This window comes from Rhinolophus ferrumequinum, chromosome 11, assembly GCF_004115265.2.
Source record: "Rhinolophus ferrumequinum isolate MPI-CBG mRhiFer1 chromosome 11, mRhiFer1_v1.p, whole genome shotgun sequence".
Classification (NCBI taxonomy): domain Eukaryota; kingdom Metazoa; phylum Chordata; class Mammalia; order Chiroptera; family Rhinolophidae; genus Rhinolophus; species Rhinolophus ferrumequinum.
In genome coordinates, this window is record NC_046294.1 from 24,669,355 (window position 1) to 24,806,368 (window position 137,014).

Here is a 137,014-nt window from a genome sequence, read left to right on the forward strand (position 1 = left end):
AAGTGATTATTGATAGGTACATAGTTATTGCCATTTTTAAATTTGTAGTTAGGTTGTTTTGATCTTTCTTCTATTTACAGAAGTCCTTTTAGTATTTCTTGCAATGCTGGCTTGGTGGTAATAAATTCCTTTAGCTTATTTTTTTCTGGAAAGCTCTTTATCTCTCCATCAACTTTAAATGATAGCCTTGCTGGATAAAGCAATCTAGGTTGTAGGCCTTTGTTTTCCATCACTTTGAGTATCTCCTGCCACTCCCTCCTGGCCTTCAATGTTTCTGTAGAAAAATCATTTGATAGTCTTATGGGAGTTCCCTTGTATGTAACCCTCCGTCTTTCTCTTGCTGCTTTTAGGATTCTCTCTTTGTCTTTAAGCTTTGCCATTTTAACTATAATGTGTCTTGGTGTGGACCTGTTTGGGTTAATCCTGGTTGGAACTCTCTGCACTTCCTGGACTTGTATGTTGGTTTCCTTCATCAGGTTTGGGAAGTTTTCAGACATTATTACTTCAAATATGTTCTCAATCCCTTGCTTACTCTCTTCACCTTCTGGTATTCCTATGATGCGCATGTTGTTGTGCTTGATGTTATCCCAGAGGTCTCTTAGGCCATCCTCATTGTTTTTTATTCTTTTTTCTTTCTGTTGTTCCGTTTGGGTGATCTCTGCTACCTTGTCTTCTAAGTCGCTGATTCGATCCTCTGCTTCATCTAGCCTGCTGGTAATTCCTTCAAGTGAGTTCTTAATTTCGATAATTGTGTTCTTTAGTTCTAACTGGTTCTTCGTTATGATTTCTACATCCTTCTTTATGTTTTCTCTAAGCTCGTTCATTATGATTTCTACATCCTTCTTTATGTCTTCTCTAAGCTCCTTAAACATTCTTATCACCAGTGTTCTGAACTCTGTCTCTGAGAGATTGGTTACGTCTGCTTCATTTGGTTCCAGTTGTGGAGGCTTCTTCTGTTCTTTTATTTGGGACGTGTATCTTTGTTTCCCCATTCTGGCTGACTGTGTTTATTTTGATATATTAGGTAGATCCCCTAGAGTTCTTAGTTCTTGCTAGGTTATCTTATGTAGTATGTGTCCTTTATATTTGACTCGCACCACGTCGTCCTCCTCTGCGTGTGCTCCAAAGGTGACTCTTGTGTTGTGTACACTGTCCCGTTCAAGAATATCTTTAATTGCTTTTTGCTTGTGAGTAGGTGGGGTTAACTCCTGGGCTGACCCGTTGTGAGACTTGGCTCTGCCCCCTGCAGGGCGCTCTGCTGCGTGAGGGTTGACCACCCTAATGTGGTTTGGCCTCTATGGGCTCCAGTGCCTGCAGAGAACCCCCTCTGGGTTGACCTGCAGGTCAAACCCGGCTGCACTCCGATTTGGTCTGGAGTTGGCCCCTGGATATGCTGAGTCCCGTGCCTCTCAAGTTGGGCCCCGGCAGGGCAGTTTCAGAACAAAGCAAATCACCAAGCACAACAGCAACGACAACAGCAAAGAAAAAAATCAAGTACATTCACATGCAAAAAAACAGCCGATAACCCCTGCTCGACACAGGCAAAAATATCAAAGATATAAAGACAAAGCAAAACAAAACAAAGCAAAGCAAAACAAAAAGCAGCGACCGTCTCGGCCTGAGCCCACCAAGTAATGTCCAGGTTGTCCTCTGCTGTACCAAAGAGCCCCCTGCTTATTGCGCAGGCAGAGCCAGTCACCTGGTGCCCAGAGAGACTTTGGGACTGCAGACTTAAATGCATGGGCCTGAGGGGTCTGGATGATAGTTTTTACAAAGTCAGTGCAGTTTCTGCCCTTGTCTGCACGTATGCACACTGAGAGTAGCACCACCAGCCCCTTGTCCAGAACTCCTGAGTCCTAGGGCACTTCTTCAGAGTGTGTGTGTATGGGTGCGGGCGGGAGATTTCTGATCTGCTGACCGTGCCTCACAAGCTGGGCCCCGGCAGGGCAGTTTCAGAACAAAGCAAATCACCAAGCACAACAGCAACAACAACAACAAAGAAAAATATCAAATACATTCACATGCAAAACCACCTGATAACCCCCACTCGACAGAGGCAAAGATATCAAAGATATAAAGACAAAGCAAAACAAGACAAAACAAAGCAATACAAAAAGCAGCGACAGTCTCGGCCTAAGCCCACCAAGCAATGTCCAGGTTGTCCTCTGCTGTACCAAAGAGCCCCCTGTTTATTGCGCAGGCAGAGCCGGTCACCTGGTGCCCAGAGAGACTTTGGGACTGCAGACTTAAAAGCGTGGGCCTGAGGGGTCTGGATGATAGCTTTTACAATGTCAGTGCAGTTTCTGCCCTTGCCTGCACATATGCACACTGAGAGTGGCACCACCAGATCCGTGTCCAGTACTCTTGAGACTTAAGGCACTTCTTCAGTGTGTGTGTGTGTGTGAGTGCGGGCGGGAGATTTCTGATCTGCTGAAAGCCCAGAGCTGCGCCTGCCTCACTGCTGATCTCCGGGTGTGTCTCTGCAGCTGCACCCGCCCCACCCTAGGCAGGCCAGGAAGGGTGGGGGCTGGGGATGGAGGGGTCTTCACTCTCCCAGCCCAGCCGCGCGTCGCCCTCTTCCCGCAGGCCAGAAAAGGTGGTGGCTGGGGGTGGAGGAGTCTCTTCTCTCCTAACGCAGCCAAAATCACACACACTTCCCAGTCTCCCTGGGTCAGGGCTGCCCGTCAGGCTTCCCAGAGCCTGAGCACTACGGCTCCTCTGTAATCTGACACCACTTCTCAGTTCAGGGGCCGGTTTAAGTCTCTGGAAGGGCGGGGTAGGATTGGAAGAACGGGGCGGGGGAGGGGCCCAGGTATGGAGACTATGTTTTTTGTCTGCGCTAGGGCCCTCTGGCCGCCCTCCCGGCGGGAGAAATCAGCCGTGGGACGCAGGGAAAGAGCCCACCCCCCGGTCTCTGCGCTCTCCGCTCCGCCCTGGGATCCCGTGCGGGCCCAGCACAGCGGGTTCCACCGCGGTTTTCGGTTTTCGCCCCCGCCAGCTGAGGCTCCGTTGGGGGCTGGGCTCTCCCGCCGCTGCCGGCCGGGCGTTTTCACTCCGCTCCTCTTTTTCCTTCCCCTGCTCGCCCGATTAGCGCACCTTCAAGTACTTCTTAGCTTCAAGTAATCCACGAATCTCCCCGCTATTCTGTGTGATGAGCGAAAAGTTCTTTGATGGGTTATAGGTCTCATTTGCAATAAGATGCGGAGGAGAACTCAGAAAGTGCGCCCTGCTGCCGCCATTCCTATGACGTCACTCTCATGTTTCTTATGTGGGGGTTCTTTGAGCTTGTTGGAATTGTGGGTTTATAGTTTTCAGTAAACTTAGAAGAATTTTAGCCATTATTTCTTTCTTTCTTTTTTTTTTTTTTTTTTTAAAGATTTTATTGGGGAAGGGGAACAGGACTTTATTGGGGAACAGTGTGTACTTCCAGAACTTTTTTCCAAGTCAAGTTGTTGCCCTTTCAGTCTTAGTTGTGGAGGGCGCAGCTCAGCTCCAGGTCCTGTTGCCATTGCTAGTTGCAGGGGGTGCAGCCCACCATCTCCTGCGGGACAGCCTTGTGGTTGAGAGCCCACTGGCCCATGTGGGAATCGAACCAGCGGCCTTCGGAGTTAGGAGCATGGAGCTCTAACCGCCTGAGCCACCGGGCCAGCCCTCTTTCTTTTTTTTTTTTTAATTAAATTTTTATTGGGGAAGATTGGGGAACAGTGTGTTTTTTTTCAGGACCCATCAGCTCCAAGTCAAGTCATTGTTTTCAGTCTAGTTGTGGAGGGTGCAGCTCACTGGCCCATATGGGAATCGACCCAGCGACCTTGGTGTTATGAGTACTGCGCTCTAACCAACTGGGCCAACCGTCCACCCTTTTTGTTTTTGCTTCGTTTTTTAGGGTGAGGGGAATATTGGGGAACAGTGTGCTTCTCCAGAGCCCATCAGTTCCAAGTCATTGTCCTTCAGTCTAGTTGTGGAGGGTGCAGCTCACTGGCCCATGTGGGAATCAAACCGGCAACCCTGTGGTTCAGAGCTTGTGCTCTAACCAACTGAGCCATCTGGCTGTCCCTCTTTTATTTATTTTAAGTGTGTTTTTCCAGGCCCCATCAGCTCCAAGTCATGTAGTTGTGGAGGGTGCAGCTCACAGTGGCCTATGTAGGGATCAAACTGGCAACCTTGTTGTTAAGAGCATGGCACTCTAACCAACTGAGCTAACCAGCTGCCCCATTATTTCTTTAAATGTTTTTTTCTGTCTCCCTCTCCCTATCAAGGCCTCCAATTACTTCTATATTAGGCTGCTTTAAATTATTATAGGGTTCATTAATACACTTAATTTTTTTAGTCCCTTTTTCTGTTTCTATTTTGGATAATTTCTATTGCAATGTCTTAAGGTTCACTAATCATTTCTTCTAAAATATCTAATCTGCTATTAATCCTATCCAATGTATTTTTCATCTCAAAATTTATAGTTTTTATCTCTGAAAGTTCAACTTACGTCCTTTTTATCTTCCATGTCTCTCCTTGTTATGCTTATGCTTTCCTCTACCTTCTTGAACTTAGAATATATTTATAATAGTTGTTGTATAATCCTTGTCTACTAATTTTATCATTGTTGTCTTTTCTGTGTCTGTTTCTATGGATTGATTTTTCTTATATGAGTTGTATTTTCTTGCCTTTCTGCATTCCTAGTAATTTTTTTTTTTATGATGATGTGAATTTTACCTTATTGGGGGTGGAAATTTTTTTGTATTCCTTTATATATTTTGGGGCTTTGTTTTGGGATGCAGTTAAGTGATGCAAAAACAATTTAATCTTTTTCAGGCTTGCTTTTAAGCTTTGTTAGATGGATCCCGAACAGCTATTAGTTGAAGTCCAATTTTGTTGCATTGTTGAGACAATTGTTGAGACAACAATCTTCTGAGGACTCTACTAGTGTTAGGAAGTCTTTCCAGTCTAACCGATGGGAATGTGAACCCTGCTAGTTCCTGTGTGAGCTCAGAGGGTTGTCTACTTGACTCTTTCTTTGTGGTGGTCCTTTCCTTAGCCTTGGTAGTTTCCTCCCACATGTACGCTGGTCAGTACGTAGTTGGAATCTCAAGGAGGAACCCACTGCAAATCTCCAGAACTTAATCTTTGTGCACCAGTCTTCTCTCTGATATTTCCCTCTGCAAATTCTAGCGGCCTAGGCCTCCCCAACGTGTGAAGTTTGTCTCCTTAATTTAGCAAAACCTACAGGCTCTGATTGGTTTCACTCTTCCTGTGTTGTAGTCTAGAAATTTTCTCCAGGAAGAAAGCTAGGACCATTGTAGGGCTCAACTAATTTGTTTCCTTTCTCTCAGTATTATTGTCCTTTGCTGCCTATTAATTTTTAAAAACCATTCTCATAATTTTGTCCTTTGAAGGCAGAAATTTATATCTGATCCCTGTTACTCCATCACAGCTGAAAGTGGAAGTTACCATTAGTTTTGGACTGTATCCTAAGAGCAGCGAACAGCATTGAAGGGTTTCCAGTGGGGAGTCACATGATCAGTTGTTTAAAAACAGTGACTGCTGTGTGGAGAATGGACAGAAGGAAAGCAAGATGGGAAAGGGGAAGATAGCAAATCATTGGTTACTACATAGTAGTCCTGCCAACTGATGCTGGTTTGGACCAAGAAAATGACAGAACACAGAAATGGGGAAAGGTAAGATTTATTTAGGAACTGACAGAATATTATTGCCTTTATGAAGTTCAAAGAATATGATTCAATGACAAAATTCTTTGACCCCTATGTGAAGGGAGTTTCACTGTGAAACTCTAAAAATCTTATAGCAGAAGACAGGTGTGTATTTAAACTGTGTTCTTGCTTCTGGATAGATCAGAGATAATTTTAAGCCAATCAGTGACTATTTGCAGGGCTGGCTTTCAGCACTTCTATGCTATACTTGACACATCAGTGGTTATTATGGCCTGAATGTTTTTCCCCCCTCAAATTCATATGTTGAAGCCCTAACCCTCAATGTGGTGGTATTTGGATATGGAGCCTTCAAGAGGTAAGTAGAGTTAAATGAGATCATGAAAGTGGGGCCCTCATCTTGGGGTTAGTGCCCTGGTAAGATACATTAGAGCTTGCTCTGTCTGCCATTTGAGGGCACAGCAAGAAGGCAGCCCATCTGCAAACCAGGAAGAGAGCCCTCACCAACTGATTCTCCTAGACCTTGATCTGGGAATTCTAGCCTCCAGACCTGTGAAAAAATAATTTTCTGTTGTTTAAGCCACCTAGTCTATTGTATTTTGTTGTAGCAGTTAATATAGTGGTGCTCAACTAACAGTTATGACTTTTCATTGCTCTCATTTGGATGGCAGTTTGTTCATGAGAATGGGCATACTAAGGCAAGGTTTTGCTTTGCAATGCTTTGTGAGTGGTGCTTTTAATACATAATCTTTATGATAGTGAATTGTTTGCAAACTCCTGTGATAATGTTAATGCATTTGCATTAACATTGGCTGTGAAAAACCCTAACTTCCTGACTTCTACTTCAGCCAAATAACATTATCTTATAATAAACTCAATGAAGGACTGGCATTTAAAGGACTTTATACTGATTGGACCATTAACAGTTCTTAAGTCATTGATAAAGAGTGTATGTAAACGAAGCTAATTTAAAAAATTCATTCTAATGCCAAGTTCTTTCTGTTAAGCTGTTGCTAGTGTTTTGAATTCTCTTGCTTCACTGCTTAAAGACAGCTGCTCTCTGATGATAGCCCATTCACTTCCATAGATTAAATGGAAATTAAATATAAGAATTAAGAGAATGGACTCTGGTCTGTTGAAAAGGAAGCTCAGTGAGAACTGAGAGTGACATGCAAAAAAACATGGGTGCTATTAGGTTGGTGCAAAAATAACTGCGGTTTTTGCAATTGTTTTTAAACTTTTAAACCACAATTACTTAATATATATGTTTTCTTTTAAAGATAGAAAGCAGGGGATGGATCACTGACAATTAGGAACTACGCAGAGGCCACTATGACAATACTCAACTGATTTAAAAAACCTCTCATTTATGTATTCACCCATCCATCCAACTTCTTAAGTGCCTATTGTGTAAAAGACATGCTTTTGGAAATAGAAGACTAATTGGCTACAGACCTTAAGTATTTCGTAATTGACTGTTGATATCAGACATGTTTCTAATTAATCTTACACTAGTGTCACAAGACAAACTAAGCGCTGATGGGTGTGTGTGTGTATAAAATAGCTGCTTAATGATTTTGAAAAAGTCTTACAAGTTAGTAAAAGATAGTAAATAATGTAGCAAGGACTTGTCATTCTTATTTTTGTGCTATACCTCTTTTAGTGCTACCAAACCTCTTTGCATTTCTTCTAACTTTCCAGTCTACCTAGAATCTAGAACATTAACAGCTTAAGACTTTGTTTCTTGCCTCTTTTCAGAATGAGAAAACAGGTAGATTAAGTTTCACATGACACGTCTGAGAATAGAGCGAGTTTAGTGGAATAACTGGAACAGAAACCATTTCCCTGAATACAAACTAAGGATTATGCCATCTTCCTCATCCAGCTGTTTACAAGTCCTCCCAACCTGAGGCTTGGCTTAATCATATTTTAAAATATAAAGGTTAAGGCAGAGTCTAATTCTGAAAATTAAAGGATCAGTAGGACAAAATCCTTTTTATATAAATAAAAATATGGTGGTATCAGCAATTACTTCTACTTTGCACTATTTTCAAGTAAAAAATTAGAAAGGTGACTTAATTAACTTATACTTCTTTATAGGTGGAAAAGGGCTAAAAGTTGTATCTCCACACAGAAACTCAATTTCCTGATATTGTCAGCTGAGACAGTGTAATTCATCAAACATTGACTTAATTATTTGAGAAAATCATGGCTGGGCCCTATACCATCTGTACCTAATAACTTTGTTTAGGACTCTACAACATGTTATATGAGGAATCTGTAACACGATGATGTTTTATATAATACAGTATCTCAGTTTCCAATTCTTAAAAAAAAAAAAAAAAAAGACCAAACCCCAAAACATTCTGATTTTGTTGTTTAAAAAATTGTTTTCATTTTAATGATCTGAGTTAGTAACAAACAAATATACAAAATTGTCTTTCACATTTCCATACATTGTATTATGGACCACTTAAAACTCTGGACTACAAATGCAGGTTTCATTGTATCCTTAACTTTAAATGTCACTTATAAATAAAGGTGATTTGCAAAAACATGCATTTGTGAACACAGATGCGAAAAGTTGCACATGTAAATTAATGCACAACCAATAGTGTACATTGTTCATTTGTGCAGTTTGTGTGTCAAGTGCAACTGACACAGAAGCAGTCATCCTGGGATATTTCACTCTATTTAAAAAACATTTTTGAGAAACAGATGGAACTAGTTTAAAACAAAATTATATTCTACAAATACAATTCACAACTTGTACATCTGAAGAAACTTTGGGGATCCAAAGCTGATTCAATAACCCTGCTGCAATGTTTTATGAGTATAGCTCCAAAGTCAGACGTTGGAAAATAGCTGCTCTAATGAAAATGTGGAGTAAAAGGAAAGTGAGAGTTTAAAAACATGTGAGGAAGGCTTTGAAAATAGTAATGTATGAGTCATCTATAATTTTCATTTTTAAGTTCAAAGGTAATCCGAACATTTTCTAAACCATTTTAAATTAAGATTTTTTTCCATCTACCAATGTTTTCTATTTGATAGTATAATTGAAAATGGGCAGTTTCTACTGTTGACTTACTATAATTTATAAATTTATGACTTTTTTTAGAGAATCAAGTAAGTGGATAACTGGGTTATCATGCAAAGGAAAACAAGGAGGCTATTTTTCCAACCATTAATCTGAACTAGAAATAAACGCCAACACAATGATTTTTCGTATTAAATTATTTCCAGATATTTGTAGGCAGAAAAATCTAATCTTTCTTAAAAACATTTTCCTGGGTTGTGGCAACATGTGCTTTACTTCTTTAACTCAATCTACAACCTAAAGTTATTTTTATATTATACATTTCAAACTCCCTGGCAAGGAATGCGACTGCTAACCAGCTAGGAATTTATTCAACTTCATAAAGAATGGACTTATGTATGGTTGTCATATTTGTAGCACTTTCCTCTGAGGCCCAAGTTTTTGATGTCCTAGTCTATGCTATATGGATCAAATGAGAAGATGGCGCAAAACAGTTGAATCTCTTCCAGGCATATTATAGGGTTGGCCTCTGGTATTATAAAAACACTTGCTTTATTAAAATGAATACAACTGCAAATAGCTTGAGGACAACTGCAGCTGAAAAGGAAATGGGTGGTTTTCTGCAGGAAACATCTCTATTTTCCATGGGCCTTGTCATGAAGAAAATGTGGCTTGTGATTTCAAACGTGTACTTCAAGAGTCACCTAAATGCAAGATGGCTTTTTAAAATATTTAAACGATCAACAACTCAGGCAAGTAAGCTGGGGGAGTAATGTAAAGACGTATCCTTATAATACATTAGGACATGTAGCTATCTACTCTGCACTTTGGAAATGAAAACACAAAACAAAAAAAACTCCAAACCAATTCTGTCCAGAGTGAATATCAGAATGAGATATGGCTGCTTCATACTCTTCTACACTTAGCAAAATTAATTTTATGATGCTCTCACTGCTGATATTCTCTTATTTGAGTTAGGCAAAATGAATCTAATAGGTTACTTTTGTGTTCAAAGTAAGCTGCCTAAACAGTTTTTTAAAAAAAACTTTCAGAAATGGGGCATTTAACCCTTGAGATAAATTTTGATTATTGACTATCTTGTCTAATGGCAGGTACAAAGATTGTTGAATTAAGAATTATTGCTTTTAAAAAGATAACCATTAGAAATAAATATGTAAGCGTAACTCAAATACTCATTTTTCACTCAATGCTACAATGTTTTATTTTCAAATCAAGTCACATGTTATCTTCAGTTCTTTGCCAGTTTATTGAGGTTTTTAATTATAAGAAGTTGGCCTGTTAACTCAAAATCAAGACAATAGCAATAGCCACACAAGCATGTCTTATTTGGGCGTTGAGCAGTAACACTGCTTTCTTGATAGGACTTAAGGCACTAAATGGTGGCAAAATAAACAAAAGTATGATGATTAACAACTTTTTTAGAATCCTAAAAAAGGAGATCATTTAGAAGGACACTAGTAAATCTTTTTCTCAAACAAATAAGGCATCCTGTTGGCAAACACAAATAAAACATAAGGTCATGTGAAACCTAATACATTCACTGTCTCAACTAAACTACTTGACACACTAGCTAGAAAACTAAAGAAAGCTACAATAGCATGTACACAGGTTGGAAAGGCACCAAAAGGAGAGCTCTACCACTTCCAGTTCTGAGAGTCAGGTAAGCTGTGTTTAGCACTGCATGGAGTCTAATTATAAATTTTATTCTTTAAAATTGTATAATGTGGTTAGATTTTTGTTTCAATAAATCAGTTAATCAAGTGCTAGTTTAGTAAGAAATTTATTTTCATGAATCAGAAAATTACTGCAGTGTATAACACAACCCCATTTATAAAGCTAAACTAATTCTAGTACTGAATGTATATTCTGGATAACACTGAAGCAAATCTGTATAAACAAAAATGGTTACCTCAAGATAGAATTCACAATAGAAATTCAATATATAACTAAATAAGATTTACTGAAAATAATGAAAAGTGTAGTACAGATACATCAAACATAATTATAACCACATTTTCCTTGTGAAAAATACAACTATTAGTGAAAATGTACAATTGAAAATTTTTCCAAAGGAAAAACAGTATAAAGGAAAATACTTTTCTTTGAGATAGGGAAAATAGTATGTCATTGTTTTTTTTCATCACAATATAATTTGACACAAAAAGCAGTCATAGAATTGCACCAATTCCACATCCAGTTTCCTGAACATGTTAAGAGTAAAAGGAATTCATAAAGCAGAATGCAGTTTCAGAATTTTATATTTTAAATTGATGATATTCTTATACAGAATGTCACAGCACACCAGATCTGTTTACATAATGTACAGTACTTTCCGGTTTGTGGCCAGACCTGAATACACTCATGATTTCTGCCACCTTTCTTTCATTCTGGTGTTTAGTCAAAGGAAAAAATAACCAAGCTACTTAAGTGTTCTCTCTCTAGCAATAAAGAAAAAATATTTAGTGCATGCTTCATCATTTGTCAAAAAACATTTCTGAAAATAAAACTCAGTTACCCAAATGGTTTACAAAATAGAAAAATCATTCATTAGGATAAAAATGTGGTGAGATTTAGGTCCATTTCTGGACTGACTTCCTTGGCAGCACCACTGTCCTTTGGCAGAGGTCAGCATGCAAATGCCATGATCAAGGCAGGTGGCCTGCAGGGACCACTGCTGGACATTTGATTATCTGAGGCCCTCGAGCCTCTGTGATCACCCTCCCTCCACCACTTCATTAGTGCTATAGAACACATGGACTTTTTGTGGAAATGTTAGGAACATTTCTGCTGTACATGATTTAGAAGTTCTCCAAATTTTTCAAATAGGTCTTCCACCCATTTCACATTTTTCATACAAAGTTGAACAATTTCTTCCTGTCCTAAATCTTCGTTTTTTTTCTGCACAGAAGAAATCTAAAATAAAGAGAATTGTCACATTAGCTTACACTTATCACTTTATAAGCTTTTCATTAAGGGCTTACTGTTTTCTATATCCTGAATGAAAACAGGATTTAGTAATCCACCTACAAATACTGATATTTTCTGAAGCAAGTAAGGGAAAGTGGTTCAAACTTTCTCAATGCCTTTCAATTGTGTTAAAAGCAGAATGACAAATTTTGGGGTAAATTCTTCATTTCAAAGCATTGTAAAAAGAATCAACATATTTTGCATGATCATCTTTACTTTCTTCTTTCCTAAATAGAGGTTGGATTTATGAACATCTTTCCATACCAGTCCACTAACAAATACATCAGCTATAGCTTTGAGCCAATTTAACCCTTTTTAATTAAAAAAAATCTGATAGTGCTATCAAAAAAAGGTAGTACTGTCTACAGCTATTTAAACTCTGAGGAAATTAAACCTTTTATCGCATCCACAACGTGGTATTATTGTCATACATAATTTCTGAGCAACTTAAATTATGATACTTAAAAGCAACGATTAAATTTTAGCATCATTTCTTCATGCCAACGCACAAAAACCCCATTACTCTGAAATTAGGTGGGATAGGGCCAGTCTAGTGATAAGGAAGATAGGGAGCTATCAAAGCAGTGACTAAAGTGAATTATGAGAGAAGAAAATACAATAAAGTACCATTTATTATGGAAATATAAAGCAAGCACCAACAGCGTAAAACATTACCACTTATAGCTGTGAAAGCTGGTGAGCCTCAAATTAATCTGAGCACAACACATGACAGGCTCAGAACAATAAAATTTTTAGTCATTATTTATAGGTCAATATAGACATATTTTTAAACAATTCTCTTTAAAAATTAAATATACTGTAGCTACAGTCTCCTTAAAGTTTGGAAAAAACATGCATTTCTCTTTTAAATAAATTAAAAAATAATTACCTCATCTTTACATATCAGATAAACATGATATTTATAATGATGGAGTGAATGATACAAAGAATATAACTGTACTTTCTCTGGATCAACAGCAAACTCCTATAAAAAGAAAAGAGTTTAAAAGATACAGATATTTCATGGAGCATCTGAGTTAAGAACACTTTTATGAAAATACTAGACCAATATAGTCTCAATAGAAATCTTAAAAGTGACTTGTATGGCTGATTATTGGGCTGTATTAATAAACTATTATTAATAAGAGGTCTATTCAAAACAAGAATGTGTATTTTAAAGTCTTCATTTCTGACTATAAATATACCCTATTTCAAAATATTTAAATATAGAAAAATTTGAACAGTAAACATATGATGTATAAAGTAAAACAATCCTATAATCGCTTGCTTCAGAGATAAAGGTTAACATAATGTTATATACTCTTCCATGTTTTCCCCCATAACCTACATTAATACTAATTTTGTAATGGAACGGAATCATACTATACGTATTGTTCTGCAATTATTTATTTTATAACTTGTTTTTTTACCTAGCTAAAACTTGGATATCTTTCTATTTATTACATACACCACTACCCACTATAAATTATATAAAGGCAGGGATTTTTGACTATTTTTCAGTTGTATTCCTAGTATTTAGAACTCTATTTGGCAAACTGTAGTCACTAAAAAATTTTTTTATTGAATCAATGAATGAATCTATCTTTTCTTCTTAAAAAGTGCATAGTATTACATTATCTGGGTGGCTCTTTATCCAATCTCACACTGGTGATACATAACTGGATTGTTCTTTCAAACAATTCTGCAATGAGCAAAGGCATATGCTTTTATGCATTTTTGAATGTGCTCCTACAAAAATACAATGTTCTGTATTGATACCAAATTGATATGTTGCTAAACCGTTTTCTGAAAAGGCAGTAATTTAGACCATGTTAGAAAATGAATGAATTACAGTTCTAATTTTGCAGATACATAGTCAGTATTGAATCTTACGGAATATGTGCACACTCATTTATATCTGTATGAATTTGTATCCAATGATAAAAAAAGCTATATAAAAAATATAAATACAAGCATTAGATGGTTCCTTGCTTATTAGCCTATTAAAAAATTTGTGAGTACTCACTATATGCCAGATACTGTGCTAGGCAATGAAGAAAAACAAAGAATATGATAGAATCCCTGCTCCTTAGACCAGAGCTGCTCATTCCTACCTGAAAAAAACTTCACATTTAACAATATAGTAAAATATTTGCTTGTTTCAATGTTTTAAGTAGGAATTATATTAATAACTGGAAGAGGTATAATTACAAATCAGTCACTATATACTTACTTGTGCAGATTTAGTGGTTGTTTTAGAAGTCCTTAGAGTTTTCTTATTATAAGCTTTGCCATTCATTTTGATTTTAGAAATAGATCCCCCACTTTTTGCTTTCGAGTCTCGAGTAATTATTGTTAGTTCAGGAAAACTTTCCAAAGCATTCTTTAAAATAAAGCAAAAATAATTGACATAAGAAAACTAAACTACTTCCAGCTATTCAAATTTTATTTTAAAAATAGAGAAATGTATACACGCATGTACATATACACACAAATATATGTGGGGGGAGGGCATTGATGGGGTGTGGTAAATATACACAAGATATACACATGTAGGGTGTTAAACATGGCCAAATTCTTTGTAGCTCCTCCCATCAAGATGTGGAATCTAACCAGACTTATTGTGATCATTTTGCAATACATACAAATATTGAATTATGTTGTACACCTGAAACTAATGTTATATGACAGTTATACCTCAATGAAAAAAAAAAGTGGAATCTATTTCCCCATCCTTTGAATCTGGACCAACCTTACGACCTGCTTTAAAAAACAGCACATGACACTGGGGACTCCTGAGTGAGGTAGAGTTCTTTGTTGTGATGCCTTTCTGGTTTCAAGATAGGGAAAAGCAACATGATACAGATGTTCTTTGATTTACAATGGGATTACGTCCCGATAAACCCATGGTAAACTGAAAATATCCTAAGTCGAAAATGTATTTAACACTACAATATAAAGTATCGCTGCCACCCTCAGGATTACATCGCTGACTGGGAGCAGTGGCTGGCTGCCACCGCCTACCATCAAGAGAGCATCAGACTGTACAGCGTTAGTCAGGAAAAGATCAAAATTCAAAACTTGAAGTACAGTTTCTACTGAATTCGTATCGTTTTTGCGCCACCTTAAAGTCAAGAAACTGTTAAGTCAAACCACTGTTATGCTGGGGACCATCTGTATAAGTTTCCTCAAAGCTCTACCAATTAAATCACTGTCAACACCCTGAAACCTTGCCCAGCCCTGCTATAAAGAATTCATCTGATCCTGAATCAGCATGAGAGCAGGGGAAAACAGGAAGTGTTGTAACCTTCCTCTGGCTTCACCACTTCTCTTGCTCCTTTTGACTATAGGAAAAGCAGTTGTGAATTAAGAATGTAAAACAGAGCTTGTTGAGTTTTCTGACCACAATGACATAGTAGTTACCACTGATAATTTAGTGGCCATGTGGCAGAACCAATTCCAGTCCATTCTTTAAAAGCCACTGGGTATTTTAATCCCTTACCTACTTGGAAAATCATTCTGATATGAAAAGCTGCAAACAATAACTGAGTGATAGTTGTAGCTAAATTCAACTAGTTTTAATGTTGTTTTAAAAAACTGAGCTACTACTAACATTTAATATTTTCATACTAAAAGGGTTCAAGTGCTCCCATTATATTCATTTTTCTCCATTATATTACTCAGAATATAGTTCTCAGTTGATAAGCTTAACTGTTTTTATAAACAGTTACAACCTTCAAGGCTACTCTTTTCCAAACCCTGTATGTGTTCCCAAGCACGTGATATTGGGAACCCCAAAACAGTGCATTTTTTAACAAATAAGTTAATTTTTTAGATATAAGTGTAGGAGGGAATTATGTTTCATTTAATAGAAACAATAGAATATTTGGCATTTCCTACCAGAATGAGCTTTTTTAAATTTCTAGCTTCATTCTCTTATTAGATTGTTTGTGCTTTTATTATGTACTTTGGTACTTTTCATATAAAACATGCCCAGGCTTGACAAATTTTGGACCCAGAATTACTTTTTACACAAAAATTGGATTCTACATTTGGGAACAACAAACACTAGGTTAATGGAGATGAAAGGAGAAAATTTAAATGATCTTTCTAATAAGCATAAGATGTTAAAGATGACTGGAAGTACACAGATTTCAGAGAAAATAGAACATCATTTACTTCAAAAGACTTTAGGATTCCTAAAATTACCAAGATCACCATGGGAAGTGGTGCTAATTATTTCTAAATAGAAAATATTTTATAATCTGTTTGTAATATTTTACATCAAATCATTCTAAGTTTTAATACTGTGTATTTTGGTTTTGCAATACAAATTGCTGTAGATGAAAATTATCAAAATAACTATAACTTCAAAATTAGAAATTTTGTTTTTTTCTGTGAAAATGAGACTATGAAAACTAATTTTTTAGTTCACCATAACCTGAAAAAAATTTCTATTGAATCTATTAAATATCTATTTTAATATCTATTCAGTCTATTAAATTCCAAGTGGTGTATTTATTTTAATACAAATTATTAGGGAACTGGTTTGACATTTTAAAAATGGTTAGCAAAACTGGTCATTATTAAGATTTAATACATCTAGAAAACACACATCTAATGACATTCTCTTGTCTTTAGAAAACATGGTATTTCCTTTCCAAAGGAATATTTTATTAGAAGACAGCAGTTAAATGGAAAGTATTTGACTAGGAGTCAGTAGACCAAATTCTTAGTAATGGGCTTCTTACTACGTAGAGTCTGACTTTTTTCTCTGCAATGCATGTCAGTGAAGAGTGTAGGACTACTGGTAGAATTTGTGTTATTTAACTTCAAACTCCATCTCAGAGACTTAATTTTTCACCTAGCTAAAATGAAGTCAGTTTTCACTTTTATGGGGAGTTCAGATAAAGTAGGAATGTGAAAAAGCTATACAAATTACCCAAAGAAAATGAAAATTTAGGTCCATATAAAAACCTGCACATGGAATGTTTATAGCAGCTTTATTGGTAATTGCCAGGGTTAGGAAGCAACCAAGCTGTTTTTCAGTAGGTGAATGGATAAACATTCAGACCATGGAATATTATTCAGTGCTAAAAAGAAATGAGCTACCAAGCTATGAAAAGACATAGCAGAACCTTAAATGCATACTATAAGTGAAAGAAGCCAATCTTAAAAAGGTTACATACTGTATGGTTTCAACTATATGACATTCTGGGAAAGGTAGAACAATGGATACAGTAAAAATATCAGTGGTTGGCAGAGGCTGAGGGGAGGGATGGATGAATCGAGTTTAGAGGATTTTCAGTTCCGTGAAACTACTCTAATGATACTATAATAATGGATACATGCGATTATACATTTGTCCAAATCCATAGCATGTACAACACCAAGAGTGAGCCATAAGGTAAACAAACTATGGACTGTGGGTGCTAATGATGTGTCAATATAGGTTCACTGATAGTGAGAACGTACCACTCTAGTGAGAGATGTTGATGATAGGGGAGGTTGTTCATGTGTGGGGACCAGGCATACAGAACTCTCTGTACTTTCTGCTCAATTTTGCTGTGAACCTAAAACGTCTCCAAAAAATAAGCTCTTATTTATATATATAAAAAACTATACTAACGTATAAAAAAACTTCTCCCAAGATAGACAGACTCAAATGATTCTAGATGTTGTATGTTATACTCTGAATAAGAAAAGCTGGAGATTTTTTGATTACGAAGCATCTTTTGTGATAAATTTTCTGAGTTTAGATTAGCTTACTGTTCTTTATTTCAGGTAACACCAAAAACAATGCATAGTACTAAAATATATTAACATATATAATTAAATATATTTCCTACCATTATGTGAGGGTTAATTTTTCTTCAGACATTGGGTAAATTAGGCAAGTAACGGGAATTTTGATAACTGTGCTAATAGGAGGCCGATTCTAATTACAGATGAAATGTGAAAATTTTGAAAAGGTTTAAAAATAAACAAGATTGGAATATTGTGGTAATTGAAAGGAAGTACTTCTGAAAATATTTGAGAATTATTATATAGAATAAATAATACGTGAATGTAAAAGCCTAAAAAATGAAAAAGCAAATGATTAACACTAAGAATGTGCTCAATAAAATAAAAGGAGGCTAAACAGACTCATAATGAATAAAAATCAAATTTTTATTGGGTAGAAAAATTTTATAAAACAGAGACTGACGTTATAACTTTTCCTTCCCATTATATATTTAAGACTATGATTGCCATTGAGTTTGCTAATAAATCTACTGAGGGAAATACCTTGAATGACTGATCCAAATGAAGATTCAAAAGAAGTCTCTTTCGGTTATCATTCAGCATGCTATCTATTTTTTTCATATGAGGCAAAAGTAGCTCATCTAAAACAAGATAAAAATGTATTGTAAGAGCATAAACTATCAGCACAAAGACTTCTTCAAAATCCAACTTTTTCTCAAGACATTAATATATTAAGACATTAAATTCATTGGCTTATGTAAAGTATTGCTTTTAAAATATTGGACATAAAGCTTTCTGAATAAAAGCTAACTTGAAAAATAGTTTCACAATAGCCAAGTGAGCAAGAAGCAGTGTAGTATGACAGAATCCAAAGTTTAACTCTGTCTCTGCCACCAGAACTGACTGATGGGAGCGATGTGACAGTGGGCAAGCTGCCTCCTTTCTCCAGCCCTCACTTACCATCTGAACAGTAATAGTATTGTAACATAAATTTATCCAACACTATACAATTTTATGAAATAGGGAATATGATTTTTTTAATTCACTGTAGTTTGGGGCAAAGAAAAAGAGGAAGAAAAATGATCAAAATCCAGTTTCAAAAACACAAGGGAAGAGTCAATAGTTATTTTAGAAATTTCGGAGAGTAAAAGTATAATAAAGATTCCTACCCAAAACTTTTTTCTTTCTTTTACGGCCCTCTGAAACTTTAAACTCTTTTAAGAAAAGCACTTTCAGAGTATAAGTTAATTATTTTTGGTGCTGTATTAAATATTTTAGGTTATTAGCTGATTTCTTAATTTATCAGCATTAACATATTTTATAACACTATTACCTTTTAATGACCTTTCTGAAAATATATACATAATCCTCAGAATCTAGTTACTAATTTCAGAGCTGAATAAAATGACCCTTTATATATTCGGAATACAAACACAAGTACGGTGACCAGTGAAATAATACTTCCTCTAATTGAAGAAAAAGTCTTCAGTTGGAAAGTTTTCTAAGGTCACTATCACACACCTGATAGTTTTCTTTCTAGTAGTGACTAATTCTATTCAAATACTATACAAATTTACATTTCACAAAAACAAGCTTTAAACATTTGTGGGTTATTTTTAAATATAACCATTTAAAATAAGGTCTTTTCCCTTTATATTAAATGGAGAAAAGTCAGAAAACCATGATAAGCAATAGAGAAAAAATCATTTAAAATACAACTATCCAGAAATGACCACTACTAAGAGATGTGTATTTTATAATGCAAGGTGTTGTGATTGAGAGAGAAAACATTTAATGGCAAAAATTGCTGACCTGGGGAATGAACTATTGGATTTTTAATTATGGTTCTTTTACCACTAACTTGTTCTATAACTTTAGGAAATACATTTACTCTCTTTCAACTTCAGTCTACCAAATAAATGTCTTAGACTAGATAATCTCTAATGTCTCTTCCAGCTCTACATGACACTAAAATGACATGGATTATTTTCTCATTATAGTCAAAAAAAACAATGGACCAGAAATTAGAAGACCTTGGATTTTAAAAATCTTTTTTTTTTTTGTTACTTGCAAGCTGTGGGTTCTTAGGCAAGTCACTTAAACTTTGAGCCTCACTGTCTTTTTTTTTTTTTTAAATTAAAGTTTATTGGGTAAGCCTCACCGTCTTCATCCACAAAATGGATGACTGAATTGTTCTGGGATTGAAATAGAATAACATATGTGGAAATAATAAAACAATGTATTATTAGGCATTGCCACTGAAATATACTGTTACCATCATTTGATTTTACACCTATACAACTCTTAAGAAGGGTAATGAAAACAGACTCATTACCCTTTTCTTTTAGTTAATTCTTTCTTTTAGTTGTCCCTGGTGAATGCTAAAGTAGCTAAAAGCTAACTATTAGTGAGCAGCTATTAGATACGTGAATTACCAGTTTATTTCATATATCAATTCTGTTCCTATTTTACTACAAGAAAAAATTACCAAAGGAAGAGTATAAACGAATGTTAATGAATATAACCAAATGCATATAGTTTTACTATTAATTATTTACTGAGTAGAAAATAATTACTCTGTGATATATCTTTTACTGGACACAAATATACAGTTTTAATCTTTACACTATTATCTGATTCATCTTTCCAACTATTAGAAAACAATATATTGATATCTGGACCTTTCATGTAATACAGACACTTAGTGAAATAGTATGAGGATGATAATGATTCTAGAATTGAAAGAAACTATTGGGTAGTTACGTAATTTTCCCACGAGTAGACATCAATAAAAATACATTCAGTTATACAGTCCAAATATTCAGACAATTCATGAAAAGATATGACCATATTAGAGAATATACAGGTAACCCCCCATATAACACGGCAACTCTATAACACGGTTCGAGAATTGGGGGAAACCCTCATACAACACGGCATCCTAAAACACGGTTTCACTCTAACACGGTTTGAGAATTAGAAAAATCCCTGAACAACACAGAGCATAATTAAGAGCTTTTAAGAGCAAAAAATATCTCATTTGAAATTAGAGAAATCCCCGAATAACACGGAACATAACCAAAACTTTTAAGAGCAAAAGATATCTCATTTGAAATTTTTCATTTGAGCATGGATGTCGTATCAGATTTGACTGCAGAATTTTAAAATTTATTAGAATTTTAAATCCATTTGTTCGTGGAATATTAAGTTCAGAGGATGAAGGTATCTTGTCAAAAAGAAAACGCCCTCCGTTAATGGTGCTTAGTAGTGATGACGAAGAAAACATTATTTAATACATATTAATAGGTTATACTTTTGGTGAAGGTTGCTTTAATAAAGATATTTCTCTTAATTATAAAAATATAATAGTATGTTTTTTTAATTTTTGGAACCTAACCTCCTTCTTTGTACTAGTTCTTTGTTTCGTATAACCCGGATTCGCATGAACACGGCATTTTAAAGGAACCTAACAACCGTGTTACACGGGGGTTACCTGTATATGTATATCATGACTTTGTTAACTGATAATGTATAGGTATATATTACAGAAATTATATACTAAACATGTAACTAAAAGACAAGAATAAAAAAGATCCAGACAGTACTACCGACAAAGGACTACTTAGTGGACTGTACCATTGCTCTTCTCTAAGGCTTGCATTGTGTCAGGGTCCAAAGCAATGCTAACAAGCAATTCCATGTAACTCTTAAAGGTTTCCTTCATTGCTCTTGTGTTCAAAAAACGAGTGACAAAGGGAGCTGGAGGATCAAATTCTGAGAGGGAGAAAAGATGAAATATTAAATATTCTTTCCTAACAACTTTAAAAACACATTTCTCTATAACAAGAGCCTATGAGTAGATGGAAGGTTAGATATAATGTCTCAAGGTTTTCCTACTCTGCCTTTAGAAACACCTCGGGTAAGAGATTCTCAAAGCTGGTTTGTACATCACAAAAATCACTCGAGCTTTTAAGACAAAACAAAAAAACAGATTGCTGTACTTATTAAAACAGAATCTTGGGTGGGCGGGGGTCGGGTAGTGGCAATGAAGTTTACATATTAATATCACTCTGAAGGTGTCTCTGGAGACCAACACTAGACCAGCATTTGCAAACATCAGCCTCCCCTGGCCCCACCACAGACATCTGTTGCTAGGTTTGCTACTCCAGAACAATGGTTTTTCTATATTTAGGTAGCAAAGAAACTATAACATCCAATGTGTGAATTAGTAGACATCTCATTTTTTACTTCTATATTTAAATTACTGTAAAATTCTGGTCTAGAGCCAAGGCATATTAAAAAAGTTTTGACTTTTTTTCAATTCAAACATGTAACTATTATCACAGCTGTCAACAATAGTTCTTACAGTATGGTCCAAGGACCTCAAGACCCTTTCAAGGGTCTCTGATGTCAAAAATGTTTTCGTACTAGTAAGATGTTATATACCTTTTTTACTCTGTTGACATGTGTAAAAGAAATGTTGGGTAAAACTGCTGGTGCTTTGCATAGCATGAATCAAGGCAGTGACTAGTTTGCCATGCCTTTGTCATCTCACTGCCATGAATTTGAAGGGAAAAGAAAAAGCTAATTTCATATAATAGTCTTTGATAAAGCAATAAAAATTATTAATTGTAATAAGTACTTTCTCTTGAGTAAATGTCTTAATATTCAGTGTGAAGAAATGAGAGGTACACACAAAGCACGCCTGCTATGAAGTATGATGGTTATCTCCAGGAAGACCATCCATGTAATTGTTTGAGTTACAAGATAAACAACATAATTTTCCCCCTATGGAACACCATTTTTATTTGAAAGAATGACTGACGGACATACTATGCCTTTTCAGACTTGAGTATTTGGCAGACATTTTCTTAGAACTTAATGAAGTGACTGTTACAGAATGGAAAACAAGTGACTATAAAATTTGAGGTTTCAAGTGAAATTCAGAATTCTGGAAAACTTGTATCCACCACTCTGAGCCTGACAGTATCCCAATACTTAAAGACTTGATCGATGACAACAGTGGTGGTATTAATAAATGTTATTTTTGATACTGTAAAAATGTATGACCTAAATGTAAGAGCGACAACCATAAAACTTTTATAAGAAAATATATGACACTAAAAGCATGAGCAATAAAAGAAAAAAATAGATAAATTTGGCTTATCAGAATTTCAAACCTTTGTGCATCAAAAGACATTATCAAGAAAGTAAAATGTCAACCTGCAGAGCAAAGAAAATATTTTCAAATCATATAGCTGATAAGTGTTTAATACCTAGATTACATAAAGAATTACAACTCAAGAACAAAAGGAGAAATGATCCTATTTAAAAAATGGGTAAAGGGGGGTGGCCGGTTAGGTCAGTTGGTTAGAGCGTGGTGCTGATAATACCAAGGTTGCTGGTTCGATCCCTACGCGGGCCACTGTGAACTGCGCCCTCCTTAAAAAATAAAATAAAATAAAAAATGTGCAAAGGATTTAAATAGACATTTCTCCGAAGAAGATAAGCAAATGGCTAGTAAGCACAAAAAGATGTTCAACATTAGTAGTTGTTAGGGAAATACAAAATCAAAAACACAATGAGACACCACTTCACACCGACTAGGATGGCTATAATAAACAAACAAACAAACAAACAAAAAACAAGGGTTGCTGAGGATGTGAAGAAATTGGAACCCCCCATGTATTGCTGGTAGGAATGTAAAAAGGTGCAAGCATGGTCGAAAATAGTTTGGTGGTTCCTCAAAAAGCTAAAGTACAATTATCATATGACTCAGCAATTCTACTCCTAAGTATATACCCCAAAGTTAGGTATATACCCCAAAGCTAGATATATATCCCAAAGAATTGAAAACAAAGACATAAACAGGTATTTGTATGCCAATGTTCACTGAAGCATTATTTACAATAGCCAAAAGGTAGAAACAACTCAGGTGTCCATCAATGTATGAAAAGATAAAATGAACACACAATGGAGAAACTTATAATGGAATACTATTCAGCTATAAAAAGGAATGAAGTTCTAATATATGCTACAACATGGATGAAACTTGAAACCATTATGCTAAATGAAATAATCCATATACAGTTATATGAGATATTTAGAGTAGGCAAATTCATGAAGACAGAAAGTAGATTAGAGATTACCAGCAGATGGAGGAAGGGGATAATGGGGAGTTATTGCTTAATAGTTACAAAGTTTCTGTTTGTGGTGATGAAAAAGTTTTGGAAATATAGTTGTGGTAGTTGCACAAAAATGTGAATATAATTAGTGCTACTGAATCATACACTTAAAAATGGTTAAAATGGCAAATTGTACTATATGTATTTTACAACTTTTTAAAACATAAAAAGAAATAGAATATGTACATCAATGAGCAAGCAAATATTTTCACATGACCAATGAGTAATGTTATGAAATCATTCATAGATGAAGAATATATTCAAAGGGCAAAACAAACCCATAGATTTTAATGTAACAAGCATGAAAAGTTAAAGAAACTACCACTTGTCAAGCTGATCAAATAAAAAACTTTGAGTATAAAATAAAAATAGCCATAATTATCTGAAAAGGAAATTAAAATACTCCTCCCTTTCCCATCTACATAGGTATATAAGCCTGGGTTTTCTTCATCTATTTTAACCAAAAAAATATATAACAGCAAAATGAATGAAGAAAATATGAAAATGCCACTTTTCTACTAAATAGTGTTAGTTTAGGAAAAAACAGTTGTTAAAAACTTATGTTAATAGCTATTTTTTTTTTAGTTTATTTTAATTGATATTTGGTAAATATCAATAGATACAGCCTACAAAAACAAAAGTATCTCGCAATCCTCAATAAATTTGAAGATTATAAAGAAGTCTTGAAACAAATGGTTTGGAAACCACCAGCCTATAAATCTTATTTATTATTATTTGCCTTCTTTTTAAGAAGCTCTAAAAATGCTTGCCTACCAGTGACATCTAGTGGTAACTCAAGTTACCACTAGAAAAGAAAAATTTTATCTTGTCTTTTGAGGAAGCTATATAATTGAGTTTAAACTCAGAACCCAGACCTCTCTGTTCTAAATAGTAGGTAGGAATGCTGACTGCAATAATTATGAATAATTTCCATACATACTCAAAGTACTGAATTTCTTTATAGAATTCTGATGAGCACACTTCTAAACTATTCTTAGTAGCTCTTAAAAACAATACATTTGAAGTCGACTTCTGAAGAATTATTATGATTCTATTTCTATTCAACTAATCTCTAAGATCAGCTCCCACACAAAGATACTTATAATGTCAGAAACCATTCTGGACATCAACTTCTACACCACCCCCAACAACCAATGCATGTTCTGCCAAGATTACATCTTGAATTTCTCAAATGTGTCCTTTCTCCTCCATCCCTGCTGCTACAATTTAGGTTCAGACTTTCAATTTATACCTGAACTGTGATGTCTTGTAATTCAAATTCGGATTTTACCATGTTGTGCCCTACTTAAATCCCTCCTAGGACTCTCCTTCGCTTACAGGATCCCAACCTTTTTTTTTTTTTTTCAGCTTTAGCTTTTGTATGGCATACACAGCCTTTCATCAACCTTCCATTTTTTCCTGCCTACCTTCAACTTTATGCTCTAGAAGAGTCAGCAAACTTCTACTATAAAGGGCCAGATGGTAAATACTTGAGGCCTTAATAGTCATGTTCTCTGTAACAACTGCTCAAATCTGCCACTGTAGAGGGAAAGCAACTGTATGAAAAATATGTAAATGAACCACTGTTCCAATAAAACTTTATTTATAAGAATAGGCTGCAGATCAGATTTGGCCTATTGGCCATAGTTTGCCACCTCTGCTCTACACTACTGAACTGCTTGATGGCTAGTAAGTTTGATGGCTAATGGAATATGTAGTGGTGTATTCTTATGTTTTACAACTATCTTAGGTTTTATTTCTGATAAATATTAATATATATAGCCTACATAAATGCTCTTTGGTGTCTTAAACAACAGTTTAAGAGTGTACAAGGGTTCTAAGCTCAAAAAATTTGGTAACTGCTGATAATACTATTTCAACCTTTTCATTTTATAAAAGAGAACTAAGGCAACTGGTTAGCTAGGGGCAGTATGCATTATATAATTGGTAAACATATTCCACAAATATGGAAGTATGCATGATTATGTATATTATTATATAGAGTTTCAGAGTTGCTGCTTCCTAGGCTTGTTTTACTCTTTTCTTCCAACAGAAACACAAACTCAGAAGTTTAGAACTAGAGGACTGCACTGTACATTATCTGACCTAATCGTCATCCAACGGAAGAGCTGACATAACTGGCCTTACTAAGGCTGGAATTCATAAAGGTCTTCTTTCAGTTCACTGCTTTTTCTATTTTACAAGGCTGTGTATGTGTGGGCAAAATGTGTTCAGGAAAGGGAATTTATTTTTATGAAAGTCCAAGCAGTATTTAATTAGGTAGCTAAATCCCCTAATAAATAAATAAAATTTGAATTGTCAGCATCACTGCTGCTCTCCATTCATGTAGATAATCTAATGTATTCAAGGTATTCATTTCATGAGAACTCACCCTCATTGTCACTACTACTAGAATGGATCTCAGGAGATGAGTCGGATTGGGATGATGAAAATTCTTCTTTCCATTTCTTCCGTTTCTTTGGTGGTGGCTCAGCCTTTACTTTTAGCTGTTTACCTTTGGGTTTCATGGAAGGGGCTTTTGTAGTTGTAGTTTTTGGTGTTGGAGGATCAGAAGTTTTACTGCTACTACTTGGCTTAGCCTGAACAGTTCTGCAATGTTAGAAAGACTTCATTAACATGCTGAAATCTTGTCAAATTAAAATAAATTAGACAAAAAGAAAAAAACACTGGAGAAGAAAAGTTTAACTCACCAACACCTCCAAAATGAAGTTCAACTCCTATACATTTCCAATGGTGATTCCCCCAAATTCTCTTGAAATGTATTCTTTAACCACTGACATTCAATATTCAGTTATTAAGGGACTATCAGTTCGATCCCTCTTTCTCTCTCTTCACCCCTCTCCTTTCATGAACTCATTTTCCCAAGTACGAGGATGTACAACAGATGATCAATGGGCTTTGGGAAGTAATGCATGATTAAACCCTTGATAGCTACATCTAGCTCTGACCCTCAGAAAACTCTCCTAGGTTCTGGTGGTATAGGTTTTGATGTGGAGATCCAACTGCATCTATCCTAGAGCCCCTCAAGATTTGCTATTTGCTAGTTCTGGAGATTTGAATGGATCAAATTCCATTATAAAAATAAGGTGGACAGGGCCGGCCCGGTGGCTCAGGCGGTTAGAGCTCCATGCTCCTAACTCCGAAGGCTGCTGGTTTGATTCCCACATGGGCCAGTGGGCTCTCAACCACAAGATTGCCAGTTCAATTCCTCAAGTCCCGCAAGGGATGGTGAGCAGTGCCCCCTGCAACTAAGATTGAACACGGCACCTTGAGCCGAGCTGCCGCTGAGCTCCCGGATGGCTCAGTAGGTTGGAGCGCATCCTCTCAACCACAAGGTTGCCAGTTCGATTCCTCGACTCCCGCAAGGTATGGTGGGCTGCGCCCCCTGCAACTAGCAACGGCAACTGGACCTGGAGCTGAGCTGCACCCTCCACAACTAAGACTGAAAGGACAACTTGAAGCTGAACGGCACCCTCCACAATTAAGATTGAAAGGACAACAACTTGACTTGGAAAAAAGTCCTGGAAGTACACACTGTTCCCCAATAAAGTCCTATTCCCCTTCCCCAATAAAATCTTAAAACAAAACAAAACAAAAAAACCTTGCTCTTAAAAAAAAAAAAGAATGGAAAATAACATAAGTAAATAAATACATTAAAAAAAACCAATAAGGTGGACTGCTTCCAATAAGTTGGTATTTTAATTAAACTAGACCTTCCTAGCAGTAGATTGAGAATAACTAGAGTCACACCCTCTTTCCCATACAGATCACAGGGAATATGGCTAGGTCAGTTATCTTCCAGATAACTGTGATCCAGACAACCCAGAGTTATATCCATATATGATGATAATTCTACAGTACACTTGCCTAGTCATATACAGGTATTACAGTTTTATCCTTAAAATTTATTTCATTTTAAATTTGACACATTATTTTCATTTTATGGATAAAAGGGGGGCTTCAGAAAGGTTGTCTTACTCTAGGTCACAAAAAGCTGGACTTAAACATCTCTCAGTCCTTTTTTATAGTTCTTGTCTCACTACTTCAAAAGGAATAAATTATTAGTATATCAGGCACTGAATTTTTAGACTTGTAGACAATGAAAGAATCAGTCTATAATTGATGTAATTCTTGTATAAGACATCACCAATAATAAGCCGTCCAATTATTACTACATAAATATATTACATAAACAAATAAATACCTGATAGTTTGTGAAGGCTTACTTCTTGGCTTTTTGGAACACACTCTGACATATTCCTTTTTGTTTGTGTTTTCAATAAACTTCACATATATCCTTTTGTATTTACTCTTTGCATCTCCAAAATATCCAAGATACTAAGGAAGAAAAGACTTTGAATTACATAATTATACATTCTGTACATACAATATTACTTTGTTAGCTTGACTATCACATAGCCATCCTTCATGTTTTTCAAAATGCAGCTCTAGCCAGGCTAATTTCACCCTTAGTAAAAATGGTCCTAGGCTCATTCTTAACTGCAAGCCCCTGCATAGAAGCAATCTCATTTGGCTAATCATCAGCTGCTTACTTAATGCTATTAAACAACTACATAACTATAAAAGAATAACTTCTGCATGTCTTCTGGTAAATCAGGATATCTGACTGGCAGAACAATCAACAAAGAGACTCTGAGTCCATCTGAACTCACAGATTAGCATTAATTCCTTTCCTTTATGGAAAAAGAAGGTTAAGCAACAGTAATAAGCGATTTAATTTTAAGTAGGTGGTATTTATATATTAATTTTATTTATTTACTTTTTAGCTAGATAAAAATTGATTAATAATTCTACAAGTACCTGCCAAAGAAGGCCACTAGGCCTCCCTAAATACCACCAGATCTGTGGGGCTGGTACAGAAGCCAAATACATTAATTTTATTTTAAAAGCGCACTATTAGAGTGTCATATACAGGCACATCTAGTTTTATTGCGCTTCGCTTTATTGTGCTTCACAGATTTTGCAGTTTTCACAAATTGAAGGCAAGACCCTCCAGCTGCAAAATATTACAATTCGCTTTATTTTGGTGGTCTTGAACTGAACCTGCAATATCTCCTGTACTCTGTCATTCAAATTTTATGCTATTTTATATTAGAAATGCTCAATATAAAATAATTAAATCATTCTACATTGCCTCCAGGATCACTGTTAAAACAATAGGAAGGCTAATATAAAAAAGCATTTTTTACTTACACTATTTGTAGCAGCAAATTCTCTTTGCCCATCTCGAATTTCAGGAACAAATTTCTGTAATAAAGCTTTTTGTACTTTCCAAATAGCTGGGGGTTCTTTTCCTGTTTTTAAAGCCTCCTGTAATACGCAGAATTAATTACATTTATAAAAACTAGCAACATATTCTAAATTTAAAGAATCTTAGAGCTGAAAGGAATCTTAAAGACCTATTTATAGCTCAACCTTTTTCTTTCACCTAGCTGAACTTTTGCAGTAATTCTTATACGCTGGCTATTCAGTCTCTGCTTAAATTTTTCAGAAATAGGGAACACACCAACATGCAAAGTAAAGTAGCCTATTATATGTTTGTATAGCTACTGAAAATTTTTCCTCTAATGACACTATCATATATTATTCATGCAATTTTATAACAGTATGTACATATTCAAAAAGACCAGAACAACATGCTAAAATATTAACAGCAGTTAATTGTGAATGGAAGTAATATAATTTGAACGTTATACTCATTGTACTTTTAAATACCGTACCTTTCCACCCCAATTAAAAAATAAAATCAAAAGCAAGCAAACAGAAACTTGAAAATGGGTTTTCTTAAACACAGCTAAAATTTTCTTGTATAAAATTAACATTCTACTCATGGTTCTACAATTTAAAATTATCAAAATAAGTCTAATTATACTTTTACATTATATTTCTGTTATTTTCTTTAAACTTTTAAAATAGATAAACGGCCATTTTCTCCAAACTCCTAATAATACAATGAGTTGGGAGCCTTCCAAAAAATTAACATTTCAAAACTGCTCTATTTATTAGTACCTAAATGCAATATACTGACTACTCAGAAATACATAAAACTCAGATATGTTAAAATTATTTTAAGGCATTTTCTATTATAAAATATCTGATATCTACTAGTGATTTTATTATTTAACAATTATAACTTAGAATTGTGAAAATGTAACTTTCTGCAGTTCAAGATAGATGCATGCTATTCAAGTCATCATGAAGGCTATCATAGTGCACTCCCACTAACTAGGAACATTCGCATCACCTTAAAAGTCTCTATGTCTTCTATCTTTACCACAAATTCATCACGCTCTCTGTATTGGCCTTCTCCTCCGCTTTCTATGTTCTCCTCATCTGTAAAACCTTCTATGGCAACAGTGTCCTGTCCTTTTGCAGGCTGGTCTGAAGGAAAGCTATCAAGTTCAATGGGCTTTGGGGCTTCTGTAGAGCTTATATTTTCCAGGATATTTACTGCAGATGAAGTAGAGCAGAGAGGTTCTTGCTTAACTGCGCCCACAGTGGTGGAGGAAGTAGTGGCAGTACCAGTAGTATTGGCAGTTGGGCTAGGAGTTGCCACCTGTAGGGCTTCTGAAACTAGATCAAGCAAAGGCACATCAATAATACAAATAAACATTTACTTGTTTTGAGTAAAATCCAAACAGTTTAAAATGAAAGACAATTATTTTGCCATCAAATTGTTTGAAATAATGAAAACTAGAGTTGTTAATGATGGTTATTTTCCAAGAATCAATGTGGTGAGAATTAGACTGAGAACCTCCATCAACCTGTACTGCCCCTAAGTCCACTTAAGTAGCACAAAGATATTTTAAATAGAGACAAAAAAGTGATGCAAGATAAGGAAGGGTCAGCTGACCAAAGCTGCAAAGAATTACTAAAAGAAGAAAAGCCAAAAGGAAAACAACACCCCCAATATATTTTGAAACAGCATCAGAAGTTACAGAAATAAAAAGGACTATAAAATAATAATATGAAAAACTGTATGCTAAAAAATAACTTAGATGAAATGGAAAATTTTCCTAGGAAGACACAAACTACTAAAAAGGATTCAAGAAGAAACAGAAGAATATCTGAATAGGCCAGTAGCAAGTGAAGACAATAAAAGAAATTTAAAGACATCTCACAAAGATAAGCACAGGTATAAATGGGTTCACATGTGGGTTCTATTAATAGTATAGTAAGAATTAATACCAATCCATCATAACTCCAATAAATAGGAGGAAACACTTCCCACCTCATTTTATGTGGCCAAAATTATTTCAATACCTAAAGCAGAAAGAAAACATCATGAAAAAAACTATAGACCAGTATCCTTTATGAATATAAGCACAAAAATCTTCAACAAAATACAAAAATACACCAATATATAAAAAGATTTACACATCATGATTCAAGTGGGTTTTATCCTAGGAATCCATGCCTTTTAACATTTGAAAATCAACCACTCACTCATCATGTTACTATAACAAAGGACAAAAACACAGGATCATTTTAATGGGTGCAGAAAACGCATTTGGCAAAATTCAGTATCATGAATTTGAAGACTTTCGTGATAAAAACACTCAACAACCTAAAAATAGAAGGGAACTTCTTCAACCTGAAAAAGGGCATCTATCTACAAAAAAACCCCACAGCTAACATTTAATTAATAGTAAAAAATAGATGCTTCTCCCTAAGGATGTCTAAAGAAATAAAACTACAGGAATACCTCATATTATTGTTTTTTGCTTTATTGAGCTTCCCAGATAATGTGTTTTTACAAATTGAAGGTTCGTGGCAACCCTGAGTTGAGAAATCTATTGGTACCATTTTTCCAATAGTTGCTCTCTTCATGTCTGTGTTGCATTTTGGTAATTCTCTCAATATTTCAAACTTTTTCATTATTATATTTGTTATGGGATCTGTGATTAGTTATCTTTGATGTTACTATTGTAATTGTTTTGGGGCACCATGACCTGTGCCCATGAGCAGCAAACTTAATAAATGTCGTGTCTGTTCTGACTTCTCTGCTGATGGGCCATTCTCCTCTCCCTCTCTGTCTCTCTCTCCTTGAACTCTTCTATTCTCGAGACACAATATTGAAATTAGGCCAACTAACAACCCTACAATGGCCTCAACTGTGAAAGTAAGAGTAGCACATCTCTCACTTTAAGTCAAGAGCTGGAAATGATTAAGCTTAGTGAGGAAGGCATGTCAAAAGCTGAAATAGGCCAGAACCTAGGCCTCTTATGCCAAGCAGTTAGCCAAATTATGAATGCAAAAAGAAAAGTTCTTATAGGAAATTAAAGGTGCTACTACAGTAAACATATGTATAAGAAAGTAAAGCAGCCTTACTGCTGGCAGGAAGAAAGTTTTAGAGTTTTGGATAGAAGATCATACCATCCATGACATTCACTGAAGCCAAAACCTAATCCAAAGCAAGGCCATACCTCTCTTCAGTTCTATAAAGGCTGAGAGAGGTGAGGAAGCAGAGGTTGGCTTGTGAGGTTTAAGGAAAGAAGCTGTCTCCATAAAAGTGCAAGGTGAAGCAGCAAGTACTGATGTACAAGTTGCTGCAAGTTCTCCAGAAGATCTAGCTAAGATAATTAATGAAGGTGGCTACACTAAACAACCGATTTTCAAGAGATAAAACAGCCTTCTATGAGAAGAAGATGCCATCTAGGACTTCCACGGCTAGAAAGAAGTCAATGCCTGACTTCAAATCTTCAAAGGACAGGCTGACTCTCTTGTTAGGAGCTAATGCAGCTGGTGAGCTTAAATTGAAGCCAATACTCATATACCATTCTGAAAAATCCTAGGGCCCTTAGGAATGATGCTAAATCTACTCTGCCTGTGTTCTATAAACAGAACAATAAAATCTGTTTACAACATGGTTTACTGAATATTTTAAGCCTACTACTGAGACCTACAGCTCAGAAAAAAAGATTCCTTTCAAAATATTACTGCCCAATGACAATACACCTAGTCACCGAAGAGCTCTGATGGAGAAGTACAAGATTAATGTTGTTTTCATGCCTACGAACATGATATTCATTCTGCAGCCCATGGGTCAAGGAGTAATTTTGACTTTCAGTCTTACTATTTAAGAAATACATTTCAGGGCTGGCCTGATGGCTCAAGCGGTTGGAGCTCCATGCTCCTAACGCCAAAGGCTGCCGGTTCGATTCCCAATGGAACAGTGGGCTCTCAACCACAGGTTGCCAGTTTGACTCCTCGAGTCCCACAAGGGATCATGGGCTCCACCCCCTGCAACTAAGATTGAACACGGCACCTTGAGCTGAGCTGCTGCTGAGCTCCCGTATGGCTCAGATGGTTGGAGCGCGTCCTCTCAACCACAAGGTTGCCTGCTCTACTCTCACAAGGGATGGTGGGCTGCGTCCCCTGCAACTAACAACGGCAACTGGACCTGGAGCTGAGCTGCACCCTCCACAACTAAGATTGAAAGGACAACAACTTGACTTGGAAAAAGTCCTGGAAGTATACACTGTTCCCCAATAAAGTCCTGTTCCCCTTCCCCAATAAAATCTTTTAAAAAAAATACATTTCATAAGGCTTTAGCTGCCAAAGATGGTGATTCCTCTGATGGGTCCAGGCAAAGTAAATTGAAAAACCTTCTCGAAAAAAATCACTATTCTAGATGCCATTTAAAACATCCATGATTTGTTGGAAGAGGTCAAGCTACCAACATTAATAGGAGTTCGGAAAAAGTTGATTACAGCACTCATGACTTTGAGGGGTTAGTCTTCAGTGGAGGAAGTAACTGCAGATGTGATAGAAACAGCAAAAGGACTAGAATTAGAGGTGGAACCTGAAGATGTGACTGAATTGCTGCAATCTCATGATAAAACTTGAACAACGAAGAGTTGCTTCTTACAGATGAACAACAACAAAAAAAAGTGGTTTCTTGAGATGGAATATACTCCTGGTGAAGATGCTGTGAAGATTACTGAAATGACAATGAAGAATTTAGAGTATTAGATAAAATTAGTTGATAAAGCAATAGCAAGGTTTGAGAAGACTGACTCCAATTTTGGAAGAAGTTCTGAGAATAAATTGCTATCAAACAGCATCGCATGCTATAGAGAAATCATTTGTGAAAGGAAGAGTCAATCAATGGGGCATTTTTTAGCAATTAAGTACATTTTAATTAAGGTATGTACACTGCTTTTTAGACAGAATGCTATTGCACACTTAATAGACTACAGTATAGTATAACCATAACTTTTATATGTAGTGAGAAACCAAAAAATGCACGTGACTCACTTTATAGTGAAATTCACTTTACTGTGGTGGTCTGTAACTGAACCTGCAATATCTCTGAGGGATGCCTGGATCTCTTTTTGCAGGTGACATGATCTTGTATATAGAAAATCCACCAAAAACCATGAGAACTAAAAAATAAGTTCAGCAAGTTTGCAGGGCACAACAAGATCAGTATATAAAAATCAACTGTATTTCTATATACTTGTAATGAACCATGCAAAAATGAATTTAGGAACATAATTCCATTTATAATAGCATCAAAGAGAAGAAAATACTTAGGAATAAATTTAACAAACGAAGTCCAAAGTTTACACTCTGAAAACTAAACATTGTTGAAAGAATAAAGGTCTAAATAAATGGAAAAACATCCCATGTTCATGGATCAGAGGACTCAACACTGTAAAGATGGCAATACTCCCAAATTGATCTATAGAATCACCACAATCCTTATATAAAAATCCCAGCTGCATTTTTTTGCAGAAATTGATAAACTGATCCTAAAATTCCAAGAAAATGCTAGAGACCCAGAATAGCCAAAATAATTAAAGAACAAGGTTAAAAGATTCATATTTCTGAAATTTCAAGACTTACTACAAAGCTACAGTAGTTAAGACAGTGTGATAGTGGCATAAGGACAAGCATTTAGATCAACAGAGTAAAATGAAAAATTCAGAAATAAACATATTTATGCTCAAATAATTTTCACTAAAGGTGCCAAAAACCACTCAATAGGGGAAAGAATGAATAGTCTTTTAACAATTGGTGCTGAAACAACTGGATAGCTGCATACAAAAGAATGAAGATGAATCCCTACTTTATATATAATATAAAAATTAACTGAAAATGGATCATAGACCTAAATATGAAAGCTACAACTATAAAACTCTCAGAGGAAACACAGGTGTAAATCTTCATGACCTTATAAACAACAAAAGAAAAACTTCAACTGGACTTCATCAGAATTTAAAACTTGTGCTGCAATTGATGCCATCAAGAAAGTAGATAACCCGCAGAATAGGAAACAATGTTTAAAAATCATATACTTACCAGAGATTTGGATCCAGGATATGTAAAGAACTCTTATACCTCAATAATAAAAAGACATAACCCAATTTAAAAAGTTAGCAAGGGATTTGAATAGACATTTGTCCAAAGAAGATATAAAAATTGTCAACACGCACATGAAAGGCTGTTCAACATTATTAGTCATTAGATCAACACAACTTCATTAGATAAATGCAATCTCACACTCACTAGGATGGCTCTAATTAAAAATACAGACAATAATGTGTTAGCTAGCATGTAGAGAAACTGGAATCCTTATACACTGCTGGAGGGAATGTAAAGTGATACAGCCAGTTTGGAAAATAGTTTGGCCATTCCTCAAAACGTTAAGCATGGAGTTATCACATGACCAAGGAATTCCACTCTCACTTCCACTTTCCAGAGAAATAAATTACCTCTACACAAATACTTGTACATGAATGTTCATAGCAGTATTATTTGTAATAGCCAAAAAAGTGGGAAAAGCCCCAAATGTCCATCAACTGATGAAAGGATATACAAAATGTCATATATTCACCTTATTAGGAAATAAGAAGGAATGAAGTACTGATACATGCTATAGTATGCATAAACCTTGGAAACATGCCAAATGAAAGAATCCAGCTATAAAGGTCAAATATTATATGATTTCTTTCACATGAAATGTCCAAAAAGGGGCAAATCTATAGAGAAATTGGGTTAGTGGTTGCCTGTGACTGGTGTGGGTGTGGGTATTGATTGATAATGGGTTTCTTGTTGGCTGATGAAAATGTTCTAAAATCAGACTATGCCATGATTGGACAACTCTATGAAACCAATCAATTGTATACTTTAAATAGGTGGGTATCATGGTATATGAATTTTAATTTAGTAAAGATGTTAAATAAGTACTTTGACGGCTAGAACTGATACAGGAACTCTGGGTTGAGAAACAAACATAAAGAGCACGTAGGTAATTTTGAATGATGATGAACTAAAATAATAATAAATATAATAAGTAAATAAAAACAGGAAGGTCAGTGGAATTCCCTTGCTTATACTGAGCTGTAGGCAGCAGGCGTATTTGATCATAGGCCAAAACGCAAAAGCCGATCACTGGAGAAAGTGAACTCTACCTGCCTAGAGTGGTGGAGGGGTTGAGAGGGAAAGCAAAGCCTGAGGTAAATCCAGACTTAGGAAACACACAAAAAAATGGAAAAGCAGATTGGCAAAGGAAGTAAGTGAACTAAAGTGCTTGGCAACTAGAGAGAGGAGGGGTTGGGGAGATCCAGCAGCTGTTACCAGCCAACCTACCTGTTCTGTACCCCATATTAAAACTATCCTCATACATTTATGATTCCTCCCAGTCAAGGAGAGAGGCCTGCTGAAGAAATACAGATGAGTAATCTAATCATCAAGTCATGCTGTACATGATAATTCTCTCTAAACACAAGGAAGAATAATCTAATCACATTAGGAGGCCATACTACAGAATTTTATCCTAATGCAATATATTTTTATGCTACTTTAACTACACTGTTGTCATACTTTTCTGCCTCAAAAAGGTACATAAATGGAAATTGATTTTTTATGCTCTAAATATTAAGCATTTTTAACATAATTATAGATCAGAATTGGTATTTTTTTCTAATTTAATGTAAATAGAATGTAAATGTAAAAAGAAATGCTTCTTTTGGTTAGATGTGGCATTTAAAATTATTTATGGATCCATGGGTGAATATTACTTATTGAGATTGGTTTTGCAATTTTATTTCTGTCCTTCATTTTTATTGATACAAGAATTGAGAAACCTTGCTTGTAAAAATAATGGAAGAATGAAGGAATAAAAAGGACTTTATTATAGCAATGTTACTGAATTTTCAAAATACTAAGTTATATGGCAAAACAAATCACATAGCTATCTATGATACTGCCACCAGCAAGCAGACCCTTAGAGAACGATATTGTAAGACGTGCTTTAGTTATAAGCATTGTAATCCCAAAGAGATGAGGTGCAATTAAGATCGAAAGGCAATACGTTAAATATATAAAACAAGATAGTACATGATAATATTAAATGGAGTTCTTAATGTTCAGAAGTCTTTATATTATCCAAGAGGAGAGTAAGATATTAACAGATCTGAGAAGCTGAAAATACGTACTGTAATTCCTATTATAACCAGGAAAAGAACAGAAATATTTCATCGAAATAATCAGGGGGTGGGAGAGTAGGTAAAGATAGGAATGAAACAAGACTGACCATGTATTGATGATTACTGAAACTGAGTGGTGCACAAATTGGTTTAATTATACCAATCTTTGTACCTTTGTACAATGTTGGAAATTTTCCATAATTAAACGTTAAGCAAACATTTTTTAAAAAGAATGTATAAATTCCAAATTATTAGAGAGAAAAATTTCTCAATACTATATGATGCCCTTTATGTGAAGTTTTAAAACAAGCCAAACAAAAGTAGTGTTTAAGGATGCATATACAGGTGGTAAAATTATAAAAGAAAAGCAAGGAAGTAAAAGAAATCCAACTCAGATAGTGGTTAGTTCTAGAGGTTATGAGTTGGGTTTAATTTAATACTCAATTTATTTTTGTACCTTCTTGCTTTCTAACGAATAGCATTTAACACCATAAATTTTCTTCTTTGCTCCACATTCTTGGCACATCCCATTGGTTTTAAAATATAATGCTCCATTGTCCTAAGTGGTTTGTTACTTCAGTTTTGGTTTCCTTTTTAAGCCATGAGTTGTTTAGAAGAAGTTGATTACAAATTATTCAGAAGTTTTTAAATAACAACTTATTTTTATTTCTGCTATTCTTTTATGAATTACTGCGTTGTGGTCAGGGAATATGGCTTAAATAATGTCAGCATTTTCAAATTTATGGAAATTTTTGTGTGTTTGTTTTCCTTATGCGTGTTATATTTCCACATGTGAGTTTTATTTCACGAGAAAAATGTTCTGAAAGAAAGAAAACAGAAATATGGGAAAATATACTAAAAATGCTAACAGTAACAATAAAATTAGTATGTCTATATTAAAAACAGAAATGGGGAAAAGATTTTATTATGATAAAAGAAAATTTAACTGTAGTAAAATTTTATGCACCTGATTACATGGGTTCAAAGCATAGCAAATAAACAGTAATAGAAAAATAATAAAACATAGTTGGAAACTTTAACACACCTTTTTCGGGAATCAACAGATCAAGCAATCTAAAAACAAATGAGGATAGGGAGGATTTAAAAAAACTTCTTATTATTAAAAATTTCACACACACACAAGTAGAGAATACAAACCCTCATGTACCATAACCCAGGAGTAACAAACACAAACATTTTGGTATACTTCTTTTATCTATCCATCACCCCTTTTATATTTGCTGGGATAGTAAAGGCAATTCTAGACTTGTCATTTACCCCCAACATTAACATATACATTTTCTTATATAATCTAATGTCATTTATCACACTAAACAAACAAACAAAAAAAAGATTTAAAGGATTTGAACAATATTACCCCCAAAAATCTATTATCACTTGGTATTAATGCAGTATTTATAAAAATTGACTATTTACCAAGCTACTAATAAAATTTCCATACATTTAAAAATGCAGACATTATTAAGCCATATTCCCTTGACCACAATGCAATAGGACCATAAATTAGTAATAAAGGAGTAATAAATTAGTAATAAAAGCAACAACAACAACAAAAACCTACTAGGAAATACCCCAAAACCACCATTCTTAAGAACTCTTGGGTTAAAAAGGAAATCAAAACTGAAGTGACAAACCGTTTAGAAAGGACAGTCAGAGCACTCGCTGCAAATTGAAACCAGAGGAATAGAGTCAGAGTGTGGTGCAAAGAAAACTAACACTTTAATGCTATTTGTTAGAAAGCAAGCAAATACAAAAATTAACTAAGTATTAAACTCAAGAAGCCAGAGAGAGAATATTAAAGTGAACCCAGGGAAGATAGGAAAAAACAACTGATAAAAGCAGAAGTTAAGAAAAAGTGATTAAAAAATGATAACAGGAGCCAAAAAAGAAAGTACATTGGTTCCTTGAAAAGAACCTTTCACAGACCGATAAGGAAAAAGATTCAAATAATCATTTGGAGCAAGAAAGAGAACGTAACTACAGAAATAGAGGAGACCAAAAACTTATGAGGGAATACTATGTACAACTTTATAATATGTACTGTTTCCCCGAAAATAAGACCTCGCCGGACAATCAGCTCTAATGTGTCTTTTGGAGCAAAAATTAACATAAGACCCGGTCTTACGTTAGATAAGAGCCAGTCTTATCTCTTACAGTAATATACGACTGGGTCTTATATTAATCTTTGCTCCAAAAGACAAAGACGCATTAGAGGTGATTATCTGGCTAGGTCTTATTTTTGGGGAAACATGGTAACAATTTAAAATCTAAGTGAAAATGATTTTACTAGAAAATATACCTTTCTTATATTGACCCAGATAGATCAAACTACCTCAGGAAAAAACTGGAAAATCCCAGATATATTCTTAGAAAGGTCTACCAAATCTCTAATTTGGTAGAGATTTGGTGCTACATCTTTTCAAAGCTTAGACAAATAGCAAAACTTTCCCATTTCAATTTACAAGATCAGCATATTTCTGAATACAAAAATGAACAAGAATAAGACAAACCACTATAAGCTAATCTCATTTATGAATCTACGTGTAAAAATCCCAAATAAAACACTAGCAACTTAAGTCTTGCAGTGGGTTAAAACATTTCATTATGTCCAGAGTTCGTGGTGTAATTTTTTAAAAAAAAGATTCAGTATTGAGGAATCAAGTAATAGATTAATGTGGGAAAAAGATGCAGATTTATCAGAAGCTCAAAAGAGCACCTGACAAAATTTAATATCCATTGTTAATTTAAAAAATATTTTTAAGAACCTCAAAATAGGTTCAGCATTAGAAATCAAGTAACAGATTAATGTGGGGGGAAAAAAGCAGATTTATCAGAATAAGTTCCAAAAAGCATCTGACAAAATTCAATACTCAGTTAATTTTTAAAGTCTCAGAAGCCTCAAAAGAGAAGGAATTTCTTAATTTAAAGAGTACAGTATACAGTATACTGTACAGAAATCAACAACAAATGTATTTCATAGTCAAATGCTATATATATTACTTAATATTAAGGAGGAGGCTAGGGTGATTCCTATCAATGCTACACTAAGCAACAACAAAAAAAGAGAAAGATAAAACTACCTTTATCTTCTTAAAAAACATCAACCTAAAAATGCAGTAGAATCAGTGGAAAACTGTTAAAATGAAAACTCAACAAAAATGCCAAACATAAGACGGATATAGGAAAACCAATCATTGCCATAAATCGTCAGTAACCAATTAGAAAACAGTGTGGGTAAAATTATATTTTAAAACAGTTAAACTATAATATATAATGTTTATGTGGAAAAATGATATAGTACTAAAAGTCATAAAATAATATCTGAATAAGTAGAAAAACATGATATTCCACAAGTGGATGAGAATATTGTAAAGATATAATCCCTTAAAATGATTACAGATTCAATGTAATCACAATCAAAACCCCAGAACATTGAAGGGGTCTTACTGGCCTATTACAGGGCAATTTGAGCATCAGAAATAATGACTACAATTGATGAGACAATGAATAAGCCCACTAGAGCCTGGAAACCCTGGGAGCTGGGTAGTGGGGGGAAATTCCCAAAGAGGAGAAAGCTGGAGAATGGTAGCCTCTAATTTTGTGAATGAACGCACACAAATCCCAGTTTCATGCCTAAACTGCACTTACACAGAATAGACCCAAATTAGCATAGCAAGACTTTGAGATCTAAACTATAATGAAGTCTACCATCCATACAAGTTCCAGACTAAGCACTAAAACAGATTCACAACAGCAGAGCTATGAACTGAACTAAAAACTGGAACCACCACTCAACAGTGACACAGAACTCTTGGTGTGACTGCCCGCTAAAACAAAACAAATCAACATTCCCCAGAGTAGAACCCAGAGTGGTACAGTATAGTACTTAAAATGTCCAGGATACAATCCAAAATTATTCAGTATACAAAGAACCAAAAAGGTGACCAATTCTCAAAGGTAAAAGATAACATGCCACACCAAGATGACTCAGATGTTGGAATTACCAGACTTGAAAGCAGCTATTATAACCATGCTCCATGAGGTAAGGTGAACACACTTTGGAAAATGATGGAAATATGTAGTTCACAGCAGAGGAATAGAAACTAGAAAAAAAACCAAATACAAATTTTAAAATTGAAAAAAATATCTGAAATAAAAAGTTCACTGGATGGGTTCAATAGAATTGAGAAGGCCAAAAAGTCAATGAACTTGATGACAAACCAATAGAAATTGTACAATCTGAATGAAGAACAGAGGGGATAACAAGATTGCAAAAAATGAACAGAACCTCAGGAACCTGATGAACAGTATCAAAAGGTTTTATACCCATATCACTGGAGTCCCATAAGGATAGAAGGAGATTGGTACAGAAAAAATAATGCCCCCAAACTTCTCAAATTTGGCGAAATACATACAAGTACATTTCAGATTCAGGTAGGTCAGTAAATTCCAAACAAAATAATCCTTACCCAGACAAATAATTACATTGCTGAAACCAAAGAAAATGAAAAAGTCTTGAAAAAGGAAAAGTTCTTTGGGCTGAAGGAAAATGATACCAGAGGAAAACTTGAAATATCAGAAATAAAAGAAATGCAAAAGAAATTATAAATATCTGGGTAAATATAAGACTATTTTTCTCCTCATAAGTTATTTAAAATATATACCGTGTTTCCCAGAAAATAAGACCTAGCCGGACAATCAGCTCTAATGCGTCTATTCATTTTGGAGCAAAAATGAATATAAGACCCGGTCTTATTTTACTGTAATATAAGACCGGGTTTTATATAATACAATACAATACAATATAATACCAGGTCTTATATTAATTTTTGCTCCACAAGACGCATTAGAGCTGATGGTCTGGCTAGGTCTTATTTTCGGGGAAAAAGAGTATAACTGTTGAAAGCAATAATTACTACTCCATCAGGGTTTTCAATAAATGTAAATGTAATATATAGTACAAATATACATAACATAAGAGTGAGAGTAAAAAGAACTGTATGGTTTTTAGGCTTTTACATTTTGCTTGAAATGATAAAACTATTAACTCTAAGTGGACTGTAATCAGTGGTCAACCACTAAAAACATAATACAAAAAGACACAGCCCCAAAAAGCAGATATACATAAAAAATACTAAAAAAGTTCAAATCATTTTTTTTAAAGGCAGGAAAGAAGAAATAGGTACAAAAATAGAAGGGAAAAACAGAAAACAATAAAATAGAAGATCTAACTATATCAGTAATTACAATAAATGTAAATGGTCTAAATATACCAGTTGAAAGACATAGTTCTTTTTAAAGACAAAACTATATACTGTCTACAAAATACCCCATTAAATATAATGTCACAGATAGTTTAAAGGTATAAGGATGGGAAAAGATATACCATGCAAATACCAAGCAAAAGACACCTAGAGTAGATGAATTGATATCAGACAAAGTAGATTTCAGAAAAAATATTATTAATTATCAAGGAAGGACATTATATACTGATAAAAGGGTCAATTTACCAAGACTTAACAATTCTAAATGTGTATGCATCTAAAAACAGTGCTTAAAATATATAAAACAAAAAGCAATAGAGATGAAAGGAGAAATAGACGAATCCACAAATTTACTTGGAAACTTCAGAACTCCTCTCTCTGTAATTGATAAAAGAAGTAAATAGATAATTAGCAAGGATATAGTAAAACTGAACATCAACAACCAACTTGATTTAATTAACATTTATAGAACAATCCACACAACAGCAGAATACACATTGTTTTAAAGTGCACATGGAACATTCATCAGAATCAACCATATTTTAGGCCATAAAGCTAAACCTTAATAAATTTAAAAGAACTGAAAGTACACAAAGTAGAAATCAATAAAGAAAATCAATAAAGGAAGGTATCTGGGAAATCTCCAAATATTTGAAAATTGAATAACATAATTCTAAATAGCTCATGGATCAAAGAGGAAGCATCAAAGAGAATTTTTTAAAATTTAAACTGAAAGAAAATAATGAATAATGAAAGTGAAATTTGTGGGATACACCTAAAGGAGGGCTTAGAGACAAGTTTGTAACATTAAAGGCTTATAGCAGAAAACAAAGTTCTCAAATCAACAATTTAGGCTTCTACCATAAGAAACTAGAAAATAGCGAATAAACCTAAATCAACCAAAAAAAGGGAAATAAGGAGAACTGCAAAGAATCGATGAAATTGTCAACAAAGGAGAAAAATACACTAAAAGCAGGTTTTTTGAAAAGATCAATAGAATTAATAACTTCTATCCAGACTGTCCGAGACAAAAAAAGACACAAATTACCAACACCAGAAATGTAATCACTCCAGAACCTATAGACATTAAAAAGATAATGAGAAAATGCCACTAACAATTCTATACCCATGAATTTTTTTTTCAATTAAAGTTTATTGGGGTGACAACTGTTAGTAAAGTTACATAGATTTCAGGTGTAATATACCCATAAATTTGACAACTTAAATGAAGTAGGCCAATTTCATTTCAAAGATACAAAATATCAAAACAGTCAAGAACCAGATACCAAAACCAGACAAAGGTGTAACAAAAGGAAAACTACAGACGAATATCCACTGTGAACACAGATGCAAAAAAAGTGAAAATTCATCAATGTATAAAGATAATATATCAAAGTCAATGGGGTTTATTCTGGGAATGCAAGGCCACGGATATATTTTAAAATCAATCAATGTAATTCACCATATTGACAGACTAAATAAGAAAACTACATGATCATTTCAAGAGATGAAGTAAAAGCATTAGACAAAATTCAACTTCCATTTATTATAAAAACTGTCAGCAAACTAAGAAATGTAAGGAACTTATTTAATGTGATAAAAGGTATCTACAAAAAACATCATACTTAATGGTGAAAGGATAATTTCTTTCCCCAAAAGATCAAGAACATGATTGGGATGTCCACACTCACCACTCTTACTAAATAAACACTGTATAGGAAATCCTACACTGTGTATTAAAGCAGAAACAAAAAAGGCATAAGAATGTAAAAGAAGAGAAATAAAACTATCTTTATCTGCAGATGACATAATTTTCTACATAGAAAATCCTATGAAATCTAAAAGGAAAATATTGTAGAAATGAGTTGTGCAGATTCACAGGATTTAAGGTCAACATGTAAAAACCAACTGTATTTTATAACGTACTGATGAATAACTGGAATTTGAAAACTTTTCAAAGTATCCTTTATAATAAATAACACCGAAAAATATTCGGGAATAAATCTAACAAAGCATGTGTAGGATCTATCTATATGCCAAAAACTACAAAAAAGTCTAATGAAAGAAATCAAGTATATTCGTAAATTGGTTATGTTGTTAGAAGTTCCGTTTTCCTTAAATTGCTATAGATTCAAGGAAATCAAAATCAAAATCTTGGCAGGGGTTTTTGTAGATAGCAACAGCTGATTTGAAAATTTATATGGAAAAGTTAAGTAACTAAAGTAGGGAAAACAATTTTGAAAAAGACAAATTTGGAGGACTCACACTGCCTTATTTCAACTTAACCGTAAAGCAACAGCAGTTAAGACAGTGTGGTATTGGTGAAAGCGTAAACACAGATCAATGTAACAGATCTGATTCCAAAACTAAATTCATACAAATATGGTCAATCGATTTTTAACAAAGGTGCAAAGGCAATCAATGGAGAAAAGACGGTCTTTTCAACAAATGGTATTGGAAATTCTGAACTTCTGTATGCGAAAAAGAAATAAACTTCAACCTATACATCTTGCACAAAAATAAAATCAAAAGGATCATAGACCTAAATGTAAAATGCAAAACTTTCAAATTTCTAGAAGAAATCAGGAGAAAATTTTTGTGACCATGGGTTAGGCAAAGATTTCTTAGGATACAAAAAACATCAGTCACAAAAGGGAAAATGGATAAATTAAACCTCATTTAAAACTTAATTTAAAACTTTTGCCCTCCAGCAGTATTTAAGGGCTGTGGGAATTTAGAGGATATGAGCACTAACTCTGCTTGCAGTAACTTCCACAAAGTGACTTTGAAGATGGTCTTCAAAGATAACTAAGTGCCTGCTGGGTTAAAAAACGGAGAGGAGGGGGGGCCGGCCCGGTGGCTCAAGCGGTTAGAGTTCCATGCTCCTAACTCCGAAGGGCCGGTTCGATTCCCACATGGCCCAGTAGGGTCTCAACCACAAGGCTGTCGGTTCAATTCCTCGAGTCCCGCAAGGGATGGTGGGGAGCGCCCCCTGCAACTAAGATTGAACACAGCACCTTGAGCTGAGCTGCCGCTGAGCTCCCAGATGGCTCAGTTGGTTGGAGTGCGTCCTCTCAACCACAAGGTTGCTGGTTCAACTACCGCAAGGGATGGTGGGCTGTGCCTCCTGCAACTAGCAATGGGCAACTGGACCTGGAGCTGAGCTGCGCCCTCCACAACTAAGACTGAAAGTTCAACAACTTGAAGCTGAACGGCACCCTCCACAACTAAGATTGAAGGGACAACAACTTGACTTGGAAAAAAGGCCTGGAAGTACACACTGTTCCCCAATAAAGTCCTGTTCCCCTTCCCCAATTAAAAAAAAAAAAAGGAAATCTTTAGAGTTTATATAAAACAAACTGATTTAAAGAAATGGAGAGGAGGGCATTCTAGATAGAGAAAACCCTGTTCAAAGACTCACAATTGTAAAGGAGCTCACAGGTCCAAGGAACAATGAGAAATTCAGTTGTCACAGAAGAGGGAAAATGGAAAGAGTTGTTGTGCAAGAGAATCAAATATGGAAAAGGAGAATTTTTACATGTTATTTCTTTTTTCCCCTTAAGCACCAAGTAGTATTTCAAAGCAGAGAAATAACAATCAGTTTTCCTTTTTTATAAAGAGAAATGTGATGACAAGGTGGAGGATGGATGGACTGGTGTAGACTTGTGCAAAGGATTCTAGTGAGAAGTCTGTTGCAATAATCCAAGCAAGAGATGATGAGTTCTTGCAGCTGAGGTGGCAACTGGATGGTAAAGAAAGAATTTCAAAGACCTAATAGTAAAAATTGGGATAATGGTGATGATTTTAACTAAAAATTAGATAATAAAAGTTGTCTGGAAGAAACCAGTTTTAGATTCATATCTTAGAACAGAGATTACAAGAGATTTGTTCTAGGAATGTAAGAGGGAATATAGTAGTAACTGCAAAGCACTTTGAATTGGGGGAGAGGAGTATAAAATCTTACTAGGATTAGTCACATCCATGTCTTTGACTGTCACACACTGACTTTCCATTATGCTAATTTCCCTGTATGACAAAATGAAAATTCTTTAGAAATATATGAACAGACATTTATGCAAATAGAGTATTTGGGCTACCAGTTGTTTCACATCACTTTAGTAGTTAAATGTAATCTCAACTTCGGAAAGAAGCTAAGAAGTACATCACAAAACGAGGCTTAACTCTTGAAGCACCATTCTATTAGGTTGGTGCAAACGTAATTTCAGTTTAAAAGGTTAAAAATAGGGCGACCCAGTGTCTCGGTTGGAGCGCCATTCTCCTAACGCTGAAGGCCACCGGTTCGATTCCCACATGGACCAGACCAGTGAGCTGCACCCTCTACAGCTAAGATTGTGAACAACAGCTCTCCCTGGCGCTGGGCTGCTGTGAACAGCCAGAGGTCCGAGCTTGGTGTGAGCTGCTATGAGCTGACCTGGGCTGCTGTGTGCTGACTCTAGTGGGCGGCAGCCGACCAAAAACCGGCGACCCAAAAACAGGAGACCGAGACTGACTGCCTCAGTCGGGTGGAGTGCAAGGCTCATAACACCAGCATGGGCCAGGGAGCTAGCTGCACCCTACAAATGGACTGAGAAACAGTGGCTTCAAAAAAAAGGTTAAAAATAACTGCAAAAACAGCAATTACTTTTGCACGAACCTAATATTTATACAAAAGAGACAAGAATAAATACAGGTTCTAGAACCAGACAAACATGAATTCAGATTCCAGCTCTGCCACTTACTACCTGTATGGACCTGGGCAATTTATTTACTCTCAGTTATATCATCTGTATATTGGAGACAATGTATATCTTCCAACATTGCTACTGGTTCCTGGCACAGAGGTGGTGCTATTTTATTGTTATAAATTTTTTCCTTAGCGTATTCCTTAAAATAGGTAAGTTTATACTTGTCAATTGTTTACATAAGGCAGTGCATCTTTAAACAGTGCCTCTAAATGTTCCCTTAACTACAGAGTAAAGTGAAACACATACTCCAAAGATGTGGGCATATAGTCTGGATCCAGCACAAAATTAAAAAATTTTTACCTTAATTATATTAATGTGCATAGTGCACACTATATAACCATATTTAATAGTAAATGTTCACCTTCAGGTAAAATTGGCATACCAAGAAAATACATGCCAGTTTATACTACAACGGAGCCCTCAATACAACGCCTCATATCCATAAGCCAACTCAAGGGGGTATGTCTCAGCTTAGAGAAGTCTGAATAGCATACTATGTAAGTTATGTTGCATGTGGTAAAAAGCCAAGAAAAGACAGAACTACTCAACCTAAAACCCAGAATTTTCCTACAGGCAAGGACATTTAAAAAAATAAGTCCCTTAGATAACTGCTGATGCATTCTGACCTGAATATTTATTTACAGACCTGCTTCAAGTGAAGAAAGCTTAAAACCCAGTCTTACAGCCAGAGAAATAGTGCAAAGCCATAATTACGAATCTAAATTTTAAAACTTTACCTGTTTTCTTTTTTTTATCAGAAGTTGCATCCAAAGTAGGTAAGGTAGTAGAGGAGCTTTTATAACTATCATGACTGCATACTCCAGGATCTTCTTCATCAGAAGAAAATGAAGATAAATGTTCTAAGTTTTTAAGTTCATTATCAAGTTTTTCTGATGGACTGTTACCCCCAGTTTCAGACATTAAAGGTGTGGGTGTTATAGATGAAGTCTTTGGAAGTGGTGGGGGACAAAATGCACGAACAATCTGGGTCCCCGGTCGTCTAGTCCTGTTAGGCATTCGTACAGCAAGAGTGGAAAACTGCTGCTTGGGCCCAGATTTCAGAAAATCTAAGAAAGAGGCAATAAATCCTGTTTTGACTTCTGGCTGTTTTTCCTCTACTTCTTTGATCTTCTGTCTCATTTTTTCTTGATGCTGATAACCATCATGGCAGCCTTCTAAGGAAGGAGGAGTATATGGCAAATACATATCTGTTCCCCTTGGATTCTGGCGTTTGCCTTGGGCAGGTCTTTTCAGCTGTTTCTGATTACTGTTGTCTTCCTCTCTAGTTTGCCCTTTTCCTTTAGTTTTTTTCTTCTGAAGGTTAAAATGCATTACATCTTGGTTTTCTTCTTCAGTCTTGACACCAGTTGCCTCTCCAGGTTGGGCCATGGCCAACAGTGCAAGTGCACTCCTAGTTGGGTTCATGGAGGCACTGCTGTCATCACCCCCTAAGGTGAATTCACTCTCCGATGTAGCACTCTCTCCACTTATACTTCTACTACTAGAAACAAACTCTTGGTTTCTGTTATTATTTAATGTACTATCTACAGGAACTTCACTATCATCTTCAGATTCATGACTGGTAGCAGACTGTTTCTTGAATGGGCCAGAACTTTGCTCCTGGACTTCATGACTTGGTCCAACCACTGGTGAGGTTAATTTAGATGCTTTATTTTGACCAGGTGTTTCAAGGTGCTGTTGATCAAGAGTCATTTTTGATTGAAGGGTAGGTACTGGTGAAAGGTTCACCGTAACTTGACTTCCATTTAAGGAAATATCATTTATATTCTGTGGCTTTCCTACTGTAGCTGTTATGGAGTTAAAATCTGAAGTCCCATGCCCGACATCTAATGACTGCTGAAAATGAGATTTAGAATCACCATCTTCAACAGCTGGAATGATTTCATTTGAAGTTGACTTGGAAAAATCAGAAGGTGTAACGCCACAAGCTGCTGCTGTAGCTGCTAAGATATCATCTACATTTGATAAAATATTTCTTTCATCACTAAGAAGCATGGCCTCTGGGAAACATATTGACCCAAGTGAAACAAAATGATTCTTTGAATCATGTTGATTTGTTTCACTAAAGTGGCCCTTTGTTAGATGTTGTAAAGGCTTTGAAGACTCAGAGAGGTCCATTTTCAAAATTTCGGAATTCTGAGTATGGAGTTGCTGCTGAGAATGATCGCCATTGCTCTGAATAATATGGCCATCCATTTGAAGAAAAGGATGTACTATTTGTTGAGGACTTGGAACACGCTGTACTTGTAAAGATGCCTTTACTTGTCCTAAACCTGCCTGCAGTATTGACTGCTGCAGAATTTGTAAGTCACAGGCAGAATCTAAAAGGATCTGTGTACTAGGAAGGGATGCCTGATGGCCATGCCCTAAGGCATGATTTGGAATTTGAATCTGAGATGAGGCATTAATTATTTGATCATGCTGCTCCTGGACCTTGGTTTCATGTGCCTTATGTATAAGGGAATGCTGCTGGCTTAGGTCTTTAGTATTCAGCCTTATTTGTGGAGTTTGCATTAAATTAGTTGTCTTCTTAATCTCAAGGGTTGCTGCGTTACTGACTTGGCCAATTTGTTGGTTAAGTTGTGTCACTGAACCAACCATACTTTCTTCTTTTTTTGACCCTTGTAGAGCAATCCCAACAACTTGATCTTCAAGACGGGAATTGCTTCTGATTACACTTTGAGAATATCTGTCATCTGCCTTTGACACTTTATAAGCTGATTCTTGAACGTTAATTTCCCCATCAGATAGCCTTTGGGTTGATGCCTCAAGGGATACTTGTGGCTGTAATACCTGTAACTCTTGCATTGGAAAATCATCTTCTTGCTTTGAAGACGTATACACATTTGAGTCAAGTTTTCTTTCAGCATAAGACTTTGGATCAGGGGAAGGCATGTTATTCTGTAATGTCTGACAATGAGAAGTGGATGTAAAAGATGATGATTGGACAGCAGGCAAAAACTTTTGGGACTGGGGAGATGATGACCCTTGAGCCTGAGCATTTTGGGAAGAATGCATAGAGATATAATTCTGGGTTGGGCTAGAATCTGGCAAACTCTGAGCCTGAGAGGTGGAAGAATAAGACAGAGAAGGGACTGTTAACGTTAGGGACTGCCCTGAAGCATAGCTTTCTGAAGGGCTAACAACTGACAAATCTTGTGATTGCGATGAGTAACTAACCTGTGTCTGGCTAACTGGTGATAAACCCTGAGAATGACCAGATGAATAACTTTGAGACTGGCTAACTGAAGATGGATCTCTTGTTTGAGCAGGGTAATTCTCGTTTGTAACTGAAGATAATACCTCTTGCTGATTAGAAGAAAAATTAAGTGTCTGATTTTCAGAAGTTACAGTCTGAGACGACCCAGAAAAAGTCAATGTTTTATATAAGGATGGCAACTTCTCAACTTTGCTAGACCTATAAACCTGTGAATGAACAATAGATGGCACATTATGTGGCTGTACTAAACCATAATTTTGGGACTGACTGACTGATAAAAGGCTTGGTAGCTGCGCTGTAGAATAAATTTGTGCTTGGCCCGATATTACAGAACTCTGGTTATGTAAAGGTTTGGAATAGCTTAGTGTTTGCACAGGAGGAATTATGCTTTGAGGTTTGGGGCTCTTAGTTGATGTTAGTGGTTGTTTTGTAGAACAGCTTTTTACTTTTGTAGTGGAAGGAGGATATCCCGATGATGGAATCGCAGATGAGTAAGACTGAGCAAGTTCCCCTGAGACCTGAGCGGTCTTCTGCTGCAATCCTCCATTGCTCACCTGAGTAGACTCTCCAATTGGGCTACAGGATAAAGATGACTGCCTGCTTGTTTCCTGAAAATTAACTACACTTGCATTTGATAGATAACTATGTAAGGAATGCTGTGAACCAGTCAGTTGTGCCTGAATAGACTGGGTACCTGAAGGCCGCTGATGGTGTTTAATAACACTACATTCTCGAAGAGCTCTTTCAATGGAAGCAGTAGAACTAGTAAAGAGAGTTGAACTGTAGGCTTGAGGAGTTTGCTGGGTTCCCCCAAGTGCTGAAGGCAACAAACTAAATTGAGGTTGTAAAAGATGGGGTGCAGACTCTTGAGCTGAGCGATATGTTGAAGACTGAGGTGGTATGCTGTTACTTAATGCACAACTGCCCAGGCGCTCAAATGCCAAAGCAGTTGGGACAGTTCCCTGGGAAGTCTTGATTTGTAGCAAAGGGTCGTGAGGATTTAAAATTCCGTTTGATGTAGTGTTAAAAGTTGAATCCTGTAGCACCAAAGGTGAGGTGGTAGCAAAGTTTCTATTGCTGAAGGTGGTGGGATGCTGATAAGCAGAGAGGGCAGAGGGTGGAAGTGTTCCAGTGGTTGGCAAAGGTCCAGTAACAAACAGCTCAGTTGCTGCCGAGGAATGCATACCTACGAAGAGAAAACAAAGATCTTCATGCAAGTGCAGCACACTTACATATACGACTATGTTTTCATAGGTAAGACTTATATGACTTTCAACCCATCAAAACCTCTATAAGGTTGAAAAGCCTGACTAATTCTGTGTGTCAATTCTGAAAACTACATTTCCAAATAGCTAGCTTTCTTCAAGCAAAAACGAAGTTACAAAGGTATCAGCAGTTCATACTTATAATTGTTACGTAAATAGGAGTTCATGTAAGGCCATTAAAAATTAAGAAACCAGTAAAAATACGCATTATCTCTTGTGATTACCCTGAATTCCCAATGCAAAACACCAATGGGCAAACAAAAATGCTCATAACGTTAAAACTGAAACTAAATTATCTACATTTAACATGACAAATAAATTTCAAAAATAACATAGAGGTTAACACTGCAAAGTTTCTTTTGTAAAAATATATGTACTTATATAAAATCTCATGCATTTCAAATTTTGACTTCCTAGGAACAATAACAATAGATGCATGCTTATCATACAAGGCTGATTAGAAATTAATAAAGTACTGTCAAGAAGGGATTGTTAACATCACAGGACAGGATTCTAGCTACACATAGCTAGAGAAAAAAGACATATATATACCTTTGTGATCTACAAGTTCCACTTCAAGAAATTTATCCATGGAAATAAGTGAACACAAAGGTGTTTGTGCAAGATATTCATTATAGTTATTGTGTATAATAAGTAGAAACAACCCAAGGGTCCATCAACAGGGGATTGAACAAATAATCATGGCATATCCTAATAATAGTGTTGCTATAAACATTGATTAGGTGTATATATGTTTTGATATACAAAAATATCAAAGAAAGTCCCACTCTTGTCTAAAAAGTGGGACTGTAGTAAGAAACTATCACTTTCCATTTTATATACCTTTTTATTGATTAAATAGCTTCTATTAAAATTTTTTTTGTCATTTTGGAAAAATGGAGGAAAAAAGATTCTCTGGCCCTTTCAAAAACATTCTTCTCTCACTTCTTTCCATTAATTGTCAAAAAGTATTACTACTACAAGGACAGAAAATATATAGTTATACTTGAAAGTATAAATAACACTTAGAATGTTTAAAATAATATAACCATAGGAACTAGAAAAGTCTAACTGAATGTGTAATGTAAAATTATTCCAGGAAGCAAAAAATGAAGCTATTGTGTGGTTTTTAAAAAGACTTTTATTAAAAGTATAGCTAAAATAAAATATTATATTAGTTTCAGGGGTACACCATAGTTATTCAAGATTGCTATTGTGTTTTTTTAATATTGTTTTATTTTACTCTAAAACATTAATTATCTTCTTGGAAGCAGAAAAAAAATTACTAAGGCATATTGAGAAGCTCTATTAACAGAATTTACACCAGAATGATAAAAATACTACTTCTCATAGCTATTATTTACAAATATCTTCTCAAATATGCTATATGACATTTCTTATTCTTTAAGAAAAACCTTAAAAACTAACTTTTCTGTCATCCTGCAAAAAATAAAATACATGCAAATAATTTGGGGGGAGAAAGTTGAAAAATGAAATCAGAAAAATAAAATTTAAAAGTGCATATAAAAACAGGCACAATATAATATCAACTTGTGATGATTTTTATTAAACAGTGATTTATTCTGTTCAATTAAGGATAGCTTTACATAACTCAAATAATAAAATCAGTCCCAAGATTGTTTTTCACTGTACTACCTAACCAGCCTGAATTCACTAAAATAAATGAAATTTAATCTTTCACCAAAAGAAAAACACACACAAAAATATGTAAAGTGACAGATACATAAATTAACTTGATGGGGAATTCTTTCACAATGTAAACATGAAATCACCACATATACACTTTAAATATCTTACAATTTTATATTCAATAAAGTTGAAATGGGAAAAAAAAGTAAAAGAAATTTAATCTTTGCCCCTCTCAAGCAGACAAGTAACTAGAGTTGACCCTTGAACACAGGTTTAAGCTGCACAGATTCTTATGAGGATTTTTTTCAATAAATACTGTAAATGTATTTTCTCTTCCTTATGATTTTCTTAACATTTTTCTTTTCCCCAGCTTACTTTACTTTAAGAATACAGTACATAATATATATAACATATAAAATATGTTAATTGACTGTTTGTTATTGGTAAGGCTTCCCATCAATAGTAGACTATTAGTTAAGTTTGGGGAGTCGAAAGTTGTATGTGAATTTTCAAATGCACAGGGGGTCAATGCATCCCTAACACCCCCATTTTTCAAAGGTCAACTATACTTAAATTGCAGATATAACCTTTACATCTAATGTTTATCTTTAATAATTACATCTTCTTCAATTTGTTTGTTTTTATTAGAGTGCTAAAACTGAATTTCTATTAGAAACAATTTCTTGAATTTTGTTCACCTTAAAATTGTGAAAATTCCAGGTTTTAAAGTTCATTAAATTATTGAAATTCATTTAATTATTGGAAAAATCAATAATTAATGTCACTTTCAGCCACACTAGCACGACAAAGCCATACATAGTGTAGTTTTACAAGACTTAAAAATTACGAAAACAATCAATCACCTGTCTGCCAGGATGGAGCCCTGAATTGTGGTAAGAGAGTAGTTCCTGAAGAAGCAGCCTGAGCAGTTCGAGATTCAACAGTAGAGAGAAAATTCATCACTGAAGATTCTTTAGTGTTAGTGCTGGCACTGTTCACACTAGTATCAAATATTCCAGAAAGACCTACATTAAAGAGAAAATATATCCCAAAGTAAAAATATTATTAATATAAAATTATATTCCTGATCCTATTTTTAAAAGAAATCTCTGAAATTTGAGGCCAAAAGTTCTACACCCGTAAACTGTTTTATTTTTAAAAAGCAAACAAATATTAATTTGACAAAGCATAGTTATAATTTAAAAATTACAAAGATGCATGAAAAGATCTCCCAACTAATTATATAGATATTCCCTATGAATAAAAGACAAAGCTTTTAATCTCATTTTCATTTAAAAATTTCCATGGTACTGTTATGTCCTGCACATACACATGGTCAACGAAACATGTGAAAAATTATTTTTCTTCTTATTCACTAAATGTACCCAGATTCATGTTAATATTTCACAAGGGGATTTTTACCAGCTGGCTGAGGTGTGGCAGGATATCCAGGAAGCTGATGAGAGGCTGCAAAAGTCTGTCTCTGAAGGAGATCTGTTTCAGAGTGTGAGGGATGGCCTTCTTCATAGCTTAAACTAGAGGATAAAAAATAAGTGACTAAAAACACATAGCCCAAACGATATGATCAAAAAGTTTCTAGGAAAGCAATTATTAAAAGTAGCAGAAGTCTTTGACTCAATTCCTGACCTACAGACCAACAGATGAAACACAGTCTGACAACACTGTCAGAATGGGGAAAATATATTGAAGATATATGAGAAAGAAAAATAGTTTTATTAGGGAATTAAATGTGTTGATATATAAGGTGATTAGAACACTGCTAGCAATACATAAGTATTAGCTGCTATTATTATTACCATCATCATCATCATCAAATTACTCTTTAGATTTCTGCTAAATGATAAACAAAGTCCCCATGGACAACAAAATTCATTAAAGCTTATTACATTGCCAGAAAAAAAAAAAGTTTTAATCAATTAACTAAGTTTATTTTGGTAAGAGCACTTCACAGGAGATGTACCACTTCAAGTACACAGCACAGTACTAGCGACTAAGCGTACGTGCACTACGTGTCGCAGCAGCAGGCCTCCGGAACTTATTCAGCATGTGTAACTGAAGCTTTATTATCTGTCAAATGACACGCCATTTCTCCCTTCCCCCAGTCCCTGGCAACCAGTATTCTACTCTGAGTTTGACTAACAAGGTTTTAATCTTTGATTAACCTGAATTATCAGTATTTTTTCTTTTATAGTAAGTGCTTTTAGTATCCTGTCACTAACATAGTCACCTGTTTTCTTCTGTAAGTTTCAACATTTAGCTTTTATGTTTAGATCTAGGAATCACTGAGAGAATTTTTGTGTATGGTATGAGACAAGGGTCAAGGTTCATATTTTTACTTCTTTAAAAGTTAAGGTATAAATTGCATACAATAAAATCACCCTTTCCAGTGTACAAGTCAGTGAGTTTGGACACTACAAAAACCAGGGGAGAGAACAGTTCCATCACTACAAGATTCCCCCCTATCCCTCAGTAGTGACCCCTCCCACCACCTCTAGTCCCCAGGCAACCACTGATCTATTCTCTATCCTTACAGTTTTGCCTTTTCCAAAATGTCGTATAAATATAATCATTTAATATGTAGCATTTTGTCTGGCTTCTTTTACTTACCGTGTTTCCCCAAAAATAAGTCCTAGCCGACAATCAACTGTAATGCATCTTTTGGAGCAAAAATTAATATAAGACCTGGTATATATTATATTAATTTTGTATTATATTATACCCGGTCTTATATTATAGTAAAGTAAGACTGGGTCTTATATTAATTTTTGCTCCAAAAGACGCATCAGAGCTGATTGTCCGATTAGGTCTTATTTTTGGGGAAACACAGTAACTTAATGCATTTGAGATTTATCCATGTTGTTCTTTATATCAGTAATTCATTACTTTTTATTGCAGAGCAGCATTCTATTATATGGGTGTACCAAAAGTTGGTGGTTGTTTCAAAATCCATGTATCAGCTGAAGAACTTTTGGGTTCTTTACTGTTTTTTTCAATTATAAATAAAGCTGCTATAAACATCTGCATAAGTTTTTGTGTGAATATAAATTTTCATTTCACTTGAGTGAATGCATAGGAGGGGTATGGCTGAATTATATAGTAAAATGCTTAACTTGAGAGAAACTGCCTATTTTCCAAAATGGCTACAATTTTTACATTCCCATCAATAATGTAAGTCTAGTACTCTGCATGCTCGTTGGCAATACGTATTATCAATTTGTAAACTGTTTCTTTCTTTTTAAAAATTTTAGCCATTCTAATTGGTGTGCAGTGGCACCTCACTGAGCGTCATTTGCTCATCTACCATGCAGACATCTTCTTTGGTAAAGTAGCTACTCAAATCTTTTGCCCATTTTTATTGGGTTGTTTTCTTATTATTGAGATTTAGGAGTTGCCCATATATTTTAGAATCAAATCTTGGTCAGATATATGTTTTGCAAATATTTTTCTCCCAATCTGTGGCTTTCATTTTCATAACAATGTATTTAGAAGAGCAGAACAATTTTTTTATTTTATGAATTGTACATTTGGTGGTGTAGCTAAGAAATCTTTGCCTAATCCAATTATCTCAAAGGTTTTCTCTTATGTTTTCTTCTGGAAGTTTTATAGTATTAATTTAGGTCTGTGATTCATTTGGAGTTCATCTTTTGTACATTGTGTGAGGTAAGGCTTGGAATTCATTTTTTTAAATTTGGATATGCAGTTGTCCCAAGACTATATACTGAAAAGATTATTCTTGAACTATCAAATTGCCTTGACATCTCTGTCAAAAAAAAAAAAAATCAACTAGCCATATACTTTTGGTTCTGTTCTTAACTATTCTGTTACACTGACCTGATAAATGATTCAGGTTGTACAAATGTTCCAATTTTGTTCTTTTTCAAAATTGTTTTGGCTATGCCAGTTATTCCCATATACATTTTAGGGCCAGCTTGTCAATTTCTATGAAAACATTCAATTGAATCTACATCAATTTGGGGAAAACTACCATCTTAAAAGTATTAAGTCTTCTAATTCATGAGTATGTTTTATCTGTTTATTTAGGTCTTTAATTTCTGTCATCAATCTCTTGTAGTGTTCAGTGTATAATTCTTGCAAATACTTTGTTAAATTTATTCCTGAGTATCTCATTTTTGGTTTGTTCTAAATGTTTTTTTAATAACAGCTTTATTGATATATAATTTATATACCATAAAGGTCACCTTTTTAAAGTGTACAAATCAGTACTGTTTTGAATATTTAGAGTTGTGCAACCATCATCATAATCTAATTTTAGAACATTTTCATTGCCTGAAAAATAAATGTGCACCTGTTGTCACGCAGCAGCCTATCCGTCTGTCCCCTCGTACCTACCTCTAAAGAAAGGAGAGTCTGTGAGACTGATCCTTTCAGGGACTTTGCTTCACCTGTGTGCTTACACCTTACATCTCCCTGTTTGGCCCCAAAGGATGGCTGGTTAGTCAATGATGGGTAAGATTCCCCATGGGGGAATAGCCGTAGGGGATTAGGCATAGCCGCGTGGGGGTCATCAGGACAACTCACAGGGTTGATAGAGGTGGGCATAGACCCCCCCCACCTTTCCCCGGCTAAGGAGAGCAGAAGCTCTCTGTGGCTATATTCCTTCCCACAACCTGCTTGGGAAGAGATTCAATGATGTGATAACATCAGTTCTCCATTTATTCATATCAATAAGTTTCAGCATAAAGGTTTTGTCCTTTGGGGAGGTACATCCTGAGACTTATGGTTCTGCTGCTTGCAGGCAAGGGTGATTAGTTTGAATCAGTTTCCTAGTATAATGTATGAAATTCACAGACCATGGAGGAAACAATGATACTTCCTTGTGTGTACATCAATAAAAGCCACAAGGTGGCCCGATTCGGGGCTCTCAGTCCTTAGAGGCTGTGAGACCCTTGGCGCCTATTGCATAAACCTCTTGACTTCAGTTTCTTTCTTAACACTTCCCCGCCCCTTCTCGTTCTCTCACTGCCCGTGTTGCGCTGGACGCAACATGCATCCATAAGCATCACTCCCAATCACTAATCTACTTTCTGTCTCTATGGATTTGCCACTTAGAACACTTTCTATCAATGGATTGATACTATAGGTGACCTTTTGTGTCAGGCTTCTTTCACTTAGCATAATGTTTGCAAGGTTTATCCATGTGATAACATGAATATATCACAAGACTGTGTAAGCCTCATCACTTCTAGGTATATATCCAAGGGAACTGAAAATACAAGTTCACACAAAAACTTACACAAGAATGTTCATAGCAGCACTATTCAGAATATCAAAAGGCAGAAACAATCCAAATGTCCAACAACTGATAAATGGATATTAAAATATGATAAAGCCATACACTGGAATATTCAGCCATAAAGAGAAATGAAATGCTGATACATGCTAAAACATGGATGAACCTGAAATATTATGCTAAGTGAAATAAGCCAAACACAATAGGACATATGATTACATTTCTATGAAATGTACTGAATAAACAAATGGAGAAAGAAAGATTACTGTGGTTGCCAGGGGTTAGGGAGAGGGAAGAATAGAAAGAGACTGCTAATTATGACTTTCCTTTTGAGGTGATGAAAAGTGTTCTAGAATTAGATAGTGGTCATGGTTAGTTTTGTTAATATTCTAAAAACTACTGAATTATACATTTTTAAATCATCAATTAATATGATTTTTGAGTTATATCTCAATAAAAATTATGGTCACCCACACTTTGTTATTATGGGTAATTTTTCATGAAACTGCAACATCATCAAACAAGGTGATGATACATAGGCTTGCCGTCATCCATGTATCCAGTAGCCTATGGTTGGTCCATCTCCATGTACCATATATGATTTTTTTTGTTAATCTGCATATAGTATTTTTGTGGTTTTAAACTAAGTTTCAGAAGTCATTAACCCTCATAATAATCTTAGGGTCACTGGTTTGTTGAGGTTATTCATTTTTTAAACAAAAGCCAGATTTTTTAAACAAAAAAAATTTTAGCCAGGGGAAAAAATTCCTCAAAACATGGTCTTTGTTTCTAATTCCCATGCTGGAACCAATATAAGATCTCCTTTCAATAAATGTACACTTTTGTAATATAGGACCACCATGGCATAGCCCTTCCTAGCCCCCAAGACCTGGAAGGGTGGTAGGGAGAGAGACAGAGGATTTTTACTATCCCCCTATATACTCCAAACATTACAGGAGCTAAGGCCTAAAGAAGGAGGAGCCAAGGGAGCCAAGGGAGCCAAGTCTCCACTACTTCAGTCTTCATCTTTCCAACCTAGCAGGACACTTCAGTCTTCCATCCCCTCTCCATACACTCACAGTGGGGTATGGACTCAGTCTTGAAGGTCAGAAGGGTCAGAATTTTGCAAGAGGAAGTATCATCTTCCTTCAGGTGCTGTCACTTAAATTCCAAATTAAAAAATTGGCATTTTCTTCATAAATAAAACAAATCAAAAGAGATTAATTAATCAGTTATCACTCTTTGCTTAAGTCTGAACATTCTTTCCTAATTTTAATCTATTTTATTTAACAAAGAAGATTAAGTTTTAAGGTAGCTGAGAAAGCTGACACAATAATATCATCTAAAATGGCAGTTTTTGGGGGTGGCTGGTTAGCTCAGTTGGTTAGAACACGGTGCTAATAACATCAAGGTTGCCAGTTCAATCCCCGCCTGCGCCCGTGAGCTGCGTCCTCCTTAAATAATAAATGTTTTAAAAAATAATAAAAATGGCAGTTTTTGCAATGAAGATGGTATATGATTATAAGAAAAAATGTTTTTTAACATATTAAGAGTAAGTTATCTTATGGTTTATATCCAAATATCAATAACATATACAATCTACTCCTTGGGTAGCATACTCTTCTGTACATAATACTTAAAAAATAAAACACATTCTAAGTTTTAAAATCAAGTAGCAAAAGTTCCATGAAATATGTTAAATCCCAGGTAAACAAGCCAGTACTTGCATACAAGTCATAAGTTACTTAAGCAATGAATGAATGATTTTGCCTTAGGTAGTCATATCACTTTCTTCTCTGTGTTAAAGAATTTGGCCACTGAAAAAAATATATATTCTGGGGTCAAATATATGGTGATGGAAGAACTGACGCTGGGTGGTGAACACATAATGCAATATATAGATGATGTATTATAGAATCGTACTCTTGAAACCTATGTAGTTTTGTTGACCATTGTCACCCCAATAAATTATAAAAAATAAATACAGCAAAAAAAAGAAAAAAAATTCTATATTCTAACATAATAAAAACAGAATTCTCTTTAAGCTTTGAAAATATTGTTTCATTCTAGATATACCAATTTTTCATAGCTGAGAAAGGTAAGAAGACTGGATTGGAAATTAGAAGGTTCAGATTTCAGCCCTGATTCTGCAAGTAACATGTTTCAAAGCTTTCAGCAAAGGACAATCTTGTAGAATCCTAGTTTTCCTATTTATTATGAAGTCTAATGTTCTTTGTATTTATAATATTCTGAGTTAAGCTAAATATTTTTCCTTTATTTATCACACAGTATTCTTTAGTATAAAATCTGTCTTCAAAACAATACAGAAATAAACACTGAGTTCACTGAAGTAATTTTTTAAGTAGAACAGACTCTAGTATGTCTGTCCCACTCATACCTAAATGTCAAATATTTTATATTTTACTTTAGCTAATCATGGTCTGAGAACTAAAAACAAAAACCTGAAGTGTAAGAATTATCAGCCCTTTTAAGGAACTATTTATAATTTGAAAAATTAAACCATGAAACAAATATGTAACACCTGTATAAAAGCACAGGCTTTGCAAATAGGCCACAGGATTCAAATCCAGTTCTGTACTTTACAAATTCTGCAACTTGCAGCTAACCACATAATTTTCCTATGTCTCAGTTTCCTCAACTGTAAAATGTGGGTAATAACACCCACCTACATAAGGTTGTTGTGAGAGTAAATGATAAAGCACATATATAGCATTTAGCATAGTACTATGTTTGACACAATGTTCAGTCAGTGCTATTATTATTATTATTGCATCTACAGGTGAGGTCTGCATTTATACAACTGACATTTATTGACTGTCAAGTATGCTAAGCACTAGAAGATACAACAATAAAAAGCCCTAAGTAAATAAACAAACATAACAACACAGTATGAGAAGGCTTACCTCTAGGAAATGATAGCTGAGTATTGAAAGGAAGGAGAAATTATCCAAGGAAAGGTAAAAAAAAAAAAAGGTGTTTCAGGAAGAGACTCCCATATATAAAAACCTAAAAATGTTTGTAAGATGGCATATTAGTAGACCTGTACTGTGTTTCCCCGAAAATAAGACCTAGCCGGACCATGAGCTCTAATGCGTGTTTTGGAGCAAAAATTAATATAAGACCCAGTATTATATTATATTGTATTATATTATATTATACCTGGTCTTATATAAGACCCGGTCTTATACTAAAATAAGACCGGGTCTTATATTAATTTTTGCTCCAAAAGACGCACTAGAACTGATGGTCCAGCTAGGTCTTATTTTTGGGGAAACACAGTATGTAATTTTGCATAGTTGTATTGGGGAGATGGGGATATGAATCAGACAGGAGCCAGATTATGGAAAATTTATGCCAAAAGGAGTATCTCACATTTTATCTTCAAGGGAATTAAGAGCCTCTAAAAAATTTTAATCAGAGTTAAATTATTTATTTTTATTTAAAAATGTTTTTAAGCAGGGGTGCTCATGAGCATCATCTGGTGGGTTTTTTCAAACTATATACTCCCAGTTCTCACTCCCAGAAGTTAGTTATTTCTAATTCTGAGACAGAACCCTGTACGTCACTTTGAAAAAGCCCTTCTAGCCAATTCTGCTGTGTACCCATAGTAGAGAATCACTATCTTAGATAATCTGTTAAGCAGCATGGAAGAACAGAGCAGGCCTGGAGGCAGGAAGGCCAAGATCCTACTGCAGAAATCCAGGTGAAAAATTGCAAGGACAGAACAGTGGCAATAGCCATTTGAGAACTCTTTAAAAAAATGTAATTAACGAACTTGGCCAACAATGAGTTGTGGGGGAAGATGGAGGAATCATAATGATAGTGAACCACCCATAAGGCTGAACAAATGTGGAAGAGTTCGATTTTGGATGCATTATGTTTGAGGTGAGGGGTTCATTAGAGATAGTGAGACAAATACTCAAAATAGCACTAGTGGACATTCTCACTTAGAACTCAGGAAAGAAATTTGAACTGTAAATAAAAAACTGGGAATCGTTATCAGATGGATATTTCTGGAGTCCTGAAAGTTGTGAAATTGCCCAAGAGTGTCTTACATGAGAAATGGGCTGAGGACAGAAGCTATGGGAATACCGCTTTTGGAGGACACAGTGATCAGCAAGGCTCCACAAAAAGGGGATATTAAGCTCAACGTGTGCCAAACCAGAGGAAGTGAAGAGGAAAAAGTTATGCAAGGGCCTGAAGACGTTTGCTTTGTAGGGAAGCTGAAAGATCAACATGCTTTGAGTGTACTGAGGGAAGGGAAAATGACAGGGGATTCATTCACCTACAGAGGCAAAGGCAGACATGAAGTCTTGTGGGCACAGTAAGGAGCTTGGATTTTATTCCAAGTGCCATGAAAAACCGAAGGATTTTTAAGCATAGGAATGAATAAACACGTTTTTAAAAGGTGACTCCATCTGCTATCTGCTACAAAATTTCCCTCAGTCCCCAAACTAAAATTGAAAGCAAAGGGAATCCTAAAATCAAATACACCTTTCAATGTCATAACTACCACCCCTCCTCATATACACATTACCACCCCAAAATCTCCAAGTTTCACTCAAAATTGCTTTAAAAATAAATGTTAAGGGACGTAGAGTTTAATAAATCTGTCTACCAATAACTCTACAGCAATGTCTTAGTTTAAAAAACGGTGAAAATAACAAAGTTGTTGATAAAAGACACTTCCCTTAAACCTGACTTTGCAGAAAATGCTGGGAGAAGAGATAAATCTATGTGTTAAAAACGGTGAACTTTTCAGGATATTACAGCTATAATCAAAAATACAATCATCAGTGTTGACAAGTGTGTGGAGAAACTAGAACCCTCATAACGTTGCTGGTGGGAATGTAAAACAACAGTACAGCCACTTCAGAAAACAAGTTTGGCAGCTCCTCAAATGTTAAACACAGAATTACCACATGACCCAACAATTCCATTCCTATGTATCTACCCAAGGAAAATGGATGTGTTCAAACAAATACTTTTATACAAATGTTCACAACAGCATTATTTACAAGAGCCAAAAAGTGAAAACAACCCAAATGCCCATTAACTAGTGAATGATAAAAATGAACTATATCTGTACAATGGAATGTTAATCCATTTATAAGTACTTGTATGTACTGATACATGCTACAACATACTCGTAGATGAATCTCAAAAGCATTATGCTCAAAGAAGCCAAACACAAAAGACGTATTTTATGATTCCATTTATATTAAATGTCCAGAAAAGGCAAATCTATAGAGAAAATCGATTAATGGTTGCCTAGAGCTAGAGGTGAGAATGGGGAGTGACTATAAATGGGCATTAGATTTCTTTTTGGGATAATAAAAATGTTCGAATATTAGATTGTAGTGACACTGTGGTGGCATAAATATACTAAAAAAAAAAATCACTGAATTGTATAGGTACTGTTAATTTTATAATAATGTAAATTAAATCTCAATACAGCTGTTCATTTTTTTTTTTTTTTTTTTTAAGTACTGGAGGAGTCAGATGGCCTGGACTCACTATCTCCAAGGGGACCCTGGGCAATTTATGCTTTATTGGGCATTAATTTGCTCATTTTTTTGAAGATTTTTTTTTTTTTTTAAGATGAACTCAGTTTTTTTTTTTTAATTTTTTATTGGGGAATATTGGGGAACAGTGTGTTTCTCCAAGGCCCATCAGCTCCAAGTCGTCTTTCAATCTAGCTGTGGAGGGCGCAGCTCAGCTCCAAGTCCAGTCGCCAGTTTTCAATCTTTAGTTGCAGGGGGCACACCCCACGATCCCATGTGGGAATTGAACCTACAACCTTGTTGTTGAGCACTAGCGCTCTAACCAACTGAGCCATTCGGTCGCCCCTCTGGAAGCTTAGTGGCAGCTCATCTTCAATCTAGTTGTGGAGGGTGCAGCTCACTGGACCATATGGGAATCAAACTGGCAACCCTGTTGTTCAGAGCTCGCGTCCTAACCAACTGAGCCATCCAGCCACCCAATTTGCTTATTTTAAAGAATACCTACTACACAGGTAACTCCTACACACTGCATCACCTAGGCTCTCGAAGGACCATTAGTGGTAGGTTCTACAGATCAGAAAGCAGAAGAGAGGAGTCGTGTTACTTGTCCATTCCCTCCTTGTAACACAACCATAGTTTGAGCTATGCTGCATCCCTGCACAACTACAGATCCTTCTGGGCTCCAATAACTATTGCTCCTTCACGGGACTAGAAGTGGCTTCACACTACCGTTACTCACTGTCTCAATATCCCTTTTTGGTCCCTTAATCCTGCCCCCAACTATCTTTCAGAGACATACTATGGTTGAAAGAGATACATACATGGCCTGAAATTTGCATTGAAATAATCCAAAGCAAATACAAAGTAGAGAGAGAAAGTAGGTGGGGATATATATATATGAAACAAGATTGACCATGTGTTGAAATTGTTGAACCTGGCTAATAGATACATAGAGATTCATTATACTATTTTCTCTAAATGTGTTTGGTTTGATATTTTCTATAATAAAAATGTTATTATAGAAAATAGTATAGAAAATCAACTCCTAAGTGGGTAATTCATGTTCTGGATTTCTGGTTCACAACAAAGGTTAGTGCAGAGGAAGGAAATGATAATGAACATCAGAGATAAGGTACATATTTTGAAACAAGTTTGAAGAGGTTTCATAAAATATTATCCAAGTGTCATAATTTACAAGCTTATTCTCTTAAAATTTCTTAATAAACATGTCAGTTAAACGCGTTAACAGATATACTCACTCCAAAGTACAGTGTATGAGGAAGATGCTAAAATGACAGTAACAGGGTTCACAATAGATCAAAGTTAATTAGCTGGTATACTAGATTAGCTTTTAATAGCAAGTTTGGAACCATCATCTCCTATGCTGTATTAAAACACAACTTATAAGTCTTAGAAGCAATTCTGATCACTAGAAGCAATTCCAAACATTAGCATGTTGAAGATCAGATTGAGCTCAAACTTGCTTGTTAAAAAAAAAGTAACACAAAGATATTAACCAATAGCAAAAGACCATCTCTAGTTTTATTTTTTTGTTTTTGTATAGCCTCGGTTCTACTTAAATACAATCCTTCCAAATAGTTACCCTTTTATTTTGCCATTATTCCACTAAATCGTTTGTGGCTCTGGCCAAATCAAACTCTGATTTAGTTTTATGTCTGTTTAAGTGAGTAGAGTACCAGCTGCTTTACCAGAGTAGTATTCATCTTGCAGTTTGCTCAATATGAGAAATGTTTTAAAATGTTAAGCCATCTAATTTAAGCAGATCCAAGCAAAAGTATTTTAGCTAATCCACATTTTTGTGTTTGCCATGCTTCACTGGGTCAGACAAATCTTCTCTCAAGTTATTTAAATAGGATCAGCGATCACACAGTACTATAATGAGAATGATGGCATTAAGTCATATGAAAATTTCATTATTTTATGCTTAGTTACACCCCATAAATGCTTACCAACACAGGACAAACTTACATGGCCAGGATCTCTAAAGAACCTTAAACTTATGGAGGCCAAAATTAAACTACAAAAAATTAGATAATATATCAAACCAGAATATACTTCAGCTTTAAATATATTCTCTATTAAATCAATATTTATTAAACACTTATTATATGACAGATATATGAGGGGAAAAGACCAAACAGCTCAAGTTGGACTGTCAAGAAACACCCAAATTAATGGACAGAGACCAATAATAACAGAGAAATATTTAATATCAAGGACTGGTAAGCAAGTTTGAAGAAGCCAACTATGAAGAAACTTAAAGCCAGGGTATTGGGCTACACAGAGATGGGGGTGGATGGATAGCATTCCATTGAGGGTACTAATGAGGGACCTCTCTAACAATATGACATTTTGAACTGAAGGAAGTGAGGGAGAAAGCCATACAGATTATCAGAGGGAAGGGTGGTCCTGGCAGAGAAAACAGTCCAAATACCCTGAGATAAGAGCATTCATGCTGCCATTCAAAAAATAGTTTCAATCAGAGATAAAAGAGACAGGGATAAGGGTCAGTTTGAGAGGCAACATATTCCTCACTTAGGTGTGTTAATGTGGTCCATTTACAGAGTGACCTGAGAAGCTGCTAGTTTTGAGTGACAAGAGAAGGCTCTGCCACAGGTCCAGGCTGCTGTGCAAGCTGCTCTGCACCTGGGCCGTATGATCCAACAGATCCATAGTGTTGAAGTGTCAGTGACAGATAGCGATGTTGTCTGGAGCCTTTGCCAGGCCCCTATAGGTGAATAACAGCACAGGCCTTTAGGATTTTGGAGTAACACCCTGCCATCATCTGCAGACAACTACTCTCCTTTTGAGAAAGAGCTCTTGGCCTGCCCCTGGACCTTAGTAGAAATTCAACAATTTTTTTATAATTTTCCCCCCCATCTTCTGCCTCCCCACTTCGGTTCAAGCCGTTGTTTCTCAATCTAGTTGCGTAGGACACAGCTCTCTGGCCCATGCTGGTATTATGAGCCTTCTGGTCTCCGGTCCACGGTCGGCCGTTCACAGCAGCTCACGCCAACCTCTGGCTACGCACCACAGCCCAGCTCCAGGGAGAGCTGTTGTTCACAATCTTAGCACGGCGCTCCTACTTCCTGAACCACTGAGCCAACCCGAAATTGAACATTTAACCAATAGGCCACCAAGTTACCATGTGACCTGAGCTACCCATCCTAAACTGGATATTATCTGATCTGCCAAACCCAAAAGTTAGGCATGCACAGGAGCACTCCATCATCCAATGGAAGGAGTACATATGTGATCTGGCCGAGCAGACCTTGAAGGCACAAGTTATGTTAAGAAGTGGCCCAGGGGAGGGAGTTGGGCTGGGTGAAAAAGGTGAAGGGATTAAAAAGTACAAATTGGTAGTTACAAAACAGTCAATGGGAGGTAAAGCACAGCACAGAGAATATAGTCAATAATGTTGCAACAACTATGTATACTAGTGCCGGTGGGTACTAGACTAATCGGGGGGGATCACTGCGTAAATTACATGTCTAACCGCTATGCTGCACACCTGAAATTAATAAAAATAATATTGACTATAACTGAGTAAGTTTTTTAAAAAGTGGCCCAAATGCCCATGTTCCCCACTCCTGCTACACTGCCTTCTCTCTCCCAGCCTGCACCCTTACTTGCAATTGACAGAGGAAGAGAAGACTTGGGCCTGCTTTACAGGTGGTTTTGTAAGCTATGCAGCCATCACCTACAAGCAGACAGCTGCACTATTGCCCCTCTCTGGAACAGTGCTGAAGAAGCGGTAGAACAGACATCCTCCTAAAGGGCAGAACTTCAAGCAGTCAGTGCACCTGCTGTCCACTTGGCTTGGAAGGAGAATGGCCAGACAAGCAATTACATACTGATTCATGTGCTGTGGCTAATGATCGACTGGATGGTCAGGGATCTGGAAGGAACATGACTGGAAAACTGGTGACAAAGAAATGTGGGGATGAGGTATACAGACCTCTCTGAATGGGCCAAAAAATGGAAGACATTTGTGTTCCACATGAATGCTCACCAAAGGGTGACCTCCGCAGAACAGGACTTTAATCATCTAGTGGATAGAATGACTGGTTCTATGATACCAGTCAGTGTCTTGCCCTAGCTACCCCTGGGCTCACGAACAAAGTGGCCTGGTGGCAGGGATGCAGGTTCTGCATGGACTCAGCAACATGGACTTCCACTCACCAATGCCGAGCTGAGTATGGCCACTGCTGAGTGCCCAATCTTCCAGCAACAAAGACCAACACTGAGCACCTGTTATGGCACCATTCCCCAGGGTGATCAGCCAGCTACCTGGTGACAGGTTGATTACATTGGATGGCTTCCATCATGGAAGAAGCAGGATTTTGTTCTTACTTAAATAAATACTTACTCTGATTATATGAATGTGCCTTCCCTGTATCCAGTGATTCTGCCAAAACTACCATCTGTGGACTTACAGGATGCCAGTGCCTTACCCTCCATCAGAGTAGTCCACATAGCACTATTTCTGTCAAGAAACTCACTTCACAGCAAAAGAAGTATGGGTACGGGCCCATGCTCGTGGAACTTACTGGACTTACTCTGTTCTCCAAAATCCTGAAGCAGCTGCCTTCACAGAACAGTGAAATAGCCTTTTTTTTTTTTTTTTTAAGATTTTATTGGGGAAGGGGAACAGGACTTTAACGGGGAACAGTGTATACTTCCAGGACTTTTTTCCAAGTCAAGTTGTTGCCTTTCAGTCTTAGTTGTGGAGGGCGCAGCTCAGCTCCAGGTCCAGTTGCCGTTGCTAGTTGCAGAGGGCGCAGCCCACCATCCCTCGTGGGAGTCTAAGAATTGAACTGGCAACCTGGTAGTTGAGAGCCCACTGGCCCATATAGGAATCGAACCAGCAACCTTCGGAGTTAGGAGCATGGAGCTCTAACTGCCTGAGTCACCGGGCGGGCCCCTGAAATGGCCTTTTGAAGACTTAGTTCCAGAACAAGCTAGGTGGCAATACCTTGCAGGGCTGGAGCAAGGTTCTCCAGAAGGCTACCTATGCTGTCAATCAGCATCTTGTTGCCTAGTACTGTTTCTCCAATAGCCAGGATTCACGGGTTCAGGACTCAAGGGGCAGAATGGCAATGGCACCACTCACTAACACGCCTAGTGACCCACTAGCAAAATTTTTGCTTCCTATTCCAGTGACCTTATGCTCTGCTGGCCTAGAGGTCTAAGGTCCAGAGGGAGGAATGCTTCATCAGGAGACCCAATAATGCTCCACTGAACTGGAAGTAAAGAATGCCACCCTGGGCACTTATGCCTTTGAATCAATGGGCATCTCCAGAGGTGACATTTAAAGCCATGAACATGAATGCAATGTCCTCAGGAGAAAGCACAGAATGGATGAGAAATCATCAGTCCCAAGCCCTAAGGAAATGACAACATGTAGAGATTAGAAGAGTTAAGAACTAATGAAGAACAGGGGAAAGCAGTGGGCTAGACAGAGGTAGGAGGAAAACCAGGGAAATACTGTGCTATGGAAGTGAAAGGAAGCATACTTCAATTAGGAAAAAATGGTCAATGGTGACAAACACTGAAATAAATATATTACTAATGGTTAGGTTTCCAGGCCAGCTACAAAAGCTCATTTAACCCATAATATGATTACAGCATTAGACTATCTTACCATGAAGCAGTACAGTAATTAGACATGCAGGCTCCAGATTCACATTGACCAGGTTTAAATCGCAGCTCCACTACTTAGTAACTATGTAGCTGTAAGTATATTACTTAACGTCTCTGTGCATTGGTTTCCTCATTCATAAAAAGGTAAAAATAATGCCTGCCTCAAAGGATTAGTGTGCATGTGTATTTACCACTTAAAACAGTAGCTAGCACAAATAAGTTGCTCAGGAAATGATAGCTACTATTACTTACAGCATTGTTTCTTTGGGAAAATACTTCCTGGACAACAGAAGTTTGTTTAAAATAACCTTTCACTAACTTGGTATTGTCCCTATTCCTCATAAATTGTGATCTTACAAGGTCTTCTCCCAAAAGTCTTGAGGGAAACTCTAGCTTTAAAACTTAATTAGAAAGTCCTTAATATCGTAGCTGACCATTTTTAGAGAAGCTAATCGTTTTGTTTATTGGAGGGGTACCGATTATACTCATTACACATTCATGCTATAATCAGAAAGAATTTATGGATTAGGAAATTCTAAAAACTGGGGGCAAAGAAAACCCAGACTGTTTCAAGTTAGAAAGTGAAAAAACAAATATAACTCTAGTTTTTTAAAAAATTGTTTTCATTTAGTCACGTTCTGGTGCATATTCAAATACAAAAACATCAAAAGGTCCATGATAAAATTTGTCTCTTCCTGTTCTGTACAGGATATAAATATGAGGTAGATAAAAGGCAGCACGTCTGCAGCTTCCTGATGATCATCTTATTTCCAAAAGCATGCAAAGGTATTTATACTATCTAAAAGAGCCCCACAAAAAAGTATTTCCAACTCCATGGTGAAAAGTAAAGATATGCTCATTTGGTCCTTAAAACCGAAAAGCACAAATAAATGGAGATTTATATGACCAGTTCTTACCCCCGAACCTCCCATGTGCCTAGCAAGGACTATTTTAGAAATACTCAGACATCTCTCTATACACCCTATTTAAGGGAAAATGCTAGGGTTTCCCATTAGGTCTTTATTTCTCAATGGTTAAAACAACAGAAAAACTTTACACCTGATGGAGCTGCTATATCAAAAAAGTATTATTTCAAATTCATGAAAAATATTTTACCATGCTTTTTCCCATCAACTGATTGAAAATGTTCATTTCAGGGCCAAGCCGAAAGTAGGATATTATTAGATCCCATGCCAGTAATCATTGAATGTTATTACCATCTGTTAGCTTCTGAATAGGTTACTACTGAAAACAAGGTGACAGACAAGCTATTCTTTATGGATAAGTATCCATATTACATCATCACAACTACTACTCATTTGCACCCTCAAGAAGAAACTGCCACAAAGGGGAACAAAAACATTCATCTGATACATGAATTATGAAAAAGCTCTTTAAAAATGTTATAAAAATATGAATAGGCTTCTGAAAATGTGGAATACTGGAAGCCTTACTGGGTATATTTCAGATTCAGTATTTTCTGTATAACTGAAATAAAATCAGAGGACATTGCGCAGTTTGAGAAATAAAGTGAGGCACAATTAAGCAGTGTGTGTAACCCTGTACAGATGGCCTGATCCTAACACAAAGCAAGTTGGTGGGGAAGGGGGAAAGCGTGCATTTTCTATGCTATAATTTAGCTGACCCCATCCCAAAAATATATTTTTAAGGGGGGAGGGAGCTTAGCATTTAAGAATCAATAACTTCCAATAAACAGAAAAATGAATTTCTTTCAGATTATGTGTTCCAAATGAATCTACTTACTGTTTTCAAATGTGTTTGGGAAGTCATTCTTTGTTACTTTGATAAATAACATTTGGAAAATATAACAAGTAGATTTTAGTTTCTTGCCTCAGAAGTATTCTGCTAAAAGAAATAACAGAAATAACTTGATAGCATTTGTTGCACTTACCTAACAAAGCATTTTTTTCATTTAAAACAAAAAAATGATGCACAAATACCTATCAGTGCTGTTCACTGTAGAGAAAGTAATTTTAGTTTGTAAAATTATTCAACGCAAAAGCTACTTGAAAAATGATAGCCAAATTACCACAAAAATAATGATAATGATAATAATAATGGGAAAGGTGTCAAACATCTTTCATAAAACTTAAAATGCCTTAATTGTATATAATACAAAGTTATGACTGTTATAGAAAGGTTGCAGCATTTACGTGTTTAGTTCAAAATTAGCGCATCACCATTATTTTCTTTAAAAGACCGAAAATCCTAGGTCTTTTAAACAAAGGACTTGAAATTCTCTAAGGAAGTTTATTTCCTTTTTCTTGAACCAAATTTTTCTCATTCTCTCACAATCATCCCAAGCTACTATCTCACACAAAGACCAGCTACTCTTCGCACGTATTTTCCAAATCATGAAAGTGGAACTTTCATAAAAACAAAGAAGATAACCTAAAACACTGTAATATATAAAGTAAAAAAAAAAAAAAAAGTTCACTTCTGTCGTGACAATAATGAAGAAATCTGATGAGATCATAAAGCCACGAAGCTTCCTGTTGGTAGTTGAGGATGAAGTCATTAGCAACCCAGGATTCCCTGGTCCTTGTAATCAGAAACTGCACCTACCAGATTCTGCATTGTTCGGCAGAGGTGGCTTTAAAACACCCCGCTCCCGAATCATCCAAACCAGACCACGCCTTCCAGTTATCATTCAAATGACCCGTTTCACAGTGTGGCACTACTACACATTTCCCGCGAGCTTAAATATCTAGTAAGAGTCAACATTTTAGATTCCTTGGTCATGTTGGAGCAAAGATGAACTCTTGAACCCCGCGCCACATAATGAACCAGAGCTTCAGAAGCCGAGATGGAAAAGCATGCTTCTGTTCTTCAACATTTATGGCCTTCACTGACGCCCCCCTCCAATTTCTTCCCAACTTTTAGTCACCCCAAGACACAGAAGGCAAAGAGAGATTCCTTACTTCCTGCTGTTGTTGAAAGGGGAGAAAACCGAAGAGTAACTTTAAACGCGTGGAAGAGAAATAGCTTAATCTTGGCCACTACTGCAAACATATGTCACCCAGCCCCGGGCAGCGTTCGCGCGCCACCGGGACCCCTCCCGAGGCCCCACACCCGGAGGTTCTCCAACAGCCCAGCCTTCCCGGGTCCCCCAATGTCAGGGACGCGGCTTGGCGCCTCTTCCTCTCCCGCCTCCCCCACTCTCACACTGCCCGGGCCCCCAAGACCACATTGTCGGTTCCAATACAATGGAATGTCACTGCCCCGAACTCGTCCGAGCCCCCCTCGGCCCTCCCGGAGACAGTCTCGGGTCTCCGTGATCGCCGAGTTAAGTCACGAACCCAAACTTCACCATGTGAGAGCCCAGGACACGGGAGGTGACGGAGACCCACGACTCCCGCCCAGTCCCACGTCCCGGACCAGTCCCGGGCGCGAATCCCGCACTGGGCGCCCCCACCCATCCCGAGTCCACCCCACAGGAGTCATCAGCCTCCTCTCCGTCGGGGGCGAGGACCAGGAGACGCGTGGAGGGTTCCCGCCGGGCCCGGACCCCTCCGCGGTGCTGCACAGGGGCGAAGGCCCCAAATGCATCCCCGGCCTTTCCTGGCCCACCCGGACCCTGCCGCCCACCCTCCCTACCTGGCCTTGAGGCTGGGGCTGCTGCCGCTGCTGCCGCTGCTGGTGGCGGCGGCGACCGCGGCTCGGGGTTCGTAGGCCCAGGCGGGAGCGGGGGGTGGTGCCGCGGCGCTGGCCGGGGCGGCGGGGGGCGCGGGCTGCGGCGGCGGGTCGGCGAAGCCGGAGGTCGCGTAGTTCCTGTCCATCGTGGGGGTTGCGTAGGGAGGGCGGGCTGCAGTGGGGGCTCCTCTAGGGCCCTGTGTGAGGGGGGCGGGAGGGGAGGGAGGGAGGGGGCGGGAGGGGGAGGGGGCGGGGGAGGAAGAGGAGGAGGAGGCGGCGGCGGAGGGAGCTGCCCCCTCACATGGCCCCGGCTGGCGGACGGGCGGAGGGCGCGCTGGCCAGTCTGTGCCTGGGGAACCCCGGCCGCGGCGCGGGGCGAGGCCCGGCTGGGCGTCAGGGAAGGGGCGGCATCCGCGGCCCGGACTCGCGGCGGCGGCGGCGGCTTCGCCCCATGTTGGTGGATTTCCCAGGATGCACCTCCCGCCCCCCTCCACCCGGCGGCCTCGCCCCGCCTCCCCTCGGCGCCCCGCGCTCGCGGCTCGCGGGCCTCCGCCGCCACCGGCCGCCTCTTGATGGCCAATCGGGGCGGGGAGGGCTCGAGGCCTGCCCGGCCCAGCCGGCTCCGGCGACCCGGAGGGGCGCCCGGCAGCCGTAGCCCGCGGGCTGCGGACTTCCCGCCGTCGGCTGCTGTAAGGGGAGCTGTCCGCGCTCGCAGCGCCCCGCGTGGGAAGGGGCCGCGCCTGCTGTTCGCCTAGCTCAAGGGAGGGGAAATTGAGCGGAAACCCAGCGTAGGGGAATACAAAGGGGGGAGGCTTGTCAGCGTTTTGCCTGGAGTTCGTTATTTGACCCTTCGAATTATTTTGAGTGACCCAAATACTCAGTTCCCACATCGCGATTTCTTTCTCTGAACCGAGTCCCAAACCAGAAACAGCTGAGCGGGCTGTTTTACAGTTCCGTTTACTCCCTTCCTGCCCAAAGCTTGTTCGGCTAGGGGACCCTTTTCCTGCTGTTAGGGGGAGATTTATATTCAAAGAGATTCAAATTAAAACGTTATTTTCCAATCCTCGTTAAAAGTCCTTTCCCAGGGGCTCTAATTAACTGTACCCACCCCCTCCCTGGGGATTTTCTCCTTCTGGATTTCAGAATCTTCTATCCCAAGATAAATACTCCCTCTTCATTGATCAATCCATCTACCATCTGGATGACTTTACAATAAATTTAAACTCCCGATGCACACTTTGTCTTGGAGTTTTTTGTTTGAGACTTGGAACTTCAGCAAGACTCTACCCTAAACATTTCCTCTGTGACCTCCAAGTTGTTTGGTGAGGGGTAATTTAATGATTATTTGAGGCTGTTCTATTGTATATGAGTTTTTCTTTTACTCTAGTACTGAAACTTAGGGATGATAGAAAACATCGTTTGTTCCTTAAGGCATAAAGCAAAAGTTAAAAATACCAGTAAAATTTATATTTATTGGCCACCACCCTGAAAAACCAATTTGGTTTAACACCTATTATGTGCTTATTAGCACAGAAATCTATCCCACAAGATAAGCCTAACATAAAGGTTTAAACAAATCAGGCCAGCATAGTAGAAGACCTAGTAAAAGCAGTTTAAACTTCCGTAATACCTGGTATTGGATCTGGTATTCCTTTTGAGACTAATTTTGTTCTGGGAGATTGTTTTCCTCCTGGCGCCTCCATCCTTTTGTTCCTATTCACTCCTTTTTGTAAATCTTTCGGCACCTGTGATGCTTGGAGTCTGATCCCAGGGTGGGGAAGCAAGGAAGTGAGTGGTGGTTATTTTACAAATGAATTCAAACGTGTGGACACAAGTGACCTGGCCAATTTTATGTTAATTCCAGTATGCATTTACTGAGGATATCTTTGAAAAGTGGTTTTCCTTGGGGAAGGAATTTGCCAGATAATCTGAGGTCCTGCAGAGAAGTAACGTACATCTTCCTTACAACATTTATTTTTCTTACTGCAACTAGAAGTCTGTAATCTAAATTTAAAAGTTTTCACTACTGACTACTACATTTATAAGTACTTTTGTGAGCACTAAGGTTTTGTCTCTATGGAAAGTGTAGGAAGTGGAGTGACATGCTATAAACGTTTTATGGCACTTAGTTTGAGATACTCTTAAATGGTACTCAGTGAGGTATATAGGCAATACCAAACAAGTGCCAGTAAAACCTTTTATAGTACCTCACACCATTATGTAGTTTATTTATGTCGCATAAATCAGAGAAAAGATATTAAGAGAAATGTTTAGTATTTAAAAATTAAAAATATAACTGTCACCATATATGATGTTCTTTTGCCTATTAAGTGAAATTTCATTAGTTTACCCTAAATCAATAACACGTGTATTTCCAGTATTACAACATGTCTACAAATAATATCACTAAATCTTTTGGTAAAATTGATGATATCTAACGAATGTCTTCTTCCCTACTGAAAATTTACTCCCAACACTGAAAACTTTTCATGATCTCTTTCAAATAATCCCCAGCGAAGCTGCTTTAAATCTGATGTAGACATGTCAAAATTCTACAAGGAGCCATGTGGTTCTTTTTTTTTTTTAACTTTTTAAATTTTTATTTCAAGTGCTTTTCCAGGACCGATCAGCTCCAAGTCAAGTAGTTGTTTCAATCCAGTTGTGGAGGGCACAGCTCACAGTGGCCCATGCAGGGGATCGAACGGGCAACCTTGGTGTTGAGAGCACTGCGCTCTAACCAACTGAGCTAACCCGCTACCCCCGTCACGTGGTTCTCATTTACATAAAAATGGTTGTTACATTCTTTGCCTGTGGAACTTTTACTCATCTTCCAAGATCCAGATCAAACATTCTGTCTTCCGTGGCATTCCCCCAACTTTCCAAAGCAAAACCAATCGCTTCCTTTTCAATTGCCCTATGGTGCTTATACGCTTATATTTAACAGTACCATATTGCATTACAATTAATTGTGTATCTTTTTCTTTCCCTCACAGATCATGAGTTCCTTAAAGGCAGGAGTGTATTTAATCCATCCTTGTATCCCCAGCACTTAGTGCTACGTCTGGCATGATAGTACACTCTAAATACATATTTATTGAATGAATAAATACATATTCTATTTTAAAAATACCCATTCAGAAATTTCATTTAGTCACTTACATAGTCCCTTCTAAACAAACCACTACAACTATCTCAATTCTAAAACTGGGGACAGGGTTTGAAATTGATTAAATCAAAGGCAGTTTGGTTGCAAGATGAATGGAAATTCTACACTTAAGGAGTCTTTCTTCTACCCCTACCCCTATCTTCCTTCTGAGTCTATTGGCTAGGACGTAGTGATGCCTTAGAATATGTCCATGAACAGTCTCTCCTCATTTCCCACATCTCCCAAACTTCGTCCCATCCCATTAAAAAAAATCAGTATTTCAGCTGGTAGGAAGCTTAGAGTTAGACTGAGTAGTTCATCATCCTAATTTTGTTGTTGAAACTGAGGCCCAGGGCTCAGCAACTATCTTTAAGGTAATGGAGGCAATCATTTGGGGGAGGGAGCAATGGGACTTCATCTCCACTAAGCCAGCCTTGTTTATTAGCTTGTTGGGAAATCCAGAATTTGGGATTGCCTGACTAGAAATGTAGTCAGTAAGTCCATATATTCCAATGTTACAAGCAGACCAACCATTAATTAGAAAGATCCAAGAAGGTCAAGTTTTTGGTTTCACTGAGAATTGAGTTGATTGAGTGGGGAGGGGGCCTAGTTCCCATTTTTCCTTTCTCTTCTGGCATTGAGGGCAACTATAAGCTCTATCTTTGCCATTGCAGCCCTATTTTCTGTTCTGTTAGGTCAATGTCAGAAATTAAGTTAAAACATCAGAAAGGAAGTTAAGTCCAACTATCATTTTCTTAGTCTCCAAATCTTGACCCTATCAATCATCTTTGCTCTCTCAGTTCCCTGCCATACCCCCTAGGGAGACAGCAATGGAGTCAGAAGAGCTGCATTTAAGCTTGCTTCTTTGGAAGCCACAGCCTCACTGGGAGGTGCCACTGAAAGACAGTGATGAGACATTCCTCCCAGTCAGATGAAGAAGCATCTTTGATCATCAATTTTGTATGTGGAGGGAGTGGTCTGAGCTATGGATATGGATGGACTCTTGGGCTCTGGTGAATGGCTTAGCTGATCAGGGGTCTGGAGGAAGAAAGATTGAGTGTTTGGAGACCAGAAGGTCTGGGAATGATGCACAATTTAAGTATGAGCTGGAAAGATAGGGGTGTCGCCTGATCATAAAGTCTTTCATTGAGGGTATCTTTTATCTCCATGAATATATTACAGGAACTTTAGACTTCATTCTGTAGGTGATAGCTATTATCAGAATAACCAATATGTATTGAATGCATATGTGCTAGATCCTATGCTGAGGGCTTTACATGGATTGCCTCATTTAATCCTCAAAATATCCTTAAGATATGGGTATTAGTAATTATTATTCCCATTTTACAGGAAATTGAGGCTTAATGAAGTTAAGTAACTTCCCCAAATTATGCAGGCTAATATAAACTGATGATGGTGCAAGCGGAGCTTCAAACCATCTATGTTTAACTCCACAACCCAATAATCTTGGTTAAAGAGTTATTGCCAGGCTTCTCCATTGAAGAGCTACCGTATTTCCTTTTATAATTAATTAGTATTTTGTGGGTATGTTGAGACTGTAAATTCCTGAAGCCTCATTCTTTCACCATTGGTTTTAGCATCTGTGTTAGTTTCCTGTGGCGGCTGCAACAAATTATCGCAAACTGGATGGATTAAAACAACAGAAATTTACTGTGTCACAGTTTTGGAGGACAGTCTGAAATCAAGATGTCTGCAGGGCTGTGTGCTCCCCCAGGAGGCTCTAGTGGAGAATTCTTCCTTGACTATTCCAGCTTCTGGTGGCATTCCTTGGTGTGTGGCCACATCACTCCAATCTCTGCCTCTGTCTCACAATGCCTTCTCTTCTGTATGTCTGTCTGCTCTTCTGTCTTTTATAAGAATATTATTCATTGGATTTAGGGCCCACCTGGGTAATCAAGGATGATCTCATCTCAAGATGTTTAATTTAATTACATCTGTAAAGACCCCTTTTTCAAATAAAGTCACATTCACGTGTTCTGAGGAGTAGGACATAGACATATCTTTTGAGGGACCACCAATCAACTCATTAGAGTATCCATTGATGATTCTTGCTTGAAGTGATTATTATTATGTTTGCCAATAGTGATTTTTCTAACTCCATCATTCTTCCTATCATCATTAGTTATTATTCTTCTATAAGAAGGAACTTTTCCTTATTATCACCTATCTATCTATCTATCTATCTATCTATCTATCTATCTATCTATCTATCATCTATCTATCTATCTCTCAGTATAGACTCATGGATTCTTATTTTATTCAATGGGTTTGTGCAGAAGGATTAGCTCAGCATGTCCAGGTTGCCCAAACCTTGTACATTCCAAAGAAAGGTTTGGCCCTTGCCAGCCTCCAGGGCAATAACTTCTAAGCATTTGGAATAACCAGCCTGTTAAGAGTATCTTTGTTTACCTGAGGCCTTGGCCCTCACCAAATAGGTTATGCTAACAATGTGATTTATGGTGGGGGCTTTGGACCACACAGTAGCAGCTTAATATCTGGACAAGCTGAAGAATGAAGGTCAGTTACCAGGGCAGTCAGCCATGCCTGTGTGACCAATTCCCAATAAAAGCCCTGGATACCAAAGCTCAGGTGAGCTTCCCTGGTTGGCAATACTTCACGTGGTAATGTTTACAGGACTCTACTGGGAGAGGACAACTGCAAACTTGCATCTGGTCTCCATTGTACTCTGCACTATCTGACTTTTTCCATTCCTGATTTTAATCGTATTCTTCTACTATAACAAACTGTAGTTAACCATCAGTATAACATCTTCTCTGACCTGTGAGTCCTTGTAGCAAATCATTGAAAGTGAGGGTGGTCTGGGGTGGGGGGGGGGGGATGTCCTTGAACACAGAATTATAATCTGTTAAGTAAAATAAATATTTGTTTATTGTAATGTTCAAATAGTCCCATATTTGGTCCAATAGCCAAACATTAAATGACTTCAGTATACTTCCTCACAATAAGTAGCCATGAAAACCTTTTAAGCAAAGAGTGACATGATCAAAGGCATGGGAAACATCTCCTTGCCCTTTTTAATGTCCCACCCTAGTCTACGTCTTCAGCCTGAATGGAACACTGGGGTACCGACATAAAGAACACAGTCCCTTCATACGTTTACACACATACACATACATACACCGACACCAACACCAACAATAACAAGCAACAACAACAAAAACCATTTCACTACTTGGGATAGTCCCCTTTGTTCTGGTTGTTTGTAAACACAACTTGAAATAAATATTTTCCAGAGGTTTTGCTGCTGGAGGACTGAACCTCAAGCCAAGTGTAGTAGAGCATGTCTTCTCAAGCTTCCAGCTTCTCTCAGCTGCAGCCTAGGTGTAAGGCACACTTTACTGGTTTACATCCTCTCCCTTCTCTTGTTACTTCTCTGTTCCCTTTATTCCAAAGCCCTAGATAGCGTGGTGGTAAAGGAGGTTTGTTGGGAAAGATCTAGACTTCACCTAATTTTCATGCATGTTAATGTTAGTATATATATATTAACTACTAAGCATACAAGCATATCATTACTTGGTATCAGATTCAGTTTTGTCACATGGAATTTTTTTAGTTTCTTAAGTTCAAGATAAGGTGGTCTCGAACATCTTGTGAAACTCAAAAAGCCTCTCCCAAATTTCTGCAAATTCTTAAGAAACTTGTAGTCTCTTTTTCCACATGTCTTCTGCTTCCGTGAGTGCTTTCTCTGTTCAGGGGAAAAACTGAAATTCAGTGTCTTCATAGAGTTCTACACATGAACACAGACAAAATCCGCTCACAGAGAACATTTATGAAAGTAACAAAGCAAGCATTAGACTGTTCATTATATGAGTTTTATTGTATTTACATATGCTCATTTTTTTACTGTTCATGAAACATGCCTGCTCGCTCATGACTTTAAAAAGAAACATGACATGTTGCAGCAGACCCCTCTGGTGCCCACATCACATCCCTGGCTCACCTCCCAGGCAGTTTTGACTTACTTCATGCTCACAGCATCTTACCCCAAGACTCTGTTAGGTATCTTTCTTCTCTCTGCTTTCTTTGACACCACTGAAGCTCCCTGAAATGCAGGGGAATTTGCATTTCCCCATTAGGAGATACCCTCAATCCTTGGAGAACGGAGAACGGAAGGAAGTCATTGGATAAACACAGCAGCTTCCCAGCTTCCAGGTGGGCTGTTATGGGAGGCGTTTTGCACCTTTCTCTGTGGTCCTTGCGGAAGTAAGCCTTTATTACCAACTTTGATAAAATGCCCTCTGGCTTGTCCTTCTGCCCTGTCTCTCGCCCTGCTCCATCATTCTTGCTGACCCCCAATTCGACTATTTACATCCAAATCATTTTCTCCAGTTGTGCTTTTGGGGAAACATCTCTTATACTATTGTTTGTTGTAACTACTTAATTTTAGTACTGCAATTTAAGTTTTTATGTATATCTTGTCATAAGTGGCTGTCCCCAAATCTAAGTCATTATTGAATCTTCTCCTGTCAGCTATGGAGTAACTAAGGGGACAAGACAGAGTGAAGGAATGTTGCTAAGAATGATAAAAGCTACATCCCAAAAACATGTTCAAGACGTCAGAACTGGGACAGACAATCCCAAAGAAGTTATCAATACAAGGGGTGAACCAAACGGGCTTGGGTCTTTTTTTTTAAAAAAACACCGTGAGGCTTACATGCCCCCGCAGTGTGTGATACTGATAAAAGTGGAATCCTGATGCTTGCTAACTCTCCCTTGCCCTCACCTCCAACTCCGTAAGGCACCTTGTAGAACTCTGAGGTTTCTATGATGACTTTCAAAACTTTCAAAACTACTGAGCTAGAAAAGTAGCTAGAGCCCAGGTAGAGAGTAAAACTAGGGTACAAAAATAAGAGTTGCTGATATGCAGGAAATGGGAAGGTGGCTGCTTAACTCTTGGTGCTAATCTTTTATCTATAGCAGTTTTCTCATTTCATTAAAATTCTGATAGCTCATCATCTGTTATATTGACGTGACATAATTTACTTAACTCTTCATCTGTTGTTAGACATTTAAGTTGTTTTCAATTTTTTGCTTTCCGAAACTACTGCAATAAGCAACTTTCTGAAAATATTTAATCGCATTGTTTCTTTAGGGTACATTCCTAGAAGCAGACTTTCTTTGTCATGGGACATGAATATTCCTGGGTGCTCCTTGATGGATGCTCCTTCGTGCTTGACACATATTGTTGAATTATTCTTCAGAAAAATTGTATCAATATCTCTTCTACCCACAGTACATGAGAGCACTGTTTTGAGTGCACCTATGTCAGCACTGAGGGCGTGGATCCTTTTAGACATACATTTTTTTTTTATTAGATTCAGGTTAAGACATATATTGTTGAAAATAAGGTTGCAACAGTCACATCTGTACTATTTACTTGATAGTATTGATGAGCTTAGAACCACAACTGGTCCCTCTTTCCTTTACAGTTAGTTTTGCCCTAAGCCCTATACGAGGCATCCTCGTGACTTGAGCCCTAAATCGACCACATTTGCTGTCAAGCTCTCTCTTTCACACACCATTCCGTTCAACATTGTACTAGAGGTCGAGCCAGTGCAACAAGATGAGAAAAATAGAAAGAAAAAAGTAAAACTCTCTTTATTTGTGAAAATCATGATTAGGTCATAGAAAATCCTAAGGAATCTACCAAAGAAAAAATAGAACTAATAACTGAATTTATCAAGCTCGCAGGACATAAGGTTAATAAATAAAAATTAATTGTACTTCTATAAAGTAACAATAAACAATTGGAAAATTAATTTTTAAAAAATTGAGATGTATTTCACAAACTTAAAAGCCACCATTTTAAAATACACGATTCAGTGGTTTTTAGTATAGTCACAATTGTGCAACCATCACCACTGTCTAATTCTAGAACATTTGATTGTTTCACCCCCAAAAGAAACCTCACCCATTGGCAAACACTCCCCATTTCCCTCTCTCTATAGCCCTTGAGAACCATTAATCTACTTTCTGTCTTTATGGATTTACTTATTCTGGACATTTCATAAAAGTGGAGTCATGCAATATATGTGCCTTTTGTGTCTGACTTATTTCACTTAGCAGTTTTTAAGGTTCATTCATGTCATAGCATGTATTGGTACTTCATTCCTTTTTACAGCTGAATAATATTCCATTGTATGGATATACGACATTTTGTGTATTCATTTATAGATTGATGGACATTTGGGTGTTTCCACTATTGGGTTATTATAAATAATGCTGCTATGAATATATATATTCAAGTTTTTGTGTGAACATATGTTTTTAATTCTCTTGGGTGTAGACCTACGAGTTGGAAAATTTATATTTTAAAAATACCATTGAAATAGTGTAAAAAAACCATGAACTATTTAAGGATGAATTTTTCAAAATATATGTAACACACTGAAACCTATGAACATTGCTGAGAAAAAATTTTTAAGATATCAATATGTTGAAAAATATATTATGGGTTGGAGGACTCGTAATTGTTAAGAGGTTGATTCTCCTCAAACTTTTCTATAAATTAAATATAATCCCAAATTCCCAGAAGTATTTTTCCTTTTTAATTTTTTTTTTTATTGGGGAATATTGGGGAACAGTGTGTTTCTCCAAGGCCCATCAGTTCCAAGTGTTGTCCTTTAATCCAGCCAAGGAAGGTACAGCTCAGCTCCAAATCCAGTTGCTGTTTTCAATCTTTAGCTGCAGGGGGTACAGCCCACCATCCCATGCGGGAACCAAACCAGCAACCTTGTTGTTGAGAGCTCCCACTCCAACCAATTGAGCCATCTGGCCACCCTCCACCCCAGAAGTATTTTGGTTTAGAAATTGACAATATGTATATGGAAATGCAAAGTGCCCTGAACAGCCAAAATAATTTTAGGAAAGAATAATGTTGGAGGACTTATACTACTTCTTTTCAAGAGTTACTACAAAGCTACAGTGAACAAAACAGTATGATATTGGCATAGGGATAGACAGAGATCAATGGAATAGAATAAAGAACCCCAAATATATCATCCATTGATTTTCAACAAAGTTCCAAGATAATTCAGATGATTTGGTTGGGGAAAGGACAGCCTTTTAAACAAATCTTGCTAAAACTGCATAGTTGAATGGGAGGAAATGAACTCTGATTCTATGTTCATATACACACAAAAATTAGACGTGTGAAAGCTGAAACTATAAAATGGCTAGAAGAAAACATAGAAGGAAATCTTTACAAGTTGGGGCAGACAATGATTTCTTGGCTAGATAAACACACAAAAAATGAACATAAAAAAAGAGCTGATAAATTGGACTCCATCAAAATGTAAGACTTCTGCTCTTTGAAAGACATTGTTAAAAAAATGAAAAGGCAACCTGAAACTAATAAAAAAAAATTTTTTTAAGTAAATGAAAAGGCAAGTTAGGACCTAGAAAAAAATATTTGCCAAATATATGTGGCAAAGGACATATCCATAATAAAGAACCCTTGTAACTCAAAAGTAAGAAGATAAACAAATCAATTTAAAAAATGGACACAGATTCGAATAAACACTTGCTAAAAGAAGATAAGTGAATGGCTAATAAGCATATAGAAAGATACTCAATATCATCAGTCATTAGGGAAATGCAAATTAAAACCACAATGAAATACCACTGCACACCCGCCAGAGTGGATAAAATTAAAAGACTAGTAACAGCAAGCATTGGCAGGGATGTGGAGCCTCTGGAACCTTTATACATTCCTGTTGGTAGTGTAAAATGGTTCATCCATTTTGAAAAACAATTTAGTAGTTTCTTATAAAGTTAAATATACACCCACTTATCACCAGCAATTCTACTCCTAGGTGTTTACCCAAAAGAACTGAAAATATACCCCCAAAGACTTGTATATGAATGTTCATAGTAGGTTTATGTACAAATTCTTTTTTTTTTTTAACTTTTACTTATTTTAAATGTGTTTTTTTAGGACTCATCAGCTCCAAGTCAAGTAGTTGTTTCAATCTAGTTGTGGAGAACACAGTGGCCCATGTGGGGATTAACCAAGCAACCTTGTTGTTAAGAGCACTGCACTCTAACCAACTGAGCTAACCGGCCGCCCTACAAATTCTTATGAGGAGGTGAATAGACAAATTTTGTTGTATCAGTACAATGAAATACTATTCAGCAGTAAATAGGAACACACTACTGACATATGCAAAAATATTGTGCTGAGTGAAAGAAATAAACGACTAAAGAGTACATGTCATATGATTTGATTTATATAAAGTTCTAGTATAGGCAAAACTAATCTATAGTGACAGAAAGTGGATCGATGGTAGCCTAAGTCTAGAGAGTCAGGAAATTGACAGTAAAGGGACAGATGGGAACTTTCAGCAGGTGAAACGATTGTTATATGGGTATCTCTAGGCCTGGACAAATGTATAATGACATGTATCCACCACATGTATCATATAGAGCCCTTTCACTGCCCTATAAATCTCCTATGCTCCAACTATTCAACCCTTCCCCCTCCGTCTACCCCAAACCCTGACAATCACTGATCTTTTTAATATCCCCATAATTTTGCCTTTTCCAGAATGTCATATAGTTGAAATATACAGTATGTAGCCTTTTCAGACTGGCTTCTTTCACTTGATAAAATGCATTTAAGTTTTCATGATGTCTTTTCATGACTTGATAGCTCATTTCTTTTTAGCACTGAATAATATCACATTATCTGGATATACCACAGTTAACTATTTCTTTACTGAAGGACATCTTGGTGGCTTCCAAGTTCTGACAATTATAAATAAAAGCTGCTGTAATCATCCACATGCAGGTTTTTGTGTGGACATAAGTTTTCAACTCAATTGGGTAAATACCAAGAAGGACGACTGTTGGATCAAATCGGAAGACTAGTTTTGTATGAAACTGCCAAACTGTCTTCCAAAGTGACTGTACCAATTTGCATTCCCATCAGCAATGAATGAGAGTTCCTATTGCTCTACATCCTCACCCATGTTTAGTGTTGTCAGTGTTCCAGATTTTGGCCATCTTGATAGGTGTGTCGTGGTATCTCTGTTGTTTCGACTTGCAATTCTCTAATGACATTTAATGTTGAGTATCTTTTCTTTTTTGGTGGGGGGAGGATATTGGGGAACATTGTGTTTCTCCAGGGCCCATCAGTTCCAAGTCAAGTCGTTGTCCTTCAATCTAGTTGTGGATGGCTCAGCTCAGCTCCAAGTCCAGTTGCTGTTTTCAATCTTAGTTGCAGGGGACACAGCCCACTGTCCCATGTGGGAATCGAACCCACAACTCTGTTAAGAGCTCGCACTCTGAACCATCCGGCTGCTCCTTGAGTATCTTTTCGTAGGTTTACTTACCATTGGTATATCTCCCTTGGTGAGGTGTCTGCTCAGGTCTTTTGCCCATTTTAAAAATCAGATTGTTTGTTTTCTTATTGTTGAGTTTTAATAATCTGTTATATAATTTAGGTAGCAGTCCTTTATCAGATGTCTTTTGCAAGTACTTTCTCCTAGTCACTAGCTTGTTTTCTCATTCCCTTGATTAAAGTAATTTTGTATGTATAACTCAATTTGATCCAAAAAAATTTTAAAGTAGTCTAAATGTGTAACATGAAGTAATATTTATGAGACTGAAGTAATATTTAATAATAACCAAGGTTTACCTATACGTATGATACTTCAGATTAATGTGTTTAAACTAGAAGTACTGTTACTCCTATAATTTAGTGGAACATTACTATATTTTTTGATTTTTAAATAATATAGACATAGGTCACAGAAATAAATAGTTTTAAGGAGTAATATATTATGAATTTGTCTCAAATAATATATTAAGTATTAAAACTGTATTTGAGAATAGCACTTTCACAACTGCAACTAAATTGTTTAAACAAAGCGCTAGCCCCACTGGGTGACAGATATATACAGCAACACCATGCTGTAAACATTGTTTTGAAAACATGCATTCTGTTGTTCACATTTAATTTATATAATTATATGCCATTATGAGGAAGAAGTATGTTTAATTGAAACAAGCAACAGATATTTACTTCGTATAAAGTTTATTTACATTTATAAAAAGTGTCTGTAATAGGAAATCCATTAAAACTAAAACATAATCAAAGCTGTAGGAAAAATATGCATTATGCATTTAAAAAATGTGTTTTTTTTTCCCCTACATAATGAAAATACTGATGTACTGGATTGCCTTAAACTCTTAACCTGTTAGGAAAACATTTTTAAACAAAAAAATGTTGGAGGAAACACAATACATAAGATTGAAAGCATCAACCTACGTCACACATGTTTAAAATGCCATATTGGTGATTTACAGAAGAGCCTAGTTTTAAAAATATTACAGAAATTCTAGACACTCTTCTAATGGTATAAGCACCGTATGCAACATTTCAAATCAAGCTAATAACTAATAAAATTTAATTTACATTCAATTAGAACAATGATATGAATAATATGAAATTGAGTTTTCGAACAGCACTAACAAACCTTTTCTCATTAAAAATTCTCTTGTACATATAGAAAAAGTATACACATATAAACTATCTGTCAATAGAAAAAATTGATTAGAATTTTACAAAGGGGAAACCAAAGAGACAGAGGACACTTTTGTTCCAGTTTTTAATTGTTCTGAGATTTTTTTCACCCACTCTGTGTTTTCATGCAGAGGGAACATTATTAACAGATGCAAAACTTTCGCAAAACTTTCTTCGTAGAATTATCTATCCTATTGAAGATATAACCTTAGAAATGTGTATTTCTCTTTTTCTAGTCCCATCCCCTTTTTTATCCATATTCCACTCATTTCCTGATGGTAATAGAGGGGAACACTGATCTAATTAAATATGAAACTTTGTGTCAAAGTTGATTTAATGGTGAACACAAATCAGTTGCCTGGGGAAGAAGCACAAACAAAACAGACCAATCAAACAAACAAAAAAATCCACCACCAAAAGTACAAGAAAAGAGTGAATGAAAGAAATATATGTCAATAATTTTATATTGAGATATTTTCAATCATTATAAGCATTTGCTAGTTATGGTTCTGTCACATTTTCCTTTTTGTATTTAAAGTATTGTGAGCGCAACATTGAATGCTCTACAATTACCAGTGATTTCATTATCTTAATGATGAATTCTAATTTCATTCAAGTTAGAGCAACAGTTTTATACCAAATAATAGCACATTACAAACCTAGGCTGCTGCTGTGGGGGTACCTGGGAGCCGACCCGGGTTCTGAAGCTAGCTTTGCAGTTAGATTCTTATGAGGCAATGGGAGTAAACAAGTTAGTGGAATATTTCAAATTATGATTCAATAAGATACAGCATATCTTATGTTTCTATTCATCCTAAGAAATACATGTGTGTGAGAATGCATATATGTATACATATATATATGCAATATATGTGCCTATTTATGTTTATGTATATATGACAAACGCTTATAAATTTCTCATACAGATTGAGAAGTAACCAGATCCCTGGATTTCATAATTTGAGACAGTGTAATTCTATAGATACAAGGTGGGCCTCCAAAAATATGCTTGCTCATTCTAAACCTAGCTCTCTCCAACATGTCAGATTTTGGGCAAGTTACCCTTTTATGCCTTAGTCTGATTGTTACAAGGTGAGCAAAGTAGAGTTTGCCTCTGACCTTTTAAAGAGGATGAAAATAAGCGCAAAGTACAAGGTGCAAACTTATTTGACACAAAGTGTTTATGTAAAGCCAAGGTATGACAAGTAGTAAAATTTTTATAGGTAATATAGGTGGCTTTAAAAAGACCACTTTTCCTAATTATATGTAAATGTTGCTAAATGAGTCCTTTGGGACAAGTAACAGAAGAGACACAAGAATCTGAAATGTCTTTAGTAGTCAGTCTATAGTGGTTAAGGTCTTGCATTTATCTGCCTTAAGATAATGCGGTCGTAAAGGAGAGACATACATTCACACTATAATATGACTTATGCTTTCTAAATGTTTAATTTGGAAGGAATGATCAAATGTATGAGGGTTTTAGTCTCATCTCTATCAAAACAATACAATAAAACACAATTTTATAAATGATCTTAAATAATAGGAAAATGCAATGTCTAACAAAAACATAAAGAACAGAACTTTCTATTTTACCCTGTTTCCCCGAAAATAAGACCTAGCTGGACAATGAGCTGTAATGCGTCTGTTACCTAGCTGGACAATCAGCTGTAACGCGTCTGTTGGAGCAAAAATTAATCTAAGCTCCGGTCTTATATTATCTAAAATCCGGTTTTATAGTAAAATAAGACCAGGTCTTAGATTAATTTTTGCTCCAACAGACGCATTAGAGCTGATTGTCCGGCTAGGTCTTATTTTCAGCGAAACATGGTATTTCTCAGGAACACACACACACACACACACACACGTTTTTTTTTTCTTTTTAAGGAGGGCACAGCCCCCAGTGGCCCATGCAGGGATCGAACCTGCCACCTTGGTGTTATTAGCAGCATGCTCTAACCAACTGAGCTAACTGGCCACCCAGGAGTATATTTCTTGAGCTCCTGTAAGGAAGAAACAAATTCACATATACATACACACCCACCCACATAAATTTGTGCACACACACTCACTCCAGAGGTTTATAGGTCATACTCTACTAGGTTCTTATATATATGGTTATATATATGATTAGAAGAAGAGACAAAGTGTAAGTTAAAATAATTACCTACAGTGTTTTGTGTCCAGACATTAAGAGATACAAAGGGTTGCCTTGTCCCAAAGAACTCATTTGGTGCATCGGTGCATAGCTTCCCAAGGGGAGTACTTTGAAGGTGACTGTAGTGATATTCTTTGTCCCAAAGAACTCATTTAGCAGCATTTACATATAATTAGGAAAAGCAGTCTTTTTAAAGCCACCTACATATAAAAATTTTACTATTTGTCATAACTTGGCTTTACATAAGCACTTTTTCTGAAGTAACTTTGCATCTTGCACTTTGCACTTATTTTAATCCTCTTTAATCAATATTATTTTAACAGCAGAAAAGTAAATTACTTTTTTCTAGGTTCTCAAGCTGTTATTTAGAAAATTCAACAAATTTTCAAGATAAATAATTATATATTGTTATAGATAGATAATTTAACAATGAAAATGGGGATGGTATGTCTATTCGTCAGAAACATGGGCAATTATGTCAAGTTCTAGTCACTCCTAGATTTGTGGCCTATTTATTTATTTGTTAGTAAGTAAATCCCTGCCATTGTAACCCTCTGAAGAACAAACTCCCTAGCAAGTGTTTTTTTTTTTTAAGAAAGAAAAGCATTGATCCCACTCCTCATAATGAAACACAACTGATAGCAAGAGTCACCAATGGAAACCTGCAAAATACGGTGAATGCTCTGCAATAATTTAAAATATAAAACCAAGCAATTATATCAAGGCCACCAATTTATTCTGAAATGTCAAATTCTGTGAAGTATTTCCAACTGAAAAGAAATCCTAACGAAGAGTGGGTCTAATATTATGACTTGGGATAATCGAATGATTAGAAATTCTTACTTTTTATATATTTAACACAAGAAATCTACAACCTTTATCTGCATAAAGAATACAAATAGTTCACAAGTTCTAGCTATGACGTGCATATCACAGATTTTTTTGAACCATTAAAATAAACAAAAAAGTGCTGTCTTCTGAATTGCAAGATACGGAGTCCAAGTTTCTTTTCAAGTTGACAATGATGAAAAGTTCAGGTCCAAGATGCCCACAAAACTTCTGTTGTGTAGCATTCATGTTTATTCCTCCTTTACTTCTTGCAGTTTGTCATAAAGGGCTGAATTGATGTTATTTTGGTTCGGGGAAAACGACCATTCAAATAACATGAGTCTCCTGTACCATCAAGACGTCAAGGTGCGCTTAATGAGACGGGAGCGACATCGACTTTTTAAACACCCGAAACCCTTTTGCTGGCCCAGGGTATGGTGGTGGTGGCGAAACCCTGTGTTTTCTGGTCAGTGCCACTGCCTGTTCATAAGAAGGTAATCCTGTGTCATCCAACGAAGGTGGCAATGGAAACGACACAGACTCTTCAGGTCTTCTGAAAAGGATGGAGGGAGTGTGCCTGCCCCTTCTCAGGTAGGTGGCTGAAGAACTAAACAAAGAGGTAGCATTTAGGTTTCGAAAAGGCAGCATTTTTGGTTAAGATGGCAATATTAAAAAACCCACCTGACGGTTTTTCTACAAGTTGAGCTCAATTTATTAATACAACAATAATTTTATAACAACGGAAACAGTCTTGGTGTAGTGGAACGATCAGGAGTTTTGAAGTCAGACATGGGTATGAAACCAGATCCTGTCCTTTCATAGCTCTGTGATCTAACTCAATTTCTTCCTCTATAAAGTGGGGATAATAAAAGCTACCTCAACAGAGTGGTTTTGTGTGGCTTGAGAAAGACGTTGTATGTGAAGCAGTGTCTAGAACACTACATTAAGGACTCAAAACAAGCTAATTCCCTTTTTTCTCCTGCTCCTGGATGAAAACTTTCTCAAAGTATGGTGTGAAACCATCCAGGCTTTGTTGAAAGGGGGTCAACTCCAGGCCAAGGAAACTGATACCACAGAGATCGTCACAACAGCTGATGCCTGGCTCTCTCCCCTGTCCCCTCTGCCTGCACATAGATCCTTCCTAAACAGTTAGCTACATCACTCTTCTCCGCGGAAGTCTAACCTGCAGCCTTCTTACCATCGAATCGAGTTCTAACTCCTGTGCCTCCCTTTCAAAGCCTCCTTCATTCTGGCCTCGCTTTATTTTGTATAGCTCTCTGCTCTTGCCAAGGTGGCCTCTTTTGTAACACTCCTCAGTATGTGCAATGAATTCTCTGTCCTGTCTCTGGGCTTTCACTGGGATTGTTTCCTTTCTCACATTATGTATTTCCCCAAATCTATTGATCTAAGCCCAACATTAAAAACATTGTTTTAATATGGCCTCATTCAAGTCCCACCATTTTCACAAACCTTTGTCGCTACACCAGCCAATGAAAATAGAAATGCAGCATGGGTCTAGTGTTTTGAACCTACATTTTCCCTTTTCACTTGCAAATTACAAAATGACAATTTACACGCTAGTAAATTGATCTCTTTAGACTGTGAAGCTGGCTGTCAATGAAGTATCTATGCATAAATTAAATTCCTATATTTAGGGCTAAGAAGATAATTAAAACTCATAGGTAATCCTCAACTTCTAGTCAATATTTATAATATTCTTGCCAACAAGAGGAAGTTTAGCAGATACAAAATTCTATAAATTTTTCCAAACTAAGTCAGTCAACTTGCATCTTAAAACACCTTTGCCTTTGGAAGTAATGAGATATGAAGTTGGAGGGAAGGAGACGGGAAAATTGCAGAGAGAGAAGAAAAAGAAAAGATCTGTGGAAATCTAGGAACTGGATAATCAGCCCTTCAACAGTTGATTGAGGTGATTGAGAGCATTACAAGTTTACTTAGAGGGCTCAACACAATTCCTCCTCTGTCAGCAATCTGGAATGTTTTCATGGTAGGCGAGCCACTTGCCACGTTCATTAGCTTGTGACAAAAGTTATATGTGTTTATAGGGAACGAGAGAGAAAGATGTTTTATTTGAACAAATAAATTTTTGCATGTTGACTTTTGAAATTTAATATACAGAAACAATATAAAACTGCATCAAAGTCATTAAATACCTAACAGCATTTCTCATCTACATTTTAAATGATCGAAGTCAGAAAGTACACACCAATTAACATCTCAAATAAATAGACATCGTGTTATGCCTATTTTCCTCCATAAAATATAGAAACTAAGAAATGAAAAGAACTTGTTTCCCATTTCTTGGCAGGTTTTTTTTTACAGTGGAATGAGACAAACTTTTCTGGCAATGATCTTATTTTTCACTTTTGTCTTTCTCAAATATTTCCTCACGCTCCCCCTACTCTCAGACTTACAAAATATAGAAAGAGAAGAAATAACTCGGCTGGAAGAATTTCTTGGGACAATAGATGAAAAGTATGTTAGTAAGAATTTGAATGTTAATCCCAACATAGGAGAATGTTTGGTGAACCTAGTGTGAAATGTCCCCTAAAACTCAAAGGGCTGCTGTGAGGATCCGAGGGAAACAACAGATGTAAAAATGATCTGTGAACTGCACGGCATTATCCTGTACCAACATGAAGTATAACTAATCTGACTTTCAAAATAACAGATATCCATAGTTTTTTAATTTTAACACACAGAAAACATGCATAATAAGAAAACTTTGCCCCTTCTGTCTTTGAATTCTGCTTTTAACCTTATGCAGGGAAGAAGCTAAAAGGTTTCACAGAACAAAAGGCATAAGGTAAGAAGATGTAGTGGTATAGAAAAGCAAAAAAAAAATGAAGAAAAAGAGGGGAGAAGAGAGAAGAAAATGTCAAGCATGAGGACACTGAATAATGGTTATACTGTCATAGACATTGAGTACAATTATTAAACATGAGGGCATACGTGAACTTTTTTTGGAAAACCAGGATGAATGGGGTAAAACAGAAGGAAAGATAAAAGGCAAAAAGAATGTCCAAAAAAAAATATTGCCTATTTCTTTATTAACCTGTGAGTTTCCAGGATTTCCCCAGTTTGTGGAGAAAGCCACATTAAATAAAATCATAGTCAAAACTCCTAGAAAATGGAAAGACTTTGCTCATTTCCTGTCTATTAAATAAGGAAAAATTAATAGAAGTCTTTCGGCTTAAAAGATAATGGCTTATGGGGCGGCCAGTGGGCTCAGTTGGTTAGAGAGCATAACACCAATGTCGCCAGTTCGATTCCCACATGGGCCAGTGAGCTGCGCCCTCCATAACTACCATGTTTCCCTGAAAATAAGACCTAGCCAGACAATCAGCTCTAATGCGTCTTTTGGAGCAAAATTTAATATAAGACCCGGTATTATATTATATTATATTATGTTATATTATATTATACTATACTATATTATATTAGACCCGGTCTTATAGTATCGTAAAATAAGACTGGATCTTATATTGATTTTTGCTCCAAAAGACCCATTAGAGCTGATTGTCCAGCTAGGTCTTATTTTCGGGGAAACAGGGTAGATTGAAAAAAACGACTTGACTTGGAGCTGATGGGTCCTGGAAAAACACACTGTTCCCCAATATTCCTCCCCCAAAAAAAGATAGTGGCTTAAGAAAAATTAAACAAATTCTTTCTTACTTTCTGTTACTTCTCAAATTTTTACAGGATTGATAGAAGTCTGACAAACTCCATGCCCATAGGTCACATAAATGCTAAGGGAGCTCTTCAGGAACTCCAGCCTGGGGATAGAATTACAACTTCTATTGCCTCTGTCCTCTGCCCTCTTTGCTGGCATGTCCTCCTTTCTGCACCCTTCTGGTGGGCATCCTGAAAGGCTCCGTCCTTCACCTTCTGTCCTTTTGTCACACTCAAAACTTGACAACTCTCATGGCTTGAGCTTTTATCCTCCAACAGATACATCCTAATTCTACATCTAACCTCTTACCTTAACAATAAAGAAAAAAAGTGTATTGTGGTAAAATATATATAACATAAAACTTGCCATTTTAACCATTTTTAAGTATACAATTCAGGGGCATTAATTATATTCATAACTACTACCACTATTTCCAGAGCCTTTTCGTCACCTGGTTACTATCATGCCCTTGTTCACAGAATTTGGAATTGTGAATAGCGGTCTCTAAGCATCAATTTTCAATAGCCTGTTTAGCACCTGGTGCTTTTTTTTGAATAAGGTTATTCTACACTTACTCATCTGTTCTTATTTAGAAGATAATATAGAAGATAATAATTTTTTATTCTGATGAGTATGTTGAGGTTCTATTATGCAAACAATTATGGCCTGTAGGAATCTTTATGAAGCTATATTAATGTACTATTATCCTCAAGTAGTAACCATTTTATATTATTAATTTTTATTTAAAGTGTCAATAAAAACAGTTGAATTTAAGAGCTAGTTACACTATTTCTATTTGGGTAGCCACATGGCTAGATCAGGAAACACTGTGACTCAGAGTAAAATAAACTATGGGACTTCTTGCTTCTAGAAATAATGTGGGGACACTGGTATCTATCTCCTTCTTAAGAAGGAAGCATTGCAAAATCAAGCTGACGTTTGTGAATCTTCTTATATTGTTTTGAAGGACCTAAGAAACATCATTTTTAAGTTTTTATGTAAGTTAATTAGGCAATGAAGTAACTGTCATAGACTAGAGGACACTGGCAAGACATGATAACTAAATGCAATGTGGTATCTTGATTGGATCCCAGAGAAGAAAGAGGACAATAGAAAAACTGATGAAATCTAAATAAGGTCTGGCGATCAGTTAATAGTAATGTACCGATGTCCGTGTGTTAGTTTTAAAAATGTACTATGATAACATAAGATGTTAACAATGAGGAAAACTGAATGAAAGATATATGGAAACTTTCTGTGTTATCTTTGCAACTTTCCTGTACATCTAAAATCATTCCAAAATAAAAAGTTTATTTAAAAAAATAGGCAGCCATTTTTTAATCCATGTAAAAATAACACTATAGAATGTATAATAGTGAATTAAATATTTTCACTTGGTACTTACCCTGGATGCTGTTGCCTGTTACACTTAGTGATACAAAGATAGTAACCAAGTAATCCAAAAATAACCAAAAATACTCCAGCAGCAATTAGTCCAGTCAGAAGGCCCATAACATCAATTTTTTCTCTGTTACCACCTTAAGAAAAATCATTAAAATAACTTAAGTATCACAATCTAAAAGTACCACCTATAATTTCAAATTTAACCCTGGGTCTAAGCATACTATTAGGCATCTAATAACTAATACTGATATCTTTAAAAAGTCTTTGTGCTTGAGACAGGAACTGGAGAATTTTTAAATGACACTTCCTAGAAACCCTAGTTATGGTTTCATTTATTTTAAATAGGTCATGTTAAATGGATAATATTCAAGACTAAGTGGGATAAACATAATCTTTGTTCAGCTAGACACACTGTGATATTAACTACTAAGGTAAACATATTGAGCATCCTGTGTAGCTATGTGGGGCCCTATCTAAGTGGAATGAAAGAATAGCTGGCAAAAAACCCACCTGACTAAAAGGCAGCTAGAGATGATCGATCCAGATAAAAGAGGATCTTCCCTCTCTAGCAGTTACTTGATTCTGTCTAACAATCTTAACTTGCCTAGTAGCATAAGTATTGCATTCACTTGTAATGGTAAAAAAGGCAAAAAAAAACTAAAATAGTTTACTACTTGAAACCAATGGAGTCCAACTTTTATTGTGTGCAAATGTTGACTTAGCTGAGCTCTTTAAAACAGCGTTAAGCCTATTATCTCATTTCCCTTGTATCTCACCGAACTTGATTTTCAGTGTGTAAACAGATGAATGTGGCCTTCTCTGTCTTAGACAGCCTAGTGTATTATTGAGAAATCTTCCTTGGATTTACAAGGTATGTATGTTGAGCAACAACCAAACTCCATGGAACTGAAGTGTATTATAAAAGAGAGGGTGTGGGAAAAACATTACATTTGATCAATTCTTGTCTTACCTGATTTTGTGACTGGTCCTTTAATCGAATATGCCTGCCAAAATGCCACCTAAGAGAAAGGTAAAATTTCCGAGTTTATTTAATTTCTTTATTATCATTTCATTTGGTCCCAATGACCTAGACTAGGGGTGGTAACTTCTTGGCATGTGCCACAGGGAGGATACCAGTTCATTCAAGCAAAAGGTTGTGTGTGACTCACTCTAATTAAAGCACGAATACCCACTACTGTTTCTCCCAACTCCAGAACTGGTCAGGGGATTATTGCCAGTGCCAGATCTCTACCACTGTACCCTGCTGGTCTCCCTGCACCCGCCCAGAGCTCCCCCTCATGCATCAGGGAAAACTATCACATTAGCGCATCAATGAAAGTACCAAAGTTGGAAGCTGAGGCAGTGGACTTACTACCATATTTGAAAAGGAGTCTGAATTTTTCTGTGCTAAGTGGGCTCTCAGTTTGCTAGGAGACTTTATTGAAAGGCATTTATTGACTTGGAAAGAAATCTCTGAGATGGTTTCAGTTCATTGTTATCTGAGAGAATGGAAGCAGATTTTAAGGAACCATGATAAAATTAGAAAACGAATTTGTGAAAAACAATAAAATCCCAACAGGCATAATTGCAAAGTGTAGACTTTGTTTTCCTTCTCTGATAGATGTGGCACATATTAGCAGGGAGGATGGGTATAGTTTTAGAGAAAAAAAAAGAAAGAACTAAGTTCCATTAACACCTGCATTTAAAGGATATCTAGAGAGGTTCCTGTTGACCAAAGAGTAAAATGGAACTTTTGAGGAAGGAAAAAGGAAATGGGGTTATTTAATCTACAAAAGCAAAGAATCTGGGTCATTTAACATTCAGCAAGAATATGCCAGATTATAACAAGGACAGTGCTGTCTGTTTTGTACCTTTTCAAAATTAACAGATGGGATTTAATGATATTTTAAGGGAGAATTTCTAAAAGTTTCTCCCTTAAATTACAGATATACCATCCATTAATGTTTATAGTCCTGAATGCAGGGACTATATATTTTGTATATTTTGTATCTTCAGTCTCTAGCAGAGCACTTGGCATATAGTAGATTGTCAATACTTGAAATATAAATACAGTAACTGAAAAAGGTTAAGTCACTGATAGGAAAAATTGCTCTGCGTCTTGAATGATTGAAGCCTGAGTCAGAGAACTAACTCAAATTACATCCTGAAGTTTAATTCACTCAGCTTCATGATTGGTTTTTGAATTATAATAAACATTAAACACAAAAAAATCACAGCATAATTGATAATTTGCTAATTACTGTAAGCTCAGTTAATTACGTATAATGCCAAGTCTAAATTTAAGGTTAATTAGCATTTTAAGGAAGTAGAAAGAGATAACAGGTATACAATCCTGATTTTATTTAAAACATCAAATCTCTAACGACTGAAAGTGCCATTTCCCCCCTTCCCTTCCGCCTCCCCACCCCCAACTCCGTTGTTTCTCAGTCTACTTGTGTAGGACGCAGCTCCCTGGCCCATGCTGGTATTATGAGCCTTGGGCCGCTCACAGCGGGCCACTCACAGCGGGCCACTCAGCTGTCCACCGGACACTCATGGCAGCACACAGCAGCACTCGGCGGCCCGCGGATGCCCAGCTCCAGGCAGAGATGTTGTTCACAATCTTAGCTGTAGAGGGCGCAGCTCACTGGCCCATGTGGGAATTGAACCAGTGACCTTGGGGACAGGAGCACCAGGCTCCAACCAACTGAACCACCAGGCCAACCCCACCATTTTCTTAAGTATGATTTAATAAATTTTCAGCCAGTTAATATCATCAACCAAATTACCGTTTTATCTTCATCCACAAAAATCTCTCTGGCTTCTTCATAATTACAAAGTTCTTCGTTGCACTCTCTTTCTAGGTCACCAGGAGTGAAAAGCTCCAAATCAAATCTATTATATAGAAGGTGTCTATGTATGAAAGAGTTTGCTTCTTCTTTTGATGTAAAGACTAATAAAGAAATAGAAAGATTTCAAACACTGATAAAAATAAGGAAGAAAATTCCTGTGAAAAAAGTGAATAGTTCTCTTGATGTGGTTAAATTATACCAAACTTTCTTGTATGGTTTTGAAATCTGACAAAAAGAAATATCATCAGTAAAAATAATTTCTGCTAAATATGAAATACAAATATTAGCATAATTGCAGGAAATACTTGAGTTGATTATGTCCAAAATTATTAGCATAAGTGAAAATTATTTAAATATTATTTTTCCCTTCAGAAAATTATAAATAACAGTCCAGACTATTTCTAAAGGGTTGGTTCCCTATTATCTTGACTGATATAAATTAGTCTGGTGTAATGGACAGAGTATTGGACTAAGAGTTAGAAGACCGAGATTCTTGGTTTTGATTTGGCTTAGTTATCAGCTGTGTATCCTGGGATACGTCACTTATATTTCAGGGTTAACATTTCCTCATTTGCAAAATGAACTAAATAATCACTAAGATCTCTTTATGTTTTACAATTATAAATTAATACATTTATATTAATATTGTTATATCAAGTTTATCCTAAAACATAAAATTTGAAACTTCTAAGTTAATAAAATTATAAGTTAATTATAAGATTAAGTAAAAGACATTCAGTCCCTCCAAAAGGAGTAGCTCCTTCCATCCAACCCCAAAATACATGTTTACAATGCTTTACAAGACTCTCTATATTTGCTGGGAAAGTAAATAGTAAACAAGATAGAGTTAAGCACAGGTTAACACAAAACCAAAATATCCCACCATTCTAAATATCCTTTCATATTCTAAGAGGCAGACCAGTGGCAGTATTTTCAAAACCCACAAACTTTAAACTCATTCTGGTATCACACAAGCAGTAGTGATCTTGCTCCAGATCACATTACTGAGACTGGAATTCAGAAACTCTCTGAGAACTGCATTAAATGCTTGAGAGAATTTAAAAGTGTTAATACTTCTCACCGCTAAACATTACTAAGGGAAGTATATAGTAAAGTGGGCAATTGAAAGGCTGCTCAAGACGGACAAGAGAGCACGTGGCCTGTTTGAAAACTAAAACTGATTTGTGAATGACCTCAGGTTGGCCATTTATTCTTAGCCCCTTGAAGACAGTTACATCCTGTCCAAGATATTTTTTCTACTAATCAATCAATCATCTTTCCTAACAAGTCTGAAACTTACAGAGCTGTTTTGTCCAATATAGTAGTCATGAGCCACATATGGCTACTGAGCACTTGAAACATGGCCACTGTTGGGCTGGCCTGGTGGCTCAGGCGGTTGGAGCGCAGGTTTCCTAACACCCAGGTCACCAGATTGATTCCCACATGGGCCAGTGAGCTGCGCCCCCTACAGCTAACATTGGATTTCTCCTAAGATCATAAGGTAGGCAGGGAAAAGGCACAAGGCTCATAATACCAGCATGGGCCAAGGAGCTGTGTCCTACACAACTAGACTGAGAAACAACAGATGAAACTGAAGTGTGTTGGTGGGGGAGGGAGGCGGAAAAAGGGGAAAAAAATGTGGCTAGTGTGAATTGAGATGTGCCGGAAGTGTAAAATAAACACAGGATTTCAAAAGCTTCATTTAATAAAGGTGAAATATCTCTATGTTTTATATTGCTTATATTTGGAAATGATATTTTAGGTATATTGGGTTAAATTAAATAATTATTAAAATTATTTCCACCTTTTTTTTTTAACCTTTTCAAATGTGGCTATTAGAAAATATTATATGTGGTTCACATTCTATTTTTATTGGCCAGCACTATTCTAGCATATTCATTTAAATATTATAAATAACATATATGGGCTATTTGAACCAAGAGGGAAGCTAAAGTGGGGTCATTGTTGAGAGTTGTTTTGAGAAATATTCTAAGAGGCAGACCGGTGTGATAAAATATTTCTGTTCTTTCTTTTCCCTTGTCTTCTTGAAGATTTTATGCTCTCTCCAAATTGTGGCAGAATGAACATTTTTCCAAGTCTCCATCCTCTCGTTGGGATTCTTGCAATGGCCTTCTAAGGGGTCTCCTTCCTCCCCTATAGACTTTTTAACATTCTGTTGTAGCCACACTGGCTTCCAACGCTCTTGGTTCTCTCCTGCCTTTCTACTTGCCGTTTCCTATGAGTAGAGCTTTCTTTCAGTTTGCTCTCTCACCTCCTTGAGGACTGTTTTTCAATGTTACCTTGAACCCCGATCCACGCCTGCCTGTCTCTGGCACTCCCCGTCCCCTATTGTACTTTGTTTTTCTCCATAGCACTCATCATCATCCTCAGGTGTTCTATATGTTTTCCTTACTTGTTACCTCTATTCCCCTTACTAGAAGGAATGTTCCATTAAAGCAGAGATGTTGGTGTCTGATAATAAGAGGCGCTCAAAAAATCACTACGTGGATTAATGAATGAAAACTTTCCTATAGTGGGAAGGGACTCTTGCACCTAAATTCTATCAGTTGAAGCAATTAATAGGTATAGTCCGGTGTTACTCAGCTTGGCATAGGTTTGAAATACTACTCCCGTGATAAGTAACTCATAGCCTGCCTAACTTAGCTGTACTTACCACATGAAATATAATTTCAGAAAGGAGAATAAGAAATCTGCCTTTGTATTACTACTTCTCATATTTGCCCAGATCTTTACATTTTATTGGCTAAAAAAAAAGAATCAGTGCCAAATTTCTTCATTGTTGGTCTTCTGTTCAAGTAGGTTATCTGAGTTCTGAAAATACCCCAGCCTCCAAATGGCACTCAATAAAGCTACTTTCAATTTGAAAGGAATATAAAAGAGTCATGAGCATTTTTATTGTTCGTGAAGTGTATTTATACCAGTAAAAATCCTCACTCCTACATTAAACATGCCTTCCACAGGCTGTTGTTTGTCATTTTCTTGAGAGTGAAAGTACCAATTCGGTCTATGGTTGACCTTCTTCTGTGCCTTACCAAACTTTTCTCTGCCTACCTTACGACCTTAAGAGAAATACATTTTTGTTTGTTTGTTTGTTTGGATTCCAAGCAACCCTGAAATTGCTTATAATTGAAAGAAGCAAACTTCCTTGCCTCTGGAGCATCCTGACTGTCCATGACAGTTCCTATTTTCCCTCTGGCCGTTGTGCTTTTGTATCTGGCTACTCAGATTCTCTTCCCATCTCTATTTTTCTGTGCATTTCACCGTTTCAAACCCACCAACCCAAATATTGCATTCTCTTCCTCTCCCCTGTCTCCCCATGTTTTTTTAAAGAAATTCCTTTTAAGTCATTTCAGCTCACCCGTGGGCTTCATCAGAATTTAGCTGAAGGTCCCTTACCTTCCTAGTTACTTCTCATATTTCCATTGTATCTCATTTGCAGATGGAGAGCTTTGGCTTCTGTGTGATACAACTCTCCTGAGACAGTTACTGCTACTCACTCTTTCCTCTGCTTTTGAGCTCAGTTCCTACCTCTGTCATAGAGTTCATGGAGATTATGTTTACAACCCTGCCTCCCCAACCAATGAAGAAGCCCTTCAGGGCAGAGATTACAGCCTTTCTTTTCTACATCTCCAGTTTCTAGCATAGGGCCTGGCACATAGCATGTGTTAACAAAGTGGTTACTAACTGAATGAGTCGGCTTTTTAAATATATAGGTTCCTTGTTTACATTTCCCACAGATATCACCAGCCTTTTGCACTGAGGTATGATTTCTAAATAAATTCCTTCCAGAGTTAGTGATGTTCTTGAGAGTATCTTTTATGTGCATATCGTGTGAATAAATGAATACATTCACAAGTATTCTGGGGATCAGCATCTGGTCCCACTGAGAATTGACCATCAACTTTATATGAGAATGGACTTACGTATACGGTGCAACTTGGGAGGTACCAAGAAGAATCTCCTTCTAAAAGTTCTCCCTTTCCTACTAGCTAGCCTGTTGAATTGCCTAGAATTCTGCCATTGGGTTTGATTTCTCTGGATTAAGATTATTGACCTATCTTAAAATACACACACATACACACACACACTCCTAGAAGGTTTAACACACTAAGCTGTATTAATCATTAATAAGTCACCTAGGAGTACTAGTGTAACAGATCCTTCCCAAATGAAAATGAGCTGAGAGTCAGATCTGATGAGAGGCAATAAGGGACAGGAATGTGTGGGGAAGTAGATCCAAAGTACTGGCACTGGGTAGGAAGTACAGTGACAAGGCTGGGTGAAGGATGCTGAGAGCCAAAGCCATTTTTGTTTTCTTGTCTGGTTTTTTTAGATTAGGCTTTTAAAACGTGGGCAGGAATCAGTCTCTTCATGACCTGGAACCCACAAGGTGTGGGATTCTAGGTCAGCAAGCCCCAAACCTACTCTCACAACTATCTGACTATATCCAGACATTTAAAAGTAAAAAAGAATCTCAGAGATCATTCCACTCTTCACCTCCATCATTTTACAGATGAAGAAATTCAAAGCGGAAGGTGTTAGGTAACTTGCCCAGGGTCTTGTAACGAGTCCATACTAGATCTTGGACGCTGTGACCATCTATCCAGGAAGAGGAAGTAATTATGCTCATTATAACTACCACACATCCTCATCCAGAAAAGAGGCACTCACTGATTTTCAGGAGTTGAACGGGTTCTCCACTCGGTTAACCACAAACCAAGTCTTAACTATACACATTTAAACAAAACAACCCACAGAAATCAATTTGTATTAATTGTACTTAACAAACCACAGAATTACCGAAGAAATCACAAATTAAACAATATTTTTAGTGCTTCTATGATTGATGGGGACACGTCATTTCAAATACTATACTTTCTCTTTTGAGATCTGTAATATGTGGCTCGGGTTTCCAAGACGGTTTTCTTGGAAACAAATCACGCTTACCTTCTTGCCCTGCATGGCCAGACTCCTCTGGGCTTCTTGTGCAATGAGGAAACGCGAAGGTAGCTATGGGCAATTGGCTGAAGAGAACCAGAAGTGTGAACATAGTCCGGCAACGGTCAAACAAACTAAAACAAACAAACAAAAAACAGAAAAACACGTTACAAAAAAAATATCCCTAGCTCAACACTTTGGAACTTACTCACCGACCTGTTGTGCTCAAAGCCTCCCGGCAACTGTGCTCCGCACGGTTTCGGTCGCCCGAGTCTGATCCGCGCCCAGAAAGCGGCCCTGAGAACGCCGGGGGACAAATGCCGCGCCCCAGGACTCTGCCTAAGGCCGAGTGGGCACCTGTCGCCGCGGGCGACCCCCTGCCTCGCGTTCGAATCGGACGTGCACCATTCCCCACTGGAGCCAAGCAGGGGGGCCGCGCACCTGCCGTTCTGGGCGCATGTTCCCGCAGCTCCGGGGCCGAAGCCCTGTCGTAGGGCAGCGCCTGCGGCCGCCAGACCCTCGGTCTCGGCGCTCCCCAAATCTCCGCGACGCTCTGGGCCTCGCTCTCCGCAGGGCTGGGGTGGCCCCGCGCTCGGGCCGTGGAAGCGCCTGGGGTCCGCGGAGGGACGCCCTGGTCAGCCGAGGGACGCGCGCGACGCGAGCTCCTGCCTTGATCCCGGGAGGCCGCGGAACAACAGATTAGTGGGAAAGGGAAGCGGCGGCTACCTGGAGAACACCTGGCGGCGCTCCTCCTCCCGGGGGCGGGCCTACCTGCGGCGGGCGGGCAGTTGCAGGCGTCTCCCGGGAGCTCGCGCGTGGGTCTCCCCGCCGCCCAACCTTCTGCGCTGACCTCTGGGCGAGCCCCGCCGCCTGCCTCCAGTTCTGGCCCCTCCTCGGCGCGCGGGTGGCTGGTTTGGATTCGTTTCTAGACTCGGCGTTTTTGCGATCTGGGGAGCGTTTTCAGGGCTCAGTGCAGCGCCCGCGGCGCGTCGGGGGCTTTTCACTTTGGGTTACACTAGGCTAGGGGTCTTGTGGTTACCTTGGGTCAACGGTTCTCAAAGGGAGATCCGGAAACGAGAATAAAATATGCATCAGAGAAAATACACTTTATTAGTAAATGAAATGGAACGTGACGTTAAAATTAATCGATTGTACTGGCTCTCAAATTGTGGTCCGTCAGATCTGGGACGTCTCCAAGATCTTTTCAAGGGATCTCTGAGGTCAAAACTATTTTCATTATGATACTAAGACATGATTTGCCTTTTCCATTTTCAGTCTCTCATGAGTGTGTATTGGAAATTTCCAGAGGACATTTGACATGTAATGATGTCATCACTCTGCTAACTAATAGAATGCCTACGTGTGTATTTTTGTGTTTTTAATATTTTTTACGGTAGATTTAAATATCAATATGTATATATTATAGAGATCTGTAGAGATCAATAAAAAGTTTCTTTTCAGTATTTCTGAACACGTATAGCTATTTCTGATCATACCTGTCAGGATACATATAACTTCATTATTCTCAAATAAATAGTTATCTTGAAATCGTGAACACAACAAAAAGTAAGTACACATTGTTGTCTTGATTTGAAACAATGCTTTGAAAATTTCTCAGTTTTAATATGTAATAGAAGTATCATTAGATATCATTCACATAAGTGAAAGCGCTTTGGGGCCCTGATAATGTTTGAGTGTAAAAAAGTTTCCAAGATAAAAGAATTTGAGAACTGCTGTCCTGAGTAATGAAGGCAGCAGGTGGACAGAGGACCTCTAGCAGGTGATGTTCTCATCCTTTCTTGTCCAAATAACATGCTTAACAATTCTTTGGAATGTCACTTAAGGTTCCTTGCTTTGGCCAAATTGGCTTGACACTTGCTGGAAGCCAGAGTAAACAATTTTTTCCCCCTTCTGATCTTTAATTCGATTTCCACCAAATTCTCTTTTCTCCCCACAAAGGCTGCTATTGTCTATTTTATTCTAATTATTTAGAATCAACTAAATTCTTCTTAAGTCTTCTGCAGAAGATTTTGTTTTCACTGATTTCTTCTAGACAGTCCTATTCCTTTTTCCTTTCTCCCAATTTCTTCCTCCTTGATTTTCATTTGCCCACCTTGTTCTCTAACCTGTTTTTATGATAGATCCTGCTTCTCTCCCTCTTCAATCCTTTTATTGTTCTTAAGCAATTTGGATCGGACCGCGAAGAGACTAGAAATGATTTCTTGTGGTTGACATCCTATAACAGGAAACACCTTTATTAGAGTACCCCCATTATTCTATTTATTCATTCTTGTAGCCAAACTATACCACTAAGACCTAAAGATATAGCCATTCAGGTAGCCAAACTATATCACTAAAACCTAAGGATAGAGAAATAATCACCATAGCCTCTATTTTGGAGAAAAATGTAATCTAAAATCTATATCTATGAATGTGGGCCTGTAAAGTTCTTATCAAGGGCAAGAACTGACTTATTCATCTTTACATCCTCCGCAGTACCCAGTAGAGTACCTTTCAGGTTGTTTGTGCTCAATATAGTTTTTTGAGTGGAGGCAATTTATTTTCAGGTAGGAAAAGTACCTCACACTATATTGGGAGTGGCAAATGGTAAGATGTCTCATGTGGAATCAGCAGATATGAACGTTAGTGACATTCCTTGGTAGACTGCATCCACCTACGTATCTGGGTATTTGGACCAAAACAAATGAGGCTTTGTGCTCACATCAAATATCAGAGTTTATAGTGTGAGAAGGGAGGCAGATACAGAAATGAGTCTGTTTCTCAGTGGTGAAGTACATACCTACAGTTTCCCTGTAATATTGGATCTTAAAAAATATAGTATTTGGCAGTATGCACACAAACTTCAGCCACTATGGAACTGCAAGATATTTTGAAATTAGATAGAAAAGAGAAAAGAGTGTAACCAGAAACAACATTGTCCAAGATTGCTGATTTCTTCTATTTACTTATTGTGTTCATTTTCTTATTATTGTACTATTTGCTTTTCTACAATCACAATATTCTTATGCCTTTCTTCCAAAGCATTTTAAATGGTCTTATTCTGGCAATCTGTGGAGTTGGGCCAGGTATTATGGTTTTCATTTTACAAAGAGGGATGCTGAAGTATGAAATAAAGGGTCTTGAATAGTCATTGGCCAACCAGTAGCCTGGCTCTTGATTCTTTCCAGTGCTTTTTTTTTTTTTTTTTTTTTTTTTTGAGTTATTACCAAGCAATGGAGGGCAGTATGTAAATAATTATTTAATTTCAAAAGAAATAACAAAATCAGAGCATTGAGATTAATGGATTTGGATTAATGTGATAATGCTTCTTTGAGTTTGAGCACACACCCACCCACTTACCTGTGTGAATTCAAGAATGAAATGGAAACTCACTTTACTGTGTGGGCATGAGGACTGACTCAAGGACTGTGACAGGAAATGTTGCAGTTGCCACCATGAAGCCCTACGTATAAGATCACGTTCATTTCGTTAAAGACACACTGATGAGTGTAACATTAGGCTACTCAGAACAGGAGATGCAACATTACTGAACTTGATATTTCTGTGACATTTTAGCCTTGACATTTCAACATCAATTCCTTGCAATTGTGATTCATCCTCCTAAAATCAGCAGGTGGAAAATGAAAGACTCCCACTGTTCAAGGTTAATTATATATTCTTATGCAGGTATTTTCAGATTCAAAAAACAGGTAAAGGGGTTAAAGATTCTTTGTTAAAAGCAAACATTTGCTGAAAGCCCTCTAAAGAACTTTTGATTAGAGCTCATTTAATTCTATCATTTAAGTTAATATAAAACAAATAAACTCAAGAACTGTGTGAGAGGTCATCTGGTTTCGTGTCACTCTGTAGTAATAAGAACTATGTGTCAGGGTCATGCTTAAAAAAATAGTAATCCTTAAAATCCTTATAGAGCACAGAAATTTGAATCAGTGTGGTTCTGAGCTGCCCGCAGGGTCCTGTGACAGGGACTTATGTTACCATTGGTCACAAAACTCTCACTCTGTTCAGACCTTGGCATTTTTACAACTATAATTAATTCTTTGACTCAGGTTCCTTTTTACATCATAAACTTACTGTCTGATTGCCACACCTATTTTTTTTTTTCGGTAGTTGTTTCCAACTTTTTTTTTAAATTAGTTTCAGGTATACAAAACAATGTAATAGTTAAACATTTACACCCCTCACAAAGTAATAACCCGCCTCCCCCAATCTACTACCCCTCTGACATCGTATATAGCTGTTACAATTCCATTGACTCTATTCCTTGTTCTGTACTCCACATCCTGTGACTATATATATTAAATTATAGTTGACATTCATTATATTATTATTATTATTATTATTATTATTGTCTCTATTTTGGAAACCCATGTTCAAATAATCACGAGGTCCTAAGAAAACACAGATTTTTTTTCATACAGAAGTTTATTTGGCATCAGTCACAAAACCATACTTTCCAGCCACAATTGTGAAAGGGGCATTTCAACAAATCATGCATTTCTAGCTATACAGTCCACAATGTTTAAGAAGCATTCATTAATTCTGCATGAAAGAAGGATTACAACACAGTATTGATATTACTGGTATGGTTAAAGACACACATTACATAGAAGAATTGTTAGAAAGTCGACAAACCAAGCTCGAGTCTATCCTTCTTTGGCGAAGAATTCGCCTTTGTTGTTTTACGTACCACTCTGGCTTCAAGCTCTCAAATGAGACTTCTTAAACACTGAGTTTTGAAATATAAAATGCAGGTTTTAAAGCATTATTTTGTTCACTGATGTATGCTAATGGCTTAGTAAAATTTATGGCTGTTCTTTATCAATCTTCAACACTGCCAAATTGACAGCTCCTGAGAGCCAGGAACAAAATTTACCAGTCTTTGTATCTCACCTGGCACATCGCAGGATTTCCTGTCTGCTAAGTGAACAAAAGAATGAATAAGTTCTAGTCCTTGAGTTTGCTTCTCTCTAGCTAGATGACTTTGAACAAATCATTTCTCTGAGCTCTATCTGCCTTTTCTGAGACATTGAGGTTAGGTTTGAATAAACTCTAAGATTCCTTCCTATGCTAAAATTCTACAGTTTTTTGACAATCCTTAATAATGGAAATGTACAGAAGGGTCTATTCCCTATATAGATAGTTTTGGATGTACTTGCTTTTATATAATTTATGTTATTGAAAAGAAAACCTTACCATATGACCCAGCAGTCGTTGTTCTGGGTTGTTAACCTGAAAATAAAAGGCCTTTCAAAGTGAGAGGCAACAAGCATTTATTTGAGATCCAGAAGAATAGCTATTTGGGAAGCACTGATTCAGGCAGAAGCCTAAATAGTGTTCCTATTAGGAGACAAAGGCAAGGGATGTTTATGAGAAAGGGAAAAGGAACAATTGCAGGTTGTAAAGAATCATTTCACTTCAAAAGAAATAGGGAAATATCAGAGCAGTGAGATTAATGGATTTGGATTAATGTGATAATGCATCTTTGAGTTTGAGCACATACCCACCCACTTACCTGTGTGAATTCAAGAATGAAATGGAATAGAAGAAAGGCCTTTCTACTGGTCAGATAAACTAACATAGTGATATTCATTCTAAACAATGTTTTTAGTTTTCTGTCTGGTAGCCATCAGCCCATAGTCATAATATCTGCTTTCTTCTTGTTATCTTTGCAAACAGTTCTGTGGGACACAATGTTACTTTAAGCCCAGTCAAAAGATTATTTTTTTGTGTTTTAATTTTCCAAAGGTTTGAGATGTAAGATGTGCAAGGCAGTTCCTCTGTTGTGACACCTCCAACTCGATTTTAAAATGGCTCTGTTTATATTAGTTTTTTTTAACAGGAATCCCAAAATTTCGAAAACACTTATTCATAAAGATATATGTATTCCTATGTTCAGAAGAACTATTTATAATAGCCAAGACATGAAAACAACCTAAGTATCCATTGTCGGATGACTGAATAAAGAGGATGTAGTACATATATACAATGGAATAGTACTCAGACATAAAAAAGATGTAATATTGCCATTTTTGGCAACATGGATGGATCTGGAGAGTATTGTGCTAAGTGAAATAAGTCAGATGGAAAAGGACAAAAACTTATAAAACAAAAAGCAATAAATGAGCTAACAAAAACAAACTCAGATACAGACAACAGAATGGTGGTTATCAGAGGGGAAGGGGAGTGGAGAGAGGACAAAGTGGGTGAAAGGGGTCAAAGATAAGGTAACAGAAGGAAACTGGACTTTGAGTGCTGAGCATGCAATAGAGTATATAGATGTTGAATAATAATGTCGTGTACATAAAACTTATATAATGTTATTAACAAATGTTGCTTCAATAAATTTAGTTAAAAATAAAATTAAAAAATCATTCACATCAAAATATAAATTTTAGAATTTGTGTGTGTACACAAATTATGTATTGTGTAATTTGTTCACCCACAATTATTCAAGATGGGAAATTAATGTAATTTTCTATGGAGCAAAAGAGATAATAAAACATTTTAGATTTACCTTCATTGGCCTCTCTACTCTGATAACTTGATTTACACTTTTCATTCTTGTGTTATCAGGTGACATTACTGCAGAATTTTTTTCTGTAATCAGGACTCATTTTATTTTTTCCAACTTTGCTGTCTTTTTCTTGGATTTTATAATATATATATTATATGTATATATATGTATATATATATATATACACACACACACACACACATATATATATATCACACACACACACAGATACACACACAGAGTATTTTTACTACAATTTTCCCTGTTTTAGCTCTCCCATTGCTTCAATAGCATATTTGTTCCTCAAAAGAAAGAGAATATTATTCTTCTTAAAGAGAAAAGACAGATCAATGTGCCCATATTTCTAAATTCTGAGGATAAAAGATAAAATTTTAAAAATATTGAAGCAATGTTTTGTTCTCTTCCATTTTCATTCATACGTTCTCTTTTCCATTTCCAATTCTATTTTTTCCCTTTTATTCCTTCTTATTTCTTCAAAGTTGTTATTTTAGAAAATATCATTGTTCAGAAAGCATATGATTACCCACATTGATGTTATTTTATACATATTTGCGTGAATGTTAGCAAAAATAAATTTATAGATCATGCATCTTTTGGTGAGCATTTGTGCACATGTATGCAGTTAGCATCTCAAAAAGCTGAAATATGTTAAAAGAGAAACAGCTTGCTCAGAAATAGCAGAAATTGAAAGGAAGATTAGGTTTCTTAAAATACATTATTATTCCAGTCTTATTAGCATTAATATGAAATATCTTTTATCCCCAAAACATTCACCTCTGGTATCCTACTACCTTCAATGGGCTTTTGAGAATTTATGCACACTCAAATAACAGCTGAGCCTTGGAGAGCAGATTTATTGTGAAAACATTTGAGGTTTCCTGAGTTGCTGATAAACTAGAATTGCTGACCCTGTCCATGAAGATTTCTAGTTCAAGATGCTTTTAATATTTTAATATGTTAACTCATAAGCCCATCTTTTCTAACCACTAAGATCTTTGTTTAACGCATTGACAAACAGGTACAGAATTTTAAAAAATGGATATAAGGAAATGTGGTAAGTGAATCAGGGGGAGCATTGAAACTAGGATTTCTGGTTTCTACCTAATAGGATTTCCCCTTCACCCCATTGGCATTAGAATTCTCTTTAATCATTTAGTCATCACACTGATGATTCACATCCGATGAATTATGAAGAGTTTCTTTTGTTCTCTTTCAGTCATGAAAAGGTGAGTTCAAGATGTGATGCTGACATGTGGCATCAATATCTCATGTAACATCTCATGCGATGAAAGACATATTTTATCTTTCTTTTTTTAAAAGATAAACTTACAATTATTTAATAGCTAAGCAATACATATCCTTTGTAAAATATCCAAATAACATAGAAGCTAATTAGTAAAAAGACACCGTTTCCAAAAGAAAGCTGTTAAAATAAATTTCCACATGGCCCAATCCTTTTTCAGTGAAATCTGAAGGACTGTTTAAATGCTTATGTCATAAGAAATTTTGTTGTATTAAGTGATGACTCCTTGGACACGTGTAATATTGCAAATATTTTCTTTGCACAAACTATGCTGTGATGCATGTTTTACAAATGTGTTTTTAAGAGCAAGTTGCCTTTCTCACATCTTACTCCAAAATAAATTTCAGATGGCTTTAAGAATAAAATGAAAAATGACCCCATAGAATAATTAGAAGAAAATACAGGTGAAATAAACTTCAGATGGCTTTAAGAATAAAATGAAAAATGACCCCACAAAATAATTAGAAGAAAATACAGGTGGATGATATCTTCTCCTAGAGAGAATGAGGATTCTCTGATAATAAAATTTAAGGAAAAATGATAAAGGAAAGATTGATATATTTGACTTCATAAAAATTAAATATTTTTAGACATTACAAGACACTAAAATTTAAAAGCAAATGACAAACTGGGATAAATATCTGAAACACATGCTAGATAAGAAATTAAGATCTTTACCCTTTAAAATACCATAACAGATCAACAAGAAAAAGACCATTAAAAAATAAAAACGGATATAACACATGAAAAAACAACTCACAAAAGAGGAAATACAAATAGATAATAAATAAATCTTAGAAAATGTTCAGTTTCACTAATAATCAGAAATGAAAAGTAAAATGAGATTCATTTTTTGCTAGCCACATGCAGTACTGAGAAGGGGATGGTAAAAAGGGCATTCATTCTGTGTTCACTATTGAAATAACCATTTTAGAAGGCATTTTAACAATTCAATAAGTGTGGAGATTCTGTTCTTAAACATTACAAGAGATTATTGCTTAATCTTTTTTTTAAATCTATCTATTGCATTTTTGTATTGCTGATTTGTAAAGATAATATCTCATGAATCATTCTCATAATCATTATCTCATGAAACATTCTTTCATTGCTGAACTAATGTCTCCTCGTTTTACCTACTTACCCTTTTCTAGGTATACCTCTAACAAGCTCAGTAAAGTTCTAGTTTATTCATAAAAGTTTTTGAAAAATTAACAAGCTGACTTCAATAAAGCAAACTGGTTACCCTTACTCCCGAGACTTTTCAAAAAGTTAAGAAATACTTTTATTATTTTCTATTACCAAAGCTATACTTATATTTGTTGTAGAAAATTTTAGGGGATAAGAACAAGGAAGAAAAATGTCTAATTCTCCTTCTAAGTACACCACTCGGAGTACATCATTCTAAGGCCTTTTTCTGGCCATAAATATATGTATGCATTATACATGTTGTCAGATTAACTTCCAGAAAGGGTTATAAATGTACATGCCCCCCTACATATAATGGAAAATGACCAGCAAGACCATAATTTCTCCTTGTCAACAGTGGATATTAACATTTAAAAAAATGGTTTAAAAGTATCTTCTTTTTTTAATTAGCTTTTTTTTCTACATACTTAATAGGTATTTGTAGTTCTTTTTTTTTTTTTTTTTGAGTTCCCTATTAGTATTTTTTGCTGGAGTTTATTTTAGCCAAGTGTAATCCCAAGAGAGCTGGAACTGTTTTGTTTTAGTTGGGCCTAATCTGTCTATTCTTGGAATGTCTACAGAACAATAAATTACCATTTATCTATGGTTTGTTTTTCATGCAAATTGTAATCACTACAATTTATAGAGGTTACTCAAACCATTTCACTTTTGCATTTAGGGCCATATTAAATATCTTTCCCTTAAAAAATCAGTTTCTTAATGATATCTCCTGAAGACCTGTAGGGGACACAAAGATGAATAGTAACATAAATAAGACTTTATTATTGAGATAAAATTCACATAACATAAATTCATCATTTTAACTATTTTGAAGTGTACAGTTCAGTGGGTTTTAGTATATTCACAATATTGTGCAACCACCACAACTACCTAATTCTACAACATTTCATCACTCCAAAAAGAAGCTCCATTCCCCATAGTCAATCATTTCCCACTCCCACTCCTTCTTACCCCTGGAAACCACTGATATACTTCTGTCATTATGGATTTTCATATTCTGGACAATTCATATAAATGGAACCATACAATACATGATCTTTTGTGACTGACTTCCATCACTTAGCATAATGTTGTCAAGGTTCACCCATGTTGTAGCATGAATCAACACTTCATTCCTTTCTGTGGCTGAATAACATTCCATTGTGTGGATACACCACATTTTATTCATCAGTTGATAGAATTTGGGCTCCTTCCATTTTTTGACAATTATGAATAATGCTGCTGTGACCATTTATGTATAAGTTTTTGTGTGAACACATGTTTCCATTTCTCTTGGGTTTACACCTAGGAATGGAATGCTGTCATATGGTAACTCTACGTTTAAGTTTTTAAGAAATATGTAACATTTCTGAAGGCTTAATATGTGTATGGCACTTAGCTAAGCATTTGGCTTAGATTTTCTCATTGAATCTTGACACCTTTCTGTGGTAGGTCCGTCCGATTATTCTGATCATTTTACAGATGAGGGCACTGCACCTCAAAGATGTTAAACTTGCTCAAGCGCTCACAGCTACTCGGGATAGATCCAGGATTAAAACCAAGGCAGTCTGGTTGCAGGATCTGAACTCTTTACTACTCTTATTGGCTTAGACACATATGGTTCAAAAAGGACAGAAGACAGCACACAAGTAACAAAACAAGGCGAAATAAAGTAAGAAGTGTAAAAGCTGTGTAAGGTGCTTAGAGAATTGGAGGTGGAGAGTGGAAGCAGGAAAAGCTTTCTAGAAGAGGGAACATTTGAAGTGAACCTTAATTAATGGAACAAAATCAAGAAGAGGAGCTGGGGTGAAGGCCAACTAGGTGAAAGGACTATTTCAGGGATGGCAAATTAGTTTCTGCTCAAGTGCCAATTCCAGTTAGTTGGTAGTGGTTGTCTGTAGCACTGTGTTGCGACATTGTATCCCAGCTCAGTGGGAAAGTGTATTATGATTAATTAACAATATCTGCTATGAGCAAGGGAAGGGACATTCATGGCATGAATTTTCATCACTGAACTATTACAACATAGAGATGAGAAATTATGGGTCATGTTCTCAAAAAATGACTATATGGTTTTGACTGGATCACAGTGTAGGAAAGACGAGGCTAAAATAAGATTGGAAATGTGTGATGAGGGCATATTGCTGGGTGTCTTAAATGCCAGATTGAAGAGTTCATTCAGTAGATAGTGAGAAGCCATTGCAGATATTTGAACAGGGAAATAGTGTCATAGAAACCTTACGATAAGAACATTAATTTGGTAGTAGCACACAGAATGAACTGATATAGAAAAAGATTAGAAACAAGGAGATCATTTAGGGTGATGGTAAAAAAAAAATTTAGCAGGTGGTGATAAAACCATGTTTTTCCCCCCATTAATTTGATAAAAATTAAAGTGTAGGTGTGAAGAAATAAACGCTCTAGTACTCTGCTGGTGATGCATTAGTTCAACTTTTCTGGGGGGTAATTTGGCAATATGTATAAAAAGCCTTTTAAAATGGTCCATGCTTTTTAATCCAGAGTCAAGAAATTTATGCCAAGTAATCCGGAACATGCGAGTATGTAAAGACGTAGCTCCAAAGATGTTTATTGCATTGACATTTAAAAAAAAAAATGTAGCCCAGTTACTGTCTGTGCAGTTTCTGTTCTTGTCACTAGCCTACCTGAGTCATGAACTGGCATTTAATTCACTGTAGAGAACTCACTCCATGAAAATCATTTAGTTAGCAGAGTTGAATTTACTAAAGATTAGGTAGGGGAAATGGAAGAGAGGCTTTTAAAAATTGAAAAACACTCAGCAAACTTGATAAATTCCCTCTTAGACATTTCAGCTTTCTCCACAATTCTGAGGAGGGATCCTCATCTCTCCAACCCTTCCCTACACAGCACTTAGCCCTGCTCCCTCTCCTCTTCTCTCTTTTACTATTCAGAGTTTCTTTATCTACTTGACTTTGAGAATCAAAGTCTATCCAGTGTAGCCCTTTTACTTGGAAGCTGTTTTTTATTAGAAAAAAATTGTTGTAAATATTTGTGGGAGATATACAAATTACTCACGAGTAACGTGAAACATTGGAAACACATTTTTAAAAAAGGGGTGAGGGAAGGATTTGTTAAATAAATTCTGGTACAACCTTATTGAACATTCTTTGGAAACATATCCTCCCTACGTGACTGTGTTTATTTCCATGGCTTTAAATATTACCTATGTGCTAATGATTCCCAGGTTTGTATTTCTAACACAAATCTTTCCTCTGTGTTCTAGACTCGTATTATCTCACTCCAGACTAACATATCCATACTGGATATCTCCACTTGATGTCTCGTAGACAGCTCAAACTTACCATGTTCAATCTGGTCCTTCCCCACCCTGGTCTTCCCAAACTTGGAAAATGGCAGTACCATCTGAAAAGTTACTGAAGTCAGAAACTTGCAGGCACCCTTAATTCTTTCCTTCTTTCCTACCCCATATCTGATTTGTTAGCAAGTCCATTTAGTACTGCCCCCGCCCAAATATAGCCATCGACTCCTTTTCATATTCATTGCTACTGTCACTCCAGAAGAAGAGAGCACAGGATGTGTAAAGGCACAGCGACCTAAGAGGGCTGGATTGTCTGAGGAAACTACTGCAGCCTCAGGTGATAGGTCCCTGTGATTTTAAGGAGATGAGGCTGCAAAGGAGACCCCTGGGGTTTGGGGGCAAGGGGAGAGGATGGGATTCAGAACAAAGGCAGTAGGCTTGAGCGAGCATCTAAACAGGAACCTGGAGGAAACACAGAGGCGATCTCCTTTTTAGAAATACTAGTAGAGAAAAAAGTCAGACCAACACAAGGCAAAAACAAGTCACAGTCTTCTAATAAACAAAGAGATGTTACAAAACATTTTCCATCCCACCTGGAAGCATAGGTCTTGCTAAATGTATGATATCAAAGGTGTTACTGTTAAAAGCAATGACTAGAAATGGGAAAATAATGCAAATAGAAATGTTCACTTTTAGTTCTGGGTGAATTTATTTAGTCTCAAAGTCAGAATTAGTTTTATGTTGGCAGATTTTAACTTTGGAGGATGGCCCAATATACACTTGCTTTCTTTATGTTCAAAATTTTGAAATTACGATGAAATTCACCCTTTTAGCATGTACAATTCAGTGTTTTTAGTATCTTCACAAGATTTTGAAACTGTCACAACTATTTAGTTCCAGAATATTTTTATCACCCCTAAATGAGCCTCATAACAATTAGCAGTTACTCCCCATTCTCCCTCTTTCTAGCCTTTGGGAATTACTAATTTACTTTTTGTCTCTATGGATTTGCCTATTCTGGACATTTCATATAAATTAAAGCATACAATATGTAGCCCTCTGTGTCTGGCTTCTTTCCTTGAGCATGTTTTCAAGGTTCATCCACATGTAGCATATATCAGTATTTTATCTCTTTATATGGACAAATAATATCCATCGTATGGATATATCACATGGATATTCCACTTCTGGAGTGCTCTTGTCCCCATGCAACAAGATATAGGTACAAGAATATTCTTGGTAGTATTTTTTTGTAATAGCAAAAAAAAAAAAAATGGGTTGGCTATCGACAGAAGAATGGATAAATACATTTTGGTGTATTCATCTAATGACGTGCAACACAGCAGCATTGAAAACAAATACATGAAGGCGACGTATAACACTTTTTAACACATGAAATGTTGAGTGAAAAAAGAAAGTTATAGGAATATATTTGTGTTTATGCCAGTTATAGAAAGTTTGAAAGCATGCACAAACTAAACAATGTATTGATTAGGGGTACATTCGCATATAGTAAAGCTATAAAGAAAAAGGAAGAAATGATAGAAAAGAAATGACAGGAGAGTGGTTAGTTACTTCTGAGCATGGGAGACGAGATGCAATCAAGGAAGGATGAAGAAGAAGTGGTATACCAATGGTATGTTTTATTTCCTAAAATGGGTGGAGGGTACACCCAGGAGTGTGTGTGTGTGTGTGTGTGTGTGTGTGTGTGTGTGTGTGTGTGAGACACATACTGTTTATATATGCAATAGTAAAATAAAATCTCAGAGTTTTCATGAAGAAAGTAAGTGAGGTGGAGAATGAGTTAATTGGGAAAATGGGCTTGTGTTAAAATATAAAATGGGGTGGGGGGGATTAGAGAAAGACTCAGCTTCACAGTTTTGCCCCTGGTTGACCTTTTCTAAAGTAGGGGTTCTATTTCTTTCCACCTGAACCTCACAAAAAGAAAATTGGTAAAAGGTACAAATTTTCTTTTATTATTTTGCATTAGGGATTACTGCCCCTTAGGGCATAGTTATCAAAAACATAACACACTTTAACACTATGAAAAGTATAATAAATGAATTTCCTTTTTTTCCCTTTTAAAAAATGGTATGATGAATTTGAAAGAGCACTGGTTAAGAGTCAGAGACCCAAGTTTCTAGTTTTGCTCTGTTCCTAATTTATTGTGTGACCTTGGGTAACTAATTCAGTCTCACTGAGTCTGTTTCCTTAACAAGATGATTTCTAAAGCTCAGCTTTAAGTTCAGTTATTCTATGAGTTAGAGAGCCTCTCAACCAAAAAGAAAGTAGGCATGTACATTTATCATTTTAATAAAGATATATTCTATTAATTTGGAAAAGCCAAAGAGAGTATTAATTTTCCTCCCACAGTCTTAATGAAGAAATAAGGAAACTAATTTTCCATTACCATTCAAGGGGCAATCCACTCCTTCACAGATTGTGAAATTAATGTAACAGATCCAACCAACTGAACAGTCTATGTATCTTTCTTCCCCTCTCCAACTCAAGCTCTGGAACTGTATTTTATATGAACAAAGTTTAAAAAGTTAACTCAAAATTAATGCAGTTTTAATAATTAAGTTTATATATAGTACTATAGGTACAGCAAAATACTTGCAGTTTCCAGTATCTTTGACTTAATAACATTTACTGACTGTCATCTATGTCTGACGCACAGCAGATATTATGATCTTTACTAATTATAGTTTCCTTGATTAAAATAACTTGTATCTATAATACATTATTTTCCTAAGGTGTTCAGTGTAGTTAGCAGATGTTAAATCATTTATCTTTACAATATATCAATGAAGCTAGTAAGAGCAATATTATTCTCATAATTTAGAGGAGAATATTAATAGTTAAGGATTATAGGTCAGGATCATATAGTAAGGTTTTTCCATAAATGTTAAGACTAGATCTCTATCACACATATTATATATACATATATATAGTATGTACATATTCCTCCCCTATCTCCTTCCTATTTAGGGGAAATTCCCTATTGAGTACAACCCTAGTGGGATGCAGGGGCCTGCCTCCCAATAAAAGAGGGGTGATCTTCCCTTTCCCTAGCTTGGGGCAGCCAGGGTAAGGGCAACCTTCTCTAGGCTCCAGGATTTGGACACTCCAGCTCAGGGCCCTGAATCTTGAGAGAGTAACACACAGATGCAGAAACAATGTAGCAAGTACTTGCAATAGTAGTAAAGGCAGCAATCATCTGCAATGGTGTTGAGTATCTGATGTTAGTCATGTCTTATGCCAGCGTCCTAACCAGGTTGTTCTTTTGGCATTGTCTGGGTTGTGACTCCTGCTGCTCTGGCTTCCTTAGCTTCTGCTCATTTTCTGATTCTCCTCCTCCAGGCTTCTCATTGATTTTGTGAGTTGCCCAATACCCTTCCAATAAATTTCTCTCTGAAAATGTTAGTTAGCCAGGGTTGATTTCACTTGCTTGCACACAAGCGTACAGATTTCCTTAATCTTATTTCTGTTGAAGGCACCATTATATATTTTAATTACTGAATTGTCCTTGTATACTTAGGATGTTTAAGTTTTGCATTATAATTAAACATTTCTCAGCCATATTAATTGAAGTCTTGCTGCAAAATCATCATACGCCTGTGTGTACGGCCTTTAGGATAATGGGTCAAACACATATTTTTTACTGGACTTAATAAAGTTAAAATGGAATTATAGATTGAAAATACTTCAATCTATAAATGCTATCAAGCAAGGAAGAGCAAGATACAAAGCAGTATGTGTAAAATGATCTCAATTTTATAAATATATCTGTGATTAGAGAAAGAGTACTAGAAGGACAGATAATGAAAATACTGATAGAGGTAATATCTGGGTAGTGGGATGAAAGCTTTGATTTCTTATTTGTGCTTTATTTAAATTTTTTTATTATTAATATTTAAAAGCACAAAACACTTCACGAATTTGTGTGTCACCCTTGTGCAGGGCCCATGCTAATCTCTGTATCATTCCATTTCTTGTATGTGTGATGTTGAAGCAAGCACTGTGCTTTATTTTGATAACTTAAAACATTAACATGTATTCTATCATAATTATAGAAACTCATAATAACTTAAAATTCTGTTTCTTATAGAAATTTACAAAAATAGAAAAAATAGTTCTCATCTTACAAATGTAGAAAGAATAGTAGTCATTGCTCAGCTTCAACAATTATCAACACATGGCCTGTCTTGTTTCATCTGATATGTGCCTGAGTCCCCACTCATGCTAAATTATAAACTCAGAAAGATTTTTTTCATTTAATTGATTAGTCTTTCTTTTCCATAAGTTATTTTCCCTTTTAGAAATTCTTATTAACGCCTCTTTCTTCCATGTATCTGTTCCTTATTCTCTATTTTTCTTCTTTCCTTTATCCTTTATCTCTTTATTTTGGTTAAATTTCTAAGTTTGCCTCCTGTGTTACTAACTCTGCTTCCACCTTTGTTGTGTATTGTCTTCAGTGCCATTTTAAATTTGATAATCATATTTTAAGTCCAATCTTTTCTATTCTCAAATTGTTTCATTTTTATGAGTGTTTGTTTTGTTCTCATAAATGCAATTTATCCTTGGATCTTACTGGCAATAAGAGTCAGAAAATTTTCTAAACTGTCGTCTTGTTTTTGTAGTGAATTTATTTTAGAGGGAGCCATCCCTCTGATTATCTAGGGGTGGGCAAACTGCAGCTCTCAGCTGCCTGCTTTTATAAATCAAATTGTATTGTAATACAGCGACCCCCTTCATTTACATAACGTCCATGGTTGCTTTTGCAGGTAAGGGCTACAGTAGCTGTTTTCCTGCTACAATGCAGCTCTGTATAGTTGCTGCAGACTATATGGCCTGCAAACCCCAAGATATTTACTATCTGTCCCTTTACAGAAAAAATTTGTTGACTCCTTTTCTAAGTGGTTTCTTACTTTTGAATTTTAGAATGTTTTCAGAGATCCAGTGATTCTTCTTTATTTGCATGTTAGCAAGGGTTATGAACAGTATCAAATGGAGGACTTTTCAGATTTTGCCTGCGTGGGGCCCCAATTAGACTTATCAAATCAGAATTCCCTGTTGTGTCTACCTTCTTTCTCATACTACCCTGGCTTCACTGTTCATCAGAAGATGCCCTGGCCATTTTGCTTTTATGGCTGGCTCTGTGATTTGCACATCGGGAGACTGTCTGGAAGGAATCTACTTGGAAGACCAATTTTTTTCTTCACGCTTTTTCCTGTTTCTACTCTGTGTTAACACAAACTGATAGATATCAAAGTGTTATTTTAAGCTGTTTGACTTGACCTAAGTAGCTACAATCAGCAACTGAAATAAACTTACATTTTTAACCTCCTGTAACGGTTTCCTGATCGTATATCATAGATTATACACATATTAGGAAGTTCACATGTGGCCACATGAGTTAAACACCATTATTATCTTGGGTCCAATTAGTTTGCTACATCATAACAAGAAAAGAGGACTTTCCAAAAATGAGTCTTAGACCCTGAGTAGGCCATAAAATGAACCACAGAGATGGAATTGGTGTTCATTTATTTGACTTTGGGAAAAGTGAATTTTATGGCCTTCTGATTCTTCGACCTTCAGAATTGGAGTTGGAGTTGAGAATTTTATTTCCTCCCAGCTCTAAAATTATTTAATGTTATACGTGAGTACGGTCTTAAAGCCTGTAATAGTGGTCAGCTCCAGTGAGTCTCCACAGAATAGCTCTTGGTGGCTCAGAGGGCTGGGTAGTAGTGGGGGAAGGCATCAAGATGTAGAAATTCACCGAAAAATAATACCATCGTTTTTCCAAGGTTGTCCAGGTCTCACTTACTAGGTCTTGTGAATTTGTTTTTAACTGACTTATTAAGGATGTTTCAAGCCATATTAGGACATAATATGAATTTGTTAGATAAATCTGACCTGAAGAATTTTCTTCAGAAAGTTGCCTCAGGTTGGGCTTGTGCTTTACATTTTTATTTAACTTAGATCCACGTTTTGGATAGTTTCTTACACTTGATTTAACTTACTGAACTCTATGAATAAAGGGGCCCGACAAGCTTTTGAATACATTTTATAGCAGTATTAGTTTTAAGAGCTCTTTCCTCCTTTTCCTACTTATGCGGAATTCCTATTAATGTCAGAGGGATTTACTGTGATTGAAATGAAGGGAGTCTGTGTTCTTGAAAACTTTGTCAGCAGTCTTTAGGTTTATAAATGGTATTACACATTTATGAACATCATATGAAAGTTTAAATAGCATTAACATGAACAGAATAAAGTGTAAGATGTTGAAAATACATCTATGTTAGCAATTGAGGAGAATTGGAGGGGAAATGGCATCAATTACCTGGGTAACTGCTTCATTTTTTCACTTTAAGTTTGGGACAGAGTATTGGGAGAAGGAGCTCACTACTTAGGTTGAGTAATAGAAGCGCCTTCTTTCAGATGTAAGGTTCTGTATGGTTGAGTTAGTATATCAAGGGTTGCAAGGATAGAACTAGTATTTTCTTCCTGATGATTTTTTTTTTCTGTTGTCTTAGATGGTTTGTTTCTACATCTACTACTTTATCCCACAGTTTGAGTCAGGGAAAATCAGGCAGGTGTTTTATCTATATTCTAGAGCTAATTAAAAAAAAATGTTTTAGTTAAAGTATAGTTTCAGGTGTACAACATCGTGATTAAATACATATACTTTACATTTGATCACGACAGTAAGTCTATTAACCATCTGTCACCTTGCGAAGTTATTATGATGTTATTGACTATAGTCCCTGTGTTGTACACTACATTCCCATGGCTTATTTATTTTAAAATTAGAAATTTGTACCTTTTATTTCTCTTCACCTTTTTTACCCCGTCTTCCCTCCCCGCTCTACAACTAATTTTGGAGGAAGAAGGGGGCAAAAGACAGAGATAAACATTCCATTACATATAATACCTTAGCATAAATGGGGTCTCTTTTTTCATCTCAATGTAAATACTCAGTGAGGAATATCCCTGCTTCATTCATCAGAGGCATTCAATAGAGACAGGGCTGAAGCACACTTTTGTTTTGAGGTTGTGGACTAAATCTTTAACCAAAGTATGAAAGAAAGGAGAGGGAAGAGAGAGTGGAAAGCTTAGGACAATCCATCCCAGATACCCATCCAAGTATCAGAAAATACTATTGGCCTATTGAAAAAAGGAATAGTTCAATATTTGAAGCCTTAGACAAAAGGGGAAATCCAATAAGGAGCAGTTGGCTGTTAATGTGAAAATGTAGCTAATTCTAATTCCCTGATCGTCTTTAGAGTTTTAAGCAGTTCCAGTTATTAGAGAAAACTCATGACCCTGAAGAGGAGAGATACTAGAATGATATCTTCAATTTGATAAGAATACCATAGTGAATTACCCACAACATGGTCACACAATGGACTTTAAAGTCATACTTGAATTAAAGAGTCAGTCATAATTAGAAGAGTGACCTTCAAATAGAAAGAAAAATCTATAGCATTATGTCACAATATAATAATATCTAGGGCAATCCACTAATGGACACTCTTTCAGGCATGACAACATTGTATATGCGATTTGATGACAATGTACAAAGTTCACTGTCTAGTTCTTACGTTAAAGATGTAGGGTAGAAATTCAATTTTATCTGTTCTCTTATGAAATTGATTTGACTAAAGAACTGAATCATATGAATCAAATTAATAAGTGAGTCATTAATATTCAATGAGAGGTTCATGCCATTCCTCTCATCAAAGGTTAGTTTAAGGTACATATGTGAATGAGTTTGAGCCAATGAGCGGTGTCTGCTAGGAGGCTTCTGGAAAAGATTTTTCTCCGTTCTAAGTAGTCACTAGATAATATGGCCCATTTCTTCCTCTTTATGTTGTTGTACCTGGCTATGATGCTCAGAACTGAAAGCTATCTTGCTATCAGTGTATGAATGGAGCCACTCCAGAGCAGGCCAAAACCAAGAGTATCACTGAAAAGTAGAGCAGCAGACTTAATAAACCACATCTGGAGCCCTCCACCTCTTGTCTAACATACTAGTATTAGTCTATTGATGAAGACAAATTAGGATCAGAAGTTGATATGGTAATTAGAATTTCAGAAAAAAAGGGATGATCTGAAGTTGTGAGAGTCAGGTACAAGAGTAATTATTATAGTAGTACTAATCAGTGAGTGGTTCACAAACGTAAGTGTAATAATCACTAGGAATTGCTTCTTAGAATAATCTTTATAAAGTAGAGTGAGTTTTGGTCAGGAAGAAATATCTATCTATCTATCTATCTATCTATCTATCTATCTATCTATCTATCTATATTGCCATCAACTACTATTGATGTTTGTAACTTGCTTTTATATTTTGGTGTACAACTTTCTCCTTGATCATCTATCACTTTTTTATAGAAATGTGTCATTCGAGACTAATGGTATCATGTCATACTAATAAATATGATCACAACTGATGATATTAATGAACACTCTGATAGATATCAAGATGGTGACAAACTTTTTGAGTCATTGAATGAGATTAAATTATGGTTGATCTGTTTTGATATTAAGCACATTTACTGTGTTTAAAATTGATTGTGCATTTCTGATATTAGACGTTAATAATAATGTGCATTAATTAGCCCTTCCATATAGCAATCATATCAGAGAAAAAGAGAACAATAAATGTTGGTATAGTAGGCAATCATCCATGAATTTGGGAGACCTGCGTAATAGAAACGATCTTTTCTATTGTGATGTTAATGTGGCTGAAATTTGGCAATCAGAGATATTGGTTAGCATATGATTAATAGATATTGAGAATTTACTATGTATCCAGTGCTTTATACTCATTATCTCAATTGACTCTCATAATAATCCACAAAGGTAGATAATGTTATTATCTCTGCTTTAAAGATGATCAATATAAGGCCCTCTTCTCTACATTCTCTTCCTGCGTGATCTAATCTATTCCCAAGGATTAAACATTTCTTTATGCTATTGAGTCCCAAATTTATATCTCCAGCTGACACCCTTCTCTGAGCTTTGGACTCATATTTTCAGTCACTCTCTTGACCCTCCCATGAACATGTCTCACAAATATCTTAAATTTAACATTTGCAAAAACATAATCATTGATTTTTATAACAGATGCTGTTGGTTCCTATTCAACTCCATTTTCTCCTTCTTTCTTATTGGCAGAGTCTTGATTTTGTTAGGTCTTCACATCCCTCTTCACCAAATGGCTCAGGAGAAGATGACCCTGTTCCCAACTCTAGGGGTAGATCTTGATTGGTCTAAGCCAATCATGACAATCCTGTTCCTCTCATCAGTGATTGGTTTAAGATACAAATGTGAATGAGTTAGAGCCAATGAAAGATGTCTCCTTGGATGATTCTGGAGAAGATTTTTCACCCTTCTGAAGTAGTTGCTACACAATATGGCCCATTTCTCCCTCTTTATGTTGTTGTACCTGGATATGATCATCAGAACTGAAAGCTGTCTTCCTATCAATGTGAGAATGAAGCCAACACCTGAGCAGGCCAAAACAAAGAGAATCACTGAAAAGTAGAGAAGAAGATTTAATAAACCACATGTGGAGTCCTCCATCTCTTGACTTCCTATTATCTGAGGTAATATATTTCCTTATTGATTAACACAATTTGAGTTAAAGATGTCTGTTATTTGCAGCCAAAGTCATCCTGATAACTATTTTCACCTCTAAAGTGTTGGCCCTCATTTCTTCTCCATTTCACTAAATGGCTAGGCTACACTCCCTACCCAGTTACTCAAGTAGGAACCCCGGGATTTATTATTTCACTTTCCTTCACCTACTTCATGAAAAAATCCATCAGTAAGATCCACAACTTGGAGGAGAGGAGTTAGAGAGAGGAAAAAGAATACTATTACTTTTAAGTTTCTATCTTGAATCTATAATAATAGCATAACATAAGTAAAGGGGTCCAGAAGAAGATATGGTTCAGGGGGCAAAGAAGATGAATTTCATAAACTTGCTGAGTTTGTCTTCTTGCTTTTCATTAAGATTTGAATTGAAACTTAAAAGAAAAACCCAGTATATTAGGGAAAAAAAGAAAAAGTCTTAATGGAATGTGTTTAATGCAAATTTTCTAATATGAATGATTTTTGTTTTTCTCTTCTGTAGTGTGTATATAAAATAAGATTAAATGAAAAATCAACAAATCAAAAGCTCACAATGAAACCTCCCCCATAGTGGATGTCATACATGTAGTACATCTTTCAGATAATATTTTGCGGTTGATTAACCCACCATCCTGATATTGACACCTAAAAGTCATAGCTAATTGATACGTTACATTTTTATATATGTCAAAGTAAAAATCCATAGTGAAAACCCAATATACCCAACAAATTTTAGAGAGATTTCTATCATAATTTGTGGCACTATCAACTACTACATGAAATTCTTTGAGTTATATGCAACTTTATCTTTAAACTTAAATGTATGTCCATAAGTATTTGTTAAAGGTCTATCATGTGCCAAGCACTGTGCTGAGGTTGCAGATACAAAGATGCATAAGATACAGTCTCTTCCCACGAGCATGGAAACAAATAGCTATAATGAAATGTAATAAGTGCTACGACTGTAACAAGTTATAAGCCCTTGTTTTCACTATAGCATTTACGTAGGCTGTAGAAACCTGTTCATTTACTTTATGCATACAACATCATGTAGGCTGTAGAAACCTGTTCGTTTACTTTATGCATATAACATTATTCTTCAATGTAGATATTATCTCCTGTTATTCTCCTAGGGAGTCATTGTGCTTATTCACGACGAATTCTAAGCAGCTCTAGGCCTATTAATATAGGATGTGAATACTGTGATTATAGAGAATCTAGTTTGGGAGACATGTAAATATGCTCACTCCCTTTACTACATCAAGTAAAAATGACATACTTTCACTCTCTGACAATTATGGCTACAGTTGGGTTAAGACATTCTGAGACCTTAATCTATGTCAAATGTAAATATGATCTCACATTATAATAAAGATTCACAATCTAGTCATAAAAAAGAACACACACTTTGTAGTGAGGAAAGCTTTTACTTTGTGTACATGTAAAGTTACATCAATTAACAAGAGTTAAAGGGGAAAAAGAGTGCTGAAGAAAAAGGAAGAACTTCCCATCACAAGGCTTGGATGTAGATGCCTGATAACCACCTAACATATAGTTCACTCATTCATTAATCCGTTCAATCAATTAATACTTATTGAGTTCTTAAAAATAACAGTCACAATAATAATAATAACAGCCATCACACATTGAATGCTTATTACCTGTCAGAAACAGTATTACTCACTTTTTTAAAATTAAAATTTATTGGGGTGACAATGGTTAACAAAACTACATAGGTTTCAAGTGTACAATTCTATCATACATCATCTGTATGTTGCGTTATGTGTTCACCACCCAGAATCAGTTCTCCTTCAATCACACTATGTACTTTATGTACCTTATCTATCACATTTATATTTAGAGGTAGGTACAATCATTATCCCTATTTTACTGCTGTGGATTTTGAGGCACAGAGTAATTGAATAACTTCCTCAAGGTCATCAGCTAGTGAATGGCAGAGTCAGGATTTGTATCAAGCCACCTGCTCTTAATTACTATGTGTGTGTCATCCACACACACACATAGCCTTTGGGGATTTAAAAGTATTAGTTACTTGCAGTTTTTGCAATTATTTTTAACCTTTTAAACGGCAATTACTTTTGCGCCAAACCTAATAAATATGACCATAGTCCCTGTCCTGAAGGAGTTCAGTCTATTAGAAGTAAGAAAGTGCAAATAATGCAGCAGGGTGTGATAAATACTACAATAAAGATATGTAGAATACAGTGATTGTACCAAGGAGGAATGATTAATTCTGCTTAGATAAGAGTGGAAGGTTGATGACATTTCAAAGAGGAGACATGTGAGTTGGAATTTAAAGAATGAGAAAGTGTTTTTAGGCAGGCAGTGTGACAGTAGAGGTAGGGAAGAGCCTGGGCAAAAGCTAAGGGAATGTTAGGTTGCTGTGAGGTTCTAGGGAAGGAGAGCCCAGAAAGGAGACAACAAGGATATGCCAGGCAAGAGGAAGTAGTATATGGAATTCTAAACAGTTTTAATATGTTTATTAATTTTTAGATAAGGCATGTCTCTGTTAGCAACTTATTCAAAGACAAAACAGCCAATCCATTAAATAGAATTCACTATAAAAATGTAATAAATTTTAATAAAAATTTAAAAAATTGAAGGGCTTACCCAAACATTATTTTCACTGTGCGGATATCACTTTTAGGCCATTATACACGTGAGCATTTTTAAAAAAACATAATTTCCATCTTATTACACTGTATCAAAATATGACCAGATAGTTTCTATTTGGCTACTGGAATCAAAATTGTGGTGTTCAGAGAGGGGAAAAAAAAAAGGTAGGTAATATGCCTTACAGAATGAAGTCTTTCAGCTTCTGTCTGTGAGGTACTTAAAGAAGGAAGGGTATCTTTTTTTTTTATTAGTACAAAACTTATATGTTTACAGTGCTTCTTTATAAATTTTTTTTATTAGTTTCAGCTGTACAAAAAAATGTAATAGACATTTATCATTTATATCCCTCACACAGTGATAGCCCTCTTTCCCCCATCTACTACCCCTCTGACATCACATACGGCTGTTACATTTCCACTATCTCTATTCCTAGTGCTGTACTCTGCTTCTTGTAACTATATATATATATAAAATTGTAGTTGACATTCATTATTGTTCAGCTTCAGCTTCAGGTGTACAGGGCAGTGATCAGGCATCTACATCATCCCTGAGGTGGTCTCCCTCATGGGACAAGTGTCCATCGGATACCCTACAAAATCTTAACATTATTGATTGCATTGCCCAAATTGACTTTCGTATCCTTGTGGCAATCTTGTGGTTACCGATTGTGCTTTCTAATCCCGTCACCTTCCCCCTTATTCCCACCCGCCCTTCCATCTAGCAACCCTCGGTTTTTCCTCTATGTCTTTGAGACTGTTTCTGATCAGTTCATTCATTTATTCTTTTAGAAGGAAGGGTGTCTTGATAAAGATGAGTTCTCATTTAGGTCCTCTGAGTTTTATAGGCCCTTCCATAAAGAATCCTGGGCAGGGGTCAGATGGGTAGAGGAAAAGCCCTCCTTTAGGATTTCCCCCTTTTAGTCTTTAGGCTTTCACCTCTTCCCCATATAATTGACTAATACCACGAATTAGATAATGATAGATACAGAGGAATAAGTAGCATTATTTCTAGTATGAGTTCATTAAGTAACCATATGATAATTAGGTAATTAATTAATTATGGTAATCATATAACAAATAAAAATTCTATATAATAACAATGTTATGATTACAATAAAAAGAAGTTTGTTCCCTCACAATAATTTTTCTATTTTTTTTGTGTGTGACCTTCAAAATGTCACTTTAGTGCACTGTAATTTACTCATTCTTTTTTTATTTTGATATTTAGGCCATTTCCAATTTCATTCTATTATAGATAGTGCTGTGATAAATATCTTAGCATACATAATTTTTCCTCATGTTATTTCCTTTGTACAAATTCCCAGAAGTGAGAAAAAAATATGACATTTTCATAGTTTTCCTTGTGTCACTATATTGCTTTCTAAAAAGGCTGTATCATTTATAAAGGCACCAGAAATATAAGTGACCAATTTAATCACATACTTCACTGGCATTGGGTATTAATATTCAACAACAAAAAAATACTGATTATGTAATTGGAATAAAATAGTACCTCAAGTTTATTTTGATTTGCAATTCTTTGAGGAACTACAAAGATGATCATTTTATGGATTCTCTCATTGTATGTATGTAAAAGAAAATTACAACTATGGCTTAAGGGAAATCTATGTACTTATAACTTGAAAGAATAAGGCTTTAGAATTTATCAAGTTTTATTATAATAAATACCTTAATAATTAAAAACAGAATTCCATGAATTTGAATGATTGTGCTAAAATTTTCTCTGATCCTCCTCAGAATTCAAAGGTGTAGTTATAGTTTTAATCAATGTACCCACTGTTGGGTCCTGTCTTTTTCATTTGAGATTACTTACATTTTTATGCACTGAAACAGTATACTTATTTTTAACAGGTTCTGAAGGGTTTGAATTTATTGATATACTATGTAGTTTTCCAAATATCAAACTATTTTGAAATGATTATTTCAAAATTTTCATTACTATGAATAGCACTGTTATAAACACTTTTGTACAAATTGTTATTCTTCCTTCTGTCTCCTTTTGATGATTCCTCTTGGAATGTTATCTCAAAAGAGTGATTATGGAGTCAAAGGATATGCTTAATTTTATTCTTGTTAACATAATGATGAGATTATTTTTAAATGATAAAATTCTTGCTGTAAAATATGAACTTCAATTGAAACCAAGGTGTTTTTCATTGAACTAGAAATATCTATAGTTAATATTTTAGAAAAGTAGAAATGGCAAAAGAAAACTCTAGAAATTACTTTAAATATCTCTTTTAGGAATAAGTTATATTTTACATTGGGAAACTTGCATAGAATTAGAATCAGAGGTCATTAAGTTCAATTCTTTCACCTCTCTGAACCTTAGTGCCTAGTGTGCAAAAAGTGTATAATAATAGGGTTGTAGTGAGACCAAAACGAGAAAATATACAGAGGGTGGCAAAAAAATGTATATACATTTTAATAAAGGAAAACTGTATTAAAATTGTAATACTCAATATATACCGATAGCAAAAGATGAATGCAAGTCACATTTGACCTCTGCAATGACAAGAGGTGCTCAAAGTGGTTACCATCAACGTCCAGACACTTCTGATTACAGCGAAATGCTGCTTGAGCAACGTTGACCGAAGTGTTCACTTGTATACATTTTTTTGGCACCTCCGGTATGTAAAACACTTATCTCATTGTCTGACACAAGTAAATTATCAGTAACTATTAGTCATTATTAGAGTATAGCTGTTATAGTTAGCATATCCCAAATTGAAAGGTCATATTCCATCCATTCATTTATTTGGCATTTAAATGCCAGGCATTATGCTAGAATTTGGTGTGGAAAAGTGAATAAGAGTTGTTCTGCCTTCATGGAGCTTATGTTCTAGGATATAGACAATAAACAAATATACCATATTAGAAGGTGATTGTGTCAATGGAGAATAAAGCAAAATCTGGGGAACGTAGAGTATGTGTGTGGGGTTAACTACTATTTTACATAGTAGTTAGGGAAGGTCTTCCTAACATAGTGACATTTGGGCAAAGACCTGAAAGATGAGGGGGAGTGAAAAAGAGAGTTCCAGACTTTTACTTGAAATATGGTTAAAATTTTGAGTACAGTGACCATTTCTTTCAGGAGCACAGCAAAAACTATGTAGAAGACCTAAAATATATTGCATTTTATATTAGGTGCTGGAATAGGTGTGATCATCAGTATGATTGTAGCTACAGTTTTTCTCTTTACTAATTCACTTAAAAATAACCAACATTTATTTTTTTTCATGGATAACACCTTCACATGATTCAAACATAAAAAAGTATTCAGTGAGAAGTCTCTCTTTCTCTTGTCTCCATCCACACAGTTCCCATTGCTCCCAACAGGTAACAGATTTTTCTTTATCTTTTCAAAGATTTTTTAAAACATAAAAAATGTAAGCCAATAAATGTTTTACTTAAAGAAAAACATCAAACATCCAGAGAAAGTTTTCCAGGAGTTTGTATCTTTAAAAAAGTCAATCACATTTGGCCCCAGGTGCCCATGATTGTCCACCCTATGTCAGCTGAGGGAAGTAAGGCCTGGGAACCGGAAACGCTTTAGGGGGTAAAGGTGAACCGGAAGTCCTCCGGGGGAGCTAGTCCCGCTTGGCTGAGGTAACTGAGCATCACCCTCTGAACTCGCTCTCTCTGCTTGGCCTTCTGGTGATTTTCCCTAAAACGCTATCGAGGCTGCGGGTTAGTAAGGTGGGTTTTGTCTGTTAACTAAAGAGAAGCACAGATGCGTCCTATACTTGTTTTTTAGGTTTTGATTCAAAACCTCACGTTTGTGTTATGAATATAAGGCGATAATGTTGGTCATTCTTGTGAAAATGTTCAAACGTACATTTTTGTGCTCAAAGTTTGCAACATTTTCAACTGTGACTGGTGAATCTGGCCTTTATATATGGTGGATGTTATTTCGCAGAATGTTTGAAGTATAACGCAGAAATTCTAGTTCAATGAACAGTTGTGGATGGGTGTAAATCCCCGAGGAAAAAGTCTCCAGTTTTCTTTACTCTTACGGTAATTTTATTCCTTCTGAAGTGCCTTGCACAAGCAAACTGAAATGGAATTTCCGGTTCCTTCTGGTAATGCTTAATTGTACGTTTAAATTATTCCTGTCATTGTTTTAACCTTCCACTTAGCTTTGCTTTTGGAAACAATCATTGATAATTCCGAAGGCACTTATAGGAACCTTTATACAGGCATCCCGCGGTGATACGGTGGTTTCCGACCCCTGCAGTCTATTGAGCCGGTATCTTTTGGGGGGCATCTTACCTTCAATTTGTAAAAAACCGCAGTGTCTGTGAAGTGTGCAATAAAGTGAAGCTCAGTAAGCTCAGTAAAACGAGGTGTGCCTGTAATCTGTACACTCCATTTAGAAAGAAAATGGGAAGGTTCCACTAAGAACCTTCCACTTAGATTAATGCCGTCCTTTAACTTTTGATTATTTGCACTTTTGCTTTAGCTGTGATAATGCCTAAATGGATGTATTTGTTTTGCACCTTGAAGGAAAAACCCATATTACAATATCAGTCCAACTTGAAAATCAGCAAATACTATGTGGGTGGAATTTTTTTCAGCAGTCCTTCACAGTTTTCTTCTCTCGCCATTTCTTTAGCCAACTTAAGTGTTTATAATAACCCTCCTTGTGTTCAGGGTTGGCTTAAAGTAGTTATTGAATTGCTAAAAATTATATTCCCCACTCTGATGGTTTATAAAGTATTCTAATGTAACTTGAGAGAATATTTTAATTTTTATACTGCTTCATACCATAATATTAGGAAGGAACCTGTATCATAGGATTTTTTTTTAACATTATTTTTATATCATCGTGCCCACTGGGTGGCAGCATAGTGTTTTTAGTTTCTTTAGCTTTGACTGAATTTCATAGCTACAGTGCTGTAATAGTGGTATTCTGATAGTAATAGATATATCATATGTTGAATGCTGATTACATGCCAGGCACTGGACTAGTTCGTTTAGGTGCATTATCTCATTTAATCCTAAAAAACAAATCTCCAAATTTGTGACATAAGTACCCCTATTAAATAATAATGCAAGGCCAATAACAACACAGCCAGTGAGTGATAGAGCCAGAATGGAAACACAAGTGCTTACTACTTTGTGCTAATCAAATTAAAGCTATTGTAAGTTTAACCAAATAGTGAAGAATCAGCAATTAAGATGAGAAATCTGTGGATATTCTGAAAGAAGTGAGAATTGAATATTGGTTTTATATAATGGGCCTCAAAACAGTTGGGGGTGCATGCATGGTTTCCAAAACACAGTGTTTCTTAAATTGTGTTCCAAGACACACTAGGTCCTGTGAGATGCTTCAATAAAAAAAGGTTCCTGTGTTCAGAAATGCTCTTGGAGATTCATTAAAGGGTCTAAAAAGTCCTGCAGTAAAGAAACCTGTTTAACCCAAAATTTTTTTGAACTTATGGCATTCTTAAACTTTTTTGATTACAGCCCACATTAAGAAATGCATGCAGGCCAATATAGACATATGTATATACAACTGAAGTAAAATGTACATGAGGCAGTACTTACCTTGGTCTAAGCAATGTACTCTCACATTTTCTATTTTATTTTTTTCTAGCCTAGCCTTTCATTAACAAAAAAAATTCTGCTCAATACCGTTAACACTGATTTCAGGACCCATGAATGGATCACAGTCTACAGATTTATTGCACTAGACCTTGGGTCCTATTTTTTATTTGAAGTGCATATTAATGGAACACATTGAGGGAAACGTGTATGGACTGTGGTTGAAGGAAAGGATTGCTGTAATGGTAAATATCTTTGTTGAAGATAATATTCTTATGTTAGTGCTGGTAATAGTTGAATGAAGACAGTGTTTCTTATTGGGAATTTATTTTTTATAAATGAGGCCACCAGCAAAGTAAGAACATAGAACAATTTTATAGAGTAGAATTTCCAAAATACTTCCTTTGGAACACATGTTCCCCAGAATATTAGTTTGCTTTAGCATTATCCACAAAAAAAACACAAAAGTGTTCCATGATCAAGATAAACTTCAGGAATTTGAGTTAAAGTTAAGTAGCTTCTCACTATGCTAATGGTACTATAAGTCTCTAAGATGTGGAGTTAGTACGCAGCATTTTCTAGACTTACTTGACCATGGAACCTATTTTTAGACATGTATGTTGGGGACCTTGTGCCCTTTAGAATACACTTTGGGAAATGATTATGTAGATAATTAAGGCAAAAATGTTCTTGTAATATACATATTTTAGGTGAAAATTTTTATTGTAAATTATTCATGTAATTTTCATAATTCGTTTATTCTATTTGTTATATCAACATGATAGAGAATATCAGGAAGCCATTTAATGTTCTTAGTTTTCTTATGACCCATGGAAACTTTCTGTTAATAAGAAAAGCCTTTATGAAATTCTCTGGTACTGATTAATTTCATGTAAAACTCAAACTCTTTATTTTTAGTTTAAGTTCAATGAGCAATAAATTTCCAGCTGTGTTAGAATCAGCCCTTATTAAGGCATTTCGGCAACTTGTTTTTGTTTCATATTTGGAAAAATTTGAAGTTTAGTTTAAAGGTTAAAAGTTTTTTGAGAAATGTTTAAAGGATTTTCCTATATTTTATTTAGAAAGTGGCCAAAGTTAGTGTTTCCAAATATCTCTGTTGTGTTGCTTTAGATTAAATTTATAGTACCTTTAATAGTTTATTTCATAACTATTTATTTCATGTTTGGTTCCATGACGATCCTTGTGGAGAGAATTTCCAATTCTCTCATTTCCTTCACACGTTTCAGACCATTCATTTTTAGAATTTAATTATTTCTAAATTTTAAAATTTGTAGGTGAAATCCCTACTCCTTTTATTAAAACAAGTTGAAATTTGGGAAAGGTTTTACTGTGAATAGAGAGCATTTTACTCATAGTAGTATAAAATATTTTCTTTCAAGAAACTAAGTACTAACTATCAGTAATCCAGTCCCTTTCTTGCTTTCTTCCACCGTCATGTAACCTTTCATTCTTCAAATACATAAAAAAAAACTGGAAAACTGTCATTTCTCCAGAGCTTTTGAGATCTTACCTCCTGGCAATTGTCATCAGTTTTGGCTCAAATAAACTCCTATATATAAATAAAGAAACTAAGTGTTTTAATAATTTTACATAATTTATGGTAACTTAATAAAATATTTATCAAGTGTTTCCAAAGAATGTTTCTCACTGCACCTTAATAAACTTTCTACAAACATGAAACACAGTTAATGAAAAATTAACATTATGGAAGCATTATAAATTGACAAAAAAAGGTGCACAATTATGGATAATAGACAGTTATGAGCAATATATGTAATAATCATATGACACAGACAATAAGTACAATTCAGAAAAGGAAAAATTGGTGTGAGCTGGATTCATAAGAGAAGCTTCATGGAGGAGATGGAATTTGATTTGATTTTTAAATATGTGTAAGCAGAGAAGACAGAGGAAGGCATTCTATATTCGAGAGCAGAATGCACGAAGGTTAATTAGTTCAAGCTCCTTAACATGGCATAAAAGACCCCCAATACCTGCCTCGCTTCTCAAGCCGCATTTCATCTTTTCCCAGCCTTATGTTAGAATTCTAATTTCAAATTGTTTTTAATTCCTCATTTAAAAATCATGTTTCTTCCATCTGTGCCTTTGCTTATGCTGTTTATATACCCTAAAATACCCTTACCTAATTTTTTAGTTTGCTAGCCTTTTAACTTTTATGATTGTTAAGTCTTAGCCCAAAAGTCATTTTCTCTAGGTAGTCGCTGACCTTCCCAAGTCGTCCTTGATTTTCTCTTGCTCGATTAGAAGCCCCTTCTTTCTCCTAGGGATCTCTATCATGCACATGACTACATTGTATTATAATTATCTTTATATATCTGTATCTCTCTAGCAGAGTTCCTTGAAGACAAGGTCTCTGTATTTTTTTTTTAAGTCATTACATTTAGAATATGGAAGGGCTCAACAAATGTTTGTTGAATGAATGAATGAAATATTTTTTCTTTGTTTTCTTTATTTACATTAATGTTTTCAGACTTCAAGACTCCCCTTAGTTCTGATACATTGAACTTTAGTTAACAAGATCAGATTTACACTTGATTTTTTTTATTTATTTTTTATTATTTTTTTTATTTTTACAGAGGTCTTTTATTTTTTTACACTTATGCCATGAATTCATAGGGAATGGGTTCCAGCAGCTCAGGCTCCTTTCCATTGGTTCTCACAAAGTGTGCTTCTCTGGGTGGGGCAGGCTGGCGTTTCAGTTGAACCCAGGTACCTTTCTCTTTGGCTTCCTTCTTTTTCTGATCATTTTCCTTCACCCGTTTCAGGAAGCTATCTCGGCTCTTAGAGTGCTTAATATGCTCAATACGAACATTAATTCTCTTGGCAAGAATCTTGCCCTTGACTTGTTTGTTTACAACAATGCCAACTGCATGCTGAGTAACATTGTAGACCCTTCCCGTTTTGCCATGGTAACATTTGTGGGGCATTCCTTTTTGAACAGTGCCCATTCCCTTGATGTCTACAATATCACCTTTCTTGTAGATTCGCATGTATGTGGCCAAAGGAACAACTCCATGTTTTCTAAAAGGCCTAGAGAACATATAGCGGGTGCCTCTCCTCTTTCCCTTTGTGTTGGTCATTTTGACGAATTACTGGAAGATGGCGGTCCCGGCGGAAAAGGACTACACTTGATTTTTATAATATTCTGTTCCTTTCTGGAACCTCAATCATTCATCAATGTATTTCGCCTCTACCCAACTCTCAGACCTCACTTCTTCAGTTATCCCCTCTTTTCATGTTTAATCACTTGATGTTTACTGGCTTCTTTCTATAAGATGTAAAACGTTTCTCTCCTATCCCCTACCTTACCTCAATTACTTATAACCTTAAACTACTACCTTATATCTCACTTCATATCTCATTTTGTGAAAATTGCTCTTCAATGACCTGCTTTCCAAATCATTTTGTGTCAGTAAGAACTACCATGTTATCCTTCTGTCAAATTCAACTTCCCCTTGCTCAAGTCTATCTCAAAATCCTTTTCTGTGAGGTATTTGTTGAATTCTTCAATATCCTTAAATCTATTCTGTATAGGTTATTTAAATCAGAATTGTACTGCTACAAGTAGCGCTGATACCATTTACTCCAATTTGATAATGTACTTATAACTATTTAATTCATGAGGCTATTTACAAATTAATAATCAAATAAAAATTTAAACTGAGTTTAGCATCTTTATTTCATAGGTAAAGTAAATGGGGTTTAGGCACTGTGTACTTTGAACTCTTTGAAGTGTCCTTTGAACTCTTAAAGCACCCTTTTTTATCTATCATGTTT

The 137,014-nt window shown here is 36.3% G+C and overlaps 4 protein-coding genes and 1 non-coding gene across 6 annotated transcripts in view; 1 reads left to right on the top strand and 4 right to left on the bottom strand.

The window, feature by feature from the left end:
- Positions 1–10,961: 10,961 nt before the first annotated feature.
- On the bottom strand, positions 10,962–73,540 carry QSER1 (glutamine and serine rich 1). Of its 2 annotated transcripts, none has more exons than XM_033119844.1 (13): positions 73,359–73,540; positions 54,702–54,814; positions 54,143–54,304; positions 47,861–51,550; positions 29,902–30,230; positions 28,851–28,967; positions 27,841–27,974; positions 26,008–26,225; positions 21,067–21,204; positions 17,974–18,071; positions 13,919–14,068; positions 12,575–12,670; positions 10,962–11,631 (listed from the first exon to the last, which is right to left on the bottom strand). In XM_033119844.1, the coding sequence occupies exons 1-13, from the start codon at positions 73,538–73,540 to the stop codon at positions 11,491–11,493; spliced, it is 5,568 nt and encodes a 1,855-aa protein (XP_032975735.1). In that variant the 3' UTR covers positions 10,962–11,490. The 2 variants fall into 2 exon arrangements, with proteins under 2 accessions (XP_032975735.1, XP_032975736.1); XM_033119845.1 differs by lacking the exon at positions 73,359–73,540 and adding an exon at positions 71,505–71,607.
- Positions 73,541–88,967: 15,427 nt separating this feature from the next.
- Positions 88,968–103,572, bottom strand: PRRG4 (proline rich and Gla domain 4). Its single transcript, XM_033120538.1, has 6 exons — positions 103,440–103,572; positions 103,008–103,132; positions 97,977–98,140; positions 96,158–96,206; positions 95,189–95,321; positions 88,968–90,696 (listed from the first exon to the last, which is right to left on the bottom strand). The coding sequence occupies exons 2-6, from the start codon at positions 103,108–103,110 to the stop codon at positions 90,462–90,464; spliced, it is 684 nt and encodes a 227-aa protein (XP_032976429.1). The 5' UTR covers positions 103,111–103,132; positions 103,440–103,572; the 3' UTR covers positions 88,968–90,461.
- A 15,689-nt stretch (positions 103,573–119,261) lies between these two features.
- Positions 119,262–119,365, bottom strand: LOC117031413 (U6 spliceosomal RNA). The gene has a single exon (XR_004424551.1). It is a non-coding gene; the product is annotated as a U6 spliceosomal RNA (small nuclear RNA).
- Positions 119,366–131,253: 11,888 nt separating this feature from the next.
- CCDC73 (coiled-coil domain containing 73) overlaps positions 131,254–137,014 on the top strand; it is a 115,784-nt gene continuing 110,023 nt past the window's right edge. The window contains exon 1 of the mRNA XM_033120419.1: positions 131,254–131,347. The gene's annotated coding sequence lies outside the window, so the exon portion shown is untranslated. The remainder of the gene's footprint in view (positions 131,348–137,014) is intronic.
- Positions 135,811–136,354, bottom strand: LOC117030392 (60S ribosomal protein L21). Its single transcript, XM_033120421.1, has one exon. The coding sequence runs from the start codon at positions 136,315–136,317 to the stop codon at positions 135,835–135,837; it is 483 nt and encodes a 160-aa protein (XP_032976312.1). The 5' UTR covers positions 136,318–136,354; the 3' UTR covers positions 135,811–135,834.

Bases quoted from the DNA above. Each gene is read 5' to 3' on its own strand.
- QSER1 (XM_033119844.1), bottom strand. From the start codon at position 73,540: ATGGACAGGAACTACGCGACCTCCGGCTTCGCCGACCCGCCGCCGCAG. The intron at 54,815-73,358 runs GTAGGGAGGGTG...TTTATCCTCTAG, and splicing joins AGCCCCAGCCTCAAGGCCAG to TTTAAGCTATGAAGAAGGCC. The intron at 54,305-54,701 runs GTAAAAATCCCC...TCTTTAATGTAG, and splicing joins TGCCACACCTCAGCCAGCTG to GTCTTTCTGGAATATTTGAT.
- PRRG4 (XM_033120538.1), bottom strand. From the start codon at position 103,110: ATGTTCACACTTCTGGTTCTCTTCAGCCAATTGCCCATAGCTACCTTC. The intron at 96,207-97,976 runs GTAATTTGGTTG...CCTTTCTCTTAG, and splicing joins TTGTGGATGAAGATAAAACG to GTGGCATTTTGGCAGGCATA. The intron at 95,322-96,157 runs GTAAGACAAGAA...ATTTTTCTTAAG, and splicing joins AGGACCAGTCACAAAATCAG to GTGGTAACAGAGAAAAAATT.
- LOC117030392 (XM_033120421.1), bottom strand. From the start codon at position 136,317: ATGACCAACACAAAGGGAAAGAGGAGAGGCACCCGCTATATGTTCTCT.